Source organism: Mobula birostris, chromosome 19 (genome assembly GCF_030028105.1).
Source record: "Mobula birostris isolate sMobBir1 chromosome 19, sMobBir1.hap1, whole genome shotgun sequence".
Classification (NCBI taxonomy): domain Eukaryota; kingdom Metazoa; phylum Chordata; class Chondrichthyes; order Myliobatiformes; family Myliobatidae; genus Mobula; species Mobula birostris.
The window spans coordinates 54187651-54331829 of NC_092388.1; the positions used below are offsets into that span (position 1 = coordinate 54187651).

At 42.5% G+C, this 144179-nt stretch overlaps 1 protein-coding gene across 2 annotated transcripts; it reads left to right on the plus strand.

Annotated features, from left to right (window-relative positions):
- Positions 1 to 19158: 19158 nt before the first annotated feature.
- Positions 19159 to 105553, plus strand: ripor2 (RHO family interacting cell polarization regulator 2). 2 transcript variants are annotated; one of them, XM_072283620.1, is made up of 23 exons: positions 19159 to 19241; positions 40703 to 40826; positions 45073 to 45228; positions 45887 to 45965; positions 49869 to 49892; positions 51249 to 51302; positions 59483 to 59632; positions 67351 to 67414; positions 68562 to 68605; positions 68925 to 69050; positions 72767 to 72915; positions 75527 to 75656; positions 80316 to 81008; positions 82009 to 82175; positions 85311 to 85473; positions 87063 to 87198; positions 92833 to 92994; positions 95924 to 96079; positions 98848 to 99050; positions 100819 to 100902; positions 102802 to 102892; positions 104474 to 104556; positions 105210 to 105553. In XM_072283620.1, the coding sequence occupies exons 2-23, from the start codon at positions 40729 to 40731 to the stop codon at positions 105213 to 105215; spliced, it is 3018 nt and encodes a 1005-aa protein (XP_072139721.1). In that variant the 5' UTR covers positions 19159 to 19241; positions 40703 to 40728; the 3' UTR covers positions 105216 to 105553. The 2 variants fall into 2 exon arrangements, with proteins under 2 accessions (XP_072139721.1, XP_072139718.1); XM_072283617.1 differs by having other exon boundaries at positions 104474 to 105553.
- Positions 105554 to 144179: the final 38626 nt, after the last annotated feature.

The following is a 144179-nucleotide window of genomic DNA, read 5'->3' on the forward strand; positions in this document are numbered from 1 at the left end:
ATGGCAGCACCGACCGTCAGTGCCTGGCCAGCTCAGTCTGTGGTGGCACCAACCGGCATTGAGTCCCTCCCCAGAGTTCATTTTCTACCCTTGCTACTTCCAGTGCTTCTTCCAAGTATTGTTCAACATGGAGGAGAACCAATTCGTTGACTGGGAAGGATAGTGGATTTTAATTGGGGGCGGGTGTCCTTGTCCAGCTGTGAAGGTGCTTTGTTTTCCCTGAAGAGGAAGAGTGGCGAAAATGAATGAATGAACTACAGGTTTGTGTGTGTGTGTGTGTATTTACAGTATGTGTCTATATATTTGTGTCTTTGTGTGCATATGTTCCTGCGTGTGGTCTTTGTGTATTTGTGTGTGTGCGTGTGATGCCTGAAGATCTGTAAGATTTATCAAAAGTTTGAGTACCCCCATGAGGAACACTGTCTGCAGGTTATGTGACAGTGATATTACGATATGCACACAACCGTGCCAGCTTCCAGGGTTTAGATGCTCCTACTCTCCGGAATATGGATAACTGGCGTGGCTCCTTTAAGGACTGAGGACCATCCTATTAACTGGCAATCGTGCTTTGGCATCACGATTTCAGTATTTAAAGAGCACCTGAATGGAGATTCAGTGCTCAATTGTCAGCTCTACCTGGATTATCCTCTCGCATCCAGTTCAGTATTCTGCTTTCATTTCAGTCTCGTATCGTGTCTTGTCTCCTGCCTTGGACACTCTAGCACCTGGATCCAACGATCCTCGCCTAGGTCTCTCATCATAGTACGGTTGAGCCAGACCTGCACCTCAGAGTCTCTCGTCTGCTGTGGCTAGACACAACAAGAGGATTTCTAGACAGAGAGTGGAGATACATGAGCTCAAGGTCACCATGTGCCAACGTTTGCGAAGAAGATGCCAGAGTCACTCGGGTGAGGCTGTTAGTTGCTCTGTGGAGCTCATACATCTCCCATTCTCGGAGAGATTCGATTGAGACCTGGATTCTTGCCACAGCTTCCTCACTCAATGCTCTTCGGTTTTTGAACTCCAGTTAACCCGGTTCCCTTTGGAGTGTGGAAAGATGGCTTTCATTATCTCTCTCCTGTCTGGGAGAGCCCTGGCCTGGGCCGCCGTGCACTGAGAACAAAGATCAGATATTCGGAGTCCTGTCCCCAACGTCAAGGGCTTCTTCACCCTCTGACTGTTCCAGACAGACCACTGGTGCACATCTCCATGGACTTTGTCACGGGTCTTCTTCCTTCCAAGGGGAAGACCATTATCAACAGGTTTCATGTCAGAGAAATGTATACGACATACATCCTGAAATTCTTTTTCTTCGCAGACATCCATGAAAACAGAGGAGTGCCCCGAAGAATGAATGACAGTTAAAAAGTTAGAGCCCCAAAGCCCCCCACCCCAACTCACCCTCCCACACACAAGCAGCAGCAGCAAGGCAATGACCCTCCCAACCCCACCTCCACCTGCAAAAAAACATCAGCACCCTCCACTGAGCACTCAAATGTGCAGCAAAGACCCAGACTTACAGTACCCCAAAAACTATTCATTCACCCAGTATTTGACAGGCTCTCTCTCTCTCTCTCCCTAATAAGGGAGAAAGAGATGTCTCCGTTTCACAGCGAGAGGGGGGACATAACAAATGACTTGCTGATTTACGATGCTAAAAATTTGTTGTGTCACTTTTTCTGAGCTCGGTGCCCAGAGAGTTGGCACCAAAAAGGCGTAGTTCTCTGGGCACACATCCCCCGGCAACTGACTCGCTGCTCCCAGTGTTCCATGTTCATCCGTAATGCTTCAATCAAGAGCACCGGCCTAGAATCAGCACATCCCCAGAGCCAGAAATTCCAGAACCCTGAAGGCACGCTTGTCTTCTAGGTCGCGTCCTTGGGATATCTAAAAGCGGCCAGTCGTGAGGCCCTGACAGCAGGTCCCATTCCCACAGAAAAACTGGAGTCAGGGTGTAACTCCAGGTCAGGATCTTTGAAAGAACCGTTCCCCCGCATACCCTGAAAAAGAAAAAAAAGGTATCAAAGATAGAAATAGAGCTGTTTCTGAAGATGCAAACAAAGGAGTCGCTGTTTAGCGCCATCTTAACTTTGTCCCACCTTCCACAGCATGATAATTGCTGATTGTTTTTCGAAGGCCTGCAGATTCATCGCCTTGGACAGACTACCATTTGTGGCCTAGATGGCAAATGTGCCACCCCTTTAAAGATTCAGTTCCGTCCTGCTCTTTGGCAGACACGTTTTGAGGCCAGGCTTTCAATATTTAAGAAGAACCTGAACAGAGGTTCAGTGCTCAGTCATCAACTCTACTTGGATTAATGTCTAGTGCCCAGTTTAGTATTCTGTTCTTGTTTCAGTCTCACTTCATCTCCTGATTCCACCCTCGGACACTTCAGCACTTGGTCTCTCGTCACAAGTGATTGTGCACTTGGACAATGGATATGGTGTATTGGGTTATGATAGTCGTGGAGGCAATCTATTTAATTAGAAGAATGTAGGATCTGGATGGCTAACACAACACCATATCATTTCATGCATTAGTGGACCCACTTACTGCATCTACTGCCTCAACTTTGACATGCTGTGATCAATCTCGTCCCACACAAGTGCCTCTGCATCTCTCTTCATTTTCCAAGCAGTAGGCAAAATCTCTTCGCTCTATGCTTCCATCAGTGACTGTGGAGCCTGAGTCCCTCTTTACTACTCCACGTGGCATTGTTTCATTATCGGGCATTGTGCTCCACGTGAACCCAGGTGTGAGCTCTATGGCTCCACAAGTAGAGATCATCCATTATCCGAGATCCTCACTACCCAGGCCATGCTCTTTTCTCGCTTCTGCCTTTAGGTAGAAGGTACGAGAACCTCTAGATTCACACCACCTTGTTCAAGGACAGTTACTGCCCCTCAACCATCAGGTTCCTGAACAAAAGGAGATAACTACACTCACTTACCTATCCATTGAGACAACCAATGATCTCACTTTAAGGACTCTTTATCTCATTATCTCATTATTTATTGTTATTTATTTATATTTGCGTTTGCACAGTTTGTAGTCTTCTGATCTTTCACTGATCCTGTACAGTTATTATTTGCTGAGTATGCCCACAGGAAAATGACTCTCAGGGTTGTATATGGTGACATGTATGTACTTTGATAATTACATTTACTTTGAACTTTGACCTTTAGTATTAAGTGTTATTTGGTCACTGAAAAGACATAATATACAGTACTGTGCAAAAGTCTTAGGCAGCCTAGCTGTATATATGGTGACATATATGTACTTTGATAGTAACATTGACTTTGAGCTTTGAACTTTGAACTTTGAAGTAGTTGTGCTAAACCTGCAGGCTTTTGGTCCACACCTATATTCATACACAAATCACAATGCTCAATAAAAGCATGCTAAATCTGGATTTTACAACAGGTGGTTCTTATTTTCATGGCATGTATTTAGCACCTGTTGTAATGCTTTAGCCAAATTTATTTCCAGTGCATCTTACTTGACCAATGAGCTGTTACAGAGACAAAAGAGATTCTGACATGCTGGAAGTCTTGAGCAACACACACAAAATGCTGTACGAACTCAGCACGTCAGGCAGCAGTTATGGAGGGAATTACATAGCCAATGTTTTGGGCTGAGCTACTCCATCTCTGCCCGAAACATTGATTGGATATTTCCCTTCATAGATGCTGCCTGACTTGTGTTCATCCAGCATGACACCACATCACTGGGGACAAGGTAGAGTAGCTAACTTACACAGTATATCCTGTACTTCTTCAGGAAATGAAGGCTTTCTCTGGGACTCTACAAGAGAGAAATCAAAAGCCTAGAAAGACAAGCTGTAGCTGTGTTTTGAGGGAACAAGCAAGTGAGATTCTTAGCAACCATACCTTTAGAAAGCTTTTGTAACTTGGAGAACTATGGCTCAGATTGAGGAATGACTGTGGAGGCTAAGCCAAGGTGAATCCAAGATCATGAATCAAAGAACACTACAGCATAAGAATACACCCTTTGACCGTCAATATCCGCACTGTTGATATGCATCTTACTTGACCAATGAGTAGTTACAGAGACAAAAGGGATTCTGACATGCTGGAAGTCTTGAGCAACACACACAAGATGCTGTACGAACTCAGCACATCAGGCAGCATTTATGAAGGGAATTACATAGCCAATGTTTTGGGCTGAGCCTCTCCATTTCTGCCCAAAACATTGACTGGATGTTTTACTACTCGGGGTAAAAGAGAGGCAAGACTGCGTAGGCACGTGATGTCAGCCAGTAGAGTGGGAAAAGTTTAAAAAGGCCAGGAATCTTCAGTGGTTTTTGATTCGGAGCAAGAAGGCTGCGGGTGAATGGCTAAGGATTTCTGGAGCAAAGACATTTTACTACTCGGGGTAAAAGAGAGGCAAGACTGCGTAGGCACGTGATGTCAGCCAGTAGAGTGGGAAAAGTTTAAAAAGGCCAGGAATCTTCAGTGGTTTTTGATTCGGAGCAAGAAGGCTGCGGGTGAATGGCTAAGGATTTCTGGAGCAAAGGCATTTTACTACTCGGGGTAAAAGAGAGGCAAGACTGTGCAGGCGCGTGACGTCAGCCAGTAGAGCAGGAAAAGTTTAAAAAGAAGACTGCCATATCCAGTGGGCAGCAGAGTAATAGGGCTTCGGCTCAATGGGCTTAGGCGGTAATGAGGCGATGTAGGTTTATCTGTGTTAATTACAGAAAGGAAGTATGTGTGTGAGGCCAGTTTTCTGTGCTCAGTGTCAGATGTGGGAGGTCCTGGAGTCTTCCAGCCTCCCATACGGCCATATCTGCACCTGGTATGTCGAGCTGCAGCTCCTAAGGGACCGCATCAGGGAACTGGAGATGCAGCTCGATGACCTTCGTTTGGTCAGGGAGAACGAGGAGGTGATAAAAAGGAGTTATAGGCAGGTGGTCACATCGGGGCCACGGGAGACAGACAAGTGGGTAACAGTCAGGAGAGGGAAGGGGAAGAGTCAGGTACTAGAGAGCACCCCTGTGGCTGTACCCCTTGAAAATAAGTACTCCTGTTTGAGTGTTGTCGGGGACGACAGCCTACCTGGGGGAAGCAACAGTGGCTGTGCCTCTGGCACAGAGTCTGGCCCTGTAGCTCAGAAGGGTAGGGAAGGGAAGAGGAAGGCAGTAGTGGTAGGGGACTCTATAGTTAGGGGGTCAGACAGGCGATTCTGTGGACGCAGGAAAGAAACTTGGATGGTAGTTTGCCTCCCAGGTGCCAGGGTCCGGGATGTTTCAGACATCATGCAAGATATCCTGCAGTGGGAGAGAGAACAGCCAGAGGTCATGGTACATATTGGTACCAAGTACATAGGTAGGAAAAGGGAAGAGGTCCTGGAAAAAGACTACAGGGAGTTAGGAAGGAAGTTGAGAAGCAGGACCGCAAAGGTAGTAATCTCTAGATTACTGCCTGTGCCACGCGATAGTGAGTATAGAAATAGAATGAGGTGGAGGATAAATGCGAGGCTGAGGGATTGGAGCAGGGGGCAGGGATTCAGATTTCTGGATCATTGGGACCTCTTTTGGGGCAGGTGTAACCTGTACAAAAAGGATGGGTTGCACTTGAATCTCAGGGGGACCAAAATCCAGGCAGGGAGGTTTGGTAAGGCTACTGGGGAGAGTTTAAACTAGAATTGTTGGGGGGTAGGAATCAAACTGAAGAGACTGGGGACGAAACGGTTGGCTCACAAATAGAGAAAGCTTGGAGACAGTGTGTGAGGGAGGATAGGCAGGTGATAGAGAATTGTTGCGCTCAGACTGAAGGTTTGAGATGTGTCTATTTTAATGCAAGCAGTATGGTGAACAAAGCGGATGAGATTGGAGCATGGATCAGTACTTGGAGATATGATGTGCTGGCCATTACAGAGACTTGGGTGGCTCAGGGACAGGAATGGTTACTTCAAGTGTCGGGTTTTAGATGTTTCAGAAAGGACAGGGAGGGAGACAAAAGAGGTGGGGGCCTGGCACTATTGATCAGAGGTAGCGTCACGGCTACAGAAAAGGTGGACGTCATGGAGGGATTGTCTATGGAGTCTCCACGGGTGGAGGTTAGGAACAGGAAGGGGTCAATAACTCTACTGGGTATTTTTTATATGCCGCCCCCAATAGTAACAGGGATATTGTGGAGCAGATAAGGAAACAGATTCTGGAAAGGTGTAATAATAACAGAGTTGTCGTGATGGGAGATTTTAATTTCCCAAATATTGGTTAACATTTCCCTAGAGTGAGGGGTTTAGATGGGGTGGAGTTTGTTAGGTGTGTTCAGGAAGGTTTCTTGACACTATATGTAGATAAGCCTACAAGAGGAGAGACTGTACTTGATCTGGTATTGAAAATGTACCTGGTCAGGTGTCAGATCTCACAGTGGGAGAGCATTTTGGAGATAGTGATCATAATTCTATCACCTTTACAATAGCATCGGAGAGAGATAGGGACAGAGAAGTTAAAAACGCGATTAATTGGAGTAAGGGGAATTATGAGGCTATCAGGCAGGAAATTGGAAGCTTAAACAGATGATCTCAGGGAAAAGTATGAAAGAAATGTGGCAAATGTTTAGGGGATATTTGTGTGGAGTTCTGCATAGGTACGTTTCAATGAGACAGGGAAGTTATGGTAGGGTACAGGAACCGTGGTGTACAGAGGTTGTAATAAATCTAGTCAAGAAGAAAAGAAAAACTTACAAAGGGTTCAGAGAGTTAGGTAATGTTAGAGATCTAGAAGATTATAAGGCTAACAGGAAGGAGCTTAAAAAGGAAATTAAGAGAGCCAGAAGGGGCCATGAGAAGGCCTTGGCAGCCAGGATTAAGGGAAACTCCAAGGCATTCTACAAGTATGTGAAGAGCAAGAGGATAAGACGTGAAAGAATAGGACCTATCAAGTGTGACAGTGGGAAAGTGTGCATGGAACCGGAGGGAATAGCAGGAGTACTTAATGAATACTTTACTTCAGTATTCACTATGGAAAAGGATCTTGGTGATTGTAGTGCTGACTTGCAGCAGACTGAAAAGCTTGAGCATGTAGATATTAAGAAAGAGGATGAGCATCAAGTTGGATTAGTTGCCGGGACCGGATGAGATGTACCCCAGGCTACTGTGGGAGGCGAGGGAGGAGATTGCTGAGCCTCTGGTGATGATCTTTGAATCATCATGGGGACAGGAGAGGTTCTGGATGATTGGAGGGTTGAGGATGTTGTTTCTTTATTCAAGAAAGGTAGTAGAGATAGCCCAGGAAATTATAGACCAGTGAGTCTTACTTCAGTGGTTGGTAAGTTGATGGAGAAGATCCTGAGAGGCAGGAGTTACGAACATCTGGAGAGTTATGATACGATTAGGAATAGTCAGCATGGCTTTGTCAAGGGCAGGTCGTGCCTTACAAGCCTGATTGAATTTTTTGAGGATGTGACTAAACACATTGATGAAGGAAGAGCAGTAGATGTAGTGTGTACGGATTTCACCAAGGCATTTGACAAGGTACCCCATGCAAGGCTTATCGAGTAAGTAAGGAGACATGGGATCCAAGGGGACATTACTTTGGGGATCCAGAACTAGCTTGCCCACAGAAGGCAAAGAGTGGTTGTAGACGGTTCATGTTCCGCATGGAGGACAGTGACCAGTGGTGTGCCTCAGGGATCTGTTCTGGGACCCTTACTCTTCATGAATTTTATAAATGACCTGGATGAGGAAGTGGAGGGATGGATTAGTATGTTTGCTGATGACACAAAGATTGGAGGTGTTGTGTGTAGTGTGGAGGGCTGTCAGAGGTTACAGCGGGACATTCATAGGATGCAAAACTGGGCTGAAAAGTGGCAGATGAAGTTCAACCCCGATAAGTGTGAAGTGGTTCATTTTGGTAGGCCAAATATGATGGCAGAATATAGTATTAATGGTAAGACTCTTGGCAGTGTGGAGGATCAGAGGGATCTTGGAGTCCAAGTCCATAGGACGCTCAAAGCAGCTGTGCAGGTTGACTCTGTGGTTAAGAAGGCATATGGTGTATTGGCCTTCATTAATCGTTCAACTGAATTTAGAAGCCGAGAGGTAATGTTGCAGCTATATAGGACCCTGATCAGACCCCACTTGGAGTACTGTGCTCAGCTCTGTTCGCCTCACTACAGGAAGGATGTGGAAGCAATAGTGGGTGCAGAGGAGATTTACAAGGATATTGCGTGGATTGGGGAGAATGGCTTATGAAAGCAGGTTAAGTGAACTTGGCTTTTTCTCCTTGGAGCGACAGAGGATGAGAGGTGACCTGATCAAGGTGTATAAGATGATGAGAGACATTGATCGTGTGGATAGTCAGAGGCTTTCTCCCAGGGCTGAAATGGTTGCCACATGAGGACACAGGTTTAAGGTGCTGGGGAGTAGGCACAGAGGTGATGTTGGGGGTAGGCTTTTTACTCAGAGAGCCGTGAGTGCGTGGAATGGGCTGCCAGCATCGATGGTAGACGCGGATACGATAGGGTCTTTTAAGAGACTTTTGGATAGGTACATGGAGCTTAGAAAAGTAGAGGGCTATAGGGAAGTCTAGTAATTTCTAAGGTAAGGACATGTTCAGCACAACTTTGTGGGCCAAAGGGACTGTATTGTGCTGTAGGTTTACTATGTTCCTATCTGCATGCATGTGATTTATATCTCTCTGTTCTGTGTCTGTCAAAGCTGGTAGTGATGGGCTTCTAGGCTACGGAAGAGTCGAACTTCATGGAGGTTGGTCAGGAAAATACATCTGAAGACCGTGATCAGATCAACCATTATAAGGTGACCTGGTGGAGCAGGCTCCACAATTTAGCTATGACCAGATGAAATGATGGAGCAGACTTGAGGGGCTAGAAGCAGTTAATCACTAACTTGTTTGAATTCAATGGAATAGCAAAACAGGACTAGGTTACCAGAACAGCAATGGAATAGTCAATGAAAATATCTTTAAAAACTTCATATAAAAACAAAATAATCTGGAAACAAGCACTCAACAGGTCTATTACAGTGAAAGGCAGGGCACAGGAGCATTGTTACAGCTGAGGTTAGAGAGTTAGCAGTAGCTTTCAGGCACCATCTGTGGAGAGAGAAAGATTAATAGTTATTTTTAGTGGTTGAATGACCTGCATTATTACAGACCCTTAATGTAATAAAAATACTGGAGTCAATATCTGTGGCTGCTTCACCAGTGTCTGAGTTGCTTTTGCCCTGAACTTATCAATATACTGTACCAAAGAATACTAATTAAGGGAGGCCTGGTAGCACAGTGGTTAGCACAACACTTTACAGTACCAGCAACCTGGGCTCAATCCCTCTGCTGCCTGTAAGGAGTTTGTACGTTCTCCTCGTGAACACGTCCATTTCCTCTGGGTGCTCTGGTTTCCTCCAACAGTCCAAACACGTACCGGTTGGTAGATTAATTGGTCGTTGTAAATTGTCCCATGGTTAGACTAGAGTTAAATCGAGGCGCGGATGGGCCTATTCTGCACTGTATCCCAATAAATAAATAAAACAGTTCTGTGCCGAGTCTCTTCCCACAGACTCTGACAAAAGGGATGTTACAGCTTGAGAGACCTTGCACAAATTAGCTGCAGTGTTCCTTGCGTCGAATCTTTTTGTATTTCGGCCATTGCTTGGTAATGCGAGGCATGATATAAACATATAGCCACTTTTACTCCAGCCTCCAATAATTTGTAATGGCTGCCAAGATCAGTACCTCCATTTGGAGCCAGCATGACCCTAGTGTGTTTGACAGGCTACAGGAGATTGGTAATGATTACAGCTTATTCACTCCGAGGACCTCAGAAGAGTGCGTGGGCTGAAGATTACATCTGTATACTGTGGCATTGTCTGTATCCCGGTGAAGTGTTCTCATAGACGGGTGCCACGGTAGTGTAGCAGCTGGTGCAACGCTATTCCAGCTCGGGCCATTCCAGAGTTTGGAGTTCAATTCCAACACAGTCTGTAAGGAGTTTGTATGTTCTCCCCCCTCAGGGTGTGAGTTCTCCAGTTTTCTCCCACAGTCCAAAGACATACTGGGTAGTAGGTTAATTGGTCATTATAAATTTTCCTGTGATTAGGCTCGGGTTAAACAGGTGGGTAGCTGGGCAGCGTGGCTCATTAGACTGGAAAGGCCTATTCCACGCTGTACTTATTTACGGCCTGTTACACGGCTGGCATTTCGGGCAGCAAAGAAGGTCCTCCATTGCTGTCTGTCCTTACCGTCACACACAGATATAGGATTCTTCACTGCTGTTTCCATAACAATTTCTTTTTGACCAGTCAGGGTTGTTAGCCCTGGACGAACCCCTGAGCCTGGAAGACTGGTGGACCACCCCTAGTCTGATCTCTACCCTTTGACCTGTTTGGCATGGATGACCCTACCAACAGCCAAAGCAAAAGGCCCTGACTCTAGCCAACATAGTTCTCCGGGTCATTGTGGCATGCAGGCCCCCAAACCCTATGACAACGTTATGGTCCTCTTGGAGGTGTTCCACACTGTATCTCTAAATAAATAATGAAATAACAGAAATTTTATATTTCATATTTTCTTAGAACATATGCTAGCCCTCAGAGCAACCCCATTCCTCCAGTTATTTCAATGTAACCTGTGCTCATATACCTGCTCATCCACTCCGACCTGACTCTTCCATTACCCACCTGCACTTGAGGTGATTTACAGTGACCAGTTAACCCAATTAGCAGCATGTCTTTGAGATATGGGACAAAACTGTAAGAAACGTACCCAGTTTCAGGGAGCCACACAACGACTACATAGACAGAGCAGGAGGTCAGGATAGAACAAGCATCATTAAGTTGCGGGCCGTTGCGGCAACCTCACGGCAGGGAGCGTAGTTGCATGTGAGAGCTTAATGTGGTGAAAGCTGCAATCTTGGAAACTTCGCTTTGTTTAAGTTTGGAAAATTTATCTATCCTTGGCCTTTTCAATATTTGTTAACAAATTTCATGACACATGCCGGTGACAATAAACCTGATTCTAATTCTGATTAACCAGCTGTCCACTCCTGCTCATGATACTCTCCATGGTGAAAGACATACACACTAAGCCTTCTTCCGCATACCTTGTGCTGCCAAGCAGAAAAGTCCAATTATCAACCACTTAAGACTTTACAGCAGAGCAGGGGTTCCCAACCTTTTTTTTTAATGCCATGGACCCCTACCATTAATTGAGAGGTTTGTGGATCCCAGGTTGGGAACCCTTGGTTTAGGGGGCATCAGTTCTCTGTCTCTTAAGCACAGACTTAGTTTTCACCTCTGGTTTTGGTTGCCAGTTCTTTCAGTCCCTCTCAGTTAGTTTCAAATTTTGTAAGCTATTATGGCATTGTTAATATTTAATGAGGAGCTGCAAAATGTTACCTCCGTGGGCATCCATTCTTTTTGAAATGTTTGCACCCTACTAGTTTTGAGCAAAAGCATTGAAAGGCGGTATCCTCTAGATTTAAAACCACCTATGTTAAATTGTTGTTTTGAAGCTTCATGCCACAAGTGCAAGTTCATAAAATAATCCCATATGATCTTCTCAATGCACTTTACTGAACAGTTTCCTGTCTGATGAGTGTATCTGATCCCTTGACAATAATCCAGTCAAGAACAAGGACATTCTCTCTGATCAATTAACCAATATTTATGCCTCAACAGACACTTGAGAAACAGTTCAATTGTCCATTATCACATTATTGCTTGTTTGAGGTCTCATGTGTAAATTGGCCAGCCGCTTTTATCTTTTCATTTTTCTGTCAAAGCCAGCATTCGTTGCCAAACTCTAACATCACTGGAGAAAGTGTGGTGAGTGATTTGCTTGAACCACTGCAATCTTTCTGGGAAAAACAATTCTACAATGGCATTCCAAATCAGGATGACGTATGGCTTGAAGGGAAATATACAGATGGTGTCCCCATGCACCTGAAACCCTTGTCCTTCTTGGTGGTAGAAGACAAAAGCTTCAGGAGATGTTTTCAGAGTGGCTAGGCAAGTAAATGCAGTGTATTTTTCACATAATAGACATTTGCAGCTACAATAAATGCACATTTTGAAGCAGTGAATGTGATCCTTTGACATGGATGGTGTTGAGCTTCATGAGTTTCCCATCAAATGGGATTATTCCAAACCATTCCAGACTTGTGCCAGTTAAATAGTGGAGAGGTCAGCCACTGTCTATAGGATACCCTCTGACCTGCATCTTGTATCCACCCATTCATTGCTGGTCATTCTGAGTTTTTGGTCAATGGTCATCTCTAGGATGCTGACAGTCCTATAAAATCGTGGTTAGACTGCAGTTGTATGAAACCCTATTTAAATTATTCTTGGAATATTGTGTTCAGTTTTGGCTGTCTCATTACAGGAAGGCTGTGGAAGCTCTGGAGGAGAGGGCGAGAAGGAGATTTACCAGGATGCTGCCTGAATTGGAGAGCATGTCTTATGAGGATAGGTTGAGCAAGCCAGGGTTTTTTTCTCTGGAGCGAAGGAGTACGGGGGGTAACTTGACAGACACGTACAAGATGATAAGAAGCAGCAATCGACTTGACAGCCAGAGACTTTTTCCCAGAGTGGAAATGGCTAATATGAGGGGTCATAATCTTAAATTGATTGGAGAAAAGTAGAGGGGAGATGTCAGAGGTAAGTATTTTACAGAGCATGGTAGTTGTGTGGAACACAGTCAGGGTGGTGGTAGAGCCAGATACATTAGGGACATTTAAGAGACTCTTAGACAAGCACATGGATGATAGAAGAATGGAGGGCTATGTGGGAGGAAATGATTAGATTGATTGTAGAGTAGGTTAAAAGATTGCACCACATCGTGGACTGAAGGGCCTGTAGTGTGCTGTAATGTTCTATGTTCTGTGATGGTGGGGAGGCTTATAATATCTGATAATGCTACTTGGAAGCAAGGCTAGAGTTTCCGTTGCTGGACGTGGTGAGAGCCTGCACTTTTGTAGCTCAAATGTTGCTTGCCATGAATGAGCTTTGATAAGCCGGCTCCTTGTCGAGATTTTGGTGCCTGCAGGATTGGTTGCTTCATTCGCTGAAGAGATTATATATTTATTGTAAGCTGAGATGTAGTAAATAATAAAAGGTGATCTGTTTCCATGTATATTGATGAATGTTTCCAGCAGCAGCTTCTCTTGTTGGTAAGGAGTACAGGAGCCTTTGACTGTACAGAAACCTAGTGGAACACTACACTTTGGATTTCTTGCTGCATTACAATCATCTACCAATCCCCCTCTCCCTGCCTGCTCAGCTGCCAGCCCCAGAGATGATTAAGATAGAGCCAGGCTTGGCTTGGTATGTAGCACCTTAAACCTCAGAGCTTGAAGGTTGTGGGTTCAAGACTCACTCCCAAAGACTTGAGGCCAAAATCAAACCTGACACCTTCTCACCATTACAAAGGGAAAGAGAAAATTTACAGTTTGCATCTAGGGATGAGGCCTAGCAAAGCATGTCCCTGCCAGATGGATGCGAAGAAGTTCTATATTACTTTGAGATAGAAAAAATCCTATGCAGGTCACAATTTATACCTTACTTAAGGAAAACAGTTAGCTGATATTTTTTGACTGACGTTTGAGTGTGTACTGTCTGCAAAGCATTTTGGAAGGTTCCTGAGGTAGAGAAAGTTGGCACCCACATATGGGTGTCAAGAGTAGTGGACAGGGAATAATTACAGAGAGAAAATTCTGAAGAATGGTTCCATCTAATAACAAGCAGTCTTACAAGGCTAGTTGTCATAACAATTCAATTCTTACCATCTCTTTCTACATGCCAAATTTTCTGAGCCCCAGGAATCTAGCTGACATTAGAAAGCCTATGAAAATGAAGGTATGCAAGCTGCTTGGAAACATACAGTGATTGATGCTGATCTTAGGAGCAAATTAGTTGCCTAGACCACCTCCAGCTCTCATAATTAAATCAGCAGTGGGAGAGGCTGTGACGGAATCAAGTCAGTTCAGAAATATTTCAAAATTTTGACTTCCCACCTGAGCAGTTCTGCTTATTTCTGGGTTAAATTTAAGCCCCAAACATTAATTTTCTTTCACCATCCTTGCTGTAGGGTTCTTACGGTGTACCAGCAGAATATTAATGACACCCGTGCCCTTTTCTTGAATGAGCCAAGCAGATGCAGGGTTTAAACTGACCAGCAGTCTGATGGGAAGGATCACCCCTCATAAATCCCGATTATTGAGGTGAGCCTGAATGAAGAGACAAGAGATTGCAGATGCTGGGATGCGGAGAAACAAATAGGCGTTCGAGCAGCTTCTGAGGGGGAAAATGGACAGTCAATATTTCGGGTCAAGACACTTCAGCTGAGTGCAAGGACAGTGAGGAGTAGCTGGGAGTAACAGGTAGATGCAAGAAGGGGCTGAATCTGATAGGAGGGGAACAAAAATGTAGAATTCTCTGATTTCCTATAAACTGCTCCCCCTCTGTCCTTTTTCTTCCTCCCGATTTTCCTGGTTCTTCCAATACTTACCTGAAGCCCCATCGCCCTGTTTCCTTCACCTCCTCCACTGACTCCACCTGCCTATTGTGCACACACTCCTCCATTTGTTTCCCCTCACCCCCGTGCTCCCCACCTCCCTTATTTATGTCCGTGTGCCACCTATCAGATTCCATTATATCCAGCCCTTTCTCACCTCCACCTATTACCTCCCAGCTTCTGCTCCCATTTCCACTCTTTCCTCCTCAAAGTTCAAAGTTCAAAGTTCAAAGTAAATTTGTTATCAAAATACATATATGCCAACATATTCTAGCTTGAGATTGATTTTCATGCAGGCATTTACAGGAAAATAAAAAAACACAATACTATTTATGAAAAACTATACATAACAAAGACTGACAAAGATCCGACGTGTAAAAGAGAGCAAATCATGCTGATAATTAAATAATACTGAGAACATGAGTTTAGAGTCCTTGAAAATGAGTCTATAGGTTGTGGAGTCAGTTCAGCATTAAGGTGAATGAAGTTACCCATGCTAGCTCAGGAGCTTTATCTTTGTAGGGTAATAACCTTGTGGTGTGAGACATAAGTCTCTTGTACCCCTTGCCCAATGGCAGTAGAGAAAAAGAGCATGTCCTGGATGCTGGGGGTCATTGATGATGGATGTTGCTTTCTAGTGGCTGCACTACTTTTAAATGTGTTCAGTGGTGTGTGGAGGGCTTTGCCTGTGATGAACTGGGATGTGATAGGTATCAGCCTACTACCTCTCCTCACTTGGATCCATGTATCGCTTTCTCACTTATGCAACTCTCCTCCCTCTGCCTTTTTATACCATCTACTGCTCCTCTATCTTTGAGTCTGGAAGAAGAGTTTTGACCTGAAATGTTAGTTGTCCATTTCCTTCTGTAGATGCTGCCTGACTTCTTCCAGTATGTTGTGTGTTATATTGTGATGAACCTTCTAGTCTGCTCTGTCCTGCTGTTTCCATCCTGCGCTGGCTTCATGAGTGTTTTGGATATGAGTAGAGTTCCTGTAGGATCCTGATGTGATGATATTATGATGGGATTTCCTGTGGTTAATACCAAGTGAACTTCTATAATCAGCTTGTTCAAATGTTCTCCTTATTCATAGATTAGAACACATATTACATTCCACAACACAGGAGTTCTTTCAATGTTTTGTGTGATGAAGTATTATTGGTCCAAGCATTCTAGATTGCCAATGGTGACAGCACATTGGGAAAAGTAGGATTGGGCTGATAATAGCCACGGCCAGCAGTCCATTTGTCTTTGTTCCTCCGTGAGCTGTGGGAACTGTGTGTGTTGATTCACTAATAAAGTGTTATTTTTGCATATTTTGAAGGACCATAATATTCATTCACTCAGAAATTAGCAACTTCCAGTATAATTTATATAAAAACATTGCGGCAAGGCAGCAATATGCCTTTAATTTTGTGAATTATGGTGCGGCATTGCACTATTACAGACTTTGTCCCCTTGTGTGGATATAAGAGACCCAAGTCACTATTTGAACAAGAACAATTAGGCAAATCTTAAGTTATAACATGGTAGCCAAATTCATTGTTATTTGCGGATGACGTTTGTGAACAAATTGACTGCAGCATTTCCTAAATACTGATGTCCATACTTCATTGCCAGGGAAGGTCTCGCTGTTGAGTCTTTGATTCTTGTCATTCACCAGACAACTATTTGTAGTCCAAGAAACATAGGAAGAATGGACAACAAAGCATCACAGACTGGAAGCCTATATTGGGAATAAGATCCAAGTTCATTATCCCATTTTTATTGTCTCAAGGAGTCGTCCATGCATCACAATGGTACAACAACTAGGCTTCTGTCTCACATCTCCAGTGAACCACATTCAATCCTGAGAACCCTGAGGTGGCTGGGGTTCTGCTGGAGTCCGTGATCTACAACTCAAACTACGGTTCTTCGCAAGTGGTAGGTCTTCAGTCTGGTTGCGTGGCCTGGTGCTTTGCTATCTCCAGGAAAGGCCTAGAAGGCATATGCCTTCAGGGAGCGGCCCTGCAGGTGACCTGGTTCCTTGCCGAAGAATCATGGGAGACTGAAACATCGGGACAGCAGGCAATATGTGCTGCTGTTGGAAGATGGCCCCTGTACTCCAGCATTCCCTATCTCTCTCCCCTTTGATGTTGAGTGAGAGCCTGTTGGTCCTCAGGTGCGGGGCAGAAGATTGTAACATCGGAACAGCGAGTTGCTGGTCTGCACCTTCGTTGTTGCAGGAATGAACACTCTCTCTCCCTCACTGGAGAGAGAGCATCTGTATTAGATATGGAAGTGCTATTTATGGACTGCAGTTTTTGATAAATACTAGATGAAGGTCTCTTTGGGAGGCTTTTGCTATTGCTTTGGGGGGTGGAGTGGGATTGGTGCTTCTGCTGCTGCAAGTGGGGTTGGGGGGGTAGGTACTTCTCTGTGGGAGAGGGAGGGAGGCTTTGGAGTTCTGATGTTTCCATCATTCATTCTTTTCAGTTTCTTGCTTCATGGATGTCTGTGAAGAGTAAGAATCACAGGTTGTATACTGTATACATTCTCTGATATTAAATTGAACCATTTGAACCATGTTTTCTGTGTGAGGTTTGCACATTCTCCCTGCAGCCATGTGGGTATCCCCTGGGTTCTCCAGTCTCCATCCATGTCTCAAGGCTCTGCAGGCTGGTCAGTCACTGGGCCACTGTCAGTTGACCTCCTTGGCACGTATTGTAGCTGAGTGGTGGAGTCCGGGGGGGAGTGATGGGAATGTGCAGAGAGTAAAATGGGATTAGTGCAAGATTAGTGTAAATCGTGTTTAACGGTGAGGGAGATATCTTGGTCTCTATGCTGTTGAGAATCAGAATCAGGTTTACTATCACTGACGTATGTCATGAAATTTGTTGTTTTGTGGCAGCAATACAGTACAATACATACAAGTACTCTAAATTACAGTAAGAAATATAGTTATAAAATCAAATTAGATAACTAGTGCAAAGGGAGATCAAAAATAGTAAGGTAGTGTTCATGGATTGGTTTATTGTTCATTGAGAAATTTGATGGTGGAAGGAAAGAAACAGTTCCCAAGACATTAGGTGTGTGTCTTCAGGCTCTTGTACCTCCCCTCTGATGGTAGTAATAAGAAGAGTGCATGCCTTGAGAAGTGGAGGCCCTTAATGGTGGATCACACCTTTTTGAGGCATCGTCTTCTGAAGGTGTCCTCGAATATGGGGCGGCTGGTGCCTATGATGGAACTGGCTGAGCTTGCAACCTTCTGCACCCTTTTCCAACCCTGTGCAGTGGCTCCCTTCATACCAGATGGTGAAGCAATCCTCAAACTCCTAATGAAATATAGTTTCTCACATGCTGTCATCATACTTGCGTCAATATGTTGGGCCCAGGATAGACCTTCAGCGATGTTGGTACCCAGGGATTTAAAACTGCTCCTCCTTTCCACAGCTGACTCTACAATGAGGACTCAACTTCCTGTTCCTGAATCCACAATCAGTTCTTTGGTCTTCCTGGCACTGAGTTCAATGTAGTTGTTGTGACACCACTCAAACAGCAGATCAATCTTATTCCTGTGCACCTTTTTTTTTTCACCATCTGAGATTCTGCCTTCAACAGTTGTGCCATTTGAGCTGTGCCTAGCCATACAGTTATAGGTGCAGAGACAGTAGAGTGGTGGGCTAAGCATATATCCCTGAGGTGTGCCAGTGTTGATCTTCAGTGAGGGGAGAGAAGTTATTTCTGATCCGCATTCACTGTGGTCTCCCCAGTGAGGAAGTTAAGGGCCTAGTTGCAGAGGGAGATACAGAGATCCAGGTTTTGAAGCTTGTTGATTAGTACTGAGGGGATGATGGTGCTGCATGCTAAGCTGAATCAATAAACAGTAGCCTAATGTAGATATATGTCCATAGCTGAGTGAGGAGCCAGCGGGATTGCAGCCTCTGTAGACCTTATTGTGGAGATAGGCAAATTGCAGCAGGTCCAAGTCCTTGCTTAGGTAAGAGTTAGTTCTAGCCATGATCAGCCTCTCAAAGCAGTTCATCACAGTAGATGTGAGTGCCACTGGGTGCTAGTTGTTGAGGAAGGTCACCCTCCTCTTCTTGGGCACTAGTATGGTTGACGGCCATTCGAAGCAGGTGAAAACTCCTGACTACAACAGTGAGAGATTAAGGATATCCTTGAACACTCCTGCCAATTGGTTGTTACAGATTTTCACTGCCCTCCCAGGTGCAACGAGAGATGTTTTGATGTCAGCCTCTGAGACCGTTTGACTGTTTGACTCTGTGGCTGAGGGATTTTGCTGTAGACGCCCAGAAAATGGTATTTGCTGTAAATTATGAGTTTCCAAATGAGCAACCTTATCTTAGATTCACTAACATTACTGAAATGAAAGAAAGGTACGACATGGGCTGCCAGCTTGCTGTCACTCATTCTCCACTGTAGCAGAAAATAAAGTTTTTAACTCTCAAAGGAGCTGAAGATATGTAGTGATCTCCAGTTTTAGTGAGGTACATGGGTTACTAACTACCTGCTGAGAACAAAGGTGTCTTGTTTTCGTTTTCACTGTCTTCAAGTTATAAAACGATTCAGAGCAGAAGTCCCGGTTATCTTTCATCTGCTGAAATTGTGAGGAGGAAGTGACGATGAATGGATAATTTTAGCACTATAAATAACTCAAGTGTCTCAGCTTGCAGGGCAGCTGCAGACCATTGCACGAGTCTCAAATACAGAGGAGATTGTGAAGACGTACAGTAGATGAAATTCAGGTAACGCCATGCAAACTTCTTGTGGCCATCTGGTCGGTGATAGATCTCAGTTTGACCATTTATTATTTATCTTTGAGGTAGCATTGAGTATTGAAGATAACCTAGAGAGAAACAGTAATTTTGTCTTCTAAGCTGTCTTGCATCAACCGTTGTTTTCCAATATGAAAATGTACCCTCAGTGATCTGCATTTTAACCCTTTGAGATTGTGAGTAGCCAGGCAACCAAGACGTAAACAGTATGACAGGGGCTTTCGCTGCATTTGGTGATCAGATGATTGAACTGATGACTGATCCTTCCTTACTCCCGACTTTATTTGAGAAATAGATGGGCTAGGAAAATTTTGAAAAGGAGCATTGTGCTGGAATATAATTCATTGAAGTGCAAACCATATTCTCCTTGGGCCCCTGAGACAATTAACAGTGTCTTACTCTTAATAACATGAGACATAGATTTGTTTATTGCAACGTGGCTAGGCAGTAAGCATTTACTGATCCTCATACTGTAATTTCAAATCAATTTAGAATTTTTGAGCCATCAACTATACTATAGTTACTCTAGTATATGTTTAGATTGCAGATAAGTAGTTGTGCACATGGATTTGTCTGATCGTGCTTGTGGGTCCATTAAATGCCTGAATATCAGCATGTATGTGCACAGCTGCATATGTATGCATGTTTATATGAGTGTGTGTGTGATCCTTTGGTGTGCGTGTGTATGTGTATGAATGTTTACTGTCTTTCAGCATATGGGTGACAATGACAATGACAATGTGATATATATTTCCTCCTCTTGGTGGGGTCTACCCTTGCATTCCTTGTGGTAATGATGGCCTCATAGTGGTGCCTGATAAGAATTTCAGGATATGTATGCACAGACTCTACATGTGTATGCTCCTTTAAGATTACCTCCCAATAATGCTCTTTTACCATCACTGTTCCTTATTATGTGCAAGTGCCATTATGGGAGGTTCCTTGAAGAGATAATGGTTTACCTATTTCTAGCTGTAATGGGTGTGTGATAGGTGGAATCCCTAAACATAAAAGAAATGTGAATGGTCTCAGATATTTCTCCAGTTCCATTGACCTTCCTCCTCAATTGACACAGAAGGGTGAAGGAGGTAACACAGAGAACGGAGGGGCTGAATAGCCTATTCTGGATTCAGTATTCTGCAATTCATGACCATGTTCTGGCTCCTCGCTGCTTCATTCTGTGTGTTACCTTTCTCCCTCTGAATCCCCAGTGTCTTGGTTATCACTGGCATCTTGCTCCTCTCTCTGTCTCCCCGGCACCTCCCAGCAATGCTATCCCACTGGACTTAACTGCAGAGTGACGGCAGGAATTCCCAGAAATACTGAAGTAAGTGCTATCCACAGCTTACAGCAGTCCCATTCCCCAAATGAATGGAATGTGTAACAGCAATAACCAGCACTCACATATCACTTTAATGAACAAATTACAATTACACCACACAATTATGTTTAGGGCCAGAAATTCTAAAGTCTGGATTAGTATTCCAGAAATGTGGGTTCAAATCTAATAATAATAGTTTGTGAGTTGAATTGAAAGTAATTGTAATGTAAGGCAACACGCACAAAATGCTGGAGGAACTCAGCAGGTCAGGCAGCATCAGTGGAGAAGAGAAAACAGTTGACATTTTGTGCCAAGACCCTTCATCAGTATGCTCCAAGTCAGGTAGTACTACTGATGGTAAGTGTGAAGCTATTTGACTGTCATGAAAATATAAATCATGAAGCCTTTTTAGTGAAGAGAAGCTGATAACCTCACCTGGTGTGGAGATGTACATCAACAGGAATTGCCACTTTAAGCAAAATATGTATAAAATCAGATAAAGCAGCAAACCTCCCCACTCCTCCTTGATAACACTACAGGCGAGTGGCAAAGCTGGGAGAATTCTCCACATCACTGTCCAAATCAGTTTCTCTCACGAAGCCATATCCCTCACCCAATGCCCTGGATTGCTGCTACCCGATATTTCCACAAGCCCTGAAGTGGTTTCCAAAGATAACTCTCTGTTGTCATGACAGCAGTGCCCACATTTCACATATAAATGCAATAAAAATGCATCACAAGACACTGTGGTATCAGGTAAAATTTGAGACTAACACAAAGACCATCCGTTGCCTTATGAAGTGTGTGGCACTATCAGGACAGAGTAACCTAAGAATTTGACTTGGACGTCCTGAAGTCTCAGGACCTGATCTGGAACATACTTGCCAGTGGCCCTTCATACTGAACACCGCCTTCAGCTGTTTAATCATTGAACTTCCCCTCCATTGTCTGTCACAGATAAAGGTACTTGGAGAAGGCTGTACACTGTTCAGTTCCATCCCTATTTCTGCAGGTAATGAGCCTGCATCACACAGCCAAACCCAGAAACATTCAATCTTGAGGCTCTCAAGCGGGAAGTCACATTTTTACTATACAAATGCCAAGCAGTGACTAACTTTAATGAATAAAGGGCTTATGTAGATTAGTTGTGACGTTACTGGGCCAGAAGTCCTGCAGTTGCGATTAATATTCTAGAAATGTGAGTTCAAATTGAATTATAGCAGTTTGAATGATTAAATTTAAATAATTGTCATGCAACACCAATAATGATAACTGTAAATCAATCAACTCAGTTGATGCATTGTTCCAGAGCATCGAATTTTCCTGTATCGATTTCTCCGCCATCAATTTCAAGGAGTCCACTGTTCATTTAGCAAGATGAGCCTCATACAGTATGTCCTCTTGACATGCTTGGCAGCCTCAACACTCATCACTTTAAGTTTTCAATACCTTATACATCCAACTTCTACAACCTGAAAGGCAAAGGGTGACATATTAAAGGAACACCACTATCAAACTGGGGGACACTCTACATACCTGAATCTTGGATAGTTTGCAAAAATTGTCAAGACTGTAGTGATTTTGTAGGAGACTCCTGGTCACCTGAAAGCAGCCCTATGCATGCGACATTTGAAATGAGTAGCTTGAAAGCTTTTGGGGTCAGCCCATTGGAAATATTCCTTAATTTGCTCAATCTTTCAAATCACACCTTGACCTGAACTTGGAAATACATTGTTGTTCTTTCATTGCTTACTGATCAAGGTCTTCGAATTCTCTACCCAATATTGCCACAAGTACTGAAGTGGTTTACAAAGGCAACTCACTGTTATGACAACAATGCTCACATTTCACACACGAATGAAATAAAAATGCATCACAAGGCACTTCACTATCAGGCAAAATTTGAGACTAACACAAAAAGCACTGTTGGAATGGAAAGCAGATGGCTTCAAAGAGGAGGAGAGGCAGCCAAAAAGTTTTAAGGGGTAACATTCTTGAGTACGAGGCCCCCACACTGCAGGGCCAGAGGAGGTCTTCAATGTGGCTGAGGGAGGAGGAACTGGTTCACCACACATACCAGCACATACCCATGAATGATCACCGTGCCCCTTGTCTTTCAACACCGCAGGGCTCTGGTACGCTTTTCTCCTGCATGTCATTGATTCTTTAATTTATGAAATGTAGGTGAGGTAGAGGTCATTAATATATATACAAGACCTTTAATAAATTTTACAGAAATAAATTTTACCTAATTCTTTAATCTCACATACAACTTTGACAGGTGAATATATGTATAGCTGTTAATTAGTTCAAATGACAGTGATTATTTTATCAGATTCATAAGAATTGACTGAAAACTTTATGAAAGAAATTTTATGCATCAAATGTTTGTCTCACAAGTGTTTTGGCTTCCTTTAATATTAATGATGCAAATGTTCTGAAGACCACATGATGTTGGCAAAGCAGTTCTGTCTGTCTTCATTGTGAATTTGCATTCGTTTTCTCTTCCACTTTGTATTCCAAATCCAAGATTTGCAAATGGTGGAAATTGAAATAAAAATGGAAGGAATTGGAAATACCCAGTAGTTCAGGCAGCAGCTGTGGAAATGCCTTTGACCTGGAGGAGGAGGAGAGACATCCATAACGTTTTATGGGATAACATTCTTGAGTATGAGATCCAGGCACTCACAACATTGCAGGGCCAGAGGTGGCTTTCAATGTGGCAGAAAGAGGTTGAGCTGGTTCACCATATTTCTTATTTGATTTCCAATCATTGAGTTGCACCCTATCCTTAACAATTTCCTCAAGATGTACACAGTCAGATTTACAAATACTTGTGATCCCAACTGGTGAGCCACTCTTTATAAACTTTACCCTCCATTACATCTGCCATTTTCTCTTGCTAATCTATTCATACCTCTGTGGATGACTGTATCTCCCCTACTTTATTGACATTGAAAATATTCTGTTTGACACACATTTCCTCCTTTCTACATCTTCATTGTGTAGAAATAAAGGTTTCACACAATAAATTAGAGATTGTTTTCTAAGTCTTGACACTCCATAGCTTCTTGCCTTTCCTGTTTGTAAAACTGAGGAGGGAACTTCAAAGGCAGCTCACACACCACCACCTGCTTTCCCCTGCCACTGTTCCCTTCCCTCTCTCCCTTTCTCACACAGGACTGACAGGATGCCTTTAGGATAATGGTAAGGCTTAATTGGTGGAAATGGGAAACCTGGGTCGCTCCCATACCTACTTCCACAGAGTTATAAAATTGTACAGCACAGAAACAGGTCCTTCAGCCCAGTACTCCACGCCAAACTTTTTGCCCATTTTCAATAACCTACTTGTCAGTAACCTTCTGTCCCTTTCTCTATTTAAACATTTACCCAAATGCTTCTTAGAGGTAGGATGTGTCTGATTCCACCACCTCCCCTGGTAACACATTCCAAATGTCTACCACTCCCTGAGTAACATACTTTCACCTTTAAAACTCCTTCCTCTCACCTTAAACATATGCTTATTTATTCTTGATACCTGTCACGTGCAAAAAATATTTTGAATAAGTACCCTATCTTTGCCTCAAATAACTTAATCCACCCGCAATTGGGTCATCCTTTGGCCTCTATCACTCCAGGGAAAACAAGCCTAGTCTGGTCATCATTCCCAATAACTAACTGCAGCAGGTTTGGGGTTAAAGCTCTTGAGCGAGGTATCAGCAACTATAATGCTTAAATAGACTTTTTTTTAGATTTTGTCATTGAACCTTGGCACAATATTGCAGGGGCGATGAAACGGAATTTTATGGAAATGTTTCACAATCAGAGATATTGAGAATGATAGGAGCTCTCAGATCCAAAGCTGTTGTTTCCTCAGTTCCCGTGGAAGCAGCACTAATTGGAAAATCACAAACAAGAGAAAATCTGCAGATGCTGGAAATCCGAGCAACTCACACAAAATGCTGGAGGAGCTCAGCAGGCCAGGCAGCATCTGTGGAAAAAAGCACAGTCAACGTTTCAGGCATTTTGTATGTGCTAATAGTTAATATTTATTTGTTTAGTTTAATGGACCAGACAGACTTTTGGTTGGATTTCAGAGGATAACTATGCCCAGAGCAGCAAGAGGATGTTGCAGCAGAGTCGACACAAAAGGGGACAACTGAGTCTGTAGATAGCTGTACCTCTCTAATACAAGCCGTACTCCCCCAACACTGCGTACAGACAGGGGCTCGGACTGGGGTTTCTACGCCTCCCGGAAGCAAATGAGCTTCAAACTGGAGAAGTTCATGCTGGTCCTTGCCTGATCCCTTGGGAAATGCCTTGATTCTTTCACAGCACAATGACCAATGCTGAACGCTACTTTGGACCTGAAACCACCCTTTAAGAGTTGGTTATTAGGATGCTCTCCTCTAAACTCAGATTTAACACTCACATGACTCTAGGATGACTACATTTAATACCTCTTGAAAATCACCTAGAGGACTGCAAATGAGCTGTCCCCATTCAGTGCAACGCAAGCTGTGTGCCCACTTGCTAATTACAAAGATTTCAGTATTCATCCAGCTCTAACCACACTGATTTTTGATGCCTGGTTTTGGCATCTGGCTAATATTGTCAGAGCAGCTGACCCTGCTTTGCTGAATTGCAAAGGGGTTTTTCCAGTCATTCACCTGTGTTGACAAGCAACCTGTTGGATCTGAAACCTTGAAAGCAGCCAAGAGTCCTTGAGCACCTGCACACAGCTCCCCACGGAGCTCTACCACTTCAGATAGCTGTGATAAACACCAAACATGTGTAGAAGTGCAGGAAATAACCAGCAACTAACCGATAGGCTGCTAGTGTCCCGAGTGGTGATAGTCTTCTTGTTTTCAACTGCGCTTTTAAGGGCATGTTGGATGAAGCGTGGACCTCCAGTGCTATGGGAAAGTCAGTGCTGATCTCACCATGATGATTACCAGCACAGCTCAATGCAAGAGCACGTTCCTTCCCCAGCACACTGTAGGTTAGGTGAAGCTCACTTCCAAGTGTCTGCGCAGGTCTGGTCACAATCTCTGGTGGCGGTTTGAGGCAAGCTGTGCACGGCAGGTTATAGCAGCAATGGCTGGAGGTGGAGGAGCAATGGACCGCATGCCTCTCTTCCTCTGACGAAGCATCCTACTGCATCGACAATGAGGAGGAATGTGAGGTTGAATGGATAACTCTGCACCATATGGTCACTTGTACTGATGCTTGGAATGCCAGGGACAGTCTGACTGGAAAAAGTGGTGATCATGTTCCCTGTTCCTGCTCTGTCTCCACTCTCACTGACACTCAGCAGTGCTGCAAAGAACACCTGTCCACTCACCGCCCAAGCGCCAACTGGTTTCATTCACTCCATGTCTTCAATTTCACCTTTCAAGCAACTTCCAGAGTTGTCATTGACAGGGCAGGAATGTTTTACTGTTTGTTCACAGGATGGCTGCATTTCTGTCAATGCCACCACCTTCTCTCCATCCCTATTTGCTGCTCAACTCAGGCTGTTAGGAATCAACATCCAGAGTGGTTTGCAGTAACATAGCCCAGAGTGCAACAAGTTTAGCTTTTAGTCAATGGTCAAGATGGAGAAAGAAAGGTTCACAGTTAATTATGCCTTTCACAACCTTATACAAAATCAGTGCCTTACGTTTATTGTTGTGCATTTTGAAGTACAGTCATTGCAATAATATAGGAACCATGCTGCTGACCTCTCAGGCATAACTCTGCTGTCTGTCACTTGTCATGAGCTTCATTCATCCAAAATGCGCAATCCATCATTTATTTCGTCATGACCACGGATGAAAGAAAAATGAAGAGTTATGGCTATGTAGGAGGGAAGAGTTAGACTGATTTTGGAGTATGTTAAAAGGCTGACAAAACAACACGAGCTGAAGGGCCTGTTCTGTTCTACAACAGTCAAATAGTTTTATTGAAGCACTTTGAACTGTCCAGATTACCTTTTTTGGGTACTGGTTAGGATATAAATGTTAGTTAACAAAACTCCTTTTATTAAATATTACTCTTTATTAAATTTTGACAGCTTTCATTGCTAGAAGAAGGAGTTGTAAACCTTGGTTTAGCCCTCCAGTTGAAAGGTAACACTTAGAACAGTTGTTCAGTACCGTGTGAGCTGTCATTCTCAACCTCACACTCATGCCTAGAACAGAGCCCCAGCAACAAGCTTTGGTCCCCAGTGGAGAAGTCCCACCACTGAGCTCAGACCACATCAGCAGTTCTGATTTGGCTTTGGTATTTACTTTCTTAAGTAAATGCAAAAAAATTCCCTCCCATTGTGTTGTGATTGGAGGAAATAGTCTGCAAATTTATGCCACGCCCGCAGAGCCCTTTTTGCCTCGTATTGCATCAAACACCCCAGCACCAACAACTAAAGGCAGTTTACTTGCTTTAGATAGGCAGCACAATGCTATGACTGATTTTGAACTGCTGATGCAGTCCGAGCTCAGTGGAAAGACTCCTCCAATGGGGATGAAAGGTTGTTGTTGGGGTTGTGTTTTAAGCATGAGTGTGAGATTGAGAACGGCAGCTCACACAGTACTGAATATTGAATCTCTAGGAAGAGGTACAGTTGACGTTTCAGGCCGAGACCCTTTGTCAGGACAGTCCTGACGAAGGGTCTCGGCCTGAAACGTCGACTGTACCTCTTCCTAGAGATGCTGCCTGGCCTGCTGCGTTCACCAGCAACTTTGATGTGTGTTGCTTGAATTTCCAGCATCTGCAGAATTCCTGTCGACTGAATATTGAGTACGTGTTGTAAGTACTCCCTTTCATTTGATGTACCATACTAAGGCTTACAATTGCCCTCTTATGGGGATAATAGCTGTCAATATCTGATAAAGCTCAGAGGAATTCTGAAAACCAACATTAATGGCCTAACAAATACCTATAAAAAGGATGATCTAATAATTTATTTATTTGACATTTGAAAGTGCTTCCATAAAGAATTTTGTCTGTAGTGTCTTTATTCTTCAAAAATGCACACCATTAAGTGTAAAGCCCTGGTTTTGTTTAAGGTTCTGAAAGGCATAATTAAATGTGAATCCTTCTATCCTGAAAATTGACTAAACTATTGAAGCTAAACTTGCTGCACTATATGTTATTTTGCTTGATAGACAGGTATAGAAATGTAAAAGGTTTTGACAGCGATTTGAGAACTGCATTGAAAAGTTAAATCATCTGTCATGTGTTATCTATAGGCAAAGGGGTTGGTTACCAGGGACACAGCCAGGAATAACTCAACTGCCTCTCTGCAGCTTACCCAGATTAGCACCAAATCTGTCCGATGTTACTGGACTGAAGCATGCCACTGACATTTTTTTTGTTTCAAATATACCCTTTTGTTGAATCAGTATCTTAATCAGGTTTAGTGTCACCGATATACATTGTGAAATTTGTTAACTTTACGGCAGCAGTACAATGCAAAACATGATAAATAAATATAGAGGAAAAATGAAACTACAGTAAGTACATGTATGTCTGTTAAATAATTAAGTTAAAATAAGTATGCAAAATAAAAGAGAAATTAAAAAAAGTAGTGAGGCAGTGTTCATGGGTTAAATGTCCATTTAGAAATCAGTTGGCAGAGAGGGAGAAATTATTCCTGAATTGCAGAGTGTGTGCCTTCAGGCTTCTGTACCTCCTTTCCAATGATAACAATGCGAAGAGAGCATGTCTTGAGCATGGAGGTCCTTAATGATGGTCGCTGCCTTTCTGAGGCACCATTCCTTGAACATTTCTTGGATATTATGGAGGCTAGTAACCATACTAGAGCTGACTAATTTTGCAAGTTTCTGCAACTTACTTCGACCTTATATCTACAAATGTTTATTTGAATTAAGATTATTTAGATAGAGAAAATAATTTAGGAGTTAGCTAGATTTTAAAAATGATTGAAGTGATATAGAGGCAATGGCTGATCACTCAGCTAACTCTTTATCATCTAAGGAAGAATTAGAGGAATTATAAGCATTAGGTAATAAACTAGCTCTTCAATTATGCCACGACCACCTCCTATTTGACTGATGAGCTGTGAAAGAATGACTCACCCATTGCTACTTCAGGCAGTGTTTTCAGTGAAATGATGTCAGCTTGAACAGATAATGGGTGATCTGCTAACCAGTTGGAGGCTATATCTTTCCTAGTGTTTATTTTACTTTGGTGATAAGGAGTCTGCAATTTTTTTCTCTTGTTATAATGCTATTGTATAAAATAATAACCAATTAACATCCAAGACAACTGAATGATTTATTACAAGACATTGAAATACAAATGAGTCTCTGAGATTTGGTCAGCACTAGTCACCACTGTTTCATAAGAGGCGAGTGCACGAATTTTTTTTGATTGCAGTTCTTATACATTGATGTGTATTGGATTGGTCTACGTGTGAGTTATGAAACTATTTAAATAGTCGGGATGTCTAAATAAACAGCTGTAGAAAGCTATACTGTGCAACAGCTGACAGTTGCTTGCTTTTTGTTAACACATGACACAGAATCCCTAGCTGCACCTAGGGATTTTTGTTTCTCTCTCTCTAAATTATCCCCTGAGCCAACTACTTTTAGCATCAGTCATCTCACAGTCAGCAACCGTGTGTAGAAGACAAAAGGAAATCGTCTTTAGACATTTTGCCTGGAGTGGTCATAGACAGACTTGTTGGTGCCTGACTGTGGGTAGCAGAGTCTCACCATCTGGACAAGCAAAGGAGTTTTAGAGAGGGAACACTAGCCAGACAACACTTGTTATGAAGAGCATGAAAAGGAGTCTCCTCGCAAGTGAGATGTCCAAACTCTGAAGATGTTTCTTAATCGGTACAAATTATTGCAGGGATGAGACCCAGAATTTCTGATGGATACAAGCAATGTAGGTAAGGACGACTGCTTAAGTGGGAATGAATGCCCTTTGCGACAACAGTTCCTACCACATTTTCAGTAAAACTAAGCCTTAAAAATCCCTTCTCCAGCTTGTATCCCTTTTGCCAATCAACTTTCCAGCTCTTAGCTCCATCCCTCCCCCTCCTGTCTTCTCCTATCATTTCAGATCTCCCCTCCCCCTCCCACTTCCAAATCTCTTACTATCTCTTCTTTCAGTTAGTGCTGACAAAGGGTCTCGGCCAAAATGTCAACTGTGCATCTTCCTATGGATGCTGTCTGGCCTCCTGCATTCCACCAGTATTTTGTGTGTGTTCCGTAAAAATTAAGATGATTTTATTGTCAAGTGCACATATACAGTAAAGTACAGTACTATGGAAAACTTGCTTGCAGCCACATCACAGGTGTATAGTTACAAACAACATACTGGATTAAATTATACATAACATTATACAATGCAGTCAAATGAACACTGCAAAGCAAGGCCTTTGTGAAATAATCACTGACATTATTGAAGACAAATCCGCAGTAGCGCAAGAGGTAGTCATAATATTCCATTGCTGAGTTAGCATTAGGGCTGTGCAGGTCCGTTCAAGAATGAGTTTTCTGTGTTGATCTTGTGTTAGGGTTAATAATGATTTTAAATAAACAGGGTAATCCATGAAATGCTGTTCAGTGAGATGCCAATTTCAATTTAAAAACAAGGTAAAATCAAGCAGACCCTCACTAACTAAAACATTTTTATTAATAAAGATAGAGAGGTATGTGTCTGTTGTTCAGTCAGTTTTAATCATGTCAATATTATCTGATCACTCTTTCATTTCTTCTGGGAGAGGTCGTCCATTCCCTTGGACATGGTACACATTGCATTAACCAACCTAAACTCCTGGGAATATTTTTGCTGAGTTGCTGTTGGAACATTTGTGATTGTTTATAAGATATTCGATGGATTCTAATTTGATAGAATTCAAAATGAAATTAGAAATATATGGAAAATGTGAACTTGGGCATTTGGTACTTCATTGAATATATCTGACTTGTCCCTCCAATAACCACACAAAGACCCAATGTGTCAATGAGTGTGCTGGGCTCTAGCGAGATTGCAGTGAGGGAGACTTCTATTCAACATCCTTGCACTGTCATAAGCATCTAACCCTGGAAAATGTTGTGAAGATTATTTTCAGTAATCCTGTTGTGATATTATTGTGGTGATGCAGACAGTCCTGAACTGAAGAAAGATGACCCTTGCCTTTGTTTCTATGGGACTCTCAGTGTTGTGTTCATAACAAGTTAGAAAGTCTGGAGATGGATTTTCCATCACAGCCTTCTGATTCGGAAGTAGGAAATTTGCTTGTGTGGCCTGCACTACAGGTGAGGTGGCTGGGTCATGTTCATTTGCATCTTCCAACTGGGAATTGGACGTGTTATTGGAAAGGGAATATTTGCTGGTCCCTGAAGGAGAATAAGAGACAGCAAGAGAACTGGTGTGGCTAATTCAATAACTCTCTCAAAGGGGTAGGGTACTCAAGAGGGCTAAATGGCCTCCTGTTCTGCTACCTTTGACTACTAAATCCCCTTCAGTCTTATATTTCTACCTTTTCTCATTTAGAAAGTGCTCAGCTCTGCCCAAGTTGTTTACCCTGAAATCCATTTGGAACAATTTTTTTATGGGAAGTCTCGGAAAATTGTATGAACTCCGTCTTGAATTTGCCAATATGTTGGCTTACCTGGTGAGGCCCATTGTGGGTAGATGAGATTCTAGAAATCAGGTATGTGACAGCTCGAATAAGTTGTGGGAACTTGGCTGGTGCTTGTGGAAACTGATGTGATCTTATGCTTCATGGTGCATCAAGCTTCTTTTGCTCGTCCATTTCTGACTTCTAGGTCACACCTGATGTTAGTCCTGCTTCTGTAGCAGGCAATATCTGTAGCTTTCTGGTAAAATTGGTGGGAATCTCATCCCTGAACCTCCCACTAGTCTGTTCCTATCATTTCTGTTAGGATGCTCTCCAAAAGAGAGTCATAGAACATAACAGCACAGAAACAGGCCCTTCAGCCCATCTGGTACATGTTAAACCATTAATTCTCCAAGTCTCATCGACCTGCACCCAAACTATAGTCCTTCATACCTCTCTGATCCATGTATAGGTACTTAACTAACTTTCTCTTTCATGTTGAAATCGACCCTGTAATCACCACTTGTGCTGGCAGCTCATGCCACACTCCCACAACCTACTGCGTGAAGAAGTTCCCCCTTATGTTCCCCTTAAACATTTCACCTTTCACCCTTAACCCATGATCTGTAGTTGTTGTCTCACTCAACCTGTGGAAAAATTCTGCTTGTATTTACCCGATCTATACCCTTCATAATTTTGTATATCTCTACAAAATCTCCCCTCAGTCTTACATTCTACAGCATAAAGTCCTAACCTATTCAACATTTCCCATAACTCAGGTTCTCAAATCCTGGCAACACCCTTGTAAATTTTCTCTGCACTCTTTCAATCTTATTTACATCTTTCTTGTAGGTAGGTGACCAAAACTGCACACAATACTCCAAATTAGGCCTCACTGATGTCTCATACAACTGCAACATAACATCCCAACTCCTGTACTCAGTATATTGATTAATGAAGGCCAATATGTCAAAAGCTTTCTTTACGACTCTGTCTGTGATGCCACTTTCGATAAATTATAGATCCTTTAGTTTTTACCACACATTTGCATTTCTTATCCTTATCACTACCCTGGATGGTCCTCCCAAAGTGAAACATCTCAGACTTCTCTGCATTAAATTCCATTTGCCACTTTTCAGCCTACTTTACTAGCTGGTCCAGATCCCACTGCAAGCTTTGATAGTTTTCCATGCTGTCCACTACACTCCCAATCTTAGTGTCATCCACAAATTTGCTGATCCATTTTACCACATTATCATCCAGATTGTTGATATAGGTAACAAACAACAACAGACCCAGCACCAGTCCTTGCAGCGCACCACTAGTGAGAGGCCTCCAGTCAGAGAGGCAGCACTTTACTACCACTCTCTGGCTTCTTCCTTGAAGCCAACGCCTAATCCAATTTACCACCTCATTTTGAATGCCGAGTGACTGAACTTTCTTGAACAAACTCCCATGCAGGACCTTGTCAAAGGCCTTGCAAAAGTCCATGTAGACAACATCCCTTCGTCAACTTTCCTAGTAACTTCCTTGAAAACCTCTATAAGTTTGGTTAGACGTGACTTACCATGCACAACACCATGTTGATCATCCCTAATCAGTCCCTGTCTATCCAAGTACTTATAGTACATCCAATGCCTTCCAATTACTTTCCCACTACTGACATCAAGCTCTGCAGCCTATAATTTCTTGGTCTATATTTAGGGATTCCTTAAACAATGGGGCAAGATCAGTTATCTCCCGTGCTCCAGCACCTCACCTGTGACTAAGGACATCTTAAATAGGGCTGCTACAATTTCTACAGTAGCCTCCCACAGGGTCTGAGAGGGCACACTGTCAGGCCCTGAGGATCTGTTCACCCTAATTTGCCTCAAGGCAGCAAACACCTCCTCCTCTGTCCATGACTTCTCTAAAGCATTTGTCACATCTATAGACCCTGTGTCCATCTCTCAAGTAAGTACAGATGCAAAAAAATTACTTAAGAACTCTTCCATCTCTTTTGGCTCCATACATAGATTACTACTCTGATCTTCCAAAGGACCTATTTTGTACCTTGCTACCTTTTTGTTCTTACTATATTAGTAGAAGCTCTTAGGATTTTGCTTCATCATGTCTGATAGAGTGGCTTCATGCCTTCTTTGAGCCCTCCTGATTACCTTCTTAAATACTCTCTTTCATTTCTTATGCTCCTCAAGTATGTTTGTACCTTGTTCATTCCTACCTGCCCATATCTGCTATACATTTCCTTTCTTTTCTTAACCAAGGCCTCAATATCTCTTGAAAACCAAGGTTCACTGAACCTGTTATCCTTGCCTTTTATTCTGACAGGAACATACAAACTCTGTACTCTCAAAATTTCACTTTTGAAGGCCCCTCACTTACCAAGTGCACCTTTACCTGAAAACAACCTGTCCTAATCCATACTTGCCAGATCCTTCCTCATGCCATCAAAGTTAGTCTTTCTCCAATACAGAGTGACCTATCCTTTTCCATAATAACCTTGAAAATAATGGCATTATGGTCACAAGATGCAAAGCGTTCCCCTACATAAACTTCTGTCACCTGCCCTGTCTCATTCCCTAATAGTTGTTCGTCCATCGTTGACGTCGATGAGGACCTCGACACCATAATGATGGTGTCGAGACTAGCGCGTGATTTGGATTTACGTGAGGGAGAGTTGTGCAGCGTCAGCCTCACTCTCTCTTCCCATTCCCTAATAGGCCATCTGGTATTGCACTCTCTCTACTTAGGATTTCTATGTACTGATTAAGGAAACTTTCCCAAACAAACTTTTCCCATCCAGCCCTTTTCCAGTACTAGAGTCCCAGTCAATATGTGGAAAGTTAAAAATACCTACTACTACAACCTTATGTTTCTTACAATAGTCTGTGGTCTCTCCAAAGTTTTGCTCCCCTATATTTCATGGACTGTTGGGTGGACCATTAATGTGGTCATACCTTTCTTATTTTTCAGTTCTACCCATAAAGCCTCACTAGACAAGCTTTCCAGTCTGTCCTGACTGAGAACTGCCATGACTTTCTCCCTGATTAGTAAAGCCACCTCTCCAATCCCTCCCACTGTATCATGTCTAAGACAATGGAATCCCAGAACTTTGAGCTGTGAGTCCTGCCCCTCCTGCAACCAAATCTGACTAATAACTACAACATCATAATTCCACGTGCTGATTCATGCCTTCATCTCACCTGCCTTTCCTCCAATACTTGTTACATTGAAATATATATGCAGCTCAAAACATTATTCCCACCATGTTTAACCTTTCAATTCTTAACTTTGTACGTAGACTTAGCAACATCTTTCTCCGCAATCACACCACTCTCTGGTCTGGTGCTCTGGTTTCCAACTCCCTGCAACTCTAATTTTTTTTTTATCTAGCCCTTTAACCAAGTAGTTCATCAGCTTTTCCAGTATCGCAAAAATGGGCTAACTTTTACATTTTAGCCCTAGTCTTAGGGTTCTACAGTTTGGATATGGTCTCTTGGTCCATCAAAGTCATGCCTACTACCAAAGCATCTATTCCAAGCTAATCCCATTTTGTTCTTCTCACATTCCCATCGATCAATCACCTACATTCTAGGGACAATTTACAATGGACAATTAACCCCCTAACCCGCACATCTTTGGGATGTGGGAGGAAACTGAAGGAAACCCGTACGATCACAAGGAGAATGTGCAAATTACACACAGACAGCACCATGGGTCATTTGGTACTTATGATTTTGTAAGTACCCACCCTTCCAGAGCACCAGAGAATTTTGCGTTCTTAAAGGTGCTTGCTAAAGGCGGGCGGTTGTTGCTACCATTGTTGTCAGCTGAAAAGGGTGTAGGACTGCTCTGCCTTCAGCACTATCCTTCCAAGAAAATTCCAATCCCAACTCCTAGATTGCACCTGCATCCTCAACTTGCTGACCAACAGGCAGCAATCTGTAACAATAGGCAGCAACACCCTCTGCTACAATAATCCTTAGCGTTATTGCCGCTCAACCCTCCCCTATAATCTAGTTGTTTGCTCATATCTGTCCGGTCAGCTTCTGCTCTAACTCCATCTACAAGTTTGCAAATGATATTAGTATCCAGGGCCATATCGCAACTAGCGATGAGCCAGAGTACAGGAAGGAGATAGAGAGGCCAGTGACATATTGTAATGATAACAACCTTTCACTCGATGTCAGCTATACAAAGATGCACATGCTCCTGTTTACAGGAACTAAGCTGATATTGTGAGGGTTGAGGGCCTAGGAGTGAACATTACCAATAACCATTCTGGTCCAACCACATAAATGCTACAGCCAGAAAAGCTTATCAGCACCTCTGCTTCCATAGGAAACTAAAGATAGTTGGCATGTCCACTTTGAACTTCACCACTTCTCTCTGCCTTGGTAAACCAACCAGCTTATTTGAAGACCCCACCAAATCTGGAGATCCTCTCTTCTCCCAGTGGGCAGAAGATATAAACATCTGGAAGCATATGCCACCCAGCTGAAGGACAACTTCTATCCCACTGTTATATAACTATTGAATGGTACTTTGGTACAATAAGATGGACTCTTGCCCTCGCACTCTCCTTTATTGTGATCTTGCACGTTACTGTCCACCTGCATTGCACTTCCTCTGTAAATGTAATGCTTTAATCTTCCATTGCTTAACTTCGTACTACCTTAATGCACTGTCGTAATGACTTTATCTGTATGCAAGACAAGATTTTCACTGGATCTCAGTTCATGTGACAATAATAAACCAACTTACCAATAAGAGCAATTAAGTAAATTGGTAAATACCATATTGCACCTATTATATTGTCCTGAAATAATTGAACCTGCTCATATAATTAACCTGACAACTAACTTATCCTTTACCTCAATAACCTAGTTCAGTGAAGATTGAGTTATAAACTCATAAGATGATACAGCACAGAAGTGGGCCACCTCTTCTTCGCTGACTGTGAAACCTATTCATGTTAATCCCATTTGGCTACATTGTTGCTGTAAACCTCTTGTCTTTCCTATGTATCTAATTAAAATGACTCTTTAAATAGTTTAGAATTTAATTCTGGGATTTGCAGAGTTCTCGGTTTTTGTCCTAAATTTATAAATGATAATCTTTGCTTAACTGGAAGTCAAGCTATTGTTAATTCAATTGCAGAAATGAAGGGAAAATTACTCAAAAATTGAACTGAAGATTGAGATTTAGGTATTCTAAAAATAGCTGAGGCAATGTTCTTCATATTGTGGAGGAAACAAGCAGGTTTGCTAATGAATAGAGGAAGTATTTGTGTATGGGTCCCTCACAGACAAGGACTTGTAATACAAATGTCTGTTGCTGATATTGGCTGCATATTTTAGTACTTTTGCATTGGTCCTGAGTTTCAGCCCATTTCATTCATTGACATACAGTGTGGAATAGGCCCTTCAAGCCACGCTGCCCAGCAACCCCCCCACCCTCAATTTAACCCTTGCCTAATCACAGGAGAATTTACAATGACCGATTAACCTACCAACTGGTCCGTCTCTGGACTGTGGGAGGAAACCGGAGCACCTGGAGGAAACCCAAGTAGTCACAGGGAAAACATACAAACCCCTGTACAGGCAATGGTGAGAGTTGAACTTAGGCCACTGGTACTGTAAAGCATTCTGCGAACGACTATGCTACCATGCTTTTCATCTTAATGAAACTAAACAAGCCTTGGGATTCAAATATATGTTGCCACTTATTTGAGGATTATGTAATTGGAAGTTTAATGTGCCAATGAAACATAGCATGACGTTTTCCAGGTCATTTTGTACTGGACTTTGTTGTTGTCGTGTCTCAGGGAATACTGAAGTTTGTGGCAACAGACCCACAGCTTGTGATATTCTGCTGTTAGAGCATCTAATGCATCTATTAGGGTACTCAAGACTTTCTAGACTGCAGTGTTTATATGCCCATATATATTCAGGATGCCTGACTGCTCAATAGGACTTCTTTTATCAACAACACACATTTGTATAATTATCATTAATTAGACAACTGATTAACTCAACATGAAAAGTGCATGTACTATCTCTAGTTTGTGCCTTGTGGCATCCATATGTCTGAGTTGTGTTGCCAGTTTATATGTTAAGACAGTACTGTTGAAACTAGTATGTGTCAATCGGTAGCAACAAGTAATTTGCTGGAGGAGCTCACAGATGGGTGGGGCAGCATCTGTGGGAGGATGTTTGGTGTCGAAACCCTGCATCAGGTCTCCAGCATCTGCAATCTCTTGCATCTCCATGCCAGAATCTCAACTAGCACAAATGCACGCTTCTCTTCTGTGATAACCCCGACACTCATGCAGTGCTATGTTGTTACAGCTTCTGGTGCTGCATTAATTGCAGAACCTGTCACATTGAGAGTTCCTGTTTTTCAGTGAAATATTTCACAGTGTAAACAGCAGAATGTGTGAATTAACTTTTCTCCTTCTTCAGTAAAGAAGAAGGTTTGATGCTAATCTGCTTTTCTGGGCTCTAAAGTGACCGATGAGGCCACTGGTACAGGGCAGGAGGCAACTGAAGTACTGGAGGTTGAACTCAAAGCTAGAAGTGTAACTGGAAGGTGCTGTTTTATTCACTTAGCTCATTACTAGAGGATTCTATGTGAACCTATTAATGTTGTCCGTGTGTAAACTTGTAACAGTTTAGAAGCTGAGTATGCAAAAATAATCTGTCCATACCAGGCATAGAGAATTTGTGCTACATGGAAGATCATCTATTGCGTTCTTTTACATTGTTATCTTTGCCAAACATTAGATGTTATAAAGAATTCTAACTATGACATGAAACAAAGGTGCAATTTCAAGAAGCGGTGGGCTGCACGATGCAACATTTTACTTTTGAAGTCTCAGGATTTACATGCTTCAGTAGGCAGGGCAGCCTTCTCAGGTAGTACTATTGGCATTAATTTCTGCAATCAACACTCTGAAAACCACTATCAACGAGTATTTGCAAGTGTGGAAGGGGAGTCAGAAATTTAAACAGCAACTATAACTAGCAGCTATTTGGTCATGAAAATTCTCAAAGTATAATGAGCACTGGGTGAAGGAAGATGATAAATACTTTGGCCAAGGAGGTGGAAAGTGTTGATATAATCAAGCCTAGAGGTGGTAAAGGTCTGAATGAAGCTTCCACCAATTCAAGGTGATAAAACTCCTTGATTAGGTTTGCAAGAGCATGCACGTAAAAGATTCATAAAGGATTTCTGGTAAGATGGTGGTGCACTTGGTCACAATAGCCTCTCCAGCTCCAACAAATAGTGCAAAGGTTTGTCTTAAGTATTTTTCTTGCAATCACAAGACTCTGTTGGACATCAGTAAAGCAAAGTACCGTAAGTCTGGTTCACTGGTTCATTGGAGAGGCCAGTGGAAGGGGAGTTGTGTGGCCTTGGTTGTTGTGTGGACCAGGCCCTCAGGCCATGGTATCACAGGCACATAGCATCAGATATACAACACTCACAAGAAAGATTGTTCCTGATGTTGGGGAAGTCCAGAACGAAGGGTCACAGTTTGAGGATAAAGGAGAAGCCTTTTAGGACCGAGATTAGGAAAAACTTCTTCAAACAGAGAGTGGTGAATCTGTGGAATTCTCTGCTACAGGAAACAGTTGAGGCCAGTTCATTGGCTATATTTAAGAGGGAGTTAGATATGGCCCTTGTGGCTAAAGGGATCAGGGGGTATGGAGGGAAGGCTGGTACAGGGTTCTGAGTTGGATGATCAGCCATGATCATACTGAATGGCAGTGCAGGCTCGAAGGGCCAAATGGCCTGCTCCTGCACCTATTTTCTATGTTTCTATGTTTCTAAGAAAGACATACATTACAGAAACACAAGAGATTCTGCAGATGCAGAAAATATTGAACAACACACACAAATGCTGGAGGAACACAGCAGGTCAGGCAGCATCTATAGAGGGGAATAGATAGTCAATGTTTTGGGCTGAGATCCAACATCAAGATTGGAAAGGAAGGGGGCAAAAACCAGAATAAGAAGGTAGGGGTGAAGGGAAGGAGTACAAGCTAGCAGGTGATGGGTGAAACCAGGTGAAGGGGAAGGCGGATGAAGTAAGAAGATGGGAGGTGGTAGGTGGAAGAGGTAAATAGCTGAAGAAGATGGAATTTAAGAGAGACCATGGAGAAAAGGGAAGAAGGAGGAGGACCAGAAGGACGTGATGGGCAGGGCTGAGAGGGTAACCAGAATGGGAAATGGAGAAACAGAGAGAATGGGGTGAAAGTAGGAGTGATTACAGGGAGTTAGAGGAATCGATGTTCCTGCCACCAGGTTGGCGGCTACCCTGACAGAATATGAGATGTTACTCCTTCAGCCTGAGTTTAGCCTTATTGTAACCCTCTTCAAGGGTTATTCATTTCCATAGATGCTGCCTGACCTGCTGAGTTCCTCCAGCATTCTGTGCGTGTTGCTTTGAATTTTCAGCATCTGCAGACTTTCAGGTGTTTCTGAATTTGCTGCTTGACTGTGAAGTCTCTTCAAGGGATGCCTACCCTGAAGAAGCTTAAATCCTCTCTTTGACAAGAGATCAGTGAAAGCCTTGCCCAATGCATCAGTGAAACCCTCTCTCACTTCTCCCCCTCTGTGCTCCTATCGGATTTCTTCTTCTCCAGTCCTTGACCTTCCCCCCCAGCCCACCCCCCCCCACCCCCAGCTTCACCTATCACTTTCCAGCTAGCCTCCTTCCCCTCCCTCACATTTTTTATTCTGGGATCTTCTCCCTTCCTTCCCAGTCCTGAAGAAGGGTCTCAGCCCAAAACGTCAACTGTTTATTCATTTCCATAGTTGCTGCCTAACCTGCTGAGTTCCTCCAGAATTTTGTGGTGTGGCATTGAAATTCAGGGCTTGGGGAGCTCACTGGTGTGGTGGGGGGAGCGTCAATGACCATGGGGTCAGAACAATGTTCCCTCTCAGGTGTGAGTGTGTATATACGCACACATCTTTTGCTACTAGCAGACAAAGGAATTTAAACTGCAAACAAAAGGTTTTCACCCTCTACCTCATTGGCATGTTAAGTATATTTCACGATCGTACACAATCACATTTCCTTTTCTGGTTTCTGATGTGGACAGTAATGACAACATGGAGCTTGCGATGATTTGCAGATTTTAGAACTGGCTTATTGATACTGTTTTTATTGAAGAAATTATTCAGTGCGCACATGTTGTTGTCACTGGGCAAAAAACCGCACAGCACAAGATTTTTGTGCGCACTGGTCATTACAGATTAGAGGGAACATTGGGTTAGGACGTTTGGGGATGAAACTGGTGAGTTCTGGAGCCACCATAAAAGGAGTGGGAATATACTGAAGGATCAGAGATAAGTACTGATTTCCTATGTTGATTCCAGGAATAACCTGTATTGCCCACTGCTCCTGAGATCAACACAGTCCGATATGCTGAGCAAACCCCAATTGGTAGTAGGGATTGAGTATTGTCATGACGTGATACACCTTGTGTGTTTTTCAGGTTTACTTAGTTCTACTTTTCTTTTAAACAGAAATCTCCTCCAGGTTACCAGTCATCATGTCTGCAGAATCCGCCTCCTCCCCAGGTGGACCCAATGGTATCATTAGAAGCCAGTCCTTCGCCGGCTTCAGTGCACAGCAGGAGAGGAGGGGCAGGTGAGTATTCAACCATGTGTAATCGTTCTTCTGCGGCACGGTATTATCTTCAAGCACAGACATAGAATCAGAGCTCCGTGTCTGCACACTGCATCATGTGTACAGACGACTGCTCTCGCAAGTTCAAGGTCAAGGTCATTGTCATGGGTGTACACACCCAGGGTTCAAATGCCATGAAAACGAGGTCTTTGCTGCAGCAGCGAAATGAAATACAAATGTAACAAATATTAATTAAATACATTTAAATTAACATCAATTATGCATAATTTATTTAACAAAATAATCCATAGTGACATTAACGCACACTGAATGCAGGTGGACCTCAGCAGGACAGGCAGCATTTACGAAAATGAATAAAAAATTGATGTTTCAGGCTGAGAACCTTCATCAGGATGTATTCATAATGACATTAAAGGAACTTGAGTGAAACCCAGTCTGATGTAGAAGTAGAGCTTTTCATGTTGGTTTAACAACTTGATAGCTGTGGGGAGGACACTGCAGTTGAACCTTGAGGTGTCTGTCTTCAGGCTCCTGTAACTCCTGCCTGATGGCAGTGATGAGAAGCAAATATCACCTGGCTGGTGGGGATGTTTAGTGATAGATATCACCTTTCTGAGACAGTAGCTGCCCTTGATTATGTGAGAACTGTACCCACGATGGAGTGGGGCTGGCTATGTCCACCACTCTTGCTCCCCTGTGTACTGGAGCTCCCATACCAACCCCTGATGCAACTGATAATGCTTTCCACTGTACATCTGTAGAAGTTAAACATTTGCAAAGCTCTGCTCAGTCGCCTTTGAGAGTGAATTAAATTTCCACTGTTACGTTGGAGCTCAAAGGCAGCCCAAAGCTTTCCACCCTTAGAAAGATGGTAATGAACCAAAACAGATAAGTGGCAAAAACAAAACAAAGGTAATCATACTGAAACACGAGGAAATCTGCAGATGCTGGAAATTCAAGCAATGCACATCAAAGTTGCTGGTGAACACAGTAGGCCAGGCAGCATCTCTAGGAAGAGGTACAGTCGATGTTTCAGGCTGACATCCTTCGTCAGGACTAACTGAAGGAAGAGCTAGTAAGAGATTTGAAAGTGGGAGGGGGAGGGGGAGGGGGAGATCCAAAATGATAGGAGAAGACAGGAGGGGGAGGGGGAGGGATGGAGCCAAGAGCTGGACAGGTGATCGGCAAAAGGGATATGAGAGGATCCAGCTCTTGGCTCCATCCCTCCCCATCCTGTCTTCTCCTATCATTTTGGATCTCCCCCTCCCCCTTCCACTTTCAAATCTCTTACTAGCTCTTCTTTCAGTTAGTCCTGACGAAGGGTCTCGGCCCAAAACGTCAACTGTACTTCTTCCTAGAGATGCTGCCTGGCCTGCTGCGTTCACCAGCAACTTTGATATGTGTTGCTGTAATCATACTGAAGCAGGGTTACAATAACTAAATCTCCCCTGGACTTGTGTGTTTGCCTCTTCACTCACCTGTACTTTTCAAAATTATGCCACATACAATGGTTTATTGATACTGCACTGTGTATCTAACTCATGTTTCAAGGTTCCAATACTCCTCTGTGTAGTGGATGAAAGATGAGGTATTTCATGTGCAAGTGCATACAAAAACCTTTCCTCTACAATCTCTTGCCACAATGAAGAGTGGAGAACAGCAGAAAGTATGTTGTGCGATAGATTCAGGATGTCTGTGGGAAAGGCTGGTGGCGTGGGGAGGTTCATAAGGGTGGAGGGCGGTGTTGGTGTTAGCAGGGTGGTAAAAAAACAGAGTGTGAAATGGAAAGGGAATCCCAGCAAAGTTGAGAGAATCAGCGATTGAAGTGGTTGGATACCTGGATGAATGACTGGGGTGATGGGAAACACCAAATAAGGTTTTGTGGGTCAGGGAGGTGATGAAGGAGGGAGAGTGTTCTTGGCTGCATCACTGTCTGGTATGGAGGGGGGCTTCTTCACAGGACTGAAAGAAATTGCAGAGGGTTGTAAATTTAGTTGGCTCCATCTTGGGTACTAGCTTACAAAGTACCTGACACCTTCAGGGAGCGGTGTCTCAGAAAGGCAGCGTCCATTATTAAGGACCCCCAGCACCCAGGGCATGCCCTTTTCTCACTGTTACTATCAGATAAGAGGTACAGAAGCCTGAAGGCACACATTCAGCAATTCAGGAACAGCTTCCTCCCCCCTGCCAACTGATTCCTAAAGGACATTGAACCCTTGAACACTACCTCACTATTTTTTAATATATAGTATTTCTGTTTTTTGCACAATTTTTAACCTATTCAATATAAGTATACTGCATAAAGTATATATTAAGATTTACTTATGTTTTATTATTATTATTTTATTTTTTTCTTCTACATTATGTATTGCATTGCACTGCTGCTGCTAAGTTAACAAATTTCATGTCACATGCTGGTTATAATAAACCAGATTCTGATTCTGAAAGTATCACATCTGAAGCGGAAGGCATTACCTACCCTGTTCCAGTTGTTGGTCAACAGGCCACCAGATGCACATCTCATGAGCCAGTGTCTCCTGCAGAGCATCGCACGGGGAGATCAGTAGTGAAGTTGTGAAATGTGCACAGGAGATCAGTAGTGAAGTTGTGAAATGTGCACGGGAGATCAGTGGTGAAGCTGTGAAATGTGCACGGGAGATCAGTGGTGAAGTTGTGAAATGTGCACGGGAGATCAGTAGTGAAGTTGTGAAATGTGCACAGGAGATCAGTGGTGAAGCTGTGAAATGTGCATGGGAGATCAGTGGTGAAGTTGTGAAATGTGCACGGGAGATCAGTAGTGAAGTTGTGAAATGTGCACGGGAGATCAGTGGTGAAGTTGTGAAATGCGCACGGGAGATCAGTGGTGAAGTTGTGAAATGCGCACGGGAGATCAGTGGTGAAGTTGTGAAATGCGCACGGGAGATCAGTGGTGAAGTTGTGAAATGTACACAGGAGATCAGTAGTGAAGTTGTGAAATGTGCACAGGAGATCAGTAGCAAAATTGTGAACTGTACACAGGAGATCAGTAGTGAAGTTGTGAAATGTGCACGGGAGATCAGTGGTGAAGCTGTTAAATGTGCACGGGAGATCAGTAGTGAAGTTGTGAAATGTGCACAGGAGATCAGTGGTGAAGTTGTGAAATGTGCACGGGAGATCAGTGGTGAAGCTGTGAAATGTGCACGGGAGATCAGTAGTGAAGTTGTGAAATGTGCACAGGAGATCAGTGGTGAAGCTGTGAAATGTGCACGGGAGATCAGTAGTGAAGTTGTGAAATGTGCACAGGAGATCAGTAGTGAAATTGTGAAATGTGCACGGAAGATCAGTAGTGAAGTTGTGAAATGTGCACAGGAGATCAGTAGTGAAATTGTGAAATGCGCACGGGAGATCAGTAGTGAAGTTGTGAAATGCGCACGGGAGATCAGTAGTGAAGTTGTGAAATGTGCACAGGAGATCAGTAGTGAAGGTTAGAGCAACCATCAATGTGAGCATTATGATTTTCCACATCTTAACTGGAGAACTCAGAGCTGGAAATGAACTGTTTAAAATGGACTCGGTGGCTTGATCTGCGATCATTCTTTGACTCTGTGCCTGTGGATTGAGCCTGCTGAATTCCATGGTTAAGTTCTCAACACCTTCCTCATCAGCAAAGCTGTTGGGTGAAAGCAACGCCGTACTATTGCAATTCAAAGCAGGAAATGTTGGAAAAATTCTGCTGGTTGGGCTGGAGTTTTGGGACGAGCAACAGAGCTAACCAGTTTGAAGACTTTATCAGAACTGAGGAGATGAAAGAAGTTTGCTAAGCTGCAAGGAGGGGAGAGGAGTGGTAGTCTCTGATTGGGAAAAATCAGGGTGGCTCTGGGCATAGACAGCAAACAAGTTATCTCATCAATGAGTGAATAGGAGCTTTTAGAAAATGAGAACATACAGACAAAAGAAAGCAGGTGTTGTGAAATGCAGAGCAAGAAGAGATACCTGGCAGGTCAAGTGGGGCATGGCATCACCCCCAGAGGGGAGAGCAATAAACAAGTTCCAATATCACAGATGAATGATTGATACAGACCGAAATCAAGTTACCCAAAGTTATAAGTAATTTTGTAATGTTATTTATACAAATACTCCAGAAAATTGTTTCATTCAGCATTTGGAATCGTATGTTTTCTGGCAGCTAAGTTGTGCAGAGTTTGTTACTTGCCTTTCACTGAAATGCTATTTGTAATTGACCCCAAACTATCCAACTTCCCAACAGGAGTCACTCCTTCATTGGAAATAACGGAATCCTCAAAAAACCACAGGGGAAATTAAAGAAAATGAATGTTTCAGTTCATAAGAACAACACCACACCCAAGGACGTACAACCAAAGCGAATGGATGAAATGTATGAGGCACTGAAGAAGGGATTAACGTAAGAAATTATGAATATTAAAACATCCTTGACTAATCATTTTTTAAAGATGAAATCAGTTATAGATATTATTTGTTCTCAAATCCATTGGGCATCAACTAGTAGCATATTTGATTTACACACATACTGGCGCTATGCTAGTGTAGCAGTTAGCAAACTGTCATTACAGCACAGCATATGCTACAGTTCAGAGTTCAATTCCAGTGCAGCCCGTTAGGAGTTTGTACTTTCTTCCCGTGATTGCATGGGATTCGTCTGGGTGCTCGGATTCCTCCCACAGTCCAAAGATCTACCAGTTAGTAGGTTAATTGGTTATTGTAAATTGTACTGTGATTAGGCAAAGGTTAAATTGGTGGGTTGCTGGCGGTGCCGGAGGGGTCGGCTCTGCACCGAATCTGTAAATAAATAAATTCATTTAGTTTTTCACCATTTCCTTATTTGGAAACAGTAGACTGATAAATTTCTAAGAGACAAGGGTGTAGCATGCAGCCAGTTATCTCATGTGTTGATCAGAGATGTAATCAGACAGCCTTGAGGTCAGGTTATGCTCAGTTCCACACAAGCAGTAGATAAATACTCATTGTATTAAATGAACTGAGAAGGGCCAGAAGTGTAGTGATTTCTGATTGTAAGCCATTTTTTCTTTGTTGTTGAACAGTGAGTACCTGGAAGTGCACCAGACTGAGCTGGACAAGCTCACTACTCAGATGAAGGACATGAAACGCAACTCCAGACTGGTGAGTGGGGTCTAGACAGCCCAACACAAAACACAGGAGCTCACCTGACATCCATAGAGGGGTCAGAAGCATTAACAATGTCTCCCTTTATCAGAACAGAGGCCCTTTAGAAAATTCCTTCATTTCCCAGATTGATTTTAGATCTTCCTCCTTATTTTATCACCTAATATGAAATTGCATGCTGGAAACTTTGTTAGTGTAGCACATCAGATTGATTGGCCACATTTTCACTCACCACATTCTTGCAATCGATCTGCCATGGTACATCTCCATTTGGAGTTCTTGCTCCGCGCAAGTTTCCTTAAACTTACTTTATATTTAGAGAACTGATATTGACACAGTGATGAACAGGGATTCTCAGGCAAATCAAGTATCGCCCATGGAGCACAGCCACATACTCAAACATACCATTGACAAACATGTCATGGAAACACAATACATATCATGCGCACACACGCACACACACACACACACACACACACAATAATTTCACAAGATATCACGTACGCAAATGCACCATGCATAAGCACACACTGCACATTCCGCTTTCATAGCATAAATGAACAAATCACACGTATACACACAATGTAAGTACTTTACTCAGTCCATGCACATTAATGCACACCATGCATGCACCACACATGATTCACATACATATGAACAGACAGTACGCATGTGCACCCATGCATACGAAGTGGCAGAGCTCCTGCTGTAATCTCCACACACGCCTCTCACTCTCGTTAACAAAACTGTTGAGTGCAATTATTGAGAACAACACAAGCCAATGACTAAATCTGGGGTGCATGAATTTTGGAACTCAAGTAGGTGGAGCAGTTTCTCATTTTATTCATAACCTCATGTCAATATAAAAATAAATCTAGATGCTGCATGACGCAAGGTCATTATCTCATGAAAATTGATGCCTCCTCTACACACTGTGAAATGATCACCGACCTTCAAAATCCATTGTCTATTTTTAGAGAAATACCATGAGTGATGTAAAGTAATTTATGACAATCAGTGGGAAAGGAAAATTCACCGCCTTATATTTGACACAAGAGAAATGCATCAATATCTTATTTGGCTCACTGCATGAGCAAGTCTTTCTCTTTTAAATAAAAGATGAGGCATTCGACTAATAATATATCTCCCAATTATTCTGAATGATGTGCAACTGGCCTTAATGATCCATTCTTCAACTAAAGGCAGATAGATTGCCACTAAAGCACTGATCTCTGATCTCATTGGGATTCTTTAATCACAGGGAACCTGAACTCCAATGCTTTTCATCCTGCCCTTATCCTGTGAGTTGGGAGCATAGCTCATGAAAAAAATAAGCTAATGTGATTCTTGTAACTTCTGAGTTCTGAAATTTTGTTTTCTTGCCTTATTCTTCCCTTAGTTATTGAAAAAGCTGCAGCAAAAGAAGTGAAAAAACTTAATGCTGTAACAGGAGGGGGGTGGGGAGTGATTTCTAACAAAAGTCTTTCTATCCATTTCAGCAGTAACTAATTTCATGTTGGCTGTGCTGGCTGTTTACTCTTTGCAAAGGTTTTACTTGGTGCTGACAGGCAATGGTGTCCTCTGGGACAAAACTGTTTTCCATTTTGCTTCAAACCAGCAATGCACGGTGCAGGATCGTGCATTGAAGAGAAATGGGAAAAGCATCATCCAATCACATTTTTTTCTAAATTGTACCAAGAGAACCAAATAAAGGTTTTCCCTTTAAAGCAAAATTGTTTCTTGTTGCCTGAAAGCAACAAATCCTTTACTTAAGGACAGTTGACAATCTCCAGCAGGTCTTCGACATAGTGCCACTCTGCTCATTGTGCTTTGTAAGTTCAACACTTTCTGACATTACAGGCAAATCTTTGCAACTGGGCTCACTTGATTTGGATGAGGAGAAGTAATCTAATCTTCATTGTGCTGAAGGGCGTGATGTGAGCCTGTAGAGGTGGGATATAGAGGTTTTGCTGGCTGCTTACTGTGTAGGACCCACTCTCTCCTTGGCATTATGGGGGCAGCAAAGAGAAGAGCCATCAGGACCGTCACAGAGGCTGCTGTGAATCAAGAGGTGTGACCTGTGGAGTAATGCTGCTGGGACACAAACCAGGGCCTGATCAGCCCTGGCTGGGTCACCTGGGCAAGAGTGTCTGACCTGAAACACCTGATGACCCCAGGTTGAATCACTAATGATGTGTCCCAGCACATCCTAGGATGCGTCTTGGCATCATTATCCTCCAGATTAAATGACACCCCACATCAATCCCAGCAAAGGTCATGGGGATTCCACCTGACCTGCAGAGCCAAACAGTGGCAAACTATGCCTTTTTTGAAAGAAGCTTCTGTTAACGAACTATTTGATGGAAAGCAAGGCTGGAGTGGTAAATCTACTTAAATGATGTCATTTGGACAAATTGTGGTTGAATGAAATCAGCCATTTAACTTAGTTCTGTATGTTTGAACAGGCACGCTACTGGCATGAATTGTGCTTGTGATCCAACCATGCATATTGTTCTCCGTGGAATACTCTTTTTGAAAATTGTCTGAGATTAGATCATGTTGTTCTGAGGGATGGCATTCACTGGCCATTCCCACAACATCCAAGTTTCTGTGCTGGAGCAACAGACCATCCCCACCTTCACCCACGGATTTTAATCCCTTCCTTCCCAATCCTACTTGCTCTCAATCTTTCAAAATCCTGGTTCTCCTGAGCTCCCATCATTGGGGTCGACAGATCCACTGACCCCACCGACACCAATTTCCTGTGCATCCCAACTTGTGACTGGGATTCTAACAGCTAAGCTGTTCTTCACCTGCTCTGCCTATGAGCACCCAGACTCATCTCATCTTAGACTCACCTCAGACCACGTTACTACCACTGAGCACCTGGACCACGTAGCACATCTCTTAAAATATGCTACAATTTCCAGATAGAATCCATGTGAAATGGCCACCTCACACCACACAAGCTTGGAGTGCATTCGAAGAAGCTGCATCGTTTTCTCTGGAGAAAAGGAGACTGAGGGGAGACTTGACAGGATTATGATAAACTTAGTAAAGGGTGGACATCCAGTATGCTTCTTCCAGTGCAGAAATGTCAAATACGAGAGGGCACAGGTTTAATGTGGAGAAGGGAAAAGTTTAAAGGAGAAGCACAGGGCAAATTTTTGATTGAGAGTAGTAGATTCCTGAAACACAGTGCCATGGGTGGTAGGACGCAGATAAGATAGAAGCATTCATGAGGCTTGAATATACAGGGAACGGACAGATATAGCAGAAGAGCCCACTTTAACTTGGCATCATGTTCAGCACGGGCATTGTGGGCCGGAAAGCCTGTGACAGTGCTGTGCTATCCATGTCATATGTTCATGTTCATGAGTGAGCCCATTGTGGTAAGACCACCACTTGGCTGTCCTTGTCCAGTCTACATCTGCACAATGTACAGTGCATTTTGTTCTTTACTGTCAGCTGCTAATGTCTCTTTTCTCTCTCCATCAGCCCTGTGTCCTTGCAACCGAGGTTGGAGTGGTTAAATGCCATTGCAGATGGCATGTATAAATACCCAAAGCACACAGTGGTAAACACTGCAACAATAAATTAAGTCTATCTTATAGACAACTCTCTCTCACTAGCACGCAGGAGAGCTTTGATGCTAATCTTTGCCAGGATAGATACTCAATACGAAATAAAAATGTAATGCAGCACACAATTGATTAATACTTTAAAGTAAACCAAAAAGTGACAGAAATACTAGTAGGTTAGGCTGCATCTCTTTCTTCCCACAGCTGCAGCCTGATCCGCTGAGTATTTCCAGTATTTTCTGCCCTTATTTTAAATTTCCAACATTTGCAGTTATTTTTATGATTTTCAGTTAATACTTTATGTCTCTTTTTTTTGCAGGGAGTTTTGTATGAACTTGACAAGGTGAGTAATTACAGTGCATAAATTCCTTCTATGGGATGAGGCTTTGTTTAAATGCTGCTGTATAGCAGGATATTATATTCTGCCTCAGGGCCCTTCTTTCTGACATGGTGGAGGGGCCTGGTGTCCAACCAGCTGCTGGACCAGCTTCAGCTGTGGGTGATGAGCTTTGCTCTGATATGTTTCCATAGCTTCCACAATGACAGACACCCTGAAAACGTATGAACAGAGCAACACACACAAAAATTGCTGGTGGAACGCAGCAGGCCAGGAAGCATCTATAGGAAGTACAGTCGACGTTTCGGGCCGAGACCCTTCGTCAGGCCTAACCCTGCGTTCACCAGCATTTTTTGTGTGTGTTGCTTGAATTTCCAGCATCTGCAGATTTCCTCGTGTATGAACAGAGCTTCTGCTGAAATTAAGTGGCCTGCTTAGGTTAAGCTCTGTGTGTGCTCCCTGTAGTGGAGCTTACTTCAGACTGGCATGTTACAGGATCTGGCCATCAGAGATAATATGGCTTGCTTCCCACTGTACTGAACATTCCTGCCAACTTCCAACAGTTGTACAGCTGTATGCAGAATGGCGATGACATAAAGGTGTTTTTATTATCTTGTGTGATGTGCATATCCTTGGCAAGGCCAGTATTCATTGCTCCCCCTCCCAACATCGAATTTCTGGAGGTTGGTGAGTGGTGAGCCACCTGTTGGAGTCTTTGTGTCAAAGTAATGTTCCAGATGCATTCTAGGAAACTGTACTTGGGGGGCTTTGCAAGCAGAGAGCCAGTACTATTGTCCAAGGATGTGGAAACCTGTTAGTGTTGCCAATACTCTCAGTCACCCTAATTGACAGAGGGTTCACTCTGTGTTCCTCTGTGGTTTTTAATATCTAGTAGCATTCAGGGGAAACTCTGGAGGAGATTCTGTTTCATACATCAACTGTTTGTGACTGTAATGTTCCTGCCAAGAGGGTATACCCAGTCTACAATTAGGTTACATGCCAATAATGAGGGATATGATAATAGCATGTGGTATTTAAAACAATATGAAAACTTTAGGTACTTGTGTTTAGTAGTTTAAAATGTCCTTGGGTTAAGTGTTTGAAGATTTTGTTAAAATCATTAAAGTTCATGGTTTTTTAAAAAAATCTGATGAGTATTTCAACCATAACTTGGCTAAACGAATTAAATTTTGGGACCCTATACACAACCATGCCAATGAGAGAAGTAAACAGCATTCTGATGTCCCACAACTCTTTGAGTAACTATTTTCTGCTCTCGCTTCAATGCTACAGATTATTTCATCTGCTGCTCAGTTCTCTATGTTTGGTTGTGGAATCTAATAATATGACTTATCTTTGCAGCAAATCAAAGCTATAGAGAGATACGTGAGAAGACTGGAGTTCCACATCAGTAAGGTAGATATCAAAAGTGGCACAGCTCAACTTAAATCAATCTTGGAATAAGAAGACAATTCTCATTCAAATGAAAAAAGAATCAATGCAGATTGAAAGACGACGGGCTAACAGGAAAACATTTCCTTCACAGTATTATTAATTAGGTTACATTAATGAGGTGATGAGACAGAAGCAAGAATACGTGTTGAATGTCTGAACTAAGAATAAGGATAGATTGTATCAGTTTTAGAATAATTCAACTGTAATAAGAGCAAGAGGTTCTCTCCACTAGCAAGCTAGTTAAAGTTAAGATAGGTACAATCTGCTTGTTTCATGGTTACATTCAATAGAAGGGTTCAAGGACATATTACACACAAGGAAGTCTGTAGATGCTGGAAATCCAAAAAAATACCCACAAAATGCTGGATGAACTCAGCAGGTGAGGCAGCATCTACGAAAATGAATAGAATAGTCGACGTTTTGGGCTGAGACCCTTCTTCAGGACTGGAACAGAAGGGGGAAGACGCCAGAATGAAAAGGTGGGGGAGAGGGGAAGGAGGCTAGCTGGAAAGTCATAGGTGAAGCCAGGTGGGTGGGAAAGGTCAAGGGCTGGAGAAGAAGGGATCTGATAGGAGAGGGGAGTGGATGATAGGAGAAAGGGAAGGAAGAGGGGTAAGTGATAGGCAGATGAGAAGAGGTAAAAGGCCAGAGTGGGGAATAGAGGAAGACTGGAGGGGGAGGGAAAAATATTTTACCGGAAGGAGGCATTAATATTCATGACATCAGGTTGGAGGCTACCGAGGCAGATTGTAAGACTTGCTCTTCCACCCTGAGGGTGGACTCATCTTGACCCAAGAGGATGCGATGAGCCAACATGTTGGAACAGGACTGGGGATGGGAATTAAAAGGAAGCTCCCTTTTGGTGGATAGAGTGAAGGTGCTCGATGAGGCAGTTCTCCAATTTACAGCAGATCTCACCCAATGTAGAGGAGGCTGCATCGTGAGCACTAGACAAAATAGATGGTCCCAGCAGGTTCGCAGGTGAAGTATTGCCTCACCTGGAAGGACTGGGGCCCTGAATGGAGGTGAGGGAGGAGATGAATGGGCAGGAGTAGCACTTCAGCTGCTTGCAGGAATAAGTACTGGGAGGGAACTTGCAGAGGGAGCAATCCCTGCGGAATGCAGAGAGTGGGTGTGGGCTGGGAGGTAAAGATCTGTTTAATGCTAGTAATAACATATTACTTCTGCTGGAAATGTTTCAGTTAAACTGGTAATTGGTAACTAGTTTAGTTTTGCATGCCGTCCATGCAGATTATTCCATACTTTGAGATAGTATAAAGGGAAAAGCAATAACAGAATGGTGAAAGTATTGCTACAACTACAGTTACAGAGAAAGTGCAGCACAGGTAGACAATTAAAGTGCAAAATAAATATCACAAACATAACACAACTAAGCAATTTTAGTCAAGACACTTTCACCAAATCTGAAAAATAAAGATGTGGGGCAAATATTACGTGCTAGCTCTTGATTTTCTGCCTGTTTTAAGAAGTGGGAAATGTCTACTCTGCAGAGAGCAAAGATTTGGCATGGCAGTAGCCTTAGGGGAAGGATTATAATGAGATAGTCATAGTCATAGTTATAGTCATAGTCATAGTCATACTTTATTGATCCCGGGGAAAATTGGTTTTCATTACAGTTGCACCATAAATAATTAAATAGTAATAAAACCGTAAATAGTTAAATAGTAATATGTAAATTATGCCAGGAAATAAGTCCAGGGCCAGCCTATTGGCTCAGGGTGTCTGACCCTCCAAGGGAGGAGTTGTAAAGTTTGATGGCCACGAGCAGGAATGACTTCCTATGACACTCTGTGTTGCATCTCAGTGGAACGAGGCTCTGGCTGAATGTACTCCTGTGCCCAACCAGTACATTATGTAGTGGATGGGAGACATTGTCCAAGATGGCATGCAATTTGGACAGCATCCTCTTTCCAGACACCACCGTCAGAGAGTCCAGTTCCATCCCCATAACATCACTGGCCTTACGAATGAGTTTGTTGATTCTGTTGGTGTCCGCTACCCTCAGCCTGCTGCCCCAGCACCCAACAGCAAACATGATTGCACTGGCCACCACAGACCCGTAGAACATCCTCGACATCGTCCGGCAGATGTTAAAAGACCTCAGCCTCCTCAGGAAATAGAGACGGCTCTGACTCTTCTTGTAGACAGCCCCAGTGTTCTTTGACCAGTCCAGTTTATTGTCAACTCGTATCCCCAGGTACTTGTAATCCTCCACCATGTCCACACTGATTAGAGTGTATCCAGCAAAAGCTGCTTAGGTTTATTGATGGTAGTTAGATGCACCAAGTTGTGGGGGGGGTGGGAAGGGAAAGAGGATGGGGAGGTTTTCTATACCTCTGACAGGAGTGCCATTACTTTACATACTTTATGAACAAAAGGAAGTCACATCCTCACACCAGAGTAAGGCAGTAAGATAAACAGGATATGGAAAGGAAGTAATTCTCAAGTAAGATCAGTCATCTACTCCCTCCATAACGTTCCTGTGTTTTTTCTCTTGTGATTTGTTGCAGTTCCTTACTCAACTCCCAAGTACAGTTTCTATTTCAGCACTAATTTCCTCTGGTTAAAACTTTTCTCAAATGTGCTAATATTTTTTAATGCATTTCCAGCACTCATTAAAATACCTAGCTTGGATTGCCACAATTGCAGTGACCCTTTCCTGACCTCATGAATTGGGAACTGTATTGCTCTGAGGATGTGGCATCAGCATGCATTGGGCAAGATTCGCATTGGTCATATCTGTACTCAACAGACCCAACCAAAGGAACAAGTGTCCTAGTAGAATTAGTGACAGGAAACAGGCTGTGGCTAAGAGGAAATGGTGTAACAGGTGGCAGAAATTACAAGTGACAGATAGCAGTTGATTTGTGTCTTGAAATTAACCAATTCATGGCAAAGCTTTAAAGTACTTCCTTATAAAAAGAGATGGGCTGGCACTCAGAACAAGATTTCTGTTCCTTTCTCTATATAAATCATATTGAATGAGAAGATTCAATATTATTGTACTTTAATTTCTTTTTAATAATACAAGGCTCTGATTTGGAGAACAGTGTCAGTATTTAAAACTAAGGTGCAGTTAACTGTGTAATGGTAAATGAACTAGATCTATTCCATGACTTCATGTACCTTGGATGACAAATGGCAGGAACTCCAAAGAGCTCCCAAGTAAATTGAATGCCAGTGGCATATTTCAGATAATACGATCACCCTTGATTTACTTGTTAATGAGTAGGAAACCTGCCTGTGAATTTGACGGCAAATAATGAATTGAAGCAAAGGACCAAACTAATTTGATCTTTTTGTTTCATTAAATCATGCTTTGAACTCTAAGCTACACACACAAAATGCTGGAGGAACTCAGCAGGCCAGGTAGCATCAATGGAAAAGAGTAAACGGTTGATGTTTCAGACCAAGACTCTTCATATGCTTTGAATTCTGTTGTAGTTCTCTCTAGGAGGAAATCTGAAAAATAGAGTTCATGTTTTGTACCTCCAACCGTTACTTGCTGTGGTCATAGACTGTCCATATTTATCAATGTAAATTGAAATGTTTAACAATTAGTTGTTAATATTAGGTTACTAGATTACTGGCTTTTTATGGAGTAAGGTGAAAGAAGGTTTAATTGAGTCATAGAGGCATTCAGCATGGAAACAGGCTCTTTGATCCATTGAATCTACATCGATATACACTAATTCCATTTAATTCTCCCAAACGTCCCCGTCAAATTCCCCCATATTGCATGACTCACTTACTCATTTAGGGCAATTTACAGTGACCAGTTAGCTTACAAAATGTTTGCAATGTGGGCAGAAACTGGAGCATCTGGGCATCAACAAAAATAGAAGCAACTTAATGCAAAAGCAATACTTTCCACTCCTATTTTGACATGTTGATGCATGGCCTCCTCTGTGTCACCCTCAGGGTGGAGAAGCAATACCTTATATCCCGTCTGGGTACTGTCCAATCAGATGGCAAGAATATTGATTTCTCCTTCTGGTGAACAAATCCCTCCCCCCCCCCCAATCTATTCCCTGCTCTGACCTTTCACCTTCTTCTCACCTGCCTATTACTTCCTCCTGTGTCCCCTTGTCCTTCCCTTTCTCCTGTTGTCCACTCTCCTTTCCTATCAGATTCTTTCTTCTCCAACTCTTGACCTTTCCCACCCACCTGGCTTCACCTATCACCTTCCAGAAGCCTCTTTCCCCTCCCTCTACCTGAAAAAGGGTCTCGACCTGAAACATCGACTGTTTACTCTTTTCCATAGATGCTGCCTGACCTGCTGAGTTCCTCCAGCATTTTGTATGTGCACTTGACATAAATAACTTTTAGCAATAATGTAGGTAAAGGTAGCTGTTTGAATGCTTACTTGAACTTTTTAAAGTAGCTTGAATTTTGGCTTCCCTTTTCTCTTATTGAAGTTTCTTGCTCACTTTCAGTTGGCAGAATAGAATGTTACCTTCAAGAGGATGAACGGAGGCTCCCACTATACACTGCCATTGGTGGAGAAGTGTGTAACTCCTGCTCAGTTCCTCAAGCAGTCTGGAACAACTTCTATTCCCTTATGGTTGTTTTTGTTCATTTTCACACCTTGTGGCGCATCAGTATCACTGTTTTTTTTTAACGAGGCTGAGTTGCTAGCTTGGCGCTCAACCCAGCACGAATGGAAAGCATGCAAGGGGCCAGCCGGATTTGAACTCAGGACCATTCACGTCGAAGTCCGGTGCTGATGCCACTGCACCACCGATCAGCTTCCCTCATGGTTATTTACAGGACAAGTTCTTAAATTGCCATACACATTTTGCTGGCTGTTTGAAAAAACATTAATGCTTAGTCCCACATTCCTGTTTCATGACGATCATGCTGCATGTTCCTTATCTCCAATTACTAGTTAAATTGTATGTGGCATCCTCCCTTCTGAGCTTCATATTTGAGGCAGAATGCTACAGGCCCCACTGGCTCTGAGTGGAAAACTCCATCTTCCTCTGCTGTTTGTTGTTTTGCCGACGCTTTTCAATTTGGCCCAGTCACCAAAGGGAATCACTCCCATGGGCAATTGTTGAAACAAATAATGTAGAGGAAGCTAGGCGAAAATTTGAAGAATATTGAGAGAATAAAAGGTTATGCTGAAAGAGTTAGGCGAAGAAAGTGGGAGGACAGATTGAGGGAATATCCTGATTCTGTGTTGTACATCAGAATTAGAATCAGGTTAACATCTCCGGCATATGACGTGAAGTTTGTTGTCTTTGCAGCAGTAGTTCAATGTAATACATAATAATCGAGAAAAAATTGCAAATTACAGTAAATAAGTATCAAGTCAAGTTGCTTTCATTGTCATTTCAACCATAACTGCTGGTACAGTACACAGTAAAAACAAAACAAGATCCTCCAGGACCATGGTGCTACATGAAACAACACAAAACTACACTAGACTACCTGAAACAACACAAAACTACACTAGACTACCTGAAACAACACAAAACTACACTAGACTACGTAAAACAACATAAAACTACACTAGACTTCAGACCTACATGGGACTACATAAAGTGCACAAAACAGTGCAAGACAATACAATAATTAATAAACAAGACAATAGGCACAGTGAAGGACAAATTACAATATAATAATAAATAATGTAAATGTAAATGTAAATGTAAACACCGTTTTAGCAGGAATTGAGAAAGAAATGAGCAAAAATTGCGAAGGGAGTGGAGTGGTGTTCAGTTGAGAGAGATAGTGTGTGTGTGTGTGTGTGTGTGTGTGTGTGTGCGTGCGTGCGTGTGTGTGTGTGTGTGTGTGTGTGTGTAGGTTGGTGTCAGACTAGACTCTGGGTATTGAGGGTCTGATGGCTTGGAGGAAGAAACTGCTGCACAGTCTGGTCGTGAGAGCCCGAATGCTTCAGTACCTTTTGCCAGATGGCAGGAGAGAGAAGAGTTTGTGTGAGGGGTGCATGGGGTCCTTCACATTATTGTTAGCTTTGCGGATGCAATGTGTGGTGTAAATGTCTGTAATGGTGAGAAGAGAGACCCCGATGACCCCTTCAACTGACCTCACTATCTGTTGCAGGGTCTTGCGATCCGAGACGGTGCAATTTCTGAACCAGTCAGTAATGCAGCCACTCAGGATACTCTCGATACATGCATATATATATATATATACACAGAGAGAGAGAGAGAGAGAGAGAGAGTAGTTAAATTAAATAAGTAGTTCAAAAATAAAAACAAAAAAGTAGAGATGTACTCTATAATTACCCTGACCACTATCAACCATATTGTCAGACTTTGCAATATTTGCACACCTTAGATTTTAAAAAAAATTGTTTCTAAAACACTATTTACAAAATCTCTATTTATACAGTTCCTTTTCAAAGAGTTTTTTGATGAAAGGATCTAATTAAGTTCCACATTATTTTATTTCCTGAGCTGGTTCCAAGTTTATTGGACTAATAAGCAGTATCACCCCATAATCAGTGGTTATTTGGTTGCCAACATGGTGTACTTAACTTCCGGTTATGTCATGTGTATCATTCCACATAGACTCTTTGGAGGTTTTCTCTACAATGCAGCTTTCTGAAGCTGTGCAGCTAAATGGAAGTTGTATAGAAAGCTAGCCTTTGTATACTGTAGCCAAGCATACATGAGGGCGATAACCCAAGTGCTCTTGTTTGATCTCTATCACTCAAAAACCATGAAAACACGTGCAGGCAGGAGTAAAAACAAGAAGGGTGGCCTGCAGACAGGGTGCTTCTCAGAGACAAAATTCAGACTCCTATCCCCTCCACTAGATGCAACATTTTGAATGACTCAGCATGACCAGATGACTGTGCTCAGTTCTGGTCACCTCACTGCAGGAAGGATGTGGATACTATAGAGAGAGTGCAGAGAACAGCTGCAGGGATGTTGCCTGGATTGGGGAGCATGCCTTATGAGAATAGTTGTGAACTTGGCCTTTTCTCCTCAGAGTGACGGAGGATGAGAGGTGACCTGATAGAGGTGTATGAGATGATGAGAGACATCGATCGTGTGGATGGCCAGAGGCCTTTTCCCAGGGCTGAAATGGCTAACACAAAGGGGCATAGTTTTAAGGTGCTTGGAAGTAGGTACAAGGGGGATGTCAGAGGCAAGGGAATGGTGGGTATGCGGAATGCTCTGTCAGTGAAGGTGGTAGAGGCGGATACGATAGGGTCTTTTAAGAGACTCTTAGATAGGTACATGGAACTTAGAAAAATAGAGGGCTATGTGGTAGGGAAATTCTAGGCAGTTTCTAGAGTAGGTTACATGTTTGGCCAAAGGGCCTGTAGTGTGCTGTAGATTTCTATGTTTCTATAGCACAGCAAGAAATGTTTAGAACATGGAACACAGAACAGGGCCATTCTGCCCACAATGTTGTGACAGATGCATTAAGCTAATGGCACCTAATTAAACTGATTCCTTCTATAAGCACATGATCCATTCTCCACATATTCACACATGAGGAGCCTCTTAAATGCCTTTATCATAGCTACCTCCACCTCCACCCCTGGCAACGCATGTCGGACAGCCCATCATTCTCTATGTAACGAAAACAAACTTGCCATGCACATCTCCTTTGAACTTTGCCGTATCAACCTAAAGTATTGGACATTCCTACCCTGGATAGAGTACAATTAACTTATCTAGGCCTCCTGTAATTACGTAAACTTCTATCAGGTCTCCCCTCAGTTTCTGATGCCCTAGAGAAAACAACCCTAGTTTGACCAACATCTCCTGACAGCTTATGCTCCCTAACTCAGGCTTCTTTGCTACTTTGTATAAAGTAACCATTTTCTGATGTAAGGTGGGTGAAAGTGGATTCCTTTTCAGGTTTATCCAAGTTTCAGATTGTTCCAATGAAGTATTTGGGAGATAGTGGATATTGGGAGCAATGACCATGATTTTTCACTCTCTGCAATCAATGAATTAAAAGTACTGAACAACTTGAAATTGATTTCCTGAATAGATGGAATAAGGAGATAAGGGATTAATAGTTTCCCTGCCTGCAATTAAAAATCCACCATAATTCTCAATTATTTTCCTGGTTTTAAAAAAGTTAGCTCATGAAACTTCAGTTAATCAGCCTGTTTTTGTATCCTCCGCTTGCAGGTGGATGAGTTGTATGAGACGTTTTGCATCCAGAAAAGACTCCGAGATGGAGCCTCCAAAATGAAACAGGCCTTTGAAATGTCGCCTTCTTCTAAAGGTGCCCGAGAAAGTCTGACAGAAATAAACAGGAGTTACAAGGAAAACACAGAGGTATGGTCTTTGCTTTAATAGAATCAGCTTTTGGATTTGCAGGAGGACTGAAAAATGCAGTACGTGTCAGCGTCAATAATTTGCTTAGCAAGAACGCAAAACAAGTGTAACTTAGTCAGGTAGGAGATACTGACCAAGTGATCACCCTTCAGTTGAACTAACAACTTAGGTTTAGACCCTCATCATTTTGGCAACCTCAAAAATGATCATCAGGCTTTAGACACAAACAACAAAGGGACATGACATTTCATGAGGATGTATATTATAAGACTTATGGAGGCATTTTTAGCATGGCATTGCGGATAGGGGCTGACAAATGGTTCCAATGGACTCCTTGGGGTATTAATGATGGAAGCCACTATCTGAGCTATTTAAGCAAGCAAGAAAAGCAGAAATGTAACTACAGCTTAAACAATATTGGATGTCTCTCCTTTTTTGGTAACGTTTTAATAATCTGAAACTTAAAATAGTTAAGAACCTTAACTCAAACATCTAGAACAGATTTGCAAGATATAGAAATATAGTGTATGTTCTTTGGAGTTTAGAAGAATGAGGAGTGATCATGTTGAAACATTTCAGATCCTTTGGAGAGATAACAGGGTAGGTGATGAAGTGCTTCCACTAGTAAGAAATTCCTGATTAAATGGGCTAGATAGAAGATCATTAGTTGAATCTGTAAGTGTCATCAGAAAAACTTGACATACTGTCACTGAAGATTATGTAAAAGCTTTCACGTAAAAACAGAGATAAGGAAGCAGTGTTTACCTCCCTGTTATTATATGAATTTGAGTGCAAAGAGGTTGCTGATCCTATGGCATTTGTCAGTTTTAAAACTGAGATTGAGCAAAGATGAAGACCATTCAGTCTTTGAAATTTATCATTCAGTCAAATCCTTTCTCCTGCCAAGCCTACTTTCTTGGGTCAAGAAGCCAGGCTTTGCAGCTGGAGAGAGGATTTGGCTCTCCTCCCATTCTTATGTTTTATGAAAATAATCATATGAGAAAGTTTGTTGGGAGCAAAGTGTTAACCGTAGGAATGAGTCCACTGAGAGGAATGGAGATATGCAGTACAGGATCTCAACCATTCCTCTACTTCCATGTGGTGCCTAACTGTTGAGTTCCTCCAATTTTCACTTTGCTCCAAAAGACCATAAGACATAGGAACAGAATTAGGCCATTCAGCCCTTTGAGTCTGCTCCACCATTTGATCATGGCTGATTTATTATCCACCTCAATCCCAATTACCTGTCTTCTCCATTGAGAAGAATACATGATGTACCCATAATGCAAAGAATCAGGAAAAGTGTATGGACAAAGGTGAATACTTATACAAGATGAAATTGGGATGATTTTGGCATCATTTTACAAAAAAGAGGGGAGACACAATGCATTTCAGTTGCCTGAATACAGACTTACAATGGAAAAGAAGAAAAAAATAGACTAAGGAAATAGGGGAAAGACACATAATGTCACAATTGACTGCAGAAGCAAACTTGCAAACAACTAATTCAGCCAAATAAAGGGTCTAGACTTGAAACTTTGACTGTCCACTTTGCTCTATAAATGCTCCCTGACCTACTGAGTTCCTACTAACACACATAAAAGTTGCTGGTGAATGCAGCAGGCCAGGCAGCATCTCTAGAAAGAGGTCCAGTCGATGTTTCGGGTCGAGACCCTTCGTCAGGACGGGTCTTGGCCTGAAATTTCGACTGTACCTCTTCCTAGAGATGCTGCCTGGCCTGCTGTGCTCACCAGCAACTTTGACGTGTGTTGCTTGAAATTCCAGCATCTGCAGATTTCCTCGTGTTTGCTACTGAGTTCCTTTAGTTTTCTCTCTGTAACTGATGCAGTTCAGCCTCATCCATACTGGTGAATTAATCAATGAGATTCTTCTTCATAATTTGCAATGATTAAGTTGGTTTTTAGGAAGCTTATGGATTGTAGAATCCAAAGGAGTGAGAAGAGTAAGCATTTCTGTGATTGTCAAAGCCAAGGAGAGAATAAGTTAGACTAGGCAATAGTGCAAAAGTTCTTGGAAAGATGAAGAGAGGAAGAATGGTGTGTATTGCTGAGTGGTTAAGTGTAGTGGGGTAAGAGTTGAAGCTAATTGGTCTAACATTTTCTGAGTAAAGGATTGCCAACGGCAGTAGTATAGAGTTCAGAATATATAAGGCCATTGTTTGAAGTTGAAGACTTGTGAATAACTTCGAATGGCTATTTTTATATTGTTGACCTTTACTTAGCTATTCCACTGAACCATTGAAACTGAATAATGTACAGTGCTTTAAATATACTGGACTGAACCTTACAGATATCCAACTAAGAAATTATACCAGAAAACAGCATAACTCCTGTGGGAATGACATTGTAACAGTGAGACACAACAACCAACAAGCCACATTGGGCTTGTATGTGGTAAAAACAGGAAGGTCAGCATAGTGGGGTCGTGACTGGCTGATACATCCACAGTTTGCATGGCAAAGAGTCAACTGAAAGTGATAAAGAAAGATACTGGATGAGGCCACAGCAGTGTTCATGGATGGCATTTGAGAATTCAAGCATATCAAGGGTAAGATAATGTTAAATAAAAATGCCACAACTTACAAAACCTATCAGGTTCTTCATACCATCCATGATAAAGAAGCCAGTGATCGATCATATTGAGGCTGAAGGAATTCTTTCAAAGGTAAGTGTAGCCCATGGGAAATGCCAATGGTCCCAGTAATGGGTCTGTCAACATGTGTGGTGACTTTAAGGTCGCCATCAACCCAGTACTGAAAGTAGATCAATCCCCTCTGCCTAGGATAGAGGATATCTTTGCAAACCTTGCTGGAGGAAAACACTTCAGCAAGACTTAGCTACCTACCTATAGATGGAGTTGGAAGAAGAGTCCAAAGTGTTTTTCACCATAAACACTCACAAACTCACAAAATAAGTTTATTTTTGGAATAGCGCTTGCACCTGCACTCTGGCAAAAGCTATGGACAAGGTGCTGCAAGGCTTCCCGGGCACTCAGTGATACCTGGATGACATCATTGTTATGGGCAAGGATGAAAAGGAACATCTCCAAAATCCCAAGACAGTATTAAAAAGATTAGAGGATTATGGGATCAGAGCATGATGCAACAGGTGTGAATTCTTTAAACCAAGCATCACTTACTGTGGTCACACCATTGTTTGGTTTACTTGTAGATTGAATCAGTGGTAAGGAAGGCAAATGCAATGTTACCATTCATTTTGAGAGGACTAGAATATAAAAACAAAGATGTAATGCTGAGGCTTTATAAGGCATTGGTCAGACCACACTTGGAGTATTGTGAGCAGTTTTGGGCCCTTTACCTAAGAAATGATTTTCTGGCATTGGAGAGGGTCCAGAGAAGGTTCACGAGAATGATTCCAGGAATGAAAGGGTTAACATACACGGAATGTTTGATGGCTCTGGGCCTGTACTTGGACATTGAAAGGCCTAAGTGGAGTGGATGTGGCTAGGAGGTTTCCTATGGTGGGAAAGTCTAGGATTAAAACCAGAAGGCGCAGGCTCAGAATAGAGGGTCATCCATTTAGAACAGAGATGAGGAAAAAGATCCGTAACCAGAGGGTGGTGAATCTGTGGAATTCATTACCACAGAAGATTGTGCAGGCCATTTCATCGGGTATATTTAAGACAGAGGTTGACAGGTCCTTGATTAATGAACGCGTCAAAGGTTATGGGGAGAGGGCAGGTGAATGGGGTTGAGAGGGATAATAACTCAGCGATGATGTAATGTCAGAGCAGACTTGATTGACTGAATGGCCTAATTCTGCTCTTATGTCTAATGATCTATGATCTAAAGTGGATACTGGAAAGAATAAGGACAGAACTGAACAACTCACCTACAACAATGGAGATTGCATCTGATATCATCTGGAGACAAAGCATCAATCAGCTGAGGAGAGCAGAGTCAATTGTTAGAGAAGAAAGATGGCTAGAGCTATCAAAACCACCTCTGCAGTCCCATAGTCAACTTCTCCAACCACCATGGGGGAAGCCTCAGAACCTGAAATTGTTTCACATCACAAGCCTCACCTGCCAAGCAAAGTGATTGCCCTTGTCAGGAAAGATGTTATCTCACAAAAGTAGGAGAGCATCCACTGCAATTAAATTTTTAGGCCCAAATGGGACAATTTAACATTTACTATGCTGTGGGTGTCTATAGAGCATTGAGTACTTAATATTTCAGTAAAAACTTGAGTAATATTGTAAATATATTGTTTGATTAAGCATTCTTTGTTGTTCAAATAAGTCATTATGGCTTATGCTACGTACCCCGTAACTGGGTTGCCAAACCAGCAGAAATAGACCACTTAGTTAGAGTCTGGTTTAACAGAAACTAATGAAGTTTTATTAAAGAAATAAGTAACACAGTACTCTAATCGTAAGGATGTAAATGCAACAGGTTAGCAATGATAAAGCACTCATGCGCACAGAACTAGGGCAATAGGAATCAATCAAGCTCTTTTGCAGTCTAGGGGTAAAATGATCAGTCTCAAGTAACGCAGAGTTCAGTTCAGCTTAGTACAGTTCGCAATAATCGCTGTTGTGCCGTTGGAGAGAGAGAGCGAGAATGCAAATTTTGATTCAAACAGACCTTTGATGTTCTTCGCAGTTAGCTTTCGGGCGGACCCTTTTTTATGTCTTCTGTGGTCACCGACTGTGACTCCTCCGTTCCGGATACGACCGTTCTTCCGCGGTGAACCCAGCACCCATGCAAGGGCGGACACACACACCAGGTTCCCACCGATCGTAACCTTTTCACCCTGTGCGTCTATGGTCGGTTCCCTCGATTAGACCTCCAAACTCCCACCAACTTGTGGGGGCACACCGCTCTTCCAGGGTCTCGTTATCTCGTGATCTCTTGGTGTGTGTCGTGCCTTAGCAAACCTGTTCTTTTTATCCCTAAGCTGGGGTATCGCCTGTCCATCAAACTTCAAACAGTTCAGGTTCAAAGCAACCGGTCTGTCAATATTCTGAAATGTGTTTCTTTCTCGTTAATCTCTCTCTTCTCTCTTATTAGCTTTTTGGATGTTTCTCCATTGTCTCACTTATCTCTCTCTCATGAGCATCAATCTTCTGATAACTTGGTTTTTTGTCACAGTTATATGTAAAAGCACGTGAATGGCATATGTCATCACGCCACCACATCATAAGTGCGCACCTCGCTAAAGTAAAAATGAACATTCATGAGTTACATCCTGATTCCACGTTTTTGCTTTCAGTTAGATTTTATGTTTTGAGTTACAAAACATAACAACACCCCCGGCTATAACAAACTTAAGGAACCGCATTTTATTAGTAATCAATCAAGTCACCCTTACATATTGAAAATCTCTAGTCTAGCATTTCGTAGTTTGATAACTCCCACCATCTGGCACATTTTCAATACGTTGCACAGATCTGTACTAATTAATTCTAACTAAGATCTAAAATTATTAAGGTCTGTACTAATCTGCAGCTAATTGACTTCCCTGCGAAATCTTGCAATCTCAGCTGGCAATTTTTCAAATGTACATAAACTTTAAGTTACGGACACTTCGCAGAATCTTCATATGACCTAGTGAACATCTAAAAGAATAGTGTTAAACCAACAGTTCTACCTAGAGAAAGATGAAATGGGGCAATTTCTGTAGCCCTGCACTGGTCAGGTCTCAAGGATGCCAGACTAGAGAGTTTTGAACTGTAATAATGCAACATCTCGATTCTTTTATCATTGTCACATTGTTGTGATTGTTGGAACATTGAGCAAGGACTACTCTCCTTGCCCACAGGCCAGTAGCAAAATACTTCACAGTGGAAGGATATTGATACATAAATAATTATCAAATGACAAAACTAGCATCAGATCCCAAACTGAGACTTTAAAGGAGGAAGTCTGTGGTTTATTCTGTAGAGCAATCCGCAATGCATTTCATACTGAAGTTGAAATTATCAGTAGCCATTGGATTCCTTGCACATTCTTTCCCCTTTCCATAAGACCATAAGACCATAAGACAAAGGAGCAGAAGTCGGCCATTCGGCCCATCGAGTCTGCTCCACCATTTTATCATGAGCTGATCCCTTCTCCCATTTAGTCCCACTCCCCCACCTTCTCACCATAACCTTTGATGCCCTGGCTACTCAGATACCTATCAATCTCTGCCTTAAATACACCCAATGACTTGGCCTCCACTGCTGCCCGTGGCAACAAATTCCATAGATTCACCACCCTCTGACTAAAAAAATTTCTTTGCATTTCTGTTCTGAATGGGCGCTCTTCAATCCTTAAGTCATGCCCTCTCATACTAGACTCCCCCATCATGGGAAACAACTTTGCCACATCCACTCTGTCCATGCCTTTCAACATTCAAAATGTTTCTATGAGGTCTCCCCTCATTCTTCTAAACTCCAAGGAATACAGTCCAAGAGCGGACAAATGTTCCTCATATGATAACCCTCTCATTCGCAGAATCATTCTAATGAATCTTCTCTGTACCCTCTCCAACGTCAGCATATCCTTTCTTAAATAAGGAGACCAAAACTGCCCACAGTACTCCAAGTGAGGTCTTACCAGCGCCTTATAGAGCCTCAACATCACATCCCTGCTCCTATACCCTATTCCTCTAGAAATGAATGCCAACATTGCATTCACCTTCTTCACAACTGACTCAACCTGGAGGTTAACTTTAAGGGTATCCTGTATGAGGACTCCCAAGTCCCATTGCATCTCAGAACTTTGAATTCTTTCCCCATTTAAATAATAGTCTGCCCATTTATTTTTTCTGCCAAAGTGCATAACCATGCAATTTCCAACATTGTACTTCATTTGCCACTTCTCCGCCCATTCTTCCAATCTATCCAAGTCTCTCTGCAGACTCTCCGTTTCCTCAGCACTACCGGCCCCTCCACCTGTCTTTGTATCGTCAGCAAACTTAGCCATGTATTCCATAATCCAAATCGTTGATGTACAATGTAAAAAGAAGCGGCCCCAACACGGACCCCTGTGGAACACCACTGGTAACCGGCAGCCAACCAGAATAGGATCCCTTTATTCCCACTCTCTGTTTCCTGCCAATCAGCCAACGCTCTATCCACGTATGTAACTTTCCCGTAATTCCATGCGCTCTTATCTTGTTAAGTAGCCTCATGTGTAGCACCTGTGAAAATAAGTCCATAAGACCATAAGATATAGAAGCAGAACTAGGCCATTTGGCCCATCAAGTCTGCTCCACCATTTCATCATGGCTGATTCATTTTGCCTCTCAGCCCCAATCTCCTACCTTCTTCCCATATCTGTTCATGTCCTGATCAATCAGGAATCTATCAACCACTGCTTGAATATACATCAAGACTTGACCTCCACAGCTGCCTGTGGCAATGTATTCCACAGATTCACCACTCTCTGACTAAAGAAATTCTTCCTCATCCTGTTCTAAAAGGATGCCCCTGTCTCCTCTGGTGTTAGACTCTCCCACCACAGGAAACATCCTCTCCACATCCACTCTATACGTTTCATGAATTGCTCTCAAGTAGGAGTTCCTTTTCCAAAACAAAAGTAATAACTATTATTCATGAAATCTTGAACAGGCAAGAGAAGGTATCTCATTAAACAACACTAACATATCTAATAATTTGCACTAGTCTTCTGTATTGTAACATATACATCTAATACATATGGAACTGACAATAATTTCTTTTTCTCTCAGGCCCTGTGCTCGCTGGAGGTGGAGATTGGAAATCTGCTTGGAGAATTTCACATTAAGATGAAAGGCAAGTATTCACAGAAGAAAGCTGGTATGTGTTATGTTTGTTGGTAGAGTAAAGGATAATTTTACGTGCACTCTTAATGCATCACAGCCTGATGGGAAATGAAGTAGAAATTCTAGCATGTAATCCAAAATAGAAAATCTTGTGCTTGTATTTTGAAGTTGTATCACCTACAAAGAACTATCGCAACGAATATCATAGCCACGAAGTTATCTCCGATGTCAAGAATGTTAACATTCATTAATATCGAACATTAATGAAGTGGCAGAAACACTCAACAGATCACACAGAATGTTGACTGACCAAAAGCATGAGCTCTGTTCTTCTTTCCACAGATGCTGACTGACCTGCTAAGGGTTCCCAGCAATTTTCTGTTTTTACTGTAGATTTTCAGAATCTGCAGGATTTTGCCTTTTTAGTTCATTGACATAGATTTGAGTAGATTTCACAGATGGATTTCCCAGAATTTTTTTCTCTGTAACAACCTCACTATCCATTCCCCATCCCCCTCTGCTCTTGAATGCTCTTTTTTTTATGTTCAAGTAATAGGTTTAGTATTGCGAGAATTTCTTGTTTAAAACCCACTTGCTATTTTTGTAGTAACTTGAAAATGGCTGTTTGAAAAAATTAACTGGTGATTCTTTTTGAAAAAATTAACTGGTGACCTCCCGGTTATGGAACTGCGGTAGAAACCCCACCTCTGAACTGCACTGCCGTGGTTCACATTGCGCCTGCCTGCTGACATTCAGTGTCACACTGCTGCAGGTCTCAGCCTCTGGCTGAAACCAAACTGAGGACCTGTTGCCCTCACAAGCAGAAGTAGAGAGGGCTCTGGCTTCTTGCATCCATGTTCTTCATATTGGATGTGACAGGTTCCTGATGCTGCTCAATGAGACTGACACATTGAAGTACTCTGTACATCTCTCTCTCACCTGAAAGACACCTGGCCTTCTTTAATAATTTAATAAAATCCCATTGGCCTGATAGTCGGAGTTCAGGGAGTTGCCCCTTCACTAACAGTGAAATAGAGTTGATATCCCAAGCTGAAGTTCCAAGGCTCACCTCAGCTGCTTAAAGTGCGAGGTTTTGAAATGGATTCTATGCAGGCTGGAAGTTCTAACATTGTCTTGATCTACCTTGAACTTCACAGGTTTAGCCGGTTTTGCCCGCCTTTGTCCTGGCGATCAATATGAGGTAAGTGGTTTGTATCTTAGCTTTAGCCACACAAGTGAGACAATAGCAGTTCAATTGTTGAGAGGAACCTTGATCCTCATTGAGTTGATAATGGGTTAGTTCAACCTAATAATAGTAAAAATGAACATGCTTCACACCTTTTGCTACACATTTTCAGTAACTTGTTGTTCTGTAAGTCTGAGTAATGTTCCTATTCAGAATAATCATTCCTGTTAATGAAACTGGTGGTTTGAGAACAGAATAAGTCATTTCCTAAATTCTGAAATATAATTAGCGATGTTCCTGTGCATGCTAACTGATTTGTTTTATCTTTACAAAGATCTTTATGCGTTATGGTCGTCAAAGGTGGAAATTAAAAGGCAGAATAGAAATCAATGACCGGCAAAGCTGGGATGGAGAAGAAATGATCTTCTTGCCTCTGATTAATGAATTATTCTCAATTAAGGTACATGAACAGCTGACTATAAACGTTGGAGTAATTCAGAAACTACTGTGCTTTTCAAAGACATTATATTACTTGCCATTTCTGAAGGTCGGTTATGTGTGTCCTTTGGTCAGAAGGTCTAGTCACAGGATGCTGTGGTTTGCAAATGCTGTTGAACTGAATGTGTTGAAGGTTTTTCTCTCAAGCCACTGCGGTCATGCAAAAATGGTCGTAGTTCTTTAAAATGAAACAGAAACTGAAGGTGGCACTCAGCAGCACAGCAGCAGTAAAGAATGTAAATGGTAATACTTTAGGTACAGCCTGCACCTGATCAGACCATTCAGTGGGTCAGGGGCAGAATTCTTGGATTGACATTGGAGTTAACTAAACTTCTGTGTCATTTTGCTACGTTAACTTCTTGCAAGTTTTTCATACTTTCCTACTTCAACAACATATGCTGGATCTTGGATCTGGTTTTCGGCCAATGCCATTCATCTCCCTTTTCAGTCCACTTAATTTCACAGCTCAACCTACCCCTGTTCTGATGTTTGCATTCTCTGTTTGACTTCCAATAAAAGACCATAAGACCATAAGACAAAGGAGCAGAAGTTGGCCATTCGGCCCATCGAGTCTGCTCCACCATTTTATCATGAGCTGATCCATTTTATCCTATTTAGTCCCACTCCCCCGCCTTCTCACCATAACCTTTGATGCCCTGGCTACTCAGATACCTATCAATCTCTGCCTTAAATACACCCAATGACTTGGCCTCCACTGCTGCCCATGGCAACAAATTCCATAGATTCACCACCTTCTGACTAAAAAAATTTCTTCGCATTTCTGTTCTGAATGGGTGCCCTTCAATCCTTAAGTCATGCCCTCTCGTACCAGACTCCCCCATCATGGGAAGCAACTTTGCCACATCCACTCTGTCCATGCCTTTCAACATTCGAAATGTTTCTATGAGGTCTCCCCTCATTCTTCTAAACTCCAAGGAATACAGTCCAAGAGCGGACAAACATTCCTCATATGTTAACCCTCTCATTCCCAGAATCATTCTAGTGAATCTTCTCTGTATCCTCTCCAATGTCAGCACATCCTTTCTTAAATAAGGAGACCAAAACTGCCCACAGTACTCCAAGTGAGGTCTCACCAGTGCCTTATAGAGCCTTAACATCACATCCCTGCTCCTATACTCTATTCCTCTAGAAATGAATGCCAACATTGCATTCACCTTCTTCACAACTGACTCAACCTGGAGGTTAACTTTAAGGGAATCCTGTACGAGGATTCCCAAGTCCCATTGCATCTCAGAACTTTGAATTCTTTCCCCATTTAAATAATAGTCTGCCCATTTATTTCTTCTGCCAAAGTGCATAACCATACACTTTCCAACATTGTATTTCATTTGCTACTTCTTTGCCCATTCTTCCAATCTATCCAAGTCTCTCTGCAGACTCTCCATTTCCTCAGCACTACTGGCCCCTCCACCTATCTTCGTATCATCAGCAAACTTAGCCACAAAGCCATCTATTCCATAATCCAAATCGTTGATGTACAATGTAAAAAGAAGCGGCCCCAACACTGATCCCTGTGGAACACCACTGGTAACCGGCAGCCAACCAGAATAGGATCCCTTTATTCCCACTCTCTGTTTCCTGCCAATCAGCCAACACTCTATCCACGTATGTAACTTTCCCGTAATTCCATGGGCTCTTACCTTTTTAAGCAGTCTCATGTGTGGCACCTTGTCAAAGGCCTTCTGAAAATCCAAATATACAACATCCACTGCATCTCCCTTGTCTAGTCTATTGGTAATTTCCTCAAAAAATTGTAATAAGTTTGTCAGGCAGGATTTTCCTTTGAGGAATCCATGCTGAGTTCTGCCTATCTTGTCATATGCCTCCAGGTACTCTGTAACCTCATCCTTGACAATCAACTCCAACAACTTCCCAACCACTGATGTCAAGCCAACAGGTCTATAATTTCCTTTTTGCTTCCTTGCCCCCTTCTTAAATAGCGGAGTGACCTTTGCAATCTTCCAGTCCTCCGGAACCATGCCAGAATCTATCGACTTTTGAAAGATCATCGCTAATGCCTCCGCAATCTCCACAGCTACTTCCTTCAGAACACGCAGGTGCATTCCACCTGGTCCGTGTGATAAAGACTTCACCATGCCTGGATGATTTACAGATCCAGCCAGGAAGGTTTTCCTGTTTCCAGCACTGTTTTTAAATGCGATGCATCTATACTTTTGAACAAAGTGAAAAGTGATCCCACAAAAACAGAGGAGTACCTGTGGCATTCTGATTTTGTTTTTCAGTCTGTGCAAACATTGTAGCTTCATCTTAAATCTTTGTGTGTCTATAACGTAATCCCTTTCCTTGCATTTTGCTCACCATCTAATTGTACACTCCTTGGATCATTAAATGCCCTCATGCCTTTCATTTCTTCTGAGACAATTATCTTTCAGAAACGTTTCTGAATTGGAACTGGCTCTGAGAAATGACATAGCTTTGGAGAAATACGCTACTGCAAATTTCTCCCAGCAGAATTTACCCTGACATTTATCAATGAAGTTACTGGATAGCCCTTTTGGGCTGTTGGTCCCAACTACTTCTGTAAATTTAAAAGAAAGGCTTGATGCTGACACTGGAGAAAAGGGAGAGCAGTTAAATGAATTTAACTACAAGCTCTTTGGTCTTATCAGTCACAGCAGAAATCCAGCAGCTGAAGTAATTGTTTTTTAAGCTATCAGATTGAAATTGCATCAATGGAGCATTCAGAATTCCTTAGAAGGATGTCTCTGTTTCATGTCAAGCTGTTTGTAGTAAATTCAACATGATCGCTTTCAGGAATCCAGTATCTTTTTTATCACTATTCATTCAGTTGATGCTCACTTGACTCATTTCTCAATGATGCATCTGGCTGAGAAAGTTGAAGTTACAAACTCTCAATTAAGGCTAATACTGTATTGTAAAGATAAGCTATTAGTGTTAGTGACCGTGGCCCAGGCCCTGGTCTGCTGCTCAGTTCAACAGGAAAGTTCTCCTTGGCTGCTGGTTGATTTTGTTGCTTTGATGAATTTCTTCTCTTAAACCAATGCCACTCACTGTTGTTTAATCGATTTCTTATCTCAGTGCTGATCAAGAATAGTGATATTGTAGATTGCTTGCTTTTGTTGCCTGGTTTACATTTCAAAGTAGCTTCAGGGTGCAAAATGCTTGAAATTAAATTATTCTTTAAACACAGGTTTTTGGACATCGTTGAACTCAGCAAGTATTTAAAATTCACTGCAATTCTTTCATGCAAAGATTAAAAAATAACATTACTAATGATTTTGCACTTAGAACTACTGACCTGTGAGGTCAAGAAGCAGATTATGTTGCATTCAATTTTGCACCCAGGTGTTTGCGGTGTTGGAGAAATTGCTGGTGGGGACTCACTAGTGAAAGGGAAAATGTGGATAATGAACATTCTGGACTTCCGTTTGATGTGACCTTTGGGGTAGGTTAGCTTTCACCTGCTGTACACTTGGCAAATGGCAGCAGCAGATAGAGTTTGTGCTCACTAAACAGGAACCTTTAAGGACAAAGACACTACAGACTAGGACTGCAAACAAAGATCATGGAGCTGTTATTACATTGGTAAAACCACATGCATCTATTAACTGAGAATCACACCACCAGAATGACACATTTTCTCCATTTAATCTCTCTCTCTCTCCATCACTCTAGGTGTCAGAATTGAAGGGTCTGGCAACTCATCTCCTGGTCGGCAGTGTCACTTGTGAAACAAAAGACCTATTCACAGCCCAACCTCAAATGGTTGCCGTCGACATCAATGACCTTGGAACTGTGAAGCTAAACCTGGAGGTGACGTGGTAGTAAGTAATGGATGTTGACCTCTATTATTCCGTAAATTTCAATAGTTCAATAGGTTCAATTTAATGTCAGAGAAATGTATACAATAAAAATCATGAAATTCTTTTTCTTCACAACCATCCACACAAACGCAGGAGTGCCCCAAAGAATGAATGACAGTTAAATGTTAGAACCCCGAAGCCCCCTCCCAGCTCCCCCATCCCACGCATAAGCAGCAGCAAAACATTGGCACCCCCCACCCAGCACTCAAGCATGCAGCAAAGCATCAATAAAGACACAGACCTGAGGTACCCCAAAGACTACTCATTCATCCGGTGATTCGACATACCACAGGCTCTCTCCTTCCCTAGTAAGGGAAAAGGAATTGTCTCCGTTTCACAGCGAGAGGGGAGACATAACAAACAACTGGCTGATTTATGGTGTTAAAAGTCTGTTGCGTCGTTGTTTCCGAGCTCTGTGCCCGAAGAACCCGGGTCTCTGGGCACACAGCCAGCAGCCAGCTCACTGCTTATGATCTTCCGTGTACTCCCACAATGCACCAGGTGGCGGCACCGGCCTTGAATCTGCCCGCCTCCAGAGCCACGAAAATCCGCCACCCTGAAGGCGTGCTGGTCTTCTAGGCTGCGTCCTTTCTGTCGTGTTTCTGAGCTCCTTGGCTATACACGTTGTTGAGTAGCGCGGGTTTTACTAAAAAATGGCATCATAATTGGAAGTAAATCAGGATCTGCAGTGCCAAAAACAAAGCACTGGGCATTCCTGTTTCACAACCTTCATTTTTCAAACATATCTGTAACATCAATATTTCATTAGATCTTTTTCACATCATAAAGTACACCCATGTCCGTTGCTTTAATCAGTGGAAATTTTGCTAAAATACATTTTGAGAATTATTCTTATTCTAAGGGTGCTACTAATAATAAACAATGTTAATTGCTGGCACTGAAATGTGTGGTGACACTTGCGGGCTGCCCCCAGCACATCATCAGGTGTGCTGGTTGTTCATGCAAATGACACATTTCACTATATGTTTCGATGAAATTAGTCTGAAATCTAGCAGTGGAGTGAAGCATGAGGATTGCAGAGTGAAGCGACAAAGTACAGGTTTTGACACTACATGCACAGCTTAGCTGTGAATCACAGGGACCCTACCTAGTAAAACCCATAAGAACATGTCTTGAGTGTCTGTTGTTCTCAAATTGAAAGTAGATTGCAGGTCTTTGTGTGATGCTGACTAGATGCCAAAGGGGGCCCTGCTTTCTCTCTAAGGTCATGTACTGAACATGCACTGGAATTCTGACCTACAGCAGCATGAGATATAGAATCACACAGTCATTACAAGAGAAAAAAGGCTGAGAGGTTCATGAAGCCTCTGCCAGGTTTTTAAGCTCCAGATACCCTGCTGTCTTATTGCAGACTAGCAAATATTATTTCTATAATACCTTATCTATTACTTTTCTAGAAAGCAACAACTGAACTTGTCTTCACCACCCATTCAGATCATAAATACTCTTCCAATGCATTTGGCAATCCCTTTAAATCCATACATTATAGGTTTATGCCAGTAAGAAGTGTCACTATTACACTTTATTTACTCTGTCTAGGATAATTCAGGATGCTGTATATTTCCATTGAATCCCTCCACCCCCCACCCACCCTGCAAACTGCTCTTGTCACTGGTCTATCCACCAAATTGGTCCCATATCACCAGACTATTTTACTGAATCATTTCATTTCTCTTTCAAAAGCCTTCATAAGCTTTCTGAAATTTCATGCCCATAATGGGACATAATGCTTCATTTACGTCCAGACCGGTTTTAAGAAAGATCCAACGTTATTTTGCTGCTAATGGCTTTATTCATGGGGGTTCACCCACACCTTTAGAATTAAACCCTGTATGTTATTTTGTTTCTCCTCATTCTTTCTAACAAAAGATGTCACTTCGCACTGTTGTGTTTTGAGTTTTATCTCACACCTGTCTGGCCATTCCACCAACTTTCCTTTGCTCCCTTGTAGTCCATCTCTGTCCTCCTCACTGTTTACTATACGTCTCTCACTTAGAAAGACATAGCAGGGTTGTTTTTTCTGAAGTTGTGCCCAGTGTATCCAAGTCTAGTATATGTATTAGAATGTATAGTGCGTGGCCAAGTGGTTAAGGCGTCGGTCTAGTGATCTGAAGGTCACTAGTTTGAGTCTCAGCTGAGGCAGCGTGTTGTGCAAGGCACTTAACCACACGCTGCTCTGCGATGACACTGGTGCCACGCTGTATAGGTCCTAGTGTCCTTCCCTTGGACAAAATCGGTGGCATGGAGAGGGGATACTTGCAGCATGGGCAACTGCCGGTCATCCATACAACCTTCCCCAAGCCTCAGTCATCATCGAAAATCGATGGACAGCCAAAGAAGGAGATGTATTATAATAACAGTGGTCCAATTATTGACACCTACAGAAAATCTACTGCAGACTCTTCTTCTTCTCTCCTGCTCAATTTTGTATTCATGCTGGAGCTGCCATGTTTGCTCCTGCGGGTGGTGGTGGGGGGTGGGGGGGAGGAATCTATTTTGCTATCAAGCAGGCGCTTGTAATGATGTTGTTTTTTCCCTTGTGTATTTGCAGTCCATTTGATAAAGAAGACCTGACCCCATCCACTGGCAATCTGCACAAAGCTACCAGTATACAGAGGCGCAGTTCCATATATAGCCAAAGCACGCCAGAAACACCCACCTTTGAAGGCTTCTCCTTCTTTGTAAGTAACATGCTCCATTAAAAACCATGTAAAATTAAGTAAAGTATGCATGCTTATAAATAATATTTTAAACAACAGGGTATGTTTGTTGCTTTCTTGTGAATTCTAACTTCCCTTGTTTACTGTTTGTAACTGTTGTCTCACATTGCAATGATTTTGAAGATTCATTGTGGACAATAAATCATTGGTTATTATCCTGATGTCTCAACTTGACTCCTCAATTGATCGCAATAAGGAAGGAGTAGCCTAATGTACATTAGGATGTCAGTAAAAAATCAACAACTGCACCTCTCTGCAGACTGTCAAGCTGAAATGCAAAACCTACTTATTCTCAACCCAGTTCAAGAACAAAACTGATCATAGCTTTGATCTTAATTGCTTCATTTAGACTGGTGATGATTGGTGTGCAAGGGGCATTGCAGTCATACAGCAGACATTGTTTAAGATTGGAGTTGAGTAGAAGTCAACTTCCACTGGGTTCTGCAGAACTTCTGTCTATCGAGTTGATGAAAAACAGGAAGTCTTGAATTTACATTCCCCATTTTGACAATACAATCCCTGTTGTTGAATTATCTGTTCTGATTGCAGGTGAAATAACAGGGGCATTAATTTTCATTTGCTAATTTGAATGGATGAAATATTCTGCATTCCAGAACCTTGCTTCCTATAAGTGACATTCTGTGTCAGGACTGCCAATTTGTGAAATCCCATCCCACACCTCCAAAAGAAGTGCTTCTTAATATACTGCTTCAAATGAAATCAGATTTGTTTCAATTTGTTTTAGCAGTCATAGGTACAAAATTTTTGGCTTTAAAAAAAAAGCAAACAGCTGAAGGTTATAGATTCCGAAGGAAACCAGCACATTATGTTTATTTGTTAAGAACAAAATATGTTTGGGAGGGATGCTAATAGCGACTGAATTGATTTGAAATGGTTTATTATTGCCACCTTAGAGATACAGTGATAAATTCAGTTCTGCATGCCATTCACACAAATAATTTCCAAATGTAAGTGCAATGAGGTCGTACAGGGGAAATACAATACAATAATAATTTGAGACGACTCGGTAGCATAGTGGTTAGCATAATGGTTTACAGTACCAGTGACTGGGGTTCAATTCCCACCACTGCCTGTAGATAGGTTAATTGGGCATTGTAAATTGCCCCATGATTAGGCTAGGATTAAATCAGGGGTTGCTGAGCAACGTGGTTCGAAGGGTCAGAAGGGCCCATTCCACATTGTATCTCAATAAATAAATAAATGAATGAGCAGCACAGGATGGAGAATATGGTGTTACAGTTAGAGTTCAGGTGACCAATAATGCACAACTTGTCAAGTGCCACGACAAGGTAGGTTGTGAGGTCAAGAGTTTGCCTTTACCAGACAAGAGGTCCATTCAAGAATATCATTACAGCGGGATGAAGCTATCCATCAGCCTGGTGGAGTGTGTTTTCAAGCTTTTGTATCTTCTGTCCAATGGAAGTGCGGAGAAGAGAGAATGTTCAGGGTGGGAGGGGTCTGTGATTATGCTAGCTGCTTATCCAAGGTAGAGAAAAGTGTAAATAGAGTTCATGGAGGGGAGACAGGCTTTTCATATTAGGAAGTAATTCTGGGTTTCTAATTTCTAATTGGAATTCTACTGTATGCATCTTTTTGGACTATATAGGAACCAAGTCTGCTGTTGGCATTATTATGTTTTATTGTGGAGCCATAGTTGGGCTCAAGAGAAAAGTCAAATGGTAAGCCATCTAGAAGATTGGCTAGTACTTAGACAGAGGACTCACCTAGAAGATGTAAAGAAATTAGTTTGCATAATCTGTCTATGATCTGAGTAGCTGCTTTTTCTTCTGATTGGCACAGAACGACTCTCCAATTTTCACTACCCAGTGGAGTTAGTGGACCATGTATCTTTATTGTGTTGCTAGAGAGATAGAGAATTATTCCCATTATTCCATGAATATATGAATGGAATTTGATGTGAAGATATAGAAAGTTGAAAATGACAGGTAAAATTCGGATGTATTTTGCTGAGTGCTAACAAATTGACTAGGTTTTATTCAGTTTTTAAGGAAAATTGTTGGTAAGATTCTAGCTGAGATTAGATCACAATGATTTGAGAGCTACGTCAAGATACCTGATCCATAGTATTGCTCCTTTTGATAAATTTCTATTATAGCAGCAAGTATCTGAAGAAGATAGAACACTCTCTGCATCTTCATTTGAATGAGGATTCACAATAGGAGCAGATACTCATAATTTGAGAAACCTGTCTTGAAACTATTTAAGATAAATCTCATTTGGCAGGATTAGAGATTTCACTGAATTTATGGACTCCAGAAGGAACACAATTACAAATTTAGTATGTGACTCTTTGATGGATTCCTAAATTATGAGACTTGCGTGCGTTTGTGAACTTCCCCCCCTCCGATAAAGGCAAAGCAAAGAGCAGAAATTTATTTGTAATATTTCACTGTGTCAGAAATTCCAAAGTCATGATCAACTAATGGTGCCCTTCTGAAAAGCAATCACTCTGGCAGTACAGTCTGTGTGCCAATAAATCTCACTAAATGGCATTTGAATGTACAGTATATGGAAGATGAGGAACGCTCATTGCTTTTTATCTCAGCCATTTAGACATTGAGAGAATCGAGGAGTAAGAAGTTAATGCAGAAATGTAATGCTGAGGCAAAAGATCAGTCATGATCTTATTGAATGGCGGAGCAGGCATGAGCGTTATAAATGGCCTTCTCCTGCAGCTATGACTTCGATTCTTATATAGATCGAACATGGGACATGTTGAAGTGTTCAGCTTCTTCCATTAAGCGTCTACGACATGCACTAACTCTTTAAATTCTGACATTCAAGAAATGCCTGAAGCCGCCAGCAAACAGACTGCGGCTGTCATTTATAGATGCTCTGCGGGACACATTCTTTGACAAACTGCAACGGAGCCGCTCATTCAGTGACCTGCCGTCACTTAGGCTGTGGCCTAGGGAAAGGCTGGAACTCTACGTGAGTCGCTTTTGTGGGAGTGATCTCTTTCCACGAATGAGATTTTGCCAGCTGCATGTGTGTGTGTTTTCCTCTCTCAGCTGCCGCTGATCCTCCAGAATTCTTGTGTGTGCCGCTCCACATCCACCTGTTAGTGTGAAGAAGCAAAAACTTGAGCTGGAAAGACAAATTCCTTCAAGTACCATTGCAGGTCATCTATAGATGTGAAAAACCTAACTGCAAATGTTTGTCCAGATATAAGCACATGATTTTCCCTAATGACTAAATTCACATGTTCTTGATCTATCAGGTTCTGGATAGGTTTTGATTTCCTCTGATTAGTTGGATGATCAGTTTTACTACCTAATATGAACTGAAACCACCTGTGTTCATTCATTTAGGTGTGATGTTGCCAGGTCCCAGTGAAGACTTGGCACCAGATTTCTGGAATGAAAATCTAGCTGCTATTATAAGTATCTAATTTTGCAACAGAAAAGCATCCAGAAGATCTCTGTATTGTTAAAGGTCTTTGATGAGCCTATAGAGCTTCAGATTTTCAGAGCTTCTGAGAACGCTGCCTGTTTTTCTCCAGCTTTGGCATCTGATAGAGCCTGGCACTATTGCTCCTCCTGAGCAGCCTCCCTCCAGCCCTGATGTTCTTGCAGGAAACTGAGCAGGAAGAGTTATGGCCCTCCTTATGTGTACACTGGTGCATGGACCAGTTCCTCAGCTCTCATGCCGGAAAATCTGAATAGCTGAAGTGAGGGGGAGATGTGGACTTACTGTCCTCCAGCCCTTGATTCTTTTCACAACAGAATGTTGAACAGATGCAAAGTTGAGGGAGATTTAATCTGCTTCCCAATTTTAATTATTCATTTTCATGATATCCTGTCAATTGAAAGGCCCCTCCATTAGCTGCCTGCTGAATTTTGACAACGCCTGTTGTAATTGCATCATTATTTTGTCTTTTAATATCAGTTCCTCACTAGAATTTTAGAACTAACGTGTAAAGGCAGCTCAATATTAGCTATCAAAATGGATTTTCCTTTTCAGTGCTTATCACGTTCTTTTTTTGCCTAAGAAATACCAGTGGTAATTCTGATTTGGAGAGTATGGCCAGCCCTATCAATAAACTGCCTATAATGCATCTCTCGGGATTTTCATTCCCATTGATGTAAACATGGTCTATAAACTTGGAAGATTAGGCATTTGATTCTATTCCCAGTGGCTCTTTGTGGTCAATTGGCATAATAGTGACCAATGGAAAATAATTTCAGGTTCACCCAGACCAGACTGTAAACATGAGCTCAACATACCTTACTGCAAAGGTGACAAAGCAGCTGACATTAAGGAATAGCTTTGCTTAAACTGCCTGACAACACAAGAGGAATTCAAAACAAGGCAGGCGTGAAACTCTTACTATTCCTAACAATGTCAAAGTACTGTATGCAATGAAACTTTCCAGTGGTACCTCCAACAATCATTTAGAGAAGAATTTGTCCATCAAGTTTTTGGCAGCATGGAGCCTTTTATCTTCCATGTTAATGCACTGTTTTATGGTCCAATTTGATCGGTAATTTGCCAAAGATGCCATCTTATTTGTAGAAGAGTATTTACTATAAACTCTTTCAGTCAATAGATTTCTAAGATATGTATTTTTTGTTCTAGTCTTCACAGCTTGAAAATGGTATCTTTGATGAAGGGAACTTGACTGGTGAAAACTCCATCTCTCTTAAAGACTGTTGTCTTGCAAATGGCAACTGTGACAATCAGCCCAAACTGGCATCCACTAGTCGAGTCTACTCTAACCCTGAAATTATTTTGATTCCACCGGATACTCAAGATGAAGACTCAGAATCTCAGTCACCAGCAACACAAATAGATGAAGACTCAGCAGCTACAGATACAATAGAGAGAATTGATGATTCGCCTTCAGCTGAATCAGTGCCAGTAGAAGAGATCAAAGACACTGGGGATATGTCACCTCTGCAAATGAAACACCACCAACCACTGTCAGACCATGACGGTGATATATTTTTAGAACCTAATGTCACAGTGGCAATCCTTCAAGATTCAGATGAAATGTCTGATCTAAAGCCAGTGGAACTGGATCCCTATGAAGGTAATCTAACCAAGCAACTGGTGAAGAGGTTGACTTCAGCAGAAATGGGGCTAGCTTCTGAGGGGCAGGACTCCGAATGCTTCATCTCCAGTGATTATGCAGGAATGCAGTCCACCTCAGGGATGAGTCTGGAGGAAGCTCTACAAGGTCTTCTTCTTTCACTGGAACCGCACAAAGAGCAATATAAAGAACTTCTGGATTTGGATCAAGAAGTCATACGAATTGAGGACCTGCTGAAGGTCAGTATATTAATTGGTATTGGTACTGGCATTGATCTATAATTTATTTTAGATCCAGATGCTGCACAGTAACAGGTTCTTCCAGCCCAATGAACCTTTGTTGCTTAATTACATGCATGTGACCAATTAACCTACTAATCCACACGTCTTTGGGAGCATGAGGAGGAAACCCATCGATCACAGGGAGAATGTACGAACTCCTTACAAACAGTGGAAGAATTGAACCTGGGTCACTGGCATTGTAATCGTGTTATGCTAGCCAACATTTTACCATATTGCCCCACAGTGAAAAATCTAGTTTTGCAAGTTATCCAAAATGCCTGTTTAAAAATGACTGTCCCTAAATGCGGAATTTGCTGAGTTAGATAGTTCTGAGCGTCAACAGCTGAGTCTCATAAAGTGCAATCTCTTGCCTCCAAAGATGAGTTCATGAGGACAAGCTGGATTCAAAATGGCAGATGTCTAAGCACTCATACCTGGATCTAAGATTCAGTTCAAATGACTGTGGAGCACATAATAACCTATTTCAGATAACCAGGAAGTTTGCAATGCCGCAAATCTGATCTTGCAGCATTCAGTCCTAAATGTTAAAAAATATTTCATCTTATTTCTCTGGACAAGGAAGAGTCCTTTGAAGAAAATGTTTGATGTTCTCTAAGTTCAGTCATTAGAAGGTTAAATATCTCTCACTTCTTTCACCCAAGAATTATTCACAATTTAAGAGGCCAATGCCAGTGTATCTCTTAGAAAGGGCAGGTTAAATAAAATGAGAAAAACATAGGATTACTAGTTCAGTATCCATTGTACTGCATACTGTGATACACCAAACAGCTCCATTTCTTTGTGTACTTTTCCATGGGAGATCCACTGCACTTCTAGCCCTGTTTTTAGTTCTCCCTATTCTGTTTCTCACAACAATACAGTGTTTACTCGCTTTCCATCTTAGCTGACATTCTCAGAGTTTGGTTCCATGAACTTCTCTGATGTATTCTGCCTGCAGTGCAAGCCAAGTGCTACTCGAAGCAGAGTGTCCAGCGTGAGTCTCACAGTTGAAAGTGCTCTGGAAAGCTTTGATTTCCTGAACACCTCAGACCTGGAGGATGATGGCGGCGGTGAAGAAGCTGATGGATCTGAATGCTCCGAGGTTGAGCCTCAGAAGAACACTGTGTAAGTTCCTGAGAAACGAATTCAGGGGTATCAGAATTGTTTACCTCCTTCTCAATAAGCAAAAGGATGATGTCACTTTAGTTTGATTTTCTTTATAGTTAATTGAGTGATTGGAGATGAGGATTGAGTGAGGTGTTGAATTGTTTTAATATTTGATGAAAAACTAATTTGAGTGCTCCTTGGGATGGTGAGTTCATTACATTCCTTCAAGGATATTTTAAATACATCCTTGAATCTTTTCCTCTATCTACCTGGCATCCCTTCCTATGGCAGAGCTCAGAAGAGAGTGTCTGGGGTCAGGCAGGCAGAAAAAAAATATGGCCTGTTCAAAATGGCTGACTGAATGCAAGGATGACCTCAATGTCTGGAGATGTTGGCCTAGGACAGGATACTGACATTAGTTTGCTCATCCCATTCAGCCACTGCCTGATGGAGTTCTGGTTTGCACCTTTGGGAAACACATCATAACAATGCTCTTCTGTTTCCTAAGTTCCGTTCCACTTTAAGCAACTTCTCTTTTTGCTTAACCCAACACAGAGAGCAACCTCAATTCCAATTATAAAATTTGTTTTTTTAATAACATTTGAGTTCCTATTAAGGAGCAGAATGAGTAATTATTGGTCTCAAAAGATGTTGTGGGATCTTTAGCCTGAGTCATTCAACTGATTAACAGACCCTTGCCTAAATTAAAGGATAAATGGAGGTGCATTAGAGGCTGAAAATACTCAAGAAGTAAGGTATTCCATTTAGGAAATGCTTTTCATACTTCCAGAGTATTCAACTAATTCATTTTGAATCATGGTTTATGTACAAAGAGAGGTCCCAGAGGAAGAATTGAAATGCATGATCAATTACTCTGTTCTTTTAAATAGTTTGATTGAATGTTGGCAAGGATATTCGGAGAAATCCCTGCTCTTCAGCTTTTATCATGAGGTATTTTACCTGCTCTCAAGTGGGACAACTATTGGGCAATTGAAATCCGACAGATACTGATGTATGACTTAAACTTAAATATATTTTTAGCAATTATTATTTGATATGAACTTTTTAAATTATTCCTTATAATAATTTGGTCCAATATCATGTCAGGACCGGACCTGAGAGTTTTAATAGAACCTTTGAATGAAAGGTCATGGTTATAAAATGTGCAAATGTCAGAGATTACGTCTAGACTGGGCAAAGGTCTGGATCTGTTTCCTTACAGTCGTACTTCTCTCAGTGCATTCTCTAGGACCTGGTTACAAGTCTCCATTATTCATTCTCCTCAAAGAGATGTTAGTGAAGAGACAGTAACATTTTACTTTAATATTCTTTGCAAATTAATTAAAGTTCCAAGACTTAAACAGAAGCTCACTCACTTTAGTGCTTAACTGCATGTTAAATGTTACCCATACCCTTATCTGGGAGGTTTCTTTCTACCTAGTGCTAGACCATCGTGATGTTTAAACATGCAATAATTTCCATAAGATTTTGTAGTGCTAATTATGCAATAATTAAGATTACCTAAAGTATTCACACTATGAAATAGACCCTTTTGCAGGTTCCCTTAGCAAAGGAGTCCAATGTAAAATGAGCAAGTCATTGATAAACTTTATGGTTTGCAAAGTTACTGCTTGATTATCCCTAAGAAATTTCTTGTGAGATGGTTTAAAATTAATCTTGTTTTGACTTCTAAATGTCTATCCCCACTCTCAAAGTCAAGACTTTCCATTAGAAAAATGTTCTGATCAGCACTGAGGATTGAAACCTGAGTGGGAATGTTTGGCTCCATTCTGAACCAGTCCATGTGAGACAAGGGCTCCCTCCCAAGGCCACATTAGGAATGCTGACCTACCCCTCTGATAGACACAGCTCCGTAACCATAATCATCTGGTTATTGGCCCAATATCATTATCTGACAAACAAAAACATTTCATATATACAATTAACATGGGGAATTAAAACTAAAAATACCAATTTATACATTGAAAGAATGGTCGGCATGGCCTGCTTTGGTTTTAAATGAAGGATAGAGTATTATTGCCCATTCACAATGTTTTACTTGAAAGGAATTTAAGAATTCACTTACAGTATGTTATATACTTGCTTATATTGTGTTCCTACTAAGATTATCGTGTTTGCAACCAAGTCACCACTGGACAGTACAATTATATCATTCAGAATTACTTCTCCAAAGTGAGACGTAAAATTAAAATTTGAGGTGTGCTATAAAGGACAAGAACACAGCAAGATTAAAGACAGGAAAATTTGAGAACAGAAGTTCGAAGTGTGAGACATAGAGAATAATTATTTTTCCTCAATAGCACTATTGAGTAGTTGCATTTGGGTAGCCACACCAGTGCCAATACAGATCTTGGGAGTGGTGCATTGTTGGATGTGAGTGACAGTGAATGACCCTGTGCCCCTATGCTTGATACATCAGAAACATTATAAAATCTGTAATGAAAACCACAAACTTTCAGATGCATTTGCATTCATGCTATTTTTCATAGATTTTGGATTCTTCAAAGTACAAAGCTGTGTGACTGTACAATTATTTAACTGCATAGACAGGCTTGTCTTGGAGAAAATGCAGTGCTTGCTCACTGATTTTTGGGAAGAGGGGATTGACATATGAGGCCCGTCTGCACCTTCCAGAGTTTAGAAGAATGAGAGTTGGGTCTGTTGATGCATGTGAAGGATTGAAAGTAGAGCACTGGCAGACAGTTTTGTCAGGATGAAGTATCTAGAGTAAGGGTACATGATCTCACAATTAGAAACAGCTCTTCTACATCTGAACTGTAAAGAACAATTTTGTTTGGCGATTTGTAAGTATTAGGAATTATTTACCAACAAGGATTGTGCTGCTCAGATGTCGATAAGTACATTCAACAGAAAAAAATAGATGTTTGGACTCTAAGGGACTCCAGAGATATGGATATCTGATGGAAATATAAAGTTAGATGAGACACGACCTCATTAAATGGGGGAGCAGGTTTGAGTCACTGTAAAGCTTACTCCTGCTTCAATTTCTTATTTTCACAGTGGTGTTTGTTGATGTCTCTTTATATCAAAGGTTGTATTTTACCTTCTATAATGCATAATTTAAAGAGTATAAGTTATGCAATTAGTTTTCTTTGTTTTCAATGACGTCAGGCCAGTGCATCCGGAAGCCAGAGGTCACCTCAGTGAGGCGTTGACAGAAGACACTGGAGTTGGCACTAGTGTTGCAGGAAGTCCATTACCACTGACCACGGGCAATGAATCTCTTGATCTCATTATCATTAAGCACCTACAGCACTCTGAACATCTGTTCCAGGTAATGCAATCACTTCATTTATTAATTGGTATTTGATGGGGCTTTTGATGTTTTAACTAAACAACTGTAGCTGAGATCTACCCTGCCTGTGCATATGCTACCTCTGATCCACAAACAAGAGAAAATCTGCAGGTGCTGGAAATCCAAGCAACACACACAAAATGCTGGAGGAACTCAGCAGGCCAGGCACCATCTATGGAAAAAGTACAGTCGACATTTCAGCCCGAAACGTCTACTGTACTTTTTTCCATAGATGCTGCCTAGCCTGCTAAGTTCCTCCAGCATTTTGTGTGTGTTGTCCACCTCTAACCTATCTGACCAAGGTGTGAAAGGCCTCCCTTGGTGACCTGAAGTTCCTCCAGCTTAAAGCCCCCAGTGTTGTCTCATCTTTGGACAATGTAATGGAAGAGCTTGGCCCCAAACCTCCACTGAAAGGCTTTGACAGCTGGTAAAACCTTAGCACCAGATTTGCTGGCTAACAATGCTGCTGGCACAGTTTGAATGTTTCTGAATTTGCATTAAAATGAAAATGAAAAATTGAAAATCATCGACACTCACAACGGGCTGGAGGAACTCAGCAGGTCGGGCAACATCCGTGGAAAAGATCGGTCGATGTTTCGGGCCGGAACCCTTCGTCAGGACATCTGCAGATTATTTTGTGTTGAAAATCATCAAGTTACTTAAATAAGATAAAATAACAAAATCAACTAAAACATTAAAGAGAAAGCAGACAAAACACAGGTCATTAAAAAAGAACATGCTCGCCATCTTCCTTTCTTCCCTCTGTCCTACTATTCCTACAGAGTCTGGCACTGGATCCACAGGGTAGATGCTAGGAAATTTGAATAAATTGGAGCTGCTCCGCCGGGCTCTACTGATGAAGTATATGGAAAGGTACCGATAGCTTCCTCACATGACTACATAGGCATGCCAGTCCTGGCTTGCTAGTCCCAGTTGACTAGAGTGGAATGGAGTGGAAAGTCATTATCCCTAGATTTTCCTTCAAGCTATTGATCAAAGTTATCCAGGTTTTGTACAAGTGACTGTATCACAATCGGCTCAGACAAGTTAACCAAAAGGGTCCAGTTCTGTGCTACACAGCTCCATAACACTACGATTCTAAATAACTACTAACTAAATATGGCAACAAAGCTTTGTTGGTGTGAATCAGCAGGCTCTGTCCTTATACTTTAGATAGTTCATCAACACATGATGATAACTGACAGGGACACAGCTTCTGAGGTATGGACCTTACATCTAAAAGCATAAGACAGCCACTAACACATTAGATGTAAAATTACTGCAGGCACCTATGCAAAGCCTTATGGGGATTAGGTGTCCAGCTAAACACTAAAGCTGGATCAGCTTTGCTGAATTTTCCAGTGAGGGAAAGAAATGAAGTAATCCATGAAGGAAAGAATTAACATATAACTATTAGAATTAGTGGAAATATGCACTATAATATGTCACTTGCTGTTACACTATTAAAGAAGATATTCCAATTTTGGAGGAGCATTAATACACCTCATTATAATCAGGGTTAATTAAAATAAACAAAGTAATTTTAACAATATTCTTGCACTTAACAGCAACTTCTATCATTTGAGGAATATCCAGTCATTCGGGATAGTCTCCTGGAAAAGATTTCTCAACAGACCTGTGTGCTAGAAAACTTGATTGAGCTCAGCATGGAGAAGATGGGGAGCAGTGATCCTGTTTTAGAAGGTCAGTAATAGCAGAAATCCTTTATGGAACCAAAGCTCTGCTTTAAAGTTGACATCCACTAGTCACAGATGACTGCATTCATCTTAGGAAGAAGTTCTTTTTCCCTCCTCTCTCTTCATGCTCAGTCCACACTGAAGGTCTTTGCTCAGTGGGGCCATTGTAGCTTCTTGAGGCCTGCTTCCTGTGGTAAACCATGTATATATGTTGTAACTCGGTTACCTGTCTGGACACACACCTCTGCTGACTGCCCCTGTGGCTCCTCCCACAGAGTCCTGTATAAAGATGTTTGCCTTGCCCCTCCCCCTCAGTCTGGGGGCAGACACTCACTGTGGAGGTCGTATTGTACAGCGAATAAAAGCCTTTCTGTATTTTACCAAACCTCAGTCTTTTGGAGTAATTGAAGGTGCTTCAATTTTATTCGCTGTACATTTTAAAACATGGAACAGGCTCTGAGACCAGACAAATTAGACCTCGATCCGCAAATGCCTGACGCTGGAAACGCTTTCGAACTCTGGCTGGCCTGCTTCGAAGCGTATCTAGAGGAGATTAAAGTGACCGACCCCGTAGCGAAGCGCAGAGTTCTACTCTCCAGGGTCAGTCCACGGGTTTATTCGCTGATCAGAGACCAGCCGAACTACAACGGCGCGATGAACGCACTCAAAAGACAATACCTGGGGCCGATAAACAGCGTCTATGCTCGGCATCGCTTAGCGACACGACAACAACGGTCTGGGGAATCGAGTGCTGAGTTTGTCCGGGCCCTACAGACACTCGTGCGGGTCTGCAATTGCCAGGAGCTGACAGCGGTGCAGCATGCAGAACTCCTAGTGAGAGACGCCTTCGTCACGGGAACCAGGTCAGTGTACGTGCGCCAGCGGCTGCTGGAAAAAGCCGATCTTACCCTAAGTTCGGCGATCGAGCTGGCTGATACATTGGAGGCCGCTCTGCATAACTCCGAGGCTCTCCAGGCACGCGATCCCCCGATGGCCTCGTGGGCGCCGCAGACCCTGCAACTCGCCGGCGAATCGACCTCGGCTGCAGCCAGTCGTGAGTCCGCGAAGTGCTACATCTGCGGACTGGAGAAGCACCCCGGGAAACGCTGCCCGGCCCGACAAGCTACCTGTTCCAGCTGCGGAAAGAAGGGCCACTTCGCCAAGGTCTGTAAGTCAAAACCGCGAGCAGGATCGAGCAGCGCCACGTGCGAGACGTGGGGGTCGCCATCTTCCCTGCACACTGCCACCACGTGCGAGACATGGGAGCCACCATCTTCTCTGCTGCCATCTTCCCTGCACGCCACCACCACGTGCGAGACATGGGCCATCTTGGTCGGCGCCACCTCCCACCGCCTACGACCAAAGGGTGCTCACAGGCCACCCCACCGCGCTGGACCAAGACAGCGACCCCACCCTGGCTTCCGTGACCCTCGACCAAAGCGCTCCCCACCAGCTCGCAAGGTCAATGATGGACATCCTGGTGGAGGGGCACAGGACAAGCTGCCTGTTTGACACAGGCAGCATGGAGAGTTTTATCCACCCGGCCATGGTGCGGCACTGTGGACTCATGATACGGCCGGTAAGTCAGAGGGTCACCATGGCCTCCGGGTCGCATACAACAGACATCCAGGGGGGTTGTGTAGCGATGCTAGTGGTGCAGGGCACAGAATATCGGGACTTTAAGTTACTGGTCTTGCCTCAACTGTGTGCCCCTGTGCTGTTGGGGTTGGACTTCCAGAGCCACCTGAAAAGCGTGACAATGAAGTATGATGGGCCCCTCCTGCCAATTACTGTCATAAATCCCCTGTTTTGTAGAGATATGTCACGTACCCCGCTACTGACCACACACACACACCGACCCGCGCATCCCACCCAACATCATGCCAACTGCCACACTACCGACACCACTTGTGGCCTCCCCCACCGCTCTTCGCCAACCTGAGCCCCGACTGTAAACCTGTGGCAGCTAAAAGCAGGAGGTACAGCGCGGGGGACAGAGCTTTCATTAAGTCGGAGGTGCAGCGGCTGCTCAGGGAGGGGGTCATTGAGGCAAGCACAAGTCCTTGGAGGGCGCAGGTGGTGGTTGTTCGGAACGGGGAGAAGACTAGGATGGTCGTGGACTATAGCCAGACCATCAATAGGTTCACGCAGCTCGACGCGTACCCTCTACCCCGCATCACGGATATGGTCAATCAGATAGCACAGTACAAGGTGTACTCAACCATAGACCTAAAATCCGCTTACCATCAGCTCCCCATCCACCGGGAGGACCGCTCTTACACTGCCTTCGAGGCGGACGGCAGGCTTTTATCAATTCCTGCGTGTCCCCTTTGGTGTCACGAATGGTGTATCTGTCTTCCAGAGGGCAATGGACCGGATGGTGGACCAGTACCAACTGAAGGCCACGTTCCCATACCTGGATAACATCACCATCTGCGGTCACGACCAGCAGGATCACGACAACAACCTCCAAAAATTTCTCCAAGCGGCCAAATCTCTCAACCTCACCTATAACAAGGACAAGTGTGTATTTGGGACCACCCGACTTGCTATCCTTGGGTGTGTCGTGGAGAATGGAGTCATTGGCCCTGACCCCGACCGTATGCGCCCCCTGTTGGAACTCCCTCTTCCCAATACCCTCAGGGCCCTCAAAAGGTGCCTGGGCTTCTTTTCACATTACGCCCAATGGGTCTCTAACTATGCAGACAAGGCCCGCCCCCGGTCAAGTCCACCACATTCCCCCTCTTTGCCGAGGCCCACACGGCCTTCAACCGCATAAAAGGGGACATTGCCAAAGCAGCAATGCATGCGGTGGATGAGGCCATTCCCTTCCAAGTAGAGAGTGACGCCTCCGACTTTGCGCTGGCTGCTACCCTCAACCAGGCAGGAAGACCAGTGGCGTTCTTCTCCCGTACCCTTCAAGGCCCTGAAATTCGGCACTCTGCAGTAGAGAAAGAGGCCCAGGCCATAGTGGAAGCTATAAGACACTGGAGGCACTATCTTGCCGGCAAAAGGTTCACCCTGCTAACTGACCAGCGCTCAGTCGCGTTCATGTTTAATAATCAGCAGCGGAGCAAAATCAAAAATGATAAAATTCTGAGGTGGAGAACCAAACTCTCCACCTACAACTATGACATCATGTACAGGCCTGGGAAGCTCAACGAGCCCTCTGATGCCCTATCCCGGGGAACATGCGCCAGCGCGCAGATCAACCGGTTGTATGCCCTACATGTAGACCTTTGCCACCCGGGAGTCACCCGGCTTTTCCAGTTCGTGAAAGCCCGGAACCTGCCTTACTCCCTTGAGGAGATCAGGATGATGACCAGGGACTGCCAAGTCTGCGCAGAGTGCAAACCGCGCTTCTACCGACCCGAAAAGGCACCACTCATCAAGGCCACCCGCCCCTTTGAGAGACTGAGTGTTGACTTTAAGGGCCCCCTTCCCTCCACCGACTGCAATGTGTACTTTCTTAACGTAATTGACGAGTACTCGCGATTCCCCTTTGCCATCCCCTGCCCCAGCACCACTACCACGTCAGTTATAAAAGCCCTGCGCAAGCTCTTCACTCCGTTCGGATACCCATGCTATATCCACAGTGACAGAGGGTCCTCGTTTATGAGTGACGAGCTGCGCCAATATCTACGGGCTAGGGGAATTGCAACCAGTAGGACCACAAGCTATAATCCCCGGGGGAATGGACAGGTAGAGAAGGAGAATGGCACAGTGTGGAAAGCCACACTCTTAGCCCTCAGGTCAAAGGGACTGCCGGTCTCTCGCTGGCAGGAGGTCCTTCCCGAGGCACTCCACTCCATCCGCTCCCTGTTATGCACGGCCACCAATGCCACCCCTCATGAGCGGCTCTTTTCGTTTCCCAGAAAATCGACCACTGGAACCACCCTACCAACTTGGCTGACGTCCCCGGGGCCAGTGCTGCTTCGGAAACATGCGAGGAGCAATAAATACTCCCCGATGGTCGAGAGGGTTCACTTACTTCATGCGAACCCCCAGTATGCCTACGTGGTTTTACCTGATGGGCGGGAGGACACGGTCTCCATCCGCGACCTGGCGCCCGCAGGAGCTCCGGGCCCCTACCCTGAACACTCCGTGGTGACTATTGACCCCGTACCCACCAATGTATGTACCTACAAGACACCGTGCACCCCAAACCTTATACAGACACCACACGACACTCCCATACCGGGCGAGATGCACACGCACGAGGGATTACCGACGCCTAACGTGCTGGCACCTGAAGTCAGGCCGGAGCCAGCACAACCGCCATCGCCGGTGCTACGTAGATCACAGCGACTGACTCGACCGCCTGATAGACTTAACCTGTAAATATACTTCTTGTAAATATCGTCAGTCACTTCACCCCGCGGGACTCTTTTTAAAAAAAGGAGGGGTGAATGTGGTAAACCATGTATATATGTTGTAACTCGGTTACCTGTCTGGACACGCTCCTCTGCTGACTGCCCCTGTGGCTCCTCCCACAGAATCCTGTATAAAGGTGTTCGCCTTGCCCCTCCCCCTCAGTCCGGGGGCAGACACTCACTGTGGAGGTTGTATTGTACAGCGAATAAAAGCCTTTCAGTATTTTACCAAACCTCAGTCTTTTGGAGTAATTGAAGATGCTTCACTTCCATTACAATGCAAGTCACTACAAAGTACTTGGTCTGTGCTGGGGACGTACACAGAACACACAGGGTTCATTAGCCAGGTCATGACTCCTTATAAATTCTACAGGCACCAGGCAGTAAAATTATCCACCCATTTAAATAGGTAAGGCATGAAGTACATAGCCCTAATGTAGGAAAATGGGATTAGTGTAGCTAAGCAAAAAGGCCAGGCAGGGCTGAAGGGACTGTTTTTGAGCTGCACAACTCAATAACACCTCTGGTATTGACCCATCATTTTGTGTTGCAGACACTGGGATTCTCTGCTTTGATTTAAAGTTGGGCACCTCAATTTTGCCTTCATCATGCAGAGTTTGGTCAAAAAAGGCAAAGTGTAGAAGAATTCCCCCAGCAGGAAGGGAACTTGTGAACCTGGTCATTTCAGCAAAGCTGAAGTATGGATATATAGACATAGTAATTTCCCTTGAGGTCTCAGTTCCATGCCAGCTGGCAACAAAACAAGTTCCAGCTGTATTCTGTCCTCCTCTATTGAGGCTGGCTCTGCATTCTTTCTGAGATTAGAAGAGCCAAGGCTGACCTTACTGAACATGTCTGATTCCTGGTGATCTTGGCTTCGCAGAAGCTCAGATATTTCCACCAACAGGAAAGTCTTAAATGGTTGGCTATACAAGATTTAGGGCAGTTCATTTCAAACTGAGGTGTTTAGGAATGGGGTGAATCTTTAGATTTTTCTATCCCAGAAGATTGTGGCAGTTAGGTCACTGGGGGTACTTAAGGAGAACATAGATTTTTTTTTTTTTGGAAACTGATGGAATTGAAGGCAATTGGGAATTGGAGATGAGGGCAGATCAGTCATGATCATACTGAATAGGTGGCAGGCTGGAGGGGTCAGATGATCAATTCCTCCTATTTTTATTGCATCTTTCTGCGTCTTACAATTCATTTTTTATTTTATCATGTTCCCATTTTCTACTGACCCATATTATTTAATCCTGTTTCTACAGTTCCTCCACTCCTACAGAGACACCTGGAATTGAAGTGCACCTGGTTGGAGAGTTCCTGCACTGGAAATGCATTTTATGTGCCAGTGGACAGACTGATGAAACAAATCAGAATCCATTTTGGTGAAAATGCAGACAAGACAAGTCCTGGTCATTGTGAAACAGGTACAGCAAATATCTGTCCTTCTGATTCAACGTCTACCTGCCTATTAAGGAAATAATTGTGCATGAATGGAGAAGTCAAAAGATAAAACATTCAGCAGGTTAGACAACATTAGAAATTGAGAGAGAAGTAACTTTTCAGGACACAGTCTTTTTCTCTGTGGATGTTGCTTGACATTTCGGGTTGCTCTGTCCTTCTCACTTCTGTTTCAGATTCACAGAATCCTCCAGATGTCAATGTAAAGAGCTCCTCTCCAAGTAAGTTAGAAGTAGTATTTTGAAAAGGATATTGCTCTACACCATATAAAGAAAGGTTTTAATTTAACCAGCACTCTTCCAAAGTTCAGAAAGATCTGAAACGTGGATGGAGCTGAGGCAGGTAGCAGTGCACGTCAAGGATGGAAAAGTAGCACTTCTGAGTGCTGGGTAAAGAGTGACTTTGGATAGCTGCTGGCTTCACAGCAATCTCCTAAGCACCACTGTATCTCTTGATGGGGGTCTGTGCTTCACCGTGAATGCCTGCTGAAGATACACATCTGAATTTCTTCACTATTTAGTGAGCTACATCAGTGCGGCAGTGTGACTGGTAGTTTATTTACTATTGTCCGAGATACTGTGGAAAAACTTTATTTTGCATGCCGTCCATAGAAATCGCTTCAACACAGAAATTCATCGACATAGTACAAGCCAAAAGCAATACTGAATGCAAAATATAGAGTTGCAGTTACAGGGAGAGCTGTTGCAGGGAAGCAGCATCCATCATCAAGGACTCCCACCACCCAGGTCATGCTCTCTTCTTGCTGCTGCCATCAGGAAGTAGGTACAGGAGCCTCAGGACCCTCGCCTCACCTCACCACCAGGTTCAGGAACAGTTATTACCACTCAGTCATCAGGCTCCTGAACCAGAGGGGATAACTTCACTCAACTTCACTTACCCCATCACTGAACTGTTCCCAGTGAACTGGACAGACATTCAAGGAGTCTTCATCTAATGCTCTCGAAATTTATTGCTTATTTATTGTTATTATTATTATTGTATTTTTTTTCAGCTCAAGCTAGTTAAACCTGAGGTACGGGCATAGCCAAGCAGGCTCATTTCTCAATTATTAGGATCTTTTGGGCTATTCTAATGGTGTTTGGTATTGTGGCTTTCTCGAGATTTACATAGGTATTAATGTGTAGCCCTAATTGTTTAAAGCTATTGTGTAATGACGTTGGGATGATGCCAGTTGTATCGGGAACAACATATACCTTGTTCATGTTCCAAAGTCTTTCAATTTCTTTTTTTAATTCAGCATATTTCTGGTCCTTTTCACTTATTGAATTCTGTATTTTATGTGTGCTTGGAATGGCTATACAGTACTGTATATATTCTGTAAATTTTTCTTGTTTGTTTACCTTATGTTATTTATTTATCTATTTGTCTATATATTTACTTGTTTATTTATTTATTTATTTATCTGCCCCTCTGCTTATTTATTTGTTTATCTATCTGTTTATTAATACAGTTTGTTGTTAATACAAACTGTTGTTAATACAGTTTGTTGTATTTCTCTGCACGTTGGTTGTTGTCTGCCCAGCTGGGTGTGGTCTTTCATTGATTCTATTGTGTTTCTGGTGTTTACTGTGATTGCTTGCAGGAGACTGAATCTGAGGGTTGTAAATAGTGACATGCCTACTTTGATAATAACTTTACCTTGCACTTGACCTAGTGGCTTTAGGAAGCTAGGGAAGTGAATCTGAGCCTTAAGCAGGCAGCTTGGGCAGCAGTGGAGAAGGCTGCCATGCATTCGGTGCTAGTGCCCCATCACCTGCCATTGTGCTCACTTTGCTGGGTGCTTTTCATGAGTGGTATCACATACAGGTGATTGCTCTTCAGAGACTGCTGCACCAGTCATGGCTGGGAATAGGAACAATATACAGTGCAGGGTGAACTATTTTGTTGTGGTGTATTCATTCATGTGGGTGCAGGTGGCAAGGCCAGCTTTTGTTGCCCATCCCTAATTACAGAGGCTCCATTCCCACCGCAGTCCTTCTGGTGAAGATACTCCCACAATGCACCTGGGGAGGGGCATTCCAGGAGATAGACCCCGTGGTGACAGAGGAAAGGAAAGTTGGGGCAGAGGGTGAATGTGGTGATTCACCTCTGAGGGCGGTGGTGTCCCATTCAGCTCTTCCACATACTTGTCTTTCAACCTGGTAGAGCTAACAGACTTTGAGGATACCACAGAAGGAAGCTAGGTAGGTTGTCCCAGCACATCTTGTAAATGGTGCATATTGTAGCTTTGGTAAGCCAATAGTAGAGGAATTGAAGGCCTGTTTTGGTGGGTGGTATGTCTGGCATCAGACCTACTTTAGTCTGGATGATGTTGAGTTGTTTTATAATTGGAACTGCACTCAACCAGGCATATGGAATATTCCAGCACACTCCTGACTTGTATCTCATAGGCAGTTGGAGAGTGACTCACTGCAGAATACACAGCTCCGACCTATTCTTTTAACCAGGGCACCCATGTGGCTGGTCTGGGATACTGATGATGAAGGAATTCAATAATGGCAACCTCAATGAATTTTCGACAGAGTTGGTTGGACTCTCTGGAGATGGTCTCAGACTTTTATACCACAGAAAAGACACGCAAGCTATCTATTAGCCCGAGACTAGATCTTGAACAAGCCTTGTTTTCTGCGGTACAGTTTGTTACCACAGAAGATTTACAAGTGGGATTGCACTCTGGGAAACCTTTGTGACAACTCCATATCTAGCAGGATAGAGAGAACAATAGTGATAGCTACGGACTGTGCCAAGTGGCAATCCTAGGTCCTAATGAGGTATGTTTAGGAAAAGCATTTTAAGATGCATATAAAGGTTCTGTAATTAAGCCTAATCTTACTGTTCCCTTGCTGATTTTACTCCTGTTTTTCTGTTACCCAGCTGTTCAGATACTCATGAATCAGATCCTAGATAAACCTGAGATGTTTCCTGGCCCCGGTGTGGAAGAGGTGATAACCATCTGGGAGTTTTTCAACTACCTGAGAAGCCTCAACACATCTGACCTCAGAACTCACCTGACACGACTGGCAAATGAAGGTATAAGGTTATTTCTGGTTTATTGCTCCCCTGAGCAAATGCGCTATGAACTGAAGCAATTAGCTGTTTCCAAATATTAGATCTATGGTTTTATCATCAACTTGTCCCATTCCTATTCCATTCTTTTTCTCTTTGACATTCCTTTCTTGTCCTGATGCCTTGCATGCTTCCATACTTCTACACTGATTTTCTATATGATGCCCAGTATATAATTGGGTAGATTCAATGCACGTCAAGTGCTACTCTATACGTCTGAAGGCATGGCTTCATTTATAGGAAGACATATAAAGAAAGTGAGGAATTGGGAGTGAGGAATTTGTTAAATGTGCTTCACCAGAGATAATTTTAATCCAATCTACTCCATTTGGCTGCTTGTCATACAAATTTCCCAGTGTAGAGCAGACAATGTTTAAGGCGGTGTTATGACTGCACCCTCCCAACACCTTCTTAATACAGGTTTTCAAGTCTTCTCTATGCCATCAAGCCCATTATCTCTCCACTTGTGCCCTTTTAATAATCTCCCCTCAGGGGAAAAAAGGAAGAATTTGTACGGCACCTTCCATATAAACAAAAAGGTGCCAGAGAATGGGCAGTAACATCATGAAGGATCCCACATACTCTGCTTGTGGGCTGTTTGTCCCACTCCCATCTGGAAGGAGGGTACATAGCATGCCAGGACCACCAGACTCAAAAAAAGTTACTTTCCCCAAGCATTAAGGCTGATCAACACCACCTCTACCCACTAACTCCATCACTACTTTATTATTTCCTGTTAGTCAACTTATGTACAGCCTCGTGCATTTTTTGGCCATCCAACCACTCTACGTATATGAGTTATCTTATGTATTTATATTTATTGTGCATTTTTTAATTATCATTATTGTGTTCTTTATCTTTTATGTTTTGTTTTGTGCTGCATTGGATCTGGAGTAACAATTATTTCATTCTCCTTACACTTGTGTACAGGAAATGATATTAAACAAGCTTGAATCTTGAGCCTTGAATCATTTGGCCATTTCATTACTTTTGAATTGTAATCATTGGAATAACAAAGCAGCAAATAAGACCCCACAAAAATAAGATGATCAGCCAGTTAAGTTTATTTGCGTCATTAGGAATCTGCTATGACTGTCAGATCTTTTATATGATAAGAATGAACTCTAGATTTTCAGTCTACCTCATCATGGCTCTTGCACTTTTCTTGTCTACCTGCACCTCACTTTCTTTGTGACTGTAACACTATTCTGCACTCTGTTTTTCACTTTTGTATTACCTTGATGTACTTATGTAGGCAATGATCAGCCTGAATGGTATTGAAACAGAAGTCTATGTCTGAGTGTACGTGAGAATAATAAACAGATTAGTAGTGACCAATTTCAAGCAGTGTTCTGGATACTTAGTACACATTAGGAGAGACAAAGCAAGTGCAGTTAGTCACTGAAGAGAGTTCGCTGCGTACACAGCAAGCATAAAATGTTGCTACCCTTACATACAGTAGATCTCGTTAAGTTTAGAGGATGATGCTGCAATCCTGAGGAAGTGCTGTCACTAGACATGACATTTCATGACGGGACAGGACTAATTGAGAATTAATGACAGGTGAAACTCTTACTCTGGGAAGTGTCTGATTTCTGCCTCAGTCCAGAGCAGAAGACCTGGCCTGAGCACTTCGTGCAGTGCTGAGTGAGAGGAAGTGTAGTCATTTGAATGCACCATAGAAATAAAGCTCTGTCTCTTCTCTCAATGTGTATAAAGCACCCTCTGAGACTATCTGAAGAAGAGCAAAGTATTACTTCTAGCCAGCAGTATTCTTTAAAAAAAGTTATTCATGAAACATAGATACAAGAAATACAATAAGACCAGTGCATAGGATTTTCCTGTATATACATTCATAGTGTTAACGCTTCTAAATATTTGTAGTGCGAACATATTCTGTAAATTTTATATTGGGCAATACAAAACTTCTCATATTTAAGACCATAAGATATAGAAGCAAATTTCGGCCATTTGGCCCATCGAGTCTGCTCCACCATTTCATCATGGCTGATCTATTTCCCTCTCAGTCCCAATCTCATGCCTTCTCCCCATATCTCTTCATGTCCTGACCATTCAAGAATTTATTAACCTAGGTTTAAATATATATAAATACTTGGCCTCCGCAGCTGCCTGTGGGAAAGAATTCTACGGGTTCACCACTCTCTGGCTAAAGAAGTTCCTCCTTAGCTCTGTTCTAAAAGGGTGCCCCTATATTCTGCGGCTGTGTTCTCTGGTCTTAGACTCTACCATCATAGAAAGCATTCTCTCCACATCCACTCTATCAAGGCCTTTCAGCATTCAATAGATTTCAATTAGGTCACCCCTCACTCTTCTGAATTCCAGTGAATACAGGCCCAGGGCCATCAAACGCTCTTCGTGTTAGAGGCCAATCAATCCTGGAATCACTTTCATCAACCTCCTTTGAGCCCTCTCCAGTTTCATCACATTGTTTGAGAGGCTTCTACCCCACGCTTAGCGTTTGTCCTTCAGCTAGCATGATTGAATTTGTTCAACTATTTTTGAGACATTTTTGAGATTTCATGTTTGCAAATGTTTTGATTTTCCCATATTACAGTGTCTATGTTTCTAAATACTTAATTAACTATTAACCACTATCGAAACATCCTGAAGTTGTGCCATAAATGCAAGTTCTCTCTTTATTGTTACTCCAAGTTTTGAATTGTGGTGGAAATAGGCAATTGAAGTGTGTGTTCCTTTGTTCTCAAACCCAGTCTCAATACTGCGGACTCTTCAGTCCTTGCAGCCAGAAAAGAAGTTAGAGATGTTGAAAGAACAGCCACTGGAGAACCTTCAACCTTTAGAGGAGACATTAAAGATGATAGCTCTCCTTCTGTTGGAAGCTAACAGCGACCTGGTACATGCCACGACTTCCTACCTTGCCACAGCTTCAAAGGACAAGACCTTCAGAGAAAAGGTACAAGCATTGATATTTTATTGAGAGTTATTTAATTTCTGAATTGCCCACCTCACTTATTAGTTACTGTTGTGTTATCCAATTGCAATGAAGTTTCATCTATGATGCATTAGTTAACATTAGCTATTTTATCCACGCACCTATATTTACATGAACTTGAATGAATAAGCAGTGTAAAACTCTGATAATTCACTATTTAACCGTTCAGAGATCACCATAGCCCAGCCTCTGCTTCACCAGGGAGTTTGCAGCTCTCCCTTTTGTTCCACTGGGGTTCCAGTTACTGCCATCTCTTCCAATTCACCAGACTATGGTTCCTGTATTTCCTTCTGACACACCATGGCCCCAGTATTAGAGACTTCCTCCTGATTTGCTGGGGTCCCAGTTCCTGCATTGTTTCTCACACTCCCTTTACACTTACTGGGTTCACTGGGAATTTTATTATAATACTGTGTAGCATCTAAAAAGAAAGAATTAAAAACGTATTGGGTTATTAATAGAATAATATCTATTAGCCCAGAAAATCTGCTCTCCAGCATCAGCAGCCCTGAGCATGCCAGACTATTGGAGTTTTATTGGTTATGCCAACAGTATGATGCATAGCAGGTAGCAAGCAAGAACATACTGCTCCTTGCTCAGACATGATAGCTGAATTACGTCACAATTCACTGCTCAATTATCTTCAAGTTAGCATTAGGCTTGAGTCTTGAAGAAGAGTCACGGCCCAAAACATGAACTGCTTATTCAATTCCATCAATGTTGCCTGACTTGCTGAATTCTTCCTGCATTTGATGTATGTTGCTTTGGATTTCCAGCATCGGAAGCTTTCTTGTGCTTATGATTAAAGTGGTAACACTGGCTTTGTTGTTGACTTTACCTACAACTCATTGGTAATGTCATTTGTATGTCATGTGTATGTAGTTTAGATGATTTCCATGTTCTTCATCAAGAAACTAAAGAATCCAACAACAGATGGACTTCCAATTCATTGTATTGTATTTCTGTATTGTATTGTATTTCTGCCAGCTCCTTCTAAGAGCTAGGTATCAAACCTGTCACTGCCATTTACCCATATCTCTAGTTTCCATTTCATCTATTCCCGTTTGATGAAATCCTTCCTTTGCTTCTAACTGTGTAAGTAATTCGTTGTGGTCCTTTTACCAATTGAATTAAGTCTGTGCCCTCTGATTCCTGACCCTCACATTGGAAACAATTCCTCCCCACTCATCCCAACAACTACTCAATGTTTAGCTTAGGGAGAGCTGTCTGTCTGCTCACAGGATGATTTTTCTGATTAATTTCCCAAGCATTTGATGAGCTAATTAGTTTAAATGACTTTCCTTCTTCTTTTGATTCCACACCAGAATAATTAAATATCAGACTCTTGCCTAATGAAAAATGTTAGGTTTCAAATGTCAGGTTAGTTAGATTCAAAATAAAATACCACAGGTGTTGGAAATCTGAAATAAAATCAGAAGTGCTAAAAGTACTCAGCAAGCCAAGATACCTTTGTGTGGGGAGGAATAAGGCTGTTCTAGGTTGATGACTTGTTTAACAGTTTCACTGTTGCTGAATTTGTGGTATCTCATTGAGCTGATACCTGGCAGCAAGTGATGCCAGAAATGGGGATGTATATCTGCACAGCTTGTTCAATTTCTGTGGGTAATTTTCTCTCATGTCAATGGCAATGACCTTCAGTTTGCAGCTGACACCGAAATCTAGGTCATTAACTAAGTATTTGAAAAAGGCATTTATCTTTCACTCGTAGGCTTTGCTTTACTACACCAAGGCTCTCATTCAACCCAATGTCAAATTCCAGAGGGCAGCTTGTGCAGCACTGAGATGCATCAACGTAAGTACTTCGATTAAATCCACAGTAATGAAAATGTTCAAAAGCATGCTCAGGATCTTATGTATAATTCAAGTGTTGGATCCATAGGTTACGGCCAAAGGAAAAAATGGGGGCTGGAGTCGTTCAGCACTATAGTGCAAGGGTGTTTATTAGGTGTGTCAAAAGTCAAACGAAAATAGCAAAAAACAAAACCGCCAATATTTACAAAAAGATATCTACCAGAAAATACAATAACATACTTTATCCAGTGTGAACTGGCAGCCCTGATTGCACTGAGAGTGACGAGCTCTATTTATTAGGCGCCACGACACACCACCTTTAATGACCCACAAAGTTAATTTAAGACTACACATGAATTAGAATACAGTGCACCCCACAATGTGATTATAATCATATTACAAAATAAACAGAAGTATCTCCCCTAAGTACAGTGTATCAGCAACATACACACATTTACACATTGCCACTACTAAAGAAATGAAATATTCCACCGTGTACGGCAGGAAAACCAACCAGAGTGCATCAACTTGGTTTAAAACCCATCGTGGGAATATACCGGGGAAGACACTGAAGCACATGCACTTACCTAAGCAATGACAGAACGACAAGGCAATGCCTGTGTATGTGTAAATGCACATGCGTTAGGAGAGCATTTACCAAGTGCTCTCCATCATGTCATACCCGGAAATACTCATATCGCCTTCCCTCACTGTTCCCATGCAACATTTTGTAATATATTTCATATACTTACCCAGCTTTGAATTGTACGATTTTGTTTTCATCTAGAGGGGAAATTTAACAGAGATTTCAGCATTGAGTTTTGATTGTTCAGCCTCTTATACTATGTGACTATGAATTATTCACATAACTGTTTTGCCGAGAAGTGATGTTCGGAGAAATATCCCTGTTGAGAGAAATTTTACCACAGGGAATATTCTTATAGATGATGCATTCTTTATATGGATATTTAGAGAAATATGTGCAATGGAAGTAAAGTGAAGTCTTCAAAAATGGTGTACTGTAAAGGAATTAACTTTGGATTGTCTTTCAAAGAGATGACACACCAGGGGTGATTGATAAGTTTGTGGCCTAAGATAGAAGGAGATGAGTTATTAGCCTCAAACTTTCTGCATAATCCCTTAAAGAGATGAACTGCACGTGCATTTAAAGAGAGCTGTATAACTCATTTCCTTCTACCTTAGGCAACGAACTTATGAATCACCCCTACTGTGGGCACTTCCTGGAGGTCCAAGATCCGTATGCTCCACGACCATTGGATTAAGTGTGTAAATGTAGGAGGGGACTATGTTGAAAAATAAATGTGCTAGGTTTTCCAAAATAGACTCCTTCTACCTTAGGCCATGAATTTATTAATCAGTCCTCATACATCTAGCAGTCTGCTAGTCTCTTTGTAAACATCCACGATTCTGTGTGAGAGATTTTTAACCTTATCTAACCATCTGGAATTAAAGCAAGCGAGAACTTCTCCAAATGTTTCTGTCGTTGTTCATATTTTACTGTGCCTAAGTATGCTGGCTACTGTTTTGTAGTTCTTTTGCCTAAGCTGTATCTACAGTTGGCAGCTCGGTACCTATTAGAACAAGAACTCATGTGAAATGAAGAAAGCGTTTTGCTGAGATGAAGTAGAATCTGTGGCAATCTACAGAAGGGGAGACAAGCAGGATGCCTTTGACCCTGGTGTTTAGAAGATTAAAGGAAAATCTTAATGAGGAAGTATCAGGAAGGAAATTTTCCAAACAGTTTCGAAGTTTGGAGGTGCTACCAAATGTGTGTCCCTTAAAGTGTAGTTTATTCCATATTATGTTGTCACCTGTGTGGTAGCTAGATATTTATCAATACATATTTGATAAATTCAATATATTTCACTTTTCTCCCCAGGCTTGTGAAAGTATTGATGTCCTGGTGGGTCTGTGCCAATCAGAGAGAGAGGTTCTACGACAAGCGGCTGCTGAATCACTACTCTCACTTGGTGAGTACAGTTAGATTGCAGCTTCTGTGTTCAACATTTAGGACTGCTTTGCCTATCTATTTTAGTGAGATTTTACAGTAATCTTGGGAAGAGCCAGGAAAACATTGGCCTAGAGGTAATTGCAAAGGATTAACAACCTACCTGATTACTCAGCTGAAGAAGTCAATGCATGGGAGATCATCCGGTTGACCTAGGATTCAGCTGCAATAACGCTCTCTTCCAATGTTACATCGATCCATTAGAGTCAACTAAGTGTAATTATGGCCTCAGTGGTGGGAATGTTGGTGCTGATAATGCTTTGGCCGTGGATTTGGAGCTCTGAAGGTGTACTTTCAGTCCATTTTAGGTACCTGCTGTGGGTAGGCCTTGTCTCCGAAGTGTACCTAAGAGCAGGGAACAGTGTTGTCCTATAGAATGATGTTCTTTGTCAGGCTTGCTGTGCTTGATGAGCTTTCCTTAAATCATTTTTGTTAGTGAGGTGGGCGCTTGTTTGTTGCTGTTGATTGGTCTTGACAGTATGGAAGAATTTACATGTGTCATAGCTATCAGACAATCCTTGGAGCTCCTGTGACCTTCCAATGGTTATTTTGACATTTCTTGTTGGAACACCACCTTCACGTTTCTGCAAAGCTCGTTTCTTCTCTCAGGGACAATCCCAGCAATGACAGAATAAATGTCACTTTACTATCATAACCTGAAGCAGTGGCATGGCTGGTCTGAGAGAAACATGGCAGGCAAGATGTAGCCAGCTCAGGGAATATGGTGGTGTGTACACTGTCTGAAAGGCCTGGATCACAACAAAAGTGACCCAAGTTCTTTACAGACTCAGACTGGCAGGAAAGCTGCATTCAACTTAGGTAGTGAGGACAATGCTGCAACAGATGACTTCTTCTGCTGGAATAAACTTCTGTCACTCTATGGTCTGCCCATCTGCCTTAGAATTGTTATAAGGCTGGATGTATTGAAGATCAGAATCAGGTTTATTATCACCAGCATGTATCATGAAAATTGCATGCTTCCTCATCCAAGCCTAATTATCAAAAAACCATTCTCACATTCCATGTTCCATTAGGTCAGACATTGAATACTGTGTATAATTTTGGTCTCCATGTTGCGTGAGGGATGTGAGGGCACCAGAGAGAGTCCAGGGAGGGGTGACTAGACTCATTTCAGGTCTGCATGGTATGAGCTATGATTGAAAGAATTAAGTCTTTTTCGTCTAAATAGAGGTAGAGTGAGAGGAGACATGATAGAAGTGTTCAAAAACATTTAGAGTATAAGTAAAGTGGATGCCAGCTGCTACTTCACAATTAATCCATCATCAAGGACACGGAGCCATAGGTGGAGACTGGTTAAGGGGAGGTTTCAGACTAACAACTGGAAGCAGTTCTTTACACAGTGAGTTGTGGATACATGGAATAAACTAACTAGTTGTGTAATTGAGGACCTTAGAGACTTTCAAATCTACACTTGATAGTTATTTCAACACACTATGTGAATATGAATTTGGCAAGACTGTTCTTGTCAAAAACTTTCTAATGTTCGAATGCTCTAATATTCTAATGTTCCTTCTATTCTTAGGGGAAGAAGGTCGCCTGGCTTACGAGCAACTGGATAAAGTCCCTCAGGAAATAGTGCGTCTTGCAGGAAGACGTGGAAATGCTGTTAGTACTGCCTTCTGAAGCAAAACTCTGCAACACACCACAGTATTAAGGACTCCTCAGACTGATGCTAGCTCTCATGTCTGTCCTGAGCTGAACACTGTGGCATGGTGGAGAATGCAAGAGATGTAGGACACACCCTGAACCAGGCAGAAATCATGCTCAGACCACATCTCACCAACCAAAGAGCAAGCAAACAAATCAACAATAGAGTCATTTTATTCAAATATTTTTGTTACCAAAATTATTCATATTCCATTGCAATCACTTTATTCCGTGTTAATTTATTTTGAGTCAATTGAAATGTTTTTAACTACTGAATTTCTTGTTCACTTTTTATTTTCGAGATCACACTGGTTATGTTTTGTTTTTTTATTTGCACATTTTAAAGATTGAATATCAGGATATACATTGTACATATTGCAACTCTAGTTTAGGTAGTCTTCCTTTTCTATTTGCTTTCTGGCATCCCATTGAGGCAACAGGTGAAACAAGAGCCAAACAAACACGGGGAGTGCCTGGTCCAATAGGGATTAGTCCTTTGAAGTTACATCTATGGTAGATGCAGTGATTCAGCTTTTAGAAATTAGAAGCAAAGTATCTTCTGCAGGATGTGACAGTCATTGTGTGTATTTATGGAATTTCTCTATTTGCAGGTTTAAAATAACTATCCTGCAGGCTATGATCTCTCCACCAGCCAAACTACACATGGAGCTGGGAGGCTGAGAGTTATTCTTCAGCAGTGACGGTGTGAGATCGGATTCTAATGTTATGATGCAGGGTTATCTGTGGAATATCAAATTGACTGTAAACTGAGGACTGCATTGTTGATGAATGAATGGGAACGGTGGCTAGAGGGGAGTTGCCACTACTCGAATAATGTATTGTATAATTAAGTAGGCTGATTTAAAATTGATTTCTTTTCCTTGTCTTTTGGAAGTATGAGCAGGACACTTTTTGTTTACCTGAATAGAATTTTTAAAATAAAAATTTAAATACACATTTTGTTCTCATTATTACTGCCTACACATCCATATAAATGGACAATCCACTCCCCTTTTGAAGTTCAATGGAGAAAGTACAAAATAATTTTCGAAATGGAGTAGAGCGTACAGCTACTGCTATGGTTAGCATGGTTAGCCCTACCATCAGGTTGTGTTTAAACGTAAAAAATTATTCATCTTAGATCCTGAACTTGAATAAACATCTCAGGTTTGAACAAACAGAATGATGGAACAGAGAAGAAAACCTGTCAGTCTGTCTCCACTGACTCTGTGGTACAACTACTCAATTGGTCCTGGTCTATTGAACCAGAAACAGAAAATTCTGGAGTCAGACTAGAGGGACGTCCATTTAGGATGGAAATGAGATTTATTTCTTTAGCCAGAGGGTAGTGAATCTGTGGAATTCATTGTCACGAATGGCTGTGAAGGCCAAGTCATTGAGTATATTTAAAACAGATGTTGATAGGTTCAGCGTTTGTCAGGGCAACAAAGGTTACAGAGAGAGGGCAGGGTAATAGGGTTGAGAGGGATAATGGATCAGACATCATTTCAACAATGAGAAACAGAGTTGAAGACTCTTTGTTAAGTTACTGTTTCTCCCCATATCCACATAATTTTACTTCAATATTAAACAATGTCCTTGGAGAATTAATACTAGAGTTACGTCCACCATGTTATCAGATGGTCCATTACAGATCACAACTTACCATATGTAGAAAAATGTCTCCCAGTGTGGCCTATAGTTACCTTGAATGTGTGTTCATTAGGCATCTCAAGTCACCTGGCCAGAACTTCTCAAACAAAACAAAGTACGTGAAAGACACATCTCAATAGTGCTCATTGCTTGGTGAAGTTAACAGTTTATGTCACACTAGAAAAACCCAGGTAAGGCAGATCATAATATTGAGTTGTCTGCAATGTTGATTTGACTGTTTTATTCTCTCTTTGATATCTGACACAATGCTAAATTGGAGAAACACATGAAAGAGGTTGCTGAAGAGCCTGTGGATGCACTAGTAATAATTTTTTAAGAATCAATTGATCCTGGCATGGTTCCGGAGGAATGGAAAATTTTAAATGTTACTCCACCCTTCAAGAAGGGAGAGAAGCAGAAGAAAGGAAATTATAGGCCAGCTAGTCTGACCTCAGTGGTTGGGAAAATGTTGGAGTCAATTGTTAACGATGTGGTTTCACAGTATTTGGAGGCACATGATAAAATAGACCAAAGTCAGCATGGTTTCCTTAAAGGAAAGTCTTGCCTGACAAATCTTTTGGAATTCTTTGAAGAAATAACAAGCAGGATAGACAAAAGAGAATTGCTGGATGTTGTGTACTTGGATTTTCAGAAGACCTTTGACAAGATGCCACACATGAGGCTGCTTAACAAATTTAAGAACCCATGGTTTTGCAGGAAAGATACTAGCATGAATAGAGCATTGGCTGATTGGCAGGAGGTAAAGAGTGGGAATAAAGGGAGTCTTTTCTGATTGGCTGCTGATGACTAGTAATGTTCCACAGTAGTCTGTGTTGGGACCGCCTCTTTTTATGTTATATGTCAATGATTTGGATGATGGAATTGATGGCTTTGTGGCCAAGTTTGTAGACGATAGGAAGATATGTAGGTGGAGGGGCAGGTAGTTTTAAGGAAGCAGAGAGGCTACAGATTAGGAGATTGGGCAAAGAAATGACAGCTGGAATATAGTGTCAGGAAGTGTATGATCATGCACTTTGGTAGAAGAAATAAAAGTGTAGACTATTTTCTAAAAGGGGAGAAAATTCAAAAATCTGCAGAGCAAAGGGACTTGTGAATCCTTGTGCAGGATTCCCTGAAGGTTAATTTGCAGGTTGAGTCAGTGGTGAGGAAGGCAAATGTGATGTTAGCTTTCATTTCAAGAGGACTAGAATAAAAGCTCTTCAAATGCTCCTCATCTGTTAACCCTTTCATTCCCAGATGTGCTGCTGAGGCTTTATAAAGCATTGCTCAGACTGCACTTGGAGTATCGTGAGTAGTTTTGGGCCTGTTATCTAAGGAAAGTTTGACTGTCATTAGAGATAGTCCTGAGGAGGCTCAGAAGAATGATTTCAGGAACAAAAGGGTTAACATATGAGGAGCATTTGATGGCTTTGGGCCTGTACTCACTGAAGTTGAGAAGAATGAAGTGAGCTCGCATTGAAACCTATTGAATTTTGTAAGATCTTGATAGAGTGGATGTGAAAAGGATGTTTCCTAAAGTGGGTGAGTCTAGGACCAGAGGGTGCAGCCTCAAAATAGAGGTACATCCATTTGAGACAGAGATGAGATATAATTTCTTTGGCCAAAGGGTAGTGGATCTGTGGAATTCATTGCCATGAATGGCTGTGGAGGCCAAGTCATTGAGTATATTTAAAGCAGAGGTTGATAGGATCAGGGTTTGTCAAGGCAACAAAAAGGGAGAGGGCAGGAGAATAGGGTTGAGAAAGATAATGGATCAGCCATGATAGAATAGTGGAGCACACTTGATGGGCTGAATGGCCTAATTGTGCTCCAGTGTCTTATGGTCTAATGTTCTGAACCCAGACACCAAGCAGGCAACACAGCCTTCAGGACTCTTGATCCCCATACAGAGAATGCCCTCCAACACCCAGGGGATGCCCTTTTCTCACTGTTACCATCAGGTAGGAGATACAGAAGCCTGAAGGCACACACTCAGCAATTCAGGAACAGTTTCTTCCCCGCTGCCATCCAATTCCTAAATGGACACTGAATCTTTGGACATTACCTGACTTTTTTTTTAATATACAGTATTTTTGCATCTTTTTAAAAATCTATTCAATATACGTAATTGATTTACTTGTTTATTTATTATTGTTATTTTTATTTTATTTATTTATTTTTTCTCCGCTAGATGTCTATTACATTGAACTGCTGCTGCTAAGTTAACAAATTTCACGTCACATGCTGGTGACAATAAACCTGATTCTGAGAATTCTGTTTAGTCCCCTGACTATACCAGCTTCCAGTGCAACTATATTTCTCTTCTCTCTCCCCTCCTGAACAACTCCCTGAACCATAGTGCCACGGTTCGGTTGCTCATCTTTCCTTCAGCACTATCTTCCATCCACACAGCGAGCAAGAACCTCAGACTTATTGGACAAGAGTTGAGGGGTTGAGGCTCATCCTTCACTACCTCATGCGTCCCCTACTTGCCTCACTTGCAGACACAACCTCCTCTCCCTGTCTTGTATGGGTCACTGGCCAATAGTCGGGGAGCAGAAATGATGTTGAGGCCATTCAGCCATTTGTACGGGAGCTGTGCAAGTCTCTATTCTCTCATAAAGCCCAGGACAAGATAAATCTGAGAAAAGTAGATGTGAAAGGGTAGGATTGAACTAAAGACTCCACTGCTCTTGCTTCTCAGGATGAGATCTCAAGTAAAGATGGGAAACTACAGGCAAGTGGTGGACTTAGGGAGATAAAATGTAAAAGGAAAGAATACAGTTAACTTTGAGGTGAACAGAGGGCCATGTCTATGGCTTCCTGAAAGTGTCTGCACAAGTTGACACAGTGGTAAAGAAAGCATAGGTCATGTTTGCCTTTGTTTTTTGAGACAGTCATCTCAGGCACTTGGATGCTATGCTGCAGTTTTATAAAACTTTGGTAAGACAGCATTCATTCAATTTTAGTTACAGGAAGGATGGGGAGGCTTTGGAGAGAGAAGGTTTATCTAAATGCTGTCTGGATATGGCTAGAGGGAAAGGTTGTTTTCTCTGGAGTGGCAGACGCTGACAGAAGTTTATAAAATTATGAGAGGCAGAGACAGCTGGCATCATTTTCTCAGAGTTGAAATGTCTGACTCAATAAGGACGAGCATTAAAGTAAGAGAGGAAAGTCCAAAGTCTGGGGAAAGTTTTTACACAGAGTGTGGTTGGTGCCTGGAATGCACTGCTGGGGTGGAGTGGGGGCAACTATGATAGAGGAGTTTAAAAGACTCTTAGATAGTCACATGAATGTGCAGAGATTGGAGGGATATGGACCATATGCAGACAGAAGGGATTAGTGTAATGGCCTGTCATTGGCTAAAAATTGTGGGCTGAGATCCCTGTTCCTGTGCTATGTTCAATCTTCTCAGATTCCATTGCCAGTTCTACTCTGGAAGGAAGGCAGAGAATCTCCTGTGGAACAGCACCCAAGTAAGTCCTTGAGGCTTGGCCTTTGGAACTGCACACCATACAGATATACTTTTGCTGTGTGTGTGGTTGGAAAGCCTCCTGGTGCCCTGGAGAACCAGGTTATCCTGTATCCTTGGCACCTGCAGCATAACATCAAAATAAGTGGATCCTGCTCCCTCTCTGCTTACACTTATGCCTCCTAGGTCATTTCAGTTCAGAGAACACCCACCAGTTGTTGGCACAACTGATGCTGTATCTCACTTTAAGTAGTGCAGATTGGTTTTAAGTGCCCAAAAATTGGGCCTCCTACATGAGTTGATAAGCCAATGTGATACGTGCATACCTCACTTAAAGTAAACACAAAGTTAGATCTGTATTCCTGGACTCTTGTGTCTTCCTTTGAATTAGTTCAATGGTTCGGAGCTACAAAATACTACATTGACGACAAGGTATTTGTAAAACAAACTCGACAATGCTAGTGACCTGTTGAAAATGCACTGAAATGCTTGAACTAAAAAAAACACATTGAAGAACAGCAAGTAAAACAACACAGCTCAGCATGCGCAGAGACTGTTGAGAAAAACAAAGGGAGGAAACGGAAGAATTTACAGGTCCATCAAAAGCGACTACCAAGTGATAATATAAAAGAGCAGAAATGTCTGACTACATCAAAAAAATTGATGCCTTTTATTACACAAAAGATAACTGGAATAAGTGTACTGTTCTATTTCAACAATATTTTCAATCAAATGAAATAGCAAATGAGAAACAAGTACCAATTTTGTTGAGTTTATTGGGTTTAAAGGCATATTGTTTGCTTTGAAGTTTAATTGCTCCAACCAAACCAGCTGAAATGAGCTTTGCTGATATTGTCAAAGTAATGCAGGAGCATTTAGAATCAAAGTCATAATAAATTGTATAATGTTTAGGTTTCATAAGGGGAATCAAAAGGCTGGGTAGTCCACTTTAGCGTACATGGTTGAATTGAAATGATTGTCTGAGCATTGTCAGTACGGTAATGGGCTTGATGATGCAGAAAGACACTGTTTACTTTGTGAAATCTTACAAGAAAACATTCAAAAATGACTTCTAACTGAAACACAGTTTACATTTAGAAGAGCAGTTGAAATCGTCATTTCAATGGAAACTGCAGACAGAGATGCAACTGAGTTGCAGTCAAGAATGAAAGTGAGTGGGAATAAAATTGCAGCATCTAAACAGAAAGCTGCCTGGCTGAACAAGTTGTGTTACTATTATGGCAAGGGCTCATATATACCAAACAAATGCAGGTTTAAAGACAGAATTTGCAGAAAATACAGCAAAATAGGTCACGTACAATGGGCATGTTAAGCAGATAAAAATAAATGGACCGCATGGAGAAAAGAAAAAGATAAAAAGTCAAGTTGCAGTTTCAAAAACAGCACTAATCTACATGCTGTTGATGTGAGTGACACAGGACTGTGTTGCCTTGAGATTTACAATATGAGACTTAACAATAGACAAGCAATATGCCTTACCCAGAAATGAAGAGCAAATTAATTAAAATGCGATTGGACACAGGCTCGGATGTTTCAGTCATTCCACAAAATGAGTCTAAATGGCATTTCAAAGATACTGCCCAAGGAGGGCGAGGAGAAGATGGCGGCGCGATGCAGCGCACTGCCACTTCGGTGGTTCTGTCTATTATTTGTCAAGTAGGGGACCGTGCACAATTCTGATTTGATGGAGACAGACATGAGAGTACGGAGAAACATCTGGAGAAACTTCTGAAATGCCCGCTTCGCTGCCGCTGCTACTGTGTGGTCCGGAATCTCCGGAGGAGAAGGCCCCGAATCCTCGGCTTTGCTTGTTTCGGCGGTCAGGACGAGGTCGAAGGCGCTCAGCAGAGGATGGTGCTCAAGAGGCTATATCAGAGGGGCTGGTCAGAGGCTTGAAGTTTTCGGACGGACGGACTCAGTGTCAGCTGTTGTCGGGTGCTTCCAATGGATCGGCAGTTGCCGTTGCCTGGAGGTTTATGGCAGGGAGTTTCTCCCTTTGCCGCCTGCTATCGGGGACCCGAAAGTCAATCGACTCAGGTCTTTGAGACTTCTTTTTACCGTGCCCATGGTCTGTTCTTTATCAAATTATGGTATTGCCTTGCACTGCTGTACCTATATGTTATAATTTTGTGGTTCTGTCATTGTTAGTCTTTGGTTTGTCCTGTTTTTCTGTGATATCACTCTGGAGGAACATTGTATCATTTCTTAATGCATGCATGCATTTCTAAATGACAATAAACGAGGATTGAGTGCTCTCATAATCTAATACTGAACTGAAGCCTACAGATATGTAACTAAGAAATTATACTGGAGAAAAGATAATTTTTGTGGGAGTGAGACAAGGGGTGATTGATAAGTTTGTGGCCTAAGGTAGAAGGAGTCAATTTTAGAAAACCTAGCACAGTTATTTTTCAACATAGTCCCCTCCTACATTTACACACTTAGTCCAGTGGTCGTGGAGCATACAGATCTTGGACCTCCAGAAAATGTCCACAGCAGGGGTGATTGATAGGTTCGTGGCCTAAGGTAGAAGGAGATGAGTTATACAGCTCTCTTTACATGCACATGCAGTTCAACTCTTTGAGTGATTATGCAGAAAGTTTGAAGTTAGTAACTCATCAGGGTGATAGCTATGTTCGTGGCCTAAGGTAGAAGGAGATGCCAGCTGGATGAATGGAAGACCAAAGAGAAAGGACTCAATAGAGATACAAAAATGGAGGATTCAGCAGATGATGTGGATGAGAAAACCAAGAGGAGATATCAGATCGTAAAGGAAACACAGAAAAATTAATAAGAGAATACTCTAGTGAATTAAATGCACATTTCCAAGATCAAGATGCACAAACTAGAAGAAGGAAAAGGAAGGAGAAGAAAGATGTGCAGAGGTGGAACCCTCCTGCAGTCCCAGAGTCGACTCCTACAACCACCATGGAGGAGGACCCAGAACCTCAGATTGTTTCACAGCCACAAGTCTCATCTGCCGAGCAGAGTGATCCCTCTTGTCAGGAAAGATGTTATCCCACAAGGGTAAGAAATCCTCCATAGCATTAAGTCATTAGGCCAAAATGGGACAATTTAAAACTTACTATGCTGTGGATGTCTGTATCTAGTAGTTGTGTAATATCCTGTGTATATAGCTGAGGTGCATTCTCTATTGAGTTGGAATTTATAGTTAAGCCAGCAAGAGCACTGTGTATTTAATATTTCAATATTACTTGAGTAAGTTTGTATATATATTGGTTGATGTAGCATTCTTGTTCATTTAAATAATTAATTATGGGTTATATGTACAAATTATATATGTCATCACGCTTCAAAGTGATACTTACGTGCTTCACTTTAAGTAAACACGAAGTTAGACCCACATTCCTGGACTCCCAGGTCCTCCTTTGAATTGCTTTAATATTTTGAAGCTACAAAACATAACAGTTGATATTTTCAGAGATCACCACTTCTGTATGAAGTGACAAGTTAGCACTGTGTCAGGTGAATATCTGGCAATGGCCACCTGCATCAAGTGGAGGTCTCCCTATTTCTGCTTAGACCTGGGTCCCATTTCCCCCATTAGAATCTTATAGCTGCGCAGAGAATTATATGAATTAGGTAGCAAGTGACACAACTCTTCACAGAAATCATTTCACCAAGTTCAAGGCTCGTCAAAGTCAAGTTTATTGTTATCTGCATAAGTACCTGTGCAGGTGCGATGGAAAACTTACTTGCAGCAGCATCACAGGCACTGAGCATCAGATAAGCTCCATTCAAAAGCAAAAAACAGAAACGATACACATTTTTTTACAAGAGCAAACAAACTGCAGCTATTGAGTTCCAGATTGCCATACATTCTTATGACAAAGAAGGAGGTAATTTGGTCCAACAAGTCTATAAAACAATCCCGTTTCCTCCACTCCCTCCCTAACATATTTTCTCCATATTCCCATCAACTCTCCTATCTCATCCAGGTTCTACCATCTACCTACACATCTATGATTAGGATGATATACAGTGGACAATTACCCTCGTGTTTTAAGAAGGCAACGATAATCCCAGTGCCAAAGAAGAACAAGGTGGCATGTCTGAATGACTACAGACCTGTGGCTCTGACATCAATTGCTATGAAGTGCTTCGAGCGATTGGTTATGGCACACTTCAACCACAGACTACCAGTCAACCTCGACGCTTTGCAATTCGCCTACCGGAGCAACAGGTCAACGGCAGATGCCATCTCTCTGGCCCTACATTCCTCCTTAGAACACCTGGAGAATAAAGATGCATATGTAAGGCTCCTTTTCATTGACTACAGCTCTGCCTTTAATACCATCATTCCAAATAATCTGATTCCTAAGCTCCGGAACCTGGGCCTTAGCACTCAGATCTGCAGCTGGATCTTCAACTTCCTCACAGACAGGACCCAGGCTGTAAAAATAGGGGACAAGCTGTCCTCTACAATCACTCTGAGCACCGGTGCCCCACAAGGCTGTGTACTCAGCCCCCTTCTGTACTCACTGTACACCCATGATTGTGTAGCCAAGTTTCCATCAAACTCAATACGTAAGTTTGCTGATGACACAACAATTGTAGGCTGTATCTCGGCTAATGATGAGTTTGAGTACAGAGAGGAAATTAGGAACCTGGTGGCATGGTGCGAAGACAATAACCTATCCCTCAACATCAGCAAGATGAAGGAATGGTTGTTGACTTCAGAAGGAGTAGCGGACCGCACGACCCAATTTACATCAGTGGTGCGCAAGTGGAATAGGTCAAAAACTTTAAGTTCCTCGGGGTCAATATCACAAATGACCTGACTTGGTCCAACCAAACAGAGTCGACTGCCAAGAAGGCCCACCAGTGCCTTTACTTCCTGAGAAAGCTAAAGAAATTTGGGCTGTCCCCTAAAACCATCACTAATTTTTATAGAGGCACCGTAGAAAGCATTCTTCTCGGGTGCATCACAACCTGGTCTGGAAGTTGTCCTGTCCAAGACTGGAAGAAGCTGCAGAAGATCGTGAACACAGCCCAGCACATCACACAAACCAATCTTCCGTCCTTGGACTCACTTTACAACGCACGCTGTCGGAGCAGTGCTGCCAGGATAATCAAGGCCACGACCCACCCAGCCAACACACTTTTCATCCCTCTTCCCTCCGGAAGAAGGCTCAGGAGCTTGAAGACTCATACGGCCAGATTTGGGAACAGCTTCTTTCCAACTGTGATAAGACTGCTGAACGGATCCTGAACCGGATCTGGGCCGTACCCTCCAAATATCCGGACTTGCACCTCGGTTTTTTTCCACTACCTTACTTCCCATTTTCTATTTTCTATTTATGATTTATAATTTAAATTTTTAATATTTACTATCAATTTGTACTCCAGGAAGCGGGAAGCGCAGAATCAAATATCGCTGTGATGATTGTATGCCCTTGTAACAATTGTTTGGTGACAATTAAGTACAAAGTATAAAGTATAATGTGGGTGGAAGCCAGAGCACTGGAGGGAAACCCGTACAGTCACTAAGAGAACCCCATTAGACAGCACTACAGTATATTAAAGACGCTCAATAAATGTAAATTGTTGTTCCAAAGAGCAATTTCAATACCAGTCCCACAGTTGTGTCATTGCCCTTTGTTATATGATGTAACAGAATTTAGCATCATTTTTAACTGGTGATTAAAGAAACCCAGCTACTCTTAGAATAGAATGTGATTACATCATAAAGGGAGGTATCACAGTTGACCTTTATTATTTCTATGCCAAAATCACATTCTTTCTGAACTGAATCTATTAGGTTTGTCTGAAATCTTTTGATACTTTTAACAGTCACAGTAGGAACAGCTATATAAAATGTTCAAGTGGTTTAGAATATTTCGTCGAAAGAATGACAGCCACCATTTGTTCACCAACTCAGAGGAAAATGAAGAGGACTTGAGGGAAGACAATATTCACATCAAACAGATTAAAAGCTATGGCCAGGTGTTACAGAAGACTTATTTACCACTGAACGTAAGGCTCGAAGCTGCATCATCTCTAGGCATAATCAGCTTTACAGGTCTGTTGACTTAATGTTCCTGTCCTTCTGATGTCAACTTCATAGATCCCTAGTTCTTGTTGAATAGATCTGTTGATCTTTCAAAGTTCATGTAATTTCCACTTAACAATAACTACTGTTCTCTGGTCCTCAAACTGCCTGCTATCTGAGCCTAACTGGGAATAAACGGGACCTTTTCAGAATGGCAGGCAGTGACTAATGGGGTACCGCAAGGCTCAGTTGTTTACAATATATATCAATGATTTAGATGAGGGAATTAAATGCAGCATCTCCAAGTTTGCGGATGACACGAAGCTGGGTGGCAGTGTTAGCTGTGAGGAGGATGCTAAGAGGATGCAGGGTGACTTGGATAGGTTAGGTGAGTGGGCAAATTCATGGCAGATGCAACTTAATGTGGATAAATGTGAGGTTATCCACTTCGGTGGCAAAAACAGGAAAACAGATTATTATCTGAATGGTGGCCGATTAGGAAAAGGGGAGGTGCAACGAGACCTGAGTATCATTATGCACCAGTCATTGAAAGTGGCCATGCAGGTACAGCAGGCGGTGAAAAAGGCGAATGGTATGCTGGCATTCATAGCAAGAGGATTCGAATACAGGAGCAGGGAGGTACTACTGCAGTTGTGCAAGGCCTTGGTGAGACCACACCTGGAGTATTGTGTGCAGTTTTGGTCCCCTTATCTGAGGAAAGACATCCTTGCCATAGAGGGAGTACAAAGAAGGTTCACCAGATTGATTCCTGGGATGCAAGGACTTTCATACCATGAAAGGCTGGATCAACTAGGCTTATACTCGTTGGAATTTAGAAGATTGAGGGGGGATCTTATTGAAACGTATAAAATCCTAAAGGGATTGGACAGGCTAGATGCAGGAAGATTGTTCTCAATGTTGGGGAAGTCCAGAACGAGGGGTCACAGTTTGAGGATAGAGGGGAAGCCTTTTAGGACCGAGATTAGGAAAAACTTCTTCACACAGACAGTAGTGAATCTGTGGAATTCTCTGCCACAGGAAACAGTTGAGGCCAGTTCATTGGCTATATTTAAGAGGGAGTTAGATATGGCCCTTGTGGCTAAAGGGATCAGGGGGCATGAAGGGAAGGCTGGTACAGGGTTCTGTTCATACCGAATGGCGGTGCAGGCTCGAAGGGCCAAATGGCCTACTCCTGCACCTATTTTCTGTGTTTCTATGTTTCTATGACTGCAAAAACTAACCCAGTGTAGCTAAATTTAAGTCATTAAATCAATGAGTACTCTGTAAAATCTAACCAACTCATTCAACCATCAATGCAAAGATCAATAGCTAAGGTTACCATGCACCCTGATATTTGATGAACCAACCATCACACACAAATCCTACACTAATCCCATTTTATTCTCCCCACAGCCCCATCAATTTCTCCCAGATTCTATCACTCGCCTACAGACATTGACATAGAACAGTACAGCCCAGGAACAGGCTCTTTGGCCAACAATGTTGTGCTGAAATAGCTAAAAAGTAAAGCAAAAAAAAACCCAAAATCTTATCCCTCTTACCTACACAATGTCCATATCCCTCCATCTTCTGCACATTCATGTACCTATCTATATGTTTCTTAAAAGCCTCTAATGTAGGCAGCACATTCCAGACACCCACCACTCTGAGTAAAATCCTCACCCTTCACATCCCCTTTGAACGTACCCCCTCTCACCTTCAATACATGCCCTCTGGTGTTAGACACTTCAACCCTGGGAAACATACTTCCTGTCTACTCTATGTATGCCTCTCATAATCTTATAAACCTCTATCAGATCTCCCTTCAGCCTCCACCGCTTGAAAGAAAACAACCCAAGTTTGTCCAGTATCTCATGATAGCACATGCCCTCCAAACCTACATGAGGGAAAATTTACAATGGCCAATAGTCTACCTACTCCCACATCCCAAAGATGATGCTGGAGGAGAACTCCAATGATGAACAGTGACTGTTGCAATGCTGTAGGGAGAATATTAGAGAGTGTGCAGCAATCTTTTGTGTGGGTGAATATGCTTGACTGTGGGCGAATACTGCAGTGTGTAAAGGAATAAATTCACCAGGCAAAGAATATCACCTAGATCACTGGCCACCACTAACTTCTGCATGCTGACACCAGAACCAAAATGCCTATTGGCATGCCAGGAAGAGCCCTTTAGCTTGCTGCTAATGGGGCAGATTAACATCAACATCTCTAAACCTTTAGGTGCTGGGCAATTACCTATCTAGTGGATTGTTGGAGCTAGCTATTAATCTGGTACAGTTGCCACAACCTTGAGGGCTACCACTACTTACAGATCTCCATATTTCCATCCAAAAATAGGGGCATCTCATTGGATCGATAACAACCCAGTCGGTGTTCCTGGAAGTTTCTATACTGTACCCCTAGGTTTCAGAAACAGCAATTGTCCTTCATCCTGGTGAACCCATGCAGCTTTGATATTTATTGAAGTGGAAACACCCAATGAGGAGCATTACTGATATCTAAGATGACATTCAGTGAATGAGGTAATGCCAGCAGATGAGGTGAGGTCACTGGACCTACAGGCAAAGACAATTTAACATTACACCAGGCAGTTACAAATGGAGGCTCAGATGATGTGGTGCATTTGAGAATGGATCAACATGTGTTAATTCCAGATAGCAATAACAACACATTATATTAAGAACTCCAGAATCTAAAGTAAAAACTCAATGGTGCCAGAACATGAACTCAGTAAATTGTTTGAATTATAGGACTTGGATTTATCAGCCTTCCAAAGCACAAAGTGAGAGGGCAGAATTGCAGATGGATTGGCCCAGCTATCTGCACTGTAACATTTGGACATATTACTTGCTAACTGGTATTGACATTGGTTTATTGCCACATGTACCAAGATACAATGAAAAGCTTTTGTTTGCTTTCCAGGTAGACCATCAAGATAGTGAAAAAGGAAAGCAAAAAACAGAGTAGAGTGTTAAAGAAAGCACGGTGTAGGTAGACAAATAAAATGCAAGGGTCAAGATGAGGTAGACTGGGAAACTCAGAGCACGTTTATTGTATGAGAGGTTCATTCAGGAGTTTTTAACAGTGTCCTTGAGCCTGGTAATGCATGTTCTCAAGCTGTTGTGTCTTCTGCCTGACAGGAGAGGAGAGAAGGGAGAATGACTGGAGTGGGAGGGGCTCTTGATTATATTGGTTGTTTTTCCAAGGCAAAGGAAAGTGTCAACAGAGACAAAAGAGGGGACATTTCCCATGCTACATTGATGACTGCACTGGTGTTGCTTCACGCACCCATGCTGAGCTTGTCAATTTCCTCAACTTTGCCTCCAACTTCCACCCTGACCTTATATTCACTTGGTCCATTTCTTTCTCCCTTTCTCAAAGTTTCATTCTCCATACCTGTGAACACTGTCTACCAACATTTTTTATATAACTATCGATTCCCATGGATATCTTGACTATTCCCCTTCCCACCCTGTGTCCTGTAAAAATGTTATTCTCTTTTCTCAGTTCCTTTTTCTCTTCCCAGGATGAGACTTTCCTTTATTGGACATCAGGAGTATCTATGTTCTTCAAAGAATGAGATTTCCCTTCCTCCAACATTGAAGCTGCCCTCACCTGCATCTCTTCCATTTCCTAAACATCCGTGCTCACCCCATCTTCCCGTCACCTTACCAGTGATAGAGCTCCTCTTGTCCTCACCTACCACCCATAAGCCTCTGCATCCAGCACATCACTCTCCACATCTTCAGTCATCTTCAACGGGATCCTGCCATCAAATGTACCTTTAGTTCTCACCCACTCTCCACTCTCCTCAGGATCACTTCCTCCATGATTCCCTTGTCCATTTGTCCCTCCCCACTAATCTCCCTCCTGGCACATATCCTTGCACGAGACAGAAATACAACACCTGCCCATTCACCTCCTCCCTTACCTCCATTTAGGGCCCAAACAGTCATTCCAGGTGAAGCAACACTTCATTTGTGAATCTGTTGGGGTGATCTACTGCATCCAGTGCAGCCTCCTGTATATTGGAGAGACCTGATTTAAATTGGGAGACTGCTTTGTCTAGCACTTCCGTTCCATCTGACACAAGCAGAACTTCTGGGGTGCCAACCATTTTAATTCCTATCCACATTTCTGTTCAACATGTCAGACCCTGGCCTCCTCTCTCGCCATGATGAGGCCACTCTCAGGGTGGAGCCATCTAGGTAGCCTCCAACTGATTGCATGAACATCAATTTCTCATTTAGGTAATTTTTTTTCCCAGTCCTTTTCTTCCATTTCCCATTCTCGTTTCTTACCTCTTCTCCTCACCTGCCTATCACATCCTCCTGGTTCCCTTTTCCCTTCTCCTATCAGATTCTTTCTCCTCCAGCCCTTTACCTTTCCCACCCATCTGGCTTCACCTATCACCTTCCAGGTAGTCTTCCTTCTGCTCCCTTATTATTTTATTCCGGCATCTTTCCCCTTTCTTTCCAGTCCTGAAGAAGGGTGGACTGTTGATTCACTTCCATAGACTTTGCCTGACCTGCTGAGTTCCTCTAACATCTTGTATATGTTGTTCTGAATTTCCAGCATCTGCAAAATCTCTGGTCTTTACAACAGGAGGAGGCTGGAACTCATGATAGATTGGGGCTGTGATCACAACTCTCTGCAATTTCTTATGGTCTTTGTCTGAGCAGTGCCATTCCAAGATTTCTATGGTGCATCTAAAAAATTGGTCAAAGTCACTGAGGGCATGCTGAATTTCCTCAGCCTTGTAAGAATGCACTGCACTGAAACTATACTCCTGTGATTATTAACAATTTTTGTCAGACAAGCAAGAAGACCACCCATCTTTCTTCCCTGTTTTGCTTCCTATCTGTATTGCGATCAGGAAGCCAAAAACAGAGATGAAATAAGATAATGAACTGCAGGATATGGTTTCCCTCCTTGATGTGCTTTTTGATCAATATCGGAAAGAGACATGATTTAGATCACACCAATTTCTTATCTCCACCAGGTGGACCTGAAGCAGCAAACTGTGCACAGCCCTACATTGAAGATCTCCTTCGCTTCCTGAATCGAACACTGTTTTCAGAAAAGGACAAGATCATTGTCCTGCAGAGCTTGGCTGGGATCTGCTACAATAATCCCAGCAACCAAAACCTCGTGGTAGATTTGCAAATTCTGATTACACTGGTTGCTATACTCAACACCAGAAACACTCACCACATGAGCATCAAGGTCAAGTTTTGGGCATGTTACTTGCTGAATGTACTGTGTTGCAACAATGTTCCTGTAATTAGGCGCCTCAGTAAGATTAAACATCTTCACGCCAGCCTAATACATATGTCAGAGATCTCATGGTTGGGTTGGCCAAAAAATTATGCTCAAGTGCTGATCTATCTCTTAGGGTTTGAAAAGCCAAATAAAGCTTTCTAACTATGTACAAAAAGTTTATTAAGTCATTAACTTGTGTTTGTTGCTTAGACATGCAATTATTTCATAAATAAAATTATCAGGTTACTCCTAACGATTGTGTCTGTGTCTTGGAATTAATTCGCCATCCCACACACAGTTATACCCGCTCGTTTCTTCATTGTGGTGCAATTAAAGAATGTTTGCTCTCCCTCTTTTTTATTTCAAAAGCAGCTGCTCTACTCAGTTGGGCTCAGGTTACTTTTGCTGGTATAGATGATGTTTGCATTTATTTCCATACAATTGGTCTTTAGAACACCCAATATAAATGAAACAAATTTGAAATTAGTATATATAGATATTTCAAGAATAATGTAATTAAGGGATTAACCTTATTTAGCTTAACAATAAAAATCTAGACACTGAAAACATGTATATTTGAAACTTCCATGTCATATACTTCTCTTTAAGTAGTCAAGTACCTATGCATAATATTTACCTTCAATTGGTTTCAACGTTGAAGTGATACGACATATATTATATTGCTTTCTTTTCAATCTGGTGTAAAATTGCATAGATTACTTTTATCTCCAACTCTGGAGCAACAAGCACATACTACAGTAACTATGGGTAAAGCAATGACTTTGGAAATTAAGTGGTTATCCTTATCCCTTGTTAATGCTCATTTCAAAATTGGCATGCAGGGAGTAAAGGCATTTTACACTTTACAGTCACTGTGGCCTCAAAGTTCAAAGTAAATTTATTATCAAAGTACAGACTGTACATGTCACCATATACTGCGGTGAGATTCATTTTCTTGTAGGCATTCACAGTAGAACAAAGAAATGTAATCCAATCATGAAAAACTACACACAGAGACTGTCAAGCAACCAACGTGTAAGAGATGACAAACTGTACAAATATGAAAAAGAACAAATAATAATGATTAATTAATCAATAAATAAATACATAAATAATACTGAGAACATAAATTGTAGAATCCTTGAAAGTGAGTCCATAGGTTGTGTTTAATTGTGTTCAGTGACAATTTAACCAGGTTTTTTTTAAAATCAAAATCGTTCCTGTTTTGTATTCATGTTTAACTTACCTATTTCCTAATGAGTAATAAACTCTCATAGACAGATCACCTATTAAATATGTGCGCTTATGTCCTTCAAGCATTTAACACTTTCCTAAATATATGATGCCTTAATACAGGCTTTCAATTCATCTGCTATAGTATTTGACAAAACTCCAGCTAGACAAAGTCACATCTTCCATTAATTTCGGAATCAAAATCAGAATCAGATTTAATATCATCGGCATATGTCGGGAAGTTTGTTGTTATGCTGCAGCTGTACATTACAATACATAATAAACACTGTGAATTATAATAAGTATATATATATATAGTTAAAATTAACTATGTAGCGCAAAAAAAAGTAGTGAGGTTGTGTTTATGGGTTCAAGACCATTCAGAAATCAGAGAGGAATACCCCATTCCTTAATCATTAAGGGTGTGCCTTCAGGTTCCACCTCCTCCCTGATGGTAGCAATGAGAACAGGATCCTGGGTGATGGGTGTCCTCAATGACTGATGTTGCCTTTTTGAGGCATTGCTCGTTAAAGATGTCCTGGATGTTGGGGGGGAGACTAGTGCCCATGATAGAGCTGACTGATCTCACAACTTTCTGCAGCTTCTTTCAATCCTGTGCAATGGCCAGCAGCCCCCTCCCCCACCTCGTCCCAAACCATACAGTGATGCAGCCAGTTAGAATGCTCTATAGACATTTGCGAGTGTCTCTGGTGACATAGCAACTCTCCTCAAACCCCTAATGAAATATAGTTACTGTCGTGCCTTCTTTTTAGTGCATCAATATGTTGGGCCCAGGATAGATCCTCAGAGATGTTGACACCCAAGAACTTGAAATTGTTCACTCTCTCCACTTCTGATCCCGCTATGTAGACTGTTGTGTGTTCCCGTGTCTTTATTACTGTGTCTAAGATCTTGCAAGGTAAAACCTAATCCTTCAATGGGTGCCTTGTGAGCCATTGTTTATTCATCCCAGAGAATGAGGTTACAATCTTTTAGAATCTTTTTCCTTTGCCTGGCCAATGTCACATGGTGGTGCCATCTCATTTGTCCAACTTATGGGAGTTTAAAAACCAAATGTGTAGTTCCTTTCCCCGTCAAGAATATTGAAGTAATATCTGATGATGTCATGGCTCGGGCAATCATGTTACCTCTTTGAACGTCAGCCAAATGTAGATTAATAAGGAAAATTTCTCCCATTCCTCTAGAAGCAGCCAAAGAAAAATTATTAATTGTAACCTAATAGTGTTTGAGGTATTTGTCTTGTATTTTGCTAAACTTGGCACATTCTCTCATATGTTTTCATCTAATTTGTTTAAATTGTAACTGGTATCCCACAGAAACCCAATGCACAAATTTTCAATTTCTCCCTGTTCAGGTAGATAAAAGCACTGAGATCAGATCCACCCAAATAGCTAGCATCTCAAACAGACAGTAGATTTGAAAATGATCTCATCAATTTTTGATGGAGAAAATGAGAATTAAGCCCCCTTTGGGCAAGAGAGGGCTTCAGATGGGGGGGTTGGAATTTAGAAACACTAAGAGAGTAGTGCACATTATAAAGCTAAACATAACTAAAATTGCAATATTTCAGATTTCCAGGTTGTTTTGTTGTGAGCTGTGTCTGAGACATACAGGCGTTCTATTCTATACCTTTGAGGTGAGGACTTCTATGAGTCAGAGATGACCATGGACGTTGAGTCCTAGCTGTCTAGATGTGCAAGCCAGGGCAGTACGATACGGAGAGTAAACTGTTGCCCGCATAGCAGGCTCCCCCTCTCCACACACCTGATGAACCCAAAGGAATGGCAGAGACCGATACAGTTCGGTACCAGCAGTGTGACAGGAGTTGCCAGTTAACATTGAACCCAATGTAGGACTGCCTCAGGGACTCCAGCTCCAGATTTTTCCCTTGGTGTTTACTCCTAAAGTCTTTCCCATGAGTGGGTATAGCCGCAAGGCAGCAGAGGTTTGAGATCAGAGTTTTCCTTCTCCTAGATGAGCTCCAACTACAGCTAACAAAGCCCCATCTGCCCAAAGTGACTGGTTTTAAGGCACCAGTAACCTGCCTTTGCCCCTTCTCCTGTCAGTAGAAACAGTTCAGTTAGGCTTAGTAGCTAAGCCACACGTGAAGAGCTGGACTTGGTTGTCAGAAGCTATTTGAAGCGCACGCCATTGGGAGCATTTAATAGGTAGTGGGAGTTTGTCCCCATTACCACCCCCAGCTATAACAACCTTAAGGAAACTCGTGATCAGTTTTATTCATAAAAATTCAAATGTTTACAATGCAAAACATAGAAGTCAACATTTTCATCACAACTCATATTAGTCCATTCACTTATTCAGTTATCATACAATCACAATATCAGTTATTGTACAAAGGAAATAACTTTTGAGCAAATATTTCATGGAGTTTAACATAGCTTCTGACTAACTTATAAGGAATTGAGGAACTTAAATTGTGGCTGTCCACAGAACCTTCATACTGATTAGATTTAAATTCGTATTTATTCATTGCACGCACATTGAAACACATAATGAAATGTATCCTGTGCAGTAAAAACCAGCACACCCAAGGATGTGCTGGGGGCAGCCCACAAGTATTGCCAGCCTGGGCCCTCGTAACTCCTCTGGACCCTTGTGACTTCTTCGGGGCCATGCCTCCAGTCTTTGACCTTCAGCTTTGTCCTCTGAACTTCACCAGATTTGATCTTCAGGTCCCTACTTCTAGAGTCGCACAAACTTTGACTTTCAGATAGGCACAGACCTCCACCTAGGTCCTACCTGTTGTGTATTTAATATTCAAAAGTTCAAAGGTTCATTTATTATCAAAGTATACAAATCTGAAATTTTTCTCCTCTGGGTAGCCATGAAACCAAGAAAGAAACGAAAGGCAGCACAATAATCATCCCCCAAATCCCTCCTCTTGCACAAAAAATAACAAACAAAAATGGAACAGGCACGTCAATTCCCAAATCTCTCCTTCAGCACAAAAAAATGAACAAAAACAACAAATACGAGATTTCAATAATATTTGAGTAATCTTAATTATATATAATTGGTTCTTGTTCATTTAAATAATCAATTACATATTACAGTATATGTATTAATTTCATACGTCATCACACTATCAGGTGTCACATGCGTGCCTCACTTAAAGTAAAGATGAAGTAGACCTGAACCCCTGGACTCCCCTTCTTTCTTTGAATTAATTTAATGTTTTAAAGTTACAAAAAATAAAAGTACCATTCCTCAGTATGTCATGAAGTTGTACAGTACAGAAATGGCCTAGCACACCCATGATGACCTTTTATACCTGTTTGTAGGGTAATGTAATGGGTGACAGATGACACATATTGTTCATAATAGTGTTACATGCTCAAGGAGATCTGTTTTTTTTTGTGAGAATGATGTAATGGTCTTTTGGAGGTCACCTGACGTGATTTTCCCGCCGATGTGAGGTCACGTGATGGCATGTGCCCCGTGATGCAGTTAGTTTTTGTTTTTTGAGTTTGTAGATTTCCAGGTAGAACGTGCTGTAACTCTGTTCCTGTTGCGTTTGTTTTTGTGACACAGTTTCATTTTTAAAACGGTTGTACGTTCTGTTGAAAGATTCCATATTACTTGGACTGGAAATTTGTGGCTGGAAGTGCCAATTTACTCAATTTGGACATTTGAAGGGAGAGTGAAGAACTCATCAAAGGATCGAGAGAAGTCGGCATCGTTTGGCAGTTTAATAAAGAATCGACCTTATTGAGTCTTCGTTGGAGAGAATCTGCATCGAGATAATTCTTGCAAGAGGGCAATGAGTTCATGCAAAAAGGTGCTCTCTCTCTAAAGGAATTTAAATTCAGTCGATTTAAACTGTTTATTTTCGGCATCGGGAATCCTGTGGACAGAACTAGCAGTAAAGGTGCGTCTGTGAAGAAATCCTTCTCCAGAGAAGTCTCTCCCAATTGAATGTGTAAAACTGTTGGACTTTCGAAGTTATCGCTTTAAGAACTATATCTCACTGTATCGCTTTAAGAACTGTTTTCGCATTTAACGCTTTAAGAACCAGAGCCGAATGGCGAGCTGGTGAACGACTGCGTACCTGTTAACCTCCGGTTAAAGTTTTCCTTTGTTTTTTTTTTCCTTATCGTTTATACGTGTTTAATAAATGTTTGGTGGTTTTTATAAAACCTGTCTCGGTTAATACTCATTGTTGCCAGTTATGTAACAATAGAAGCCGATCTACATAACTCACAAACACCATCATTGAGTTGTGTTCACTTTAAGAGATGGTGTCTGACATAATGACATCATTGTAAGGTGACTGCTTTTGTTTGTAATGGAAATGAAGTCTGCAGCTTGTGTTAAGCACATAAAATGACTTGTGCATGTTTTAGTCACAAAATTGTATATTAGTCAGCTGGACATATTGGATGATTCCAGAGTACTCAACACAGTTGATTTGAAGCTGTAGAGTTTTGAAGGAAGCACACTACCACGTGGTTTGCACGGGCAGAAGCACACCTTGCGCTGTGAGAAATCACCGTGGACAATACCAAATTATACTACGTCATAGCATGGCTAAGTAGTTCCACTGCAGCCAGAGTGGTGAGTATACTAAAGGACACGCTGCATGTGATAAATATGTCACTGTAAACTCACCTATTACAGACTTTTGGACTGTCTGAGTCTGAGTGTGCTAAGTAGTTGCTCTTGTTGTGTCTGCACAACTACATATCGATTAAATAAAAGCATGGACGTGGGAGATGGTTTTAACTAGTGTGTTCACATTACAGCAAGATAGGGCAGAGAGAACAATGCATATGCGTAGACAGCAGATCAATACGTAGTGCTAAGTGGGGGGAGGTCGTTGCTCTAAAAGAAATAGATCCATACATTACACTTCCTCCTCCTTTAGTTTAATGCAACATAAAACTGCATATGTACAAAATATTCAATTTCCCTTTCATAAACGCATATTCGAAATAAACATGCTTCCACAATAACAGTCCATAACTAACTTAACAGTTCTAGAGATTCAGTCCTTTGGGTGGCTCTCTGTTTCTTTCAGGATAGAGTGGCAGCAGGTTTGGGAGGTGTCTTGTCTCAGGCAAAGTTTTCGGTTTCTGGTGTCACATTGCTGTCAGTGACTCCATCACTGAGAGGCAAATCTGAGGACTGTAATGTGTCCGTCCTGTTGGATGCAATCAACTCAGGTATGTTCTTCAGCTGACATCCAGTATCTGGTTCACATGATGTCTCAATATCTGATCTCCAACATCAACTGTGTACATCAGTGGTCAAGTTCTTGTAACTATCCTACCAGGTGTTCACTTGCCTTGGTAATCGCGTGCTAGGACTTCCTGTCCAATCTCGAAGCTTCTTGCTGCTTCACTTGGCAACTGGCTGGACTGTTTATTCTGTACTTCCCTCCAGAGGTCTAGTTTGAAAAGGTCTATGCGAGATCTCAGTTTGTTGTTCATGAGCAGCATTGCTGGTGTTTGATTTGTCATTGCATGAACAGAGTTCCGATACACAAAAAGGAAGCTGTCCAACTTGTGCTGTAGAGAAATGTCCTCCCTGTCCATCATTTTAATGGGCTTCTTGAAGGTCTGGATAAAGCTTTCAGCTAACCCATTCATTGCTGGGTGGTGAGGAGCTGACTTGAACTGTCTGGTGCCATTTTTCATGAACAGCCAGAATTCTTCTGATGTTTATTGTGGTCTGTTGTCACTCAAAATTTGTTCTGATAAGCCACTTCTGGCAAAGGTAGTCCTCAGAGTGGAGACAGTCTTTGCTGAGGTGGTTGACTTCATTTCTATAACCTCCGGCCACTTTGAATGAGCATCTACAGCAATCAGGAACATGGAGTCCATGAATGGCTAAGCAAAGTCAATATGTACTCTTTGCCATGGTGAAGATGGCCACTCCCATGGGTGTAATGGTACCTGTGATGTGCATTTTGAGCTTTTTAGCATCCTGAACAGCTTTTAGCCAAGTCTTCGACCTGTTATCTAATCCCTTTTCAAACACTTTCTTATTAGCATTAAGTTTTAGCATTGGCTGTGACAGTCTGTGGTTAGTGCTGCCATTTGGGCTGCAGTTGCCTGTTGATGTCACATTGAGAGCTTTGTCTGAGTGCTAGTCTAGTTGTATTTTACTCAACCATTCACGTCCAAAAGTGCTGGCCCTTAACTTTTCAATACATAAAGCTCTAACTATTGTGTTTGGCCTCTATACATCACATTTAGTTTCAATTTGCCTTTGGGTGACACTTTTTCACCAGTTCAAGTCTTTAGCATCACTGAAGTCTTCTCTAATGGTATCTTAGAAAACAGTCTGTTGTAGTCAGACTCTAGAATTATGGACCCTGTATCCAGCTCCATTTTCAGATTTACACCAGACACAACTATTGTAATCCAGAAGATTTTGTGATCTGCTTCAGTTACACAATGTAGTTCTAGGCATAGAAGTGCACCTTTGTCAGACCCTATGTTGTCTGATTCTGTATTACATTCCGTAACTTTATGCATTTGCTTAATTTTGTGCTGAGGACTTTTCACTCAGTTGTGCTTTTTGTCTGCTTTGCACATTCTCTCTATGTGACCCTATCTGTGACACTTTCTGCAGTTTTTTTCTTTGAACCAACAGTTATTTCATCATGTGAGGATTTATCACATTGATAACTTCTTTGGCTTTTTGCACCATTCTGGGACATTTTGTGCATTTCACATTCTAATCTCTTTTTCTGTAGTTCTGCTGAATCCTTTGCTGCAGTCTCTAATGATATTGTAAAGGTTAATTCCAGTTCTGTTAGCTTTCTGCCAGTAGTCTCGTTTGAGTGTTTTGACTATGCATGTCACATACAAGCCTATCCCTTAATACATCAGATAGCCCATCTCTAAAGTCACAGTACTGAGAAGGCTTATGCAGTTCTGCAATGTATTCAGAAAGGCATTCATCTTTTGACTGATTCCTTTTGTAAAATCTAAATATCCCAGCTGGTACAAGCAGTTTAGGACTCAAGTGATTTTGTAAAGTTGTAACAATTTCGTTGAACGTCTTGCTTGTTGGCTTTGCAGGAATTAATAAGTTGCGTAAGAAACTGTACGCTCTTGGGCCCATTAAGCTAAGAAGTGCAGGGGCTTTCTTTTGCTCCTTCATATTGTTCGTGTTACAACACAGACCAGCCCTCTCAATATATCACCTCCCGCCTTGATTAGCACTATCAAATTCATCGACTTTCCTGACTGAAGCTATTGCCACGTTATTTTCATTTTCAATTCAGCCCAATGTTCAGGGGATATTTGTGTGGAGTTCTGCATAGGTACATTCCAATGAGACAGGGGAAGAATGGTAGGGTACAGGAACCGTGGTGTACAAAGGCTGTTGTAATTCTAGTCAAGAAGAAAAGAAGAGTTTACAAAAGGTTCAAAAAACTGGGTAATGATAGAGAACTAGAAGATTATAAGGCTAGCAGGAAGGAGCTTAAGAATGAAATTAGGAGAGCCAGAAGGGGCCATGAGAAGGCCTTGGTGGACAGGATTAAGGAAAACCCCAAGGCATTCTACAAGTATGTGAAGAACAAGAGCATAAGGCGTGAGAGAATAGGACCAATCAAGCGTGACAGTGGAAAAGTGTGTATAGAACCGGAGGAGACAGCAGAGGTACTTAATGAATACTTTGCTTCAGTATTCACTAAGGAAAAGGATCTTGGCAATTGTAGGGATGACTTGCAGTGGACTGAAAAGTTTGAGCATGTAGATATTAAGGAAGAGGATGTGCTGGAGTTTTTGGAAAACATCAGGTTGGATAAGTCACCGGGACTGGATGGGATGTACCCCAGGCTACTGTGGGAAGTGAGGGAGGAGATTGCTGAGCCTCTGGCGATGACTTTTGCGAAATCAATGAGGACGGGAGAGGTTTAGGATGATTGGAGGGTTGCGGATGTTGTTCCCTTATTCAAGAAAGGGAGTAGAAATAGCCCAGGAAATCATAGACCAGTGAGTCGTACTTCAGTGGTTGGTAAATTGACGGAGAAGATCCTGAGAGCCATAATATGATTAGGAATCGTCAGCATGGCTTTGTGAAAAGCAGGTCGTGCCTTACGAGCTTGATTAAATTTTTAGAGGATGTGACAAAACACATTGATGAAGGTAGAGCTAAGCTTAGATGTAGTGTGTACGGATTTCAGCAAGGCATTTGATAAGGTATCCCATGTAAGGCTTATTGAGAAAGTAAGGAAGCATGGGATCCAAGGGGACATTGCTTTGTGGATCCAGAACTGGCTTGCCCACAGAAAGCAAAGAGTGGTTGTAGATGGGTCATATTCTGCATGGAAGTCGGTGACCAGTGGTGTGCCTCAGGGATCTGTTCTGGGACTCCTGCTCTTTGTGATTTTTATAAATGACCTGGATGAGGAAGTGGAGGGATGGGTTAGTAAATTTGCTGATGACATAAAGGTTGGGAGTGTTGTGGATAGTGTGGAGGGCTGTCAGAGGTTATAGCAGGACATTGAATGGATGCAAAACTGGGCTGAGAAGTGGCAGATGGAGTTCAACTCAGATAAGTGTGAGGTGGTTCATTTTGGTAGGTCAAATATGATGGCAAAATATAGCATTAATGGTAAGAAGCTTGGCAGTGTGGAGGATCAGAAAGATCTTGGGGTCCGAGTCCATAGGACACTCAAAGCTGCTATGCAGGTTGACTCTGTGGTTAAGAAAGCATACGGTGCATTGGCCTTCATCAACCGTGGGATTGAGTTTGAAAGCCGAGAGGTAATGTTGCAGCTATATAGGACCCTGGTCAGACCGCACTTGGAGTACTGTGCTCAGTTCTGGTCGCCTCACTACAGAAAGGATATGGAAATCATAGAAAGGGTGCAGAGGAGATTTACAAGGATGCTGCCTGGATTGGGGAGCATGCCTTATGAGAATAGGTTGAGTGAACTCGGCCTTTTCTCCCTGGAGTGACGAAGGATGAGAGGTGATCTGATCGAGGTGTACAAGATAATGAGAGTCATTGATTGTGTGGATAGTCAGAGCCTTTTTCCCAGGGCCAAAATGGCTAGCACTAGAAGGCATAGTTTTAAGGTGCTTGGAAGTAGTTACAGAGGAGATGTCAGGGGTAATTTTTTTACACAGAGAGTGGTGAGTGCGTGGAATGGGCTGCCGGCTATGGTGGTGGTGGCAGAAACGACAGGGTCTTTGAAGAGACTCCTGGATAGGTACCTGAAGCTTAGAAAAATAGAGGGCCTAGGTAAGGACATGTTCAGCACAGCATTGTGGGCCAAAGGGCCTGTATTGTGCTGTAGGCTTTCTATGTTTCTATGAAGAGTCACAAAGAGAGTTGTACTAATATTGCCTAGATAGTTCTAAGGCAGCTATATGTTCAGCACAGCTTTGTGGGCCGAAGGGCCTGTGTTTTGCTGTAGGTTTTCTTTTCTATGTTCTATCTTTCGCTATTACTCATGCGTTCCTTTGTTAGCATCTGTTATGGCCTTCTTGTGCTGTCTAACTCTCGCTGTTTTGTCCCATAGCAGTTGGTGCCATTGGAGATATTCTCTGACATTCAGGTTCATACTTGTCACCAATTTGTTGTGTCTGTGCACAACTACATATCGATTAAATAAAAGGGCGCACACGGGAGATGGCTGTAACTGGTATATTCACATTGTAGTGAGAGAGAGAGAGAGAACAATCCACATGAGTAGACAACAGATCAATATGTAGAGCTAAGTGGGGGTGGGGGGTCATTGCTCTGAAAGAAATAGATCCATACAATGCAGTTCTCCTTGCCCAGCCTGAGTGACGCCTGGCCTTCCCAACTAATGGACCGTATGCTATCTCTCCTGGACAATCACCATCCTTGATTTATTTTTAAAGAACTCATTATGCCACAGATACCTGATCAAATTTGTGCACCCTCACTAATACACCCATGAAGGGCTATAGGGAGCTTGCTAAGATGCTTGATAGTCTACACCATCGGAGGGGCATTGTTCCCCCTCCTTTCCCTGTCTCAATGAACTCTGGCAGCAGTGAATGCAGCAGACTCACAGCCGTGGCTCTGAACCAGACACTGTTGGGTCTATGTTTTTATCGTGTACGTTATCTCATATGAGTGCCAAGTAGTGCCGACTGCCATGCAGCTTTGACCGTACCACTGCGTCGGGGCGTTGGAGGTCTGTGAACGCCATGGGTTCCAGCTGCCAGGGTTGTCTATTGTTCACTACAGACACCATTTCAGGGCGAAGCTTCCAGTGTGACGGGGCGTTCAAGTGAGTGTGCTGCCAGCACCAGCCACTGACTGTAAGGCAGAGAGCAATGGACCCTCACTGGTGCCGTCAATAGCAGCAGGATTTGGACTTACGGAGCATGACGTGTAACCTTCTGCTTCAGTGGACAACACCACACATGGGACTCTGTCTTGGCTAAAGTTGCTAGACTTCAGCCCAGCACAGATTTACTGTGCACCAAAGGATTGTCAGTAGATCTAAGAACTGCCAGCTTGTGTGCACAACAGACTTTGGGTCGTTACCCTGTACCTCCAGTAAATTCCCCATGATGGCTCTGTCTAGCGCATGCACAACCACATGGGAATTCACTCGCCCGCTGGACGAATTCCCAAACCTCACCAAGACCACATTTTCCACTGCAGCCACAAAGCATAGAGTCAAGCACAACTGGCTCACCAGTCTGCACCCATACACTTAGACTGGCCAGCGCGAACGCTAACTTTGCTAACGTGGAAACGTTTGGCATTGTACGCAGTCGAATAGCCCTTGGGCTTCACTCCTCCACATGGTCCCTGAGATCGATGGTGGTTGCTGTCCATGTGGCGATTAATGCCACCTTGAAGAGGCCACCATTCCCAATCTTTACTCAGTCCCACATATTCAAGTCTTTTCAGCACCTTTATCCAGTAAGATCATTTTTTCTAAAATGACTTTAGTTAGGGGCTACCATCAGGTGCCTGTGTGAGCTGAGGATGTTCCCAAAACTGCTGTTTGACCTATTTGAGTTTCTGTGCATACCATTAGGGCCGAAAATAGATCACAAACTTTGCAATGACTAACAGAATCTAAGACTTAGATATCCTTTTTGTTTATTTGGTCTACATACTTGTCGCCAGCGCATCCAAAACTGAATACTTATCAAGGACTTTTCTGATCTGCACACTTTTCAAGAGCTAGAGCCAACATGGGCTGATTATTAATTCCGCGAAATGCCACTTAGGGTTGTCTACGATCCACTTTCTCTGCCACTGCATTTCTGGAGCCAGTCTATCACCCCGCCATCAAAAGTCGTGGCTATTAGGGACTTTCCATTGCCCTGCTCTACCAAAGCACTTCAAGAGACTTTAGGTATGGTGAATTTCTATCACCGTTTCATTCCTCGAGCTGTTGAACTTATGCCCCTTTTGTATAGTGCCACTATTTGCATGCCTGAGTGGTCAGGACATTTGACGACACCAAACGAGCTCTTTTGACTGCGACCCTACTGGTGTACCCATTTCCCGACACACCAATGGCCATCACTGCTGAAGCCTCCAAATACGCTGTGGGTGCTCTGCTTGAACAGTTGGTTGGAAGCAGGCGGCAGCCACTCACCTTTTTCAGCCAGCAGCTTTGTCCCCCTCTCCCCATAAGAGGCAGTACAGCACGTTTGACTGCGAGCTTCTTAGTCTCTATCTGGCTGTCTGCCATGTTTGTTTTTTACATTTCATAGCATTCATTGACCACAAACCCCCCCGTGCATGCGACGACCAAACCGTCAGCCCCTTGTTCTGCATGGTAGCAACACATACATTTCAGAATTACGATGGGCATACAGCACATCAGAGGGAAAAGTAAAGCTGTGCCGGATTACCTCTTGCGGCCCGCTACCAATGCCATACACGTCAGGGTTGACTATGGTGGCATGGCAGCCGACCTAGCTGCTGACCCAGAGGTCCAGGCTTATAAAACAGCAGTCACAGGCTTGCATCAAGTTTACGGAAGCAGCAGTTTCTCTCCTGAGTGATTTCTTAATTGGTCACCCTTGCCCCGTAGTGCCTGCAAACTATAGGCATAACGTCTTTAACTCCATTCACGGTCTTTCGCAACCAGGCAGGAAGGCTTCTCAGAAAATGGTTGCTTTAAAGTTTGACTGGCACAGTCTTTGGAAGGAGGGGTGAGACTGGAGTGCAGGCTGTTGGGTGTCAGCAGGTGAAAACTAACCATCATGTTCAGGCACCACTAGCACTTTTTGAAGTCCCCGAGCGACTTCCAGGGGGTGGGGGGGCTGTGTAAGGTAATGTAATAGCTGACAGATGATACACATTAATCAGAATAGAAACTGTTTTACATAATTCTAAAACACCATCATTGAGTTACACACACAGAATGTCAGAGGAACTCAACGTCAATGGAAGTGAACAAACAGTCGATGTTTCAGGCTGATACCCTACTTCAGGACTGAGAAGGACTGACACTTGATTAAACAGGTGGGGGAGAGGGGAAGGAGGCTAGTTGGAAGGTGATAGGTGAAGCCAGGTGGGTGGAAAAGGTCAAGGGCTGGAGAAGAAAGAATCTGATAGAGGAGGAAAGTGAAGTGGGGGGGATAGGGAAGGAGGAAGAGATCCAGGTTCACTTTAAGAGATGGTGTCTGATTGTAATGTTTTGGTTTGTTTACAATGAAAGTAATGACCTGCAACTTTTGTTAAGCACATAAAACAACTCCCGCATATTTAATTCACGAATTCCCACATATTGTCAATAATCATATTTGCATAATACATCATCTTACTAAAAACTGCATTAAAAATAGAAATTGCAGTGTAGTTGATAAATTGTTATTAACGTTTCTCGTTGTCCAGCCTGCATTCTGTTAGTCTCACTGTATGTATCTTTTATTAAATCTGAAAGAAAACGAGTAAGCCAGTTAGTATGCAATGTTTGTTCTTGGATAAACGATAATGATTTGAAAGTGGATTGATACAAGTTTGGCAGTAGGTCCCTACAATTGGTGGCACGATAGTGTAGTGGTTAGCACAACGCTTTGCTGTACTGAGTCCATTACCTGCCGCTGCCTGTAAGCAGTTTCTACGTTCTCCTTGAAACAGTCTGGGAGTCCTCCAAGTGCTCCAGTTTCCACCTACAGTCCAAAGACGTTCTGGTGAGTGGGTTAATTGGTCATTGTAAAATGTCCCGTGATTAGGCTAGGATTAAATCGGGGAATTGCTGGATGGTATGGCTCAAAGGTCTGGAAGGGCCTATTTTGCGCTGTATCTTAATAAATATATCAATACATTGGCGGACATGGTGCCAAATGAAAGGGTACAGCTTCTTCTAGTGATGTATGTGCTCCTGAACCTCAGAGCGCAGAACAAGACCTTGCTCTGAAGGGTGCCTGTCACTGTACTGATGACTCTCAGGCAGTAGATATTTGTCTCCATATGCATCGTCAGTAACGGCCACGCAGCACAGAGTTCTGTGCAATGCAGATGCTCAAAACTCATCTCACCAAGTACCCTTGCAAGTCTTCGGAGATCATCCTCTGACAAGATGGAGACTGGCAATAGGCTTTGATCCAGCGCACTTGTCAAGGGGGCACTTGTGACGTGGCCCATAGGTCAAGCACATGTGAAAACTCCGACATGGAGGACTTTCTCACCAGCAAAACATAATAATATTTATGCAAACACAAGGAAATCTGCAGATGCTGCAAATTCAAGCAACGAATTAGTCCTTACCCTTAATAATTTCTCCTTTGGCTCCTCCCATTTCCTCCAAACTAAAGGTGTAGCCATGGGCACCCATATGGGTCCCAGCTATGCCTGTCTTTTTAAAAACGCAAACATGAGGAAATCTGCAGATGCTGGAGATTCAAGCAACACACATCAAAGTTGCTGGTGATCGCAGCAGGCCAGGCAGCATCTCTAGGAAGAGGTACAGTCGACGTTTCAGGCCGAGACCCTTCGTCAGGACTAACTGAAGGAAGAGTGAGTAAGGGATTTGAAAGTAGGAGGGGGAGGGGGAGATCCAAAATGATAGGAGAAGACAGGAGGGGGAGGGATGGAGCCAAGTGCTGGACAGTTGATTGGCAAAAGGGATATGATAGGATCATGGGACAGGAGGCCCAGAGAGAAAGAAAAGGGGGAGGGGGGAAAAACCCAGAGGATGGGCAAGGGGTATAGTCAGAGGGACAGAAAGAGAAAAAGGAGAGAGAGAGAAAGAATGTGTGTATATAGATAAATAACGGATGGGGTACGAGGGGGAGGTGGGGCATTAGCGGAAGTTTGAGAATAGGTAGATCGATAGATAGATAGATATACTTTATTAATCCTGAGGGAAATTTGGTTTTGTTACAGCCACACCAACCAAGAATAGAGCATAAATATAGCAATACAAAAACCACAAACAATCAAACAACAAAATGCAAACTATGCCAGATGGAAAATAAGTCCAGGACCAGTCTATTGGCTCAGGGTGTCTGACCCTCCACGGGAGGAGCTGCACATTCGATGGCCACAGGCAGGAATGACCTCCCGTGCCGCTGAGTGTTGTATCACGGTGGAATGTGGCCGAAGTCCAACAGTAAAAAGTTCAATATCCAGTCTGCAAACATGTTCCTCGATCGTAATATACCCCGGATTGCACCATCTGTTGTTAGCCAGAACAGTAAGCACCCAACTCCTTTACAGTCAGTGCACTTCCGGTCAGGCGGAACGGTAATTACCCACCAAACTCCTCTTCTCCATAAGTCTCTGTTGTTTCGACCCAGTCCTCTTTCCTCGACTTTGTGATCCCCCTCTGCATCCTCTGTGTGTTTTCCTCCAGATTTCAGCAGGGGTGTCCACCACTCTGCTCGCTAAACCGGCCACCATTAGCTGGAATACACAATGCGACCTTGCTTCTGTCCCACGTGTCGGGATGTAACCATTTCCAGCGCTAAAAAAAAACACAAATAAAACACTCTCTACCAGCATGTTAGAGAGGGTGCAGCTTCGACGTGTTACCGTGAGAAAAAAAATACAAAAAATAACGTAAATTGTTCAGAAGTCAATGTTCATGCCATCAGGTTGGAGGCTACCCAGACAGAATATAAGATGTTGTTCCTCCAACCTGAGTGTGGCTTCATCTTTACAGCAGAGGAGGCCGTGGATAGACATCTCAGAATGGGAATGGGATGTGGAATTAAAATGTGTGGCCACTGGGAGATCTTGCTTTCTCTGGCGGACAGAGCGTAGGTGTTCAGCAAAACGATCTCCCAGTCTGCGTCGGGTCTCGCCAATATATAAAAGGCCACATCGGGAGCACCGGACACAGTATATCACCCCAGTCGACTCACAGGTGAAGCGTCGCCTCACCTGGAAGGACTATCTGGGGCCCTGAATGGTGGTAAGGGAGGAAGTGTAAGGGCATGTGTAGCACTTGTTCCGCTTACAAGGATAAGTGCCAGGAGGGAGATTGGTGGGGAGAGATTGGGGGGACGAATGGACAAGGGAGTCGATTGGTGGGGAGGGATGGAGGGGACGAATGGACAAGGGAGTCGATCAGTGGGGAGGGGTTGGGGGACGAATGGACAAGGGAGTCGATCGGTGGGGAGTGATGGGGGGGACGAATGGACAGGGGAGTCGTATCGGTGGGGAGGGATGGGAGGACGAATGGACAAGGGAGTGGTAATAGGGACAAGCTCCCACTGTCCCACTATCTATTAAATGTTCCCAATGGCATGCACCTCAAATAGCCTCTGACAACCAAGTTCAGCTCCTGACATGTGGCTTTGCTACTAAGCTCAGTGGAACAGTTTCTCAGTGGAGAAGGGGCAGAGGCAGGTTACTGGCACCTTAAAACCAGTCGCATCAGTCAGATGAGGCTCGTCAGCTGAGGTTGGCAGCTCATCCAGGAGAAGGAAAACTCTGATCTCAAACCTCCGCTGCCTTGCTCCATACCAACTAAAAGGAAGGCTTCGGGAGTAAACCCCAAGGAAACAATCTGGAGCTGGAGTCCCTAAGGCAGTCCTACATTGAGTTCAATGATGACTGGCAACTCCTGCCATGCTGCTGGGGCCAAACTGTGTTGGTCTCTGCTGTTCCTTTGGGTTCCCCAGATGAACGGAGAGGGGGAGCTTGCTACATGGGAACCGGCTTGCTCTCCATATCATACTGTCCAGGCTAGCATATCTAGACAGCTAGGATGGAATATCTATGGTCAACTCAACGGAAGGCCTCAACTCAACTCAACTCAGCTCAATCTTCACAATATGTTTTCCTTTAATTGTTATTTGTTACCATCCTTAGTTAGTCATAGACGATGCAACATTCCCTTTGCAATCATTTATGAAATATATCTTTAATTACTTGGCACTGCTAATCTTACATGTCACCCTTTAATCCGTTATCCCTGTCCACCTTATCAAACACAGTCCTCTCACCAAAACGGACAACGGTGGAAATGCTCTGCAAGTCAGGCAGCATCCCAGGAGAGAGTATTAGAGGCGTTTCAGGTCAAGGACCCTTGATCTGAACCGGAAAAGTGAGAAACCACTGGAATTTAAGCTCCTGAGAGGGGTAGTGGAGAGAACAGTAGATGTCTAAGACAGAGTTTAAATCAAAGTTGTGAAGGTAAAAAATTATTTGGAATAAAATGATAGAGAATCAATTTGAAACAAAACAAATTGAAACTGCATGATGCAACCACATCCTGGAAATAAAAGGAACATTTTTATCTGAGTTTATTAATCCAATCCTGAGGTTTGTACTGTGCCTCATCAAAAGGTGAAGTGTTATTCTTGAAGCTTACATTGGGGATCACTGGAACAATGCAGGACAGAAATGTCAAAGTAACGACAGGGTGGATGGAGTAATGAAGTGGCAGATGACTGGGAGCTCATGGCCACCCTTCTAGATGTAGTCAGGCCTCTGACCTGAAATGTTGACTGTTTCTCTCCCCAACAGTGCCTCTTGATTTTGGCATGCTTCCAGCATTTTGTGATTTTGCTGTGGATTTCTAGCACGTGCAGCTTCCCCCCGCCCCCCCCCACCATTTCTGCCTTCAGACCATTGTAACTGGGTTTTCTATTGCTGTGGGCCCAAGTAATGCATATGGCCACCAGAGGGCAGCAAGGTATAATAAATGAATTCAGCGACGGGGCCTTTATCAAGTGAGGACAATCATTATCAAAGTAAGTGTAACTCATCTCCTTACGGACAGTCACGAAACAAAGAAACCCAAAAGAACCCATTAAAAAAAGAGGACCATTAACCACCCTATGTGCAGAGAGAGAGAAACAAACAAATCATGCAAGAAAATAGCGTTTTGAACTGAAGCTACAAAGAGAGTGCTGTCCCCAGACCTTTAGTTCAGTGAAGAATGGAGCAGTGAGCTGAACCAGCCTGTCCCTTGCCTTGGCCCCGACATCCTGACGTTTTCAATCTGGCCCGGCCTTAAATCATCGTCCAAGCATTGGGTTCAGTCACTTCAATACCCTCTGGGGCCTGAACCCCACTGACTCGATTTGGCCTGTACCTGACCTTTCCAATACAGTCCAGCGCTTAAATCGATCGAACGTCAAGTCCTCCTTTCTCTTGGTGATGAGCCCGTTGCCTTGCCTCACTTCAGTTCTGCCATGTTGAATTGCCTCCAACTCCAAAAGGAAGTTACATGCTATTGCTTGCGATGATCATTTACCATTCATATGTTGGGTGACTGTAGTGGTCAAATGAACAACAATTAAGAGCAATGCCTCCATGTGAACGATCACCGTCTGTGGCCCATGAACGCAGTTGCATGCGACCTTTGCCAAAGTTGTTGGATCAATGAAGATACCTATGCTGATACATGGGCAATAGAAGGGTGTAATACCAGAGATCAATAGAATCTCCAATAGAAACAATTGTAACATTTAGCAAGTCAGGCAACATCCATGAGAGAGCAATTAGTGAATTAGTTTATTATCATCACATGTCCAGTGAAAAACTTTATTTTGTGCAGATCACTTCATCAGATCAATCCACCCAGCCTGTAACAGAATGCAGTTATACAGTGTTACAGTTATATAGAAAATGCATTGCAGGCAGACAATAGTATGCAAGGCTATAGTGAAGCAGACTGAAGGATTAAGAGTCTATTTTATTGTACAAGATATCCCTTCAATAGTCTTATAACAGCATGTTGGAAGCTGTCCTTGAACCTGGTTTCAGTGCTTTCAGACTGTTGTACCTTCTGCTTTCCGGGAAGGGGGACAAGAGAGAATATTCAGAGAAGAAGGGATCTTCACTGAAGCAGCGAGGTTTTGATCGTTATTCTTTAAGCAAGAAGTGGAAAAAGTGATTTTAGATAGGTGCAGAACCAGGGAAAGGGTGGAAAGAGATGTTGATATGGGAACTGTGAGTGAGGAGATAACAGAAGGACTGAAGTTACAGGGCCATTATGAGTGAAGATGAAATAATCAGAGAAGTAGAAGGTGGCTCACGAAGGTGTAAATCACAACAACAGGCTTATTCTCAGCTCCTGCACTCAATCATTCACAGAACATTACAGCTGGAAGAGTTTAACATTCTTAATCAGAAGGCAAGGGGTCTGCACCTTGAGCTTCCTTTATGCATTATTGGAGGCCAAAGACTGAGAGGTCACGATGGGAATGGAATGGAAAGCGTAATGGATGGCGGGCATCTCTGTAGCTCTACTGACTGTGGCTTTTATGCAAACTGATTTTAAACACACTTCTCCTCAATGCACCATAGGCTGTGTGCTACAGTGTTGTGCAAAATTATTGTTATATATATAGGTAAGGTACCTAAGACTTTTGCACAATGCTGTGTGTTGGTTAAAATAGGAAGGTGGGTGGGAAACAGAATTAAGAGTATTTAGCTTTATATTAGCTCAGTAGTATTAATTTTTATTTGGTATCTGGAAAAACATAATGTACAGCACTGTGCACAAGTCTTAGGCACCCTAGCTCTCTATATGTGCTCAATACTTTTGCACAGTACTACAGATGTTTCAACCACAGGAAAATCTGTAGATGCTGGAAATCTAAATCAACACACACAAAATGCTGGAGGAGCTCAGCAGGCCAGGCAGCATCTGTGGAAAAGAGTGAACAGTCGATGTTTCGGGCTGAGACCCTTCTTCAGGACTGAGAAGGAATGGGGAAGAAACCGGAATAAAAAGGTAGGGGGAGGGGAAGGAGGCTTGCTGGAAGGTGGTAGGTGAAGCCAGGGATGTAGGAAAGGTAAAGGGCTGGAGAAGAAAAGACTCTGATTGGAACGGAGACTGGACAATAGGAGAAAGGGAAGGAGGAGGGACCCGGGGGAAGTAATAGGCAGGTGTGAAGAAGTAAAGGGTCAGTGTGGGAAACAGAGGAAGATGGAGGGGAATTGTTGACTTCACTGAGAAGTGAAGGGTCAGTGTGGGAAACAGAGGAAGATGGAGGGGAATTGTTGACTCCACTGAGAAGTGTCTCCTGTGATCTAGGAAGGGGTCCACATTTTCTAGGGTCTTGTTGCGAACCTATGAGGCCCAAGAGGAGTGTGGTGCCATGCATCCATATTTGTAGAGAATGTTGATATTGTTCACTTGGATTGTGAGGCCCATCTCTCGTATGCTTCAGTATGCAAACATCAAACTCAGGCAAACCAAAGGTGTATGATTGGAAGGGAGCTCATTCAGCAACCACAGCCACCAAATAACCAGGCCATAAGACCATAAGATACAGGAGCAGAATTAGGCCATTTGGCCCATTGAATCTGCTCCGCTATTTCATCATAGCTAATCCAATTTTCCTCTCAGCCCCATTCTCCTGCCTTCTCCCCATATCCCTCATGCCCTGACCAATCAAAAGTCTATCAACCTCTGCCTTATATGTACATAAAGACTTGGCCTCCGCAGCTGGCTGTGGCAAAGAATTCCACAGATTCTCCCCTTTCTGGCTAAGGAAATTCCTCTTCAACTCTGTTCTAAAAGGACACGCTCTATTTCTGAGGCTGTAACCTCTCCACATCCACTCTATTGAGGCCTTTCACCATTCAATAGGTTTCAATGAGGTCGGCCCTCATTCTTCTGAATTTAAGTGAATACAGGCCCAGAGCCATCAAACACTCTTCATATGACAAGCCATTCAATCCTGGTATCATTTTTGTGAACCTCCTTTGACCCGTCTCCTGTTTCAGCACATCCTTTCTAAGACAAGGGGCACAAAAATGCTTACAATTCTCCATGTGAGACCTCACCAGTCCTTTATTAAGTTTCAACATTACATCCTTGCTTTTATATTCTTGTCCTCTTGAAATGAGTGCTAAGATTGCATTTGCCTTCCTCACCACAGACTCAACCTGCAAATTAACCTTCAGGGAATCCTGCGTAAGGACTCTCAAATCCCTTTGCACCTCAGTTTTTTATGTATTTCCCTTCCATTTAGAAAATAGTCAACCCTTTCATTTCTTCTACTAAAATGCATGACCATACATTTCCCAACATTATGCCTCATCTGCCATTTCTTTACCCATTCTCTTAATCTGTCCAAGTCTTTATGTAGCCTCTCTACTTCCTCAAAACTATTTGCCACTCCGAGTATCTTCATATCATCTGCAAACTTTGCAACAAAGCCATCAATTCCATCACCCAAATCACTGACATATAATGTAAAAAGAATTGGTCCTAGTACAAACCCCTGTGAAAAACCACTAGTCACCGGCAGCCAACCAGAAAAGGCTCCCTTTATTCCCACTCTTTGTCTCCTGCCAATCAGCCATGCTTTATCCATGCTAGAATCTTCTCTGTAATACTATGGGCTTGTAGCCTGTTAAGCAGCCTCATGTGTGGTACCTTGTCAAAAGCCTTCTGAAAATCCCAAGTACACAACATCAACCGATTCTCCATTGTGTAACTAGATGGCCTGACACCCTCAGTATATTTGTATCTTCACCGAGTGAAGAAGTCTAATATGTACTAATTAGTCAAGTATTAAATTATAAAGAAATTTTCTTTTGTTGTGCTTGCCAATGCTAAATTAGAGTTGCCTGAATTTAGTACACAGGACCTTTAGCAGGTGTTAAAGTGAAAATATTATCATTAACTCTTTGAACCATTCAGACTGAAGTCCCAGTACACAAATATACTAGGTCACAGTTTCAGGTTGTGAAGGGTTATGGTTCAGGTTTCAATCTGGTGCTGTACTGCTGGGTTCCATGTAGTTTTTCATTCATATTAACAACTTGGATGAGAATGTAGGTGGCATGGTTTGTAGCTTTGCAGATGACACCAAAATTGGTGGTGTAGTGGACAATCCAAAGCACACAGCCTCTCCAACAGCAATTCTCATGTCATGCCTCCTCACTGGCGACACATGGGAACTGAACTTTCAGACTCAGGCTGAACTACAGAGGATGGGGAGGAGGTCTGGCCCCTGAACATGTAGCATGCAGACCCACCAGTATGTGGGCATGTCCTGGGGTTCGTGAACCAGATCCCCAGCTATGGGTAAATGGCCCCACTGCCTTGGGGGCAGCCTCGGGAGAGACGAAGGCCAAGGGAGTAAACCCAGACGGCAAATCTGGAGTGGAGGCACTACGGCGGCTGGACATCATTGAACATCCTTCCGGCAGCTCCTGCAGCCGAGCTGGTGGCAAACATGTTGGTTCATAGGCTTTCCTTTTGACTGCGCTGGTGAAGCCGAGAAGGGGATCTTGACAACTGGGCGTCTCAGGATCTCCATAACTTCCGCCCAGGTTTGTGATGAGGATCATCATCACCCATTGTCTTCCGAGGCAGACGGGTGCCAATCAACCAGTTGACAGTGAAGAAGTTTGTCTTAGGTTACACAGGATCTAGAAGAGTGGAAGGAATGGCCAACGGAATTTAACTTTGACAAATGTGAAGTGATGTATTTTGGGAAGTTAAACCAGGGCAGGCCATACATATTGAATGAC

Coding starts and splice junctions, on each gene's coding strand:
- ripor2 (XM_072283617.1), top strand. CDS start 40,729: ATGTCTGCAGAATCCGCCTCCTCCCCAGGTGGACCCAATGGTATCATT. Junction 49,893..51,248: donor TTTTGTATGAACTTGACAAG/GTGAGTAATTAC, acceptor TTATCTTTGCAG/CAAATCAAAGCTATAGAGAG. Junction 99,051..100,818: donor ACAAGACCTTCAGAGAAAAG/GTACAAGCATTG, acceptor TTTCACTCGTAG/GCTTTGCTTTACTACACCAA.